The 144,179-nt window shown below is 42.8% G+C and overlaps 1 long non-coding RNA gene across 1 annotated transcript; it reads right to left on the reverse strand.

Moving 5' to 3' along the window:
- Positions 1-49,568: 49,568 nt before the first annotated feature.
- On the reverse strand, positions 49,569-97,951 carry LOC102145885 (uncharacterized). Its single transcript, XR_010578541.2, has 5 exons — positions 97,888-97,951; positions 58,590-58,737; positions 54,420-54,582; positions 53,108-53,346; positions 49,569-50,610 (listed from the first exon to the last, which is right to left on the reverse strand). It is a non-coding gene; the product is annotated as an uncharacterized lncRNA (long non-coding RNA).
- Positions 97,952-144,179: the final 46,228 nt, after the last annotated feature.

Below are 144,179 nucleotides of genomic sequence, written 5' to 3' on the forward strand. Positions count from 1 at the left end.
TCGAGACAGGGTTTCAACTCTGTTGCCCAGGTTGGAGTGCAGTGGTGCAATCATGGCTCACTGCAGCCTTGACCTTCTGGGCTCAATCAGTCCTCCTGCCTCAACCTCCCAAGTGGCTGGGAACACAGGTGTGCGTCACTATGCCTACCTAATGTTTTTACATTTTGGGGAGACAGGGTCTTCTTATGTGGCTCAGGCTGTTCTTGAACTCCTAGCTCAAGCAGTCTTCCCACCTTGGCCTTCCAAAGTGCTGAAATTACAGGTGTGAGCCACTGTGAATAGCCTATGGGTTTTACACAACTAAAAGATGGCAATATTTCAAAAACGACTGAATTAAATTCAAATTCTGAGTATTCTGTTTATAGATTTTGTTTATAGTAGAGTATTTTATTTACATATGAGTAGAAAAATTAAGATGCACATGTGATTCATACATTATTATATAGTCTATAAAATTTATGGTTCTTGTGTTCATTTCAGCAAAATCATGAATTGGTTGTTTTTAATATCATCATGTAATTCATATTCTAGCAATAACGTTATTTAGGTGATGAACACATTAAATGTATATATGGCAGATGGTATGAAAAAACATGTTAAATAAAATTGTGTTCAAAATGCTCAAAATGTGGATGCATTTTACCATAAATGTAAATCACAATAAATAAGAAGACATATTTTTTGCATTCAAAATTTATATTTCTTTTATAATACTTAACAATTATTAAAACCCAGTGGCAACAGAAGGCTAGATTGACATAAGTATCCATGTTTAACTTAATATAGATACAGATGGTTACATATGAAAATATATTCTTGGATTAGTGTACACACATCTATCGCCTTACTCTCTCAGCTGGGAGAGCCTGAAAATAATACTTTGCTAGCAATGAGCATACCTGGTACGCAGATCTTGGTTTTGTATGCCATTGTCCAACAAAAGGAAGCATGGGTCCTTGGAGAAATGGCTGATTCTAAAACTGGGGCAGAAAATATTCGAAGTGGGCCTAAAATATTTTGTAATACCAGAAAGTAAGTGTGTTCTCAAAAACTAGACAAAACAGTTACAATAAAACCACACGCAATGATGGGATATCTCAAATGGACACAAACACCAAGCAAAGGAGATCCCAGTGTTAAGGCTGGGACAATTTCCACACCAAAATTAAGTAGCCTTGGGTTATTACTCAAGGTATAAAATAAATATATAAATTCATATGTATATAAATAGATGATTGAATAAATTATTATTTGGGTATGAGGAGGCAAATCTCCCATGCAGAAGAATTCCAAATAAATTATGTAGTTAATCTACCCTAAAGGGAGGGAGCATAAACCTCTACTCCTTAACTGTGAGCTGTGTATGGTGATTTCCTTTCAAGGAGAACAACATAGAAAGGAGAAAAAGAATAGCTTTAAAGTAGAGAAACCTGACTAACCTGACCTCAGCCAGGTAATCAGGTTCAATATCAACAGTCACAAATCATGTTGAGAGTGTGATATGATGGGAAGGACAATTCTGAGGCCTTCCTCTTCAAAACCCATGATCCCTATCTAAGCATGTAAAAATCAGCCAAATTGCATTAGATGAGAAACCTACAATATACCTGACCAGTACACGTTACAATTACCAGGGTCATTACAAGGGAATTCTGAGAAACAGTCACAGTCTGGTCCAGCATATAAGAAGCCTGGAAGCCATCACTCCCATCCATGCAAGAAAAACACTGAACAAACTGAAAGTTAACAGCTCTTCTCAGATCCCTCAGACGACTGAGGTCACAGGGAAAACTGCTGCCCCACAACCATCAAATTGAAAAGTAGATACGGAGAATCACAACTTAACAGAGTAGAAGCCCAGGAGCAGAAAACTTTACAAGAACTGGTACTGAGGTGGGAAAATTTGAACTGTAATTGATAAATCTGGTCCACGCAGACAAACCTGAGAGTTAAACACTATGAGGTGCCCCGTCTTAGGAGCCCCCCACACTTTAGCAAGTATTGCCTGCAGGAGCTCTACCAGGTTTTCACAGTGGCAATGGGAGAAAAATTGCCTCGTGCTTGCAGCAGGGAGAGTGGAAAAGGAACCACTTTGAAATATGCCCAGAGCCTTCTGTTCTTGACAAGCCTGCCCCCAAGAGAAACAGTTTTACCTACTGGGATTTTATCAAAGCCCAAGTGACCTGGGAGGAGGGAAATATTTAAATTCTGGACCACTCTATCCTTCCTGTCTCATCTAAGGAGGGAAGGACTGAGAAGCACTTGTGAAGGTCACAGCTAGATGCACAGGGTCACCAAAAGACAGGCCTAATCATAGAGTGTCAGATGATTCTCCAAACCACACCACACCATGCCACGACATTAACAGGGCTCCTGTATGATAACGGGGAAATACAACTGAAAGACCCATGTGACTCAGACCTTATTTAAGAAGTATCTAGGGAAACCCAAGATGACAGAGGCGACAGAAACAAGAGCACCCAAGAAATTTTATCCTCAAACTCTTAGAGCTATAGTAACTGTAAACACAGTCTAACCCTTAGCTAAGTAAATATAAAATTTTACACTGAAGGCCTACTTGCCTCAGTCTCTATTATCCACTAAATTATGTCTGGCTTTCAACAATAAACTGAAAAGTCTATTACAAGACCAAAAACACAGTTTGAAGAGACAGAGTAAGCAACAGACCCCGATTCAGATATGGCACAGACGCTACCATGTATTGTCATGGCGAATTTCCTTATTCCAACCCAATGATTAGCGGTGAAACGGGTGAAGGAGGGGGGCTAAAGGGCCAGGTAGTTGTTATCCTTTCTGTAATTTATATTAATTTATCTTAGCTTCCAACCACTGTGGCCACATTAAACATGTATAATACATATGCCATACCTCCAAACCGTAAATAATTGAAAAATCACTCTAAGTTATTAATGGGTGTTCTGCCCTTGTTGCTGCATATAATTTTGCTAATTAATCACTTGCTAATTGATCATTTGGTAATCAAGATAGTGTATGAATAGACAAATAGATCAATGAAATAGAATACACAGCCCAGAAATAGACCCACATAAATATAGTCAACAGACTTTGACAAAGGGGCAAAGGCAATGTGATGGAGAAAAGTATCTCAACAAATGGTGTTTGAATGACTGGGCATAAACATGCAAAAAGTGAGTCAACACACAGGCCTTACACCCTTCGCAAAAATTAACTCAAGATGCATCACAGCCCTAAATGTAAAACACAAAATTTTAAAACCCCTAGAAGATAACATAGTAGAAAATCTAGATACCCTGATTATGGCAATGACTTTTTAGATATAACATAAAGGCACAATTTATAAAAGAAAAGTTGATAAGCTGGATGACATTAAAATTAACTTCTGCTCTGGAAAAGATCATTTTAAGAGAATGAGAAAACTAGCTAAATCTGCTAAAGGACTGTTAATCAAAATGTACCAAGAATTCTCACAACTCAACAATAAGATGAACAGCCCAATTTTAAAAAAAAAGGAGCAAAAGACCTGAACATACAGTTCACCAAAGAAGATGAGCACATAGGAAGTAAACATATGAAAAGATGCTCAGCATCGTTTGTTGTTACGAAAATGCAAATTAAAACAAAAATCAGGTACCACTACACACTATTAGAGTGGCCAAAATAAATCCAAAACACTGACAACTCCAAATGCTGGTGAAGACATGGAGCAACAGGGTCTCACATTCATTGCCGGTGGGACCGCAGTTAGCTCAGCCACCTAGGAGTACTCCCTGGCAGTGTCTGACAAAGTTAGACACACTCTCGCCCTATGATCCAGCAATCTTGGTGTTTATTCAAGTGAGTTAGAAACTTATGTCCACACGAAACCTGCAGGCAGATGTTTATAGAAGCTTTACTTACGTTTGCAAAATTTGGAAGTTACTAAAATATTCCTTAGCGGGTGAATGGATAAACAAACTGGGGTACTTCCAGACAATGAAATATTATTCAGTAAAACTCAAAAAACAAATGAGTCATCCAGCCTTGAAAAGACATGAAGGAGACTTAAATGCATATTAGTAATTAAAAGAAGCCCAGCAGAAAAGGCTACGTACTGCATCAGTACAATTATATGCTATTCTTGCAAAGGCAAAACTATGGCCACAGCACAAAGGCAAGTGGTTGCCAAGGCGTGCCAGGAGGGAAGGAAGAACGGGTGGAGCACTGGGGATTTGGAGGGCAGTGAAACGACTCTGGTGATGCTGTAATGATGGCTATGTGTCATTACACGTTTGCCGACATCCGTAGAATGCACACTGAAAACGAGCCGTAGTGTAAGCTGTGGACTGTGGGCGATGATTTAGTGCATCAATTGTAACACGCACACGCACACGCACGCTGGTGTGGAGACGGATCATGGGGAGCTGTGGGACACAGGGCAGGGGTCTGTGGGAATTCTCTGTACTTCATCCTCTAGAAACTTCTCTAAAATATGAAGTTTACTAACTTTTTTTAAAGCATTTGCTCCTCTCTTGATAGTTTGACCCACTTTGATATTTTTCTAGACTTTTCTGCATGTACAAATGATCTGGGATGCTTATAAAAAGTCAGATTTCTGAGTTTTGCATAGAACAATGGAATCTCCAGAGAAGAGACCTGAAAATCCACATCTTTCACAAACTCCCAAAGGCATTTCTTATCAGTTGGAAACTTTGGGAAATATTACTTTATTCTAAACATGAACTTCCCTAGACAAAAGGATTTTTCTTCATTTTAAAGTATTGGGTAATGAAAATATTTTCAAAGACATTCTCATTTACTCCTTATCTTGACCTCCTGAAGGACAATCAGTGGACACACGTCTCCGTGAAAACTGTGTTTCGGCGTAGGAGAATCACACCTCTCACCAACTTTCTGAGCACGTGGATAGAGGAGGCCCTCTTGCTGAATCTCAGGATCTGTTTGTCATCATCCACTCATGGCCGGGAGAGGAATGAGAGCACTGCACATCAGTGAGGGAAGGCAGGTGTGCTTCATTTGCCGTAGGGAAGAGACTGGCTGTGCCAGGCAGACCCCCACACCGACAGCATCATTAACTTTTCTCTGATGAGGAAGATGAGATCCCAGTGCTTTGGGAGGCCGAGGTGGGAGGATCAGTTGAGGCTAGGAGTTCGAGACCAGCCCAGGTGACTTAGGGAGACCTGTTTACAAAAAAAAAAAAAAAAAAGAATAGCTGGGCAAGGTGGTGTTTCCCTGTAGTCCCAGCTACTTGGGGAGCTGAGGTAGGAGGATCACTTGAGCCCAGGAGTTTGAGGCTGCAGTGAGCTGTGATCGTGTCATCGTACTCCAGTCTGGGTTGACAGAACAACACCCTGTCTCTAAATAAATAATAGCAATAATAAATGCATACTTCAAATCTAATATAAACATGATTAGCATCCTTTTCTGTCTACTGTATCTCAGTGATTTGGAAGAAGAAACCTCAAGGACCACTTTTGTTTGTTCCTTAACAAAATAAAATCACAAAACAGTGGGCCTGAAATAGGATAGTGAACCCAGCTATCCTTTCAGGATCCAAACTTCCCCTTTGGATATTTGAGAAAAGGGGCCTTGAAGAGACAACATCCAATATTAGACAAGGAGGGGAAGGGGGCAGCTACTCCACTCAGAAGGAAGTTCAAAGAGGTCCTCACAGATGCTCGCCAGTATCTGGTGGAGAGAGCACCTGTGTGCAGAGCCGCCTTCTGACCGAGGTGAGCCTAGACCTGTCTTCACACCTGTGCACTCACACACAGTTCACAGGGATAACCCCCAAAAATCTCCTCCTTTCCAGATTCCTTAAGGCCCTATTCTCAATTACTCAGCACTTCAGGGTCTCCTCTCTCTATGGACTGTGTAGCAAGGCGGGCTGGGCCACCACTTCTGTTTCCCGTTTGTATTGAACATATGTGTAAAATCAAGGTACTCAGTAATGAGAGCATCTCCAGTGGAGGAAGATGTGAGATTCTAGAATCTCAGGGTTGCAGAGAACCATGGATCACTTCCACTCAAACCTCCACTTTTAACAAATAAGAAAACATACATTTATTAAGTGGGCCCAAAATCAAATCTCATGTGCAGTCAAGATTTCTTTGAGGAGAATCCTATGAGGAAGAAAGGTATGGGATATGTCTGATAAAATAAAAGCTAAATAAAAACTGGGAAGTGCTTCTCTGAGCAGTTGTCCAGTGCTAACTCTGTGCCGAGTATTTCTAAGTGTTTTACATATATTAACTCATTAGTACATAATTCTCCAAAGAGCTCCATGAAGTAGGAAATTTTATTATCTCCTCTTTACAGAGGTGGAAATTGAGGCACAGAGAAGGCGAACAATTTGCCCAAGATCACACAGCCAGGAAGTGACAGAACTGGGATGTGAATAAGGCTCCAAATGAACCTGGGCTCCTAATCAGAAGCTGGAAGCTTTCAGCTGGAGCTTTAAAGGCACAAAGAATAGTAGGACTCAAGACAGAAGGGGAGAGGAAGGGGAGGGCACCCAATGCACCAGCACCAGCACCAGCACCAGCATCATAGCTGCCACCCAGCAGGGGTGTTTGCTGTGTGTTATCCTTCCAGGCTGGTCAAGGTGCATCCAAAGAGCCAAGTTCAAACAAATGTGCTCATTTGTTTAACCCCCATTAATAGAGTGCTGGATGCTTTGATGAGAGAAAGACCAAAGAAAAAGGTACAATCTTGCTCTCCTGGGTCTGCGGGCCCAGTGGCAGAGAGCTATGCACCAGTTTCCACCTGAATCCGTGTGAAATGATGACTGCAGCCAGAGTGGGAAGGAAGCATATGCCAGGTGTTATTTCTCGCACAACTCCTATTTTGAAAGTAAAAAGACAGGTCAGGCTCCTGAAGACCGCTGCTGGAGCTGAGATCTGAAAAAGGAGGAAGAAAAGGTACAAACCAGGCAGTGGGGAGGGGACAAAAACCTTGCACTGGATAGGGAAAGCAGCTGGCCAGAGATGGCCAAGGTGAGAAGAGAAGGAATGGGGGCAAGATCAGATTTGCCTCTCGAATGGATCCTCCTGACTGCAGGGAGAAGAATGGACAGCCTCTCAAAGGCAAGAGGGCGGACAGAACGATATGGTGCAGGCCGGTTATGTCTGCTGGGAACGTGTGGCGGGTAGAATGCGGCCCTGACTCCAGGCTCTGCACATGGAACGCTGCGGACACCTGCATCTTCTAGGAGCCTTAATCTTACCAGATGTCTCCAAAGGCACCTGTGGTCATCGGGAGGAGTAATTATCGGCATAGAATAAAGGCCATGAGTGAGAGCTCTGGGCAGTTTTAACCCCAAACCACATTGTTCTTGATGACATTGTTCAGACTCTTTACAAATAATATACCAAGTCTTTCATTACCCAGTGTGTCTCACAGATGAATAGAGTTGCCAGATGAATGTGTGATGGCTGTATCTCTCGGAATCTCAGTGGCTTATGTGTTCTATGGCTTATGAGTTCATAGTTCTATGAACTACGTCTAGTTCGACCACTAAGACAAAGAAAATTCCCCAAACATGGCAATCATCCACCAAAATCCCCGCCCCCACCAAAGTGCTGCATTCACTTGCTTGGGGGATTTTCTTTATGAATGACTCAAATTTTCATGTGTTTGAATTTTCACAAATAAAAGGAGGGCAGTTCCTCCAGCTCATCCACTCACATATTGCTTGTATTGATGGGCTAGCTTTCCTTAAAAGGTTTTCAGGCAGAAAAATAAAGTTCTATTACTAAGCTACTTTCTCTCAGTCATGGTCCTTTTTATTAGTTTTTCTTTTTTTCCAGCAAAACCCACTATTAAATTGTGGTCACCTCTGGACACAGAAGTCACTTGTGTGGGGTGGCTGGGATGTGGCCAACAAGGTGCCTGGCCAATGCTCTCCCCACTGAAGCCAGGATACACACCACATGTGAGTCCGTGACTGATGTAAAGTTATTTCTCACACACCTCCTATTTTGAAAGTAAATACTTAGAGATATGATACATTTATTGAACAAACACTAATATAGAATATTATGACAAGCACTGTTTTAACCACTTTATAAATATTAAGCTATTTGGTCTTTCTGATAACCCTGTGAGACCCAGAGAAGCCATGTAACTCATCCAAAGTTTCACAGCTGGAGAGCTGAGCCTCGTGGCTCCGAGCCTGGGCCTCCAGCCCACTCTCTGTGCCCTGATACTCTCATAGTAAAGGGGGGTAATCACTGACATTTCCATCTCAGTGGGGCAACCACTGAAAGGGGAGAAATAATGATAAACAAGAAAGAGGACCCAACCTTTGCCAACGGCAAATTTGCCTACCTCGAATATTTGCTAAGCAGGATGAATCAGAGAAGACTCAAGGATCACTGTCAAAGAAGGGGTGCGAGGCCAGGGGCTTGAACCTTGGCCATATTTTCTATCTGTGCAAACCATGGGTGTCACTTTCCCTTACATAAAATTACATGAGATTCTTTCAAAGTCCAATTCTCCAACTCTTAACCTCGAATCTAATAATTAACATAATCTTTGTTTGCTAAGAATTCTTTCCATTTATCTTAATTCTCTCCTCTTTGTGCTGTTCTATAAAAATAAGTTGCAGAAACATTATAGGAATATTAATTTTTCTTTGATAACTCAGAAGGCACTTTAGAGTTTCACAGTCCTCAGGGTTATCATTTAAACATCAATTATCCTTGCTTGGTTGCTAAGCAGAAGACTTCATTAATAGAAACTCTGTTTAATAGGTGCCAAACAGCAGAGTGCTTTCTATAATTGGATGGGCCACAAGTTAGCAACTTTTGAATCTCTGGGCGCCTCTTGTATATTTATCCAGTCCCTTGCAGCCAGGGCCTGAGAAGGCCAGGTTGGGAGTCCCAGATAGGTGGGCAGGAAGGATACATCACTCACTCATGCAAACACATGAGGCAGTGTTGCCCGCTGAGAAACCCTGCTCCTCCCTGGATGCAGAATGTGAGGGTAGTCCAGGGGCTTCTCCCCAGCCTTATCACTGTGGGCCAGAAACCCATAACCCAGAGACACTCATGCTCCTATATGACTGTCCACATTGTGAGTCTCATCTTGTGGTGTGTGCAAATGAGAGGTTTGTGTGTGCAAATGCACACATTTGGTGGTAGACGAACACAAAAGCAGAACAGGTTGATGAAGAAATCTTTGGTTTCTATTCAACGTATTTATTTATTGCATTTTGGTATATTCTGTTTGTGAATAGTATGTGCTCATTGTAGAAATTCCAGAAAACACAGAAAAGCTTAAAGAATAAAATAGAGAGCACCATAATCATACTGACCAAAGACACTGACATGCATATGCATAATACGTGTATATGCATATCAGTGTCTTTTTGCTATAGAGCTCATTGTATAAAATTGAGATATTATTATCTTGTTAATTTACTTATTTTATCCTGAACAATTTTTCATGACAGTCAACTTTCCAAAATTATAGCTTTAACAGATGAGTAAGTTTTGTATTATGGATATACCAAGATTTAACTTTTTTATTGTTGATGTGAATTTTTACTATTGTAAACATTACTCTAACCATCCTAATATGTAAATATGTTTCATATCTCTGTTTCCTTAGGGTAGACATAGGATAGATTTCTAAAAGTAGCATTAATAGATTACATATGGCTTTTGAATCTGTATTTTTTTATTGTTAACTTATACCAAATTACCAGCCTGACTGAGTATGGAAATGCCTATTTGTATGCGTATTCAATTTAGAAATGAAGCTAAGGAGAGGTCTTTGCCTCAGCAGGAGCTTTGGGTCATGCCGTGCCTGGACATTTCAGTGTAGCCAAGGCTGGGGAAAGGACAGCAGCAGTGGGGATCCACAGTGCGTGGATTCTGGCCAGGGCTTTCTGTGCCATGCAACCAAGACCTCAAAGTCAGTGCGGAAGAAGCTAGCCACAGGACACTCGTGTCCTTTGACCCCGTCAGATGAAACAGCAAGGTAAGCAGGGAAGCAGCCCTGGGGCAGAGCACACAGCAGGCCAGGCATATGAGAGCCTTGCTGTCCGTCCTGCTTTATGTGGATGCCAGGGGGCACCAAGAGCTGGAATATTCCCTGACCTCACGCTCTGTGAGAAAAAATACAAAATATGTACTGAACCCCTTTGACTGAGATGAAGTGCCATCACGCAGGAGTTACTTAACTCTGGAAAGAGATATTCATTTCTCTGAAAACCTGTCTGAAGACTTTACCTCAGTGCCTGTCATCACCTGTCCTACCTGCTGAAGAGAATGTTCTTGCCCAGAAGGCTCAAAGTGCTTTATCTTATTTAAACCTGAAGAAAGGCCCTGCTGACGTTCATTGTTTAGGCTTCATGTGACTTATTAATCAAGTCATCCTCCCTGCTATGCAGGCATTTCACAGATACTGATAAAATGTTCTCCAGAGCAAGAATGTACAGTAAGAAGTCATCAATATTTCAGCAGGCATCTTTTCTTACAGCTGAGCTAAGTCACCTGTCCCTGCAGGTACATCGTGCACTTCCATTCCCTGCCTCTCCAATCAGTTACGGTGATGCACAGACTGGAGCTCCAGTGATGCACAGGTCTGGAGCAGCACCCAGCCCTGCAGGAGGGAAGAACTGACAAAGAAATAGATTTGGCAACAAACGTTGTACCGAGCAGATGCTATGCTATGCCAGGCCTGTGCCAATGGATGGAATCTACAGTGACACACACAGCCTTGATCCACAAAGAGTTTAGTTCAGTGAAGGAGAAATAGATATAAAAACAAATCACAACTCAGTATTTGCCATAGCTAAGAGAGGAGACCTAGGGAAACAGACACAACTCACATTATTCATGAATATATCAGAGAAAACATAAATACCTTTAGGAATTTGCTATAGAGCTCAGTTTGGCTTTGAAAGTGTAAGGAGAAGGCCTTTGCCCAGTGCTGGGAGTCAGCCCCTTCAGGGAAGCCTAGCCTGCACAGAGCCGGATCCAATGCACTGATACAGGAATATGAAGACCTGGCCACTTAGGCCCAACCCTCTACAACTTGAAAGGGGCAATTCTCGCTCTGGGGCACCCTGTGGGGTCAGCCTATATCAGGGCTCCACTTCTTCCTCTGCCCAGCCAGCTTCCTGACCCTTCCACATGAGCTGCAGGGGCTCCTTAATAAAGAGTCTGCATGCTAAAACCCATGTGAGGGTCTGCTCACCGGAAAACCCAATCTGCAGTGAAGGCAGAGTGGGGGTGAGGCTCTGCGCCAGAGGCAATGGGAGGTAGAGCACTTTGTCTGCCAATTCAAATCCACTGTTGACATCACCTGGGAGCTTCCACAGAAGCAGCTCCCAGCCATGCTTGTTTCCTGTTATGACCCACTGATCTTTCTTTTCATTTGAGTATAACTGACTCATTGCTTGCCAAATGTAATTGCAGGATTTATTGTTCTCTCCCAAGGGCAACCCTCCATGTAAGCCACATTAGATGCCATGGCTCTTGATTTGAAGCCCATGCTGCCTCCTCGCTGGGGCATTGTAAAAGCCCGCTCAAGTCCCCCAAGTATCAGCCGTCATGGCCACATTGCTTTCATCTGAAAATTTCACGAGATGAACTTTATTGTTCAGACCATTCATGAAAATACTGTTATATTGGCACAGAAAATGGCCTGTGAGTCAATCTCTTTGATACAGTATTTCATACAGTCTCCATGTAAGTCTGACTATTTAATATAGTTTTGAGTTCTGTTTTTACTTGCTAACTTCAAACTTTTCTTGGACTTTTAATAACCCATTATTTGGTTAATTTAACCATGTCTGAGTTAAACAATTTATCAAACAATTTATCTGGCCAAATGTAGTGTTTTAAGTTGTAGAGAAAGTTAAAATGAATCTTGACCTAAAATTTTTACAATATTCCTGTAGATAAATTGTCATATCTTCTTGTTTCTTGAACTAGGGTGGAAAATTGTTGGTGAGGACCTTTATTTATCACAAAGTATGCTGCCCCACTCAGTTTTTCAGCCTTCTTGCCTCTTCTCCCGCTGACAAAGACTCTCTCTTGGATCAAACTTTAGCCAGGCTTCTCTGTGTGCTCTTCTCAATTAGGCCTCAAACTTGACCTGCTGAGCTAGTTTTAGAAAAGGTCTCCTTGACCAGGCACAGTGGCTCACACCTGTAATCACAGCACTTTGGGAGGCTGAGGTGAACAGATCACGAGGTCAATAGATCGAGACCATCCTGGCCAACATGGTGAAACTCCGTCTCTACTGAAAATACAAAAAGTAGCTGGGCGTGATGGTGTGTGCCTGTAGTCCCAGCTACTTGGGAGGCTGAGAAAGGAGAATCGCTTGAACCTGGGAGGCGGAGGTTGCAGTGAGCTGAGATCTCACTACTGCACTCCAGCCAGGTGACAGAGCGAGACTCCGTCTCAAAAAATAAAATAAAATAAAGTAAAATAAAATAAAATAAAATAATATAAGAAAGAAAGAAAGAAAGAAAGAAAAGGAAAGACCTCCTGTGTTAGTTTGTCACAAATCTCCCCAGCCTTGATATCTGCTCAAGTTCTTCATCCCTCACTCTTGATACCTAAGTTCTTGGCCTGCTTTCAGCAAGAATTCTGTTAAGTTAGTTTACCCTTAAGATCTAATCAAGCTCTTCTTAGTAATTTTCCCCACTGACCCCTCACTCTTCTTGTTGGTATAAACCCCTCCACCGTCCCTGCTGGGTTTGGAATTGAGACCCATCTCTTTCCCCCGTTGCAACAATCTCGAGGAAAGTCTTCTTGCCATGGTTAGCAAGTGGCTGGTGCATAATTCCTCTTTAACTTTTCTTTGATGAAGCCAGTGGCTCTCAAGCTCTAGGAGATACAGACCCCACACAGAGGCATGCGCCGTTCCTTCTGCTGGAGCACAGGTCCACATCTACATGTGGCCCAGGCATCCATGAAGAGACGTACTCACTGGCACCTCTCCATACCTGCACTGACTCCATTTATGTATTGAAGGACAGAGAAATGCAAAGCCAAGTCAGGAAGAGCATTCACTCTTTTGACACATGCAGGGGTGTCTCTGGGTGGAGACAGACCCAGACAAATCTCATGGTGGGTGAGTGTGATGCCCTCTCCTTCTTTTCTCTACTCAGCAGCCTCCCTGATCCAAGCTCTCTCCCTTTCTACCTTCCTGTCAGTACCTCCGAGGCTGTCAGTGGGCACACCTCGAGTGCGTGATTCACCCCAGGCTGAAGTCATGGTCCCTTCCTAACAGTCCGCATGTTCATAGAAAAATAATCTAAGAATACTGAAGGATTTAACCACCATTCATGCATATGTTCAGGCCCGAGCCGGTTGGGAAGAGAGTCTTTCCCGAATCATTCAAATCCAGGAGCATAATATATGGCACAGCAGTTTTCAAAGTGGGTGGCTGGACCAGCAGCATCCTATGGCCTAGGACTTGTGAGAAGCACACCTTCTGCAACCCCTACCCAGACCTACTAAATTAGAAGTGCTAGGCGTACAGCCCAGCAATCTGTTTCCCAGAAAACCCTCCAGGGGATTCTGATGGATGCCAAAGTTTGAGAAGCACTGAAGGTGTAGTTCAGAGTGTGGGCCCCAACTCCATCCCCAGGTTTGAACTCCGATCCTGCCACTAACTGATTATGGTTCCCTGACCACTTCAGTAAGCTTTCTGTTTCATCTTCCTTCCCTGCCATATAAGGACATTAATAACAATTTGTCCATAGATAATTAAATGGGTGAATGCATTTGAGACATTTAGAGCAGTGCCTGACTCAGTGAATGCTACAACTAGAGGGCTGAACCAGACGGTGGAAAGCTTGAACTAGAACCATATATACACATATTCACATACGCACACAGTCAAATACACACAGAGTCACATATACACACACACAGTCACACACACATACAGTCACGGACATATACACAGACCCATACCCACACATGCACACACACCAAAGTGGGCCAAAGTGGGAAAATATCTTGTGAGTTTAACATGGACAGAGACAGAAGACAAATAAAAGTCAAGAAGAGAATCAGAGAAGGCCAGATGCCAAGGACCATGTCCAGTAGTCCACCCAAGATGAGTGATAGGAAGCTCCTCCTAATTGTTGTGGAAGTGGACAGATCAGGTGAGAAAGAAAACAATTGAACAGCATTAGCTCTCTCCTAACTCCTAAGGGGCACAGTGAATGCAGTAACTGGAGACTTGATCTGATGATAACTGCTAATTCGCTGGCGCTTGCGATGATTTGAGGTCAGAACATCGTCCTCCTTGGGAAGATCAAGCAGTGATAAAGACACTCTTGATTTGGACCCTAAATTGGGTTGATCATGTTATCAAAATTTAAGGCTCTGCAGCTACATCACACCACCAGGAAACCAGTGACAGTGCTGGGCAAGGTTCCCTCCCTTGCTTCAGTTTCTAGGTTTATTTCTGATGAAAGCTCCATTTGTCTCAACTGCTGAGTCCCTACGGGAAGAAACAACAGGGTTAGATGCCATTTGGTAGTTTTCAAAAACACTTCTGCATGTATTTGAATGTCCGCACCATCCTATGAAGTATGCAGACACGGGTTGATTATTATTTTGTTCATAATCATTAGCACTGCCCCGATTTACAAATGAAGAGACCAGGGCTCAGAAAGGTTAAATGACACGCCCAGATTCAGTGTCTAACAGGACGCAGGGCCAGGGCCCAGACCATCTGGCTGCAGGCTCCTTGCCTGTTCCTGCACACTGCTTATTCTGAAAGTCCAGCAGGCCCAGCCCCAGGATTCACATGGTAGTGAACACAAATAGTTTCCATCCGAAGCCAAATCCTCATCAAGATACTGCTTCTCCATCCCTTGCAATGGCGCCAGAAATCAAAATGATGGCAAGGATGCGCCCAGGCCACAGACCTGCGTTTCACACGTGCTGTGGGCAGAGAATGGAAACGTGGCTGGCACTGTAGGCCCGGGAACACTTGCACTGCCTGCACAGGTGCCAAGCACCACACCCCTGCACCACAGATCCACCAACAGTTACACTTTCTAACAGCCATTTTAAACTGCACCCCACTTTATCATTTAGGCCAAAACTTGAAAAGAATCTCTGGAGGAACACTGTCCTGAAACTGAAAACTAAGGGAGAGAAAAAGTGGGTAGTAGTAGTCAATGTCTTCTTAGCAAAGAAATTCTCAGAGGACTAAAGAAAGGGCAGGGTATTAGTTTTCTATTGTTGTGTAACAAATTACCACACATTTAACAGATTAAAAAAGCACATTGATTATCTTAGTTTCTGTGGGTCTGAGGTCCAGGCCTAGTTCAGCTAGGTCCCCTTGCTTAGAGGCACAGAGGCTAATATCAATGCCAGCTGGCGCTGCATTCTGACCTGAGGCTTCACTGGGGCGGGAGCTGCTCTAAGCTCCCTTCGTTTTTCACAATTCAGTTCCTTAAAGTTGTAGAGCTGGGGCTTCAGGTTCTTGCCGACTGTTAGCTGGTAGCTGCTCTCCACTCTTACAGGCCACCTGAAGTTCCTCGCCACATGGCCTCTGAGATGGTTCCAATATTTGTCCTACCCAAATCTCATGCTGAATTATAGCCCCCAGTGCTGGCGGTGGGGCCTAATGGGAGATGATTAGGTCATGGGGGCAGGACCCTCATGGCTTGGTGCTATCTTTGTGTTAGTGACTGGATGAGTTCTCTGAAGAGCTGGTCATTTAAATGAATGGCACCTGCCCCTGCCACTTACTCCTGCCATGTGACATGTCAGCTCCCACTTTGCCTTCTGCCATGAGTAAAAGCTCCCTGAGGCCTCCCCAGAAGCTGAGCAGATGTTGGCCCTGTGCTTCCTATAGAGCCTGCAGAACTGTGAGCCAACTAAACCTCTTTCCGTTACAGATTACCCAGCCTCACATAATTCTTTATGGTAAGGCAAGAATGGAGTAGCACAGAAAATTGGTACTGAGGAGTGGGACGTTGCTATAAAGATACCTGAAAATATGGATGTGACTTTGGAGCTAGGTAACAGAAGAGTTTGAAGGACTTGGAAGAATAGAGGAAGATAAGGGAAAGTTTGGAAATTCTTAGAGACTGGTTGTAACCAAAATGCTAATGGTGATATAGACAATGAAGTCCATATTTTCTCACACCATGGGTTAGGACACACGTGATCTGGCAAAGAAGTTCTGTGTTTCTCTCAGATATGAGGAGGAGTCTGAGAACTTCACAAGAACAGGAACCCTGGGAGGCAGTGATGGTGGGTGAGGGCACCCCAGAGCCTGTCCTCCACAGGGCATATTGTTTTCATCTGAGTCATAGAAATTACAGCGCTCTCCCTCCTTTATCTTGTTAGGCTTGGTTCAGACCCATATGGTGGCCAGCATGTCACTGATAATAATTTTTATATGTTTGCAAGCACAGGACGGATATGCCATGCCCCACAGCCCCGTGCATGTCCACTACTCTGTGACTTCACTTCCATCAGTCTGGAGGAGACACCCTTTGCCTCCCAACTGATTCTTCCCAAGGTCTTTCCTGATCACAATGTCAAAAGAATCCCTACCTGAGTTCCCATAACATGTTTCACTTACATTTATGGAAGCACGACTTTGCATTAGGTGAAGCTTGTTTCATATGTGCTCTGTGAGTTACATTACGAACTTACAGAACTAGAGATCATCTCCCTAGCATAATATTTCCAGCACTTGACAAAGGATGTGATCCATAGTAAATGCTTAACAAACGTTTGATCAATCAAAGAAAAAATAAATGTACATAAACACCTCTACTTTAAATACTCTCAGAATCAAAGGGGTTCAGAGTCAAAGGGAATATTCTTTAGGACTATCTTTAAGTAACAGAAAAGATGTACATTGATTTTATGACATTCTCTACATCACATGGAGATGGTCCTACTGAGGCTTCACATCAATGTGATTTAACAGTGACACAGAAGGTGTGTGCTTAAGTCTGAGTCCCCTAAAGAGTCAGACATTTCCTATATACGTGTATTCACATCCGTTTGTGTCCAGGAAAACACATGAGGGAAATGGTGGCTTGGCGTGGTCAATGTGCACAGGATACAGTGAAGTCCACTAGACCACATGGCATTGTCATGGATGATGCTGGCGCCTGGATCAAAAAGTGGTGTTCCTATCGTTTGCTTCCCAATTTAGCTGCTTAGAAGTTCTCACTGAGATAGTCTTGACAGTTACTTTGATTCAAAATGTTTCGTGATGAGGTCAAGAAGCCAAAGTAACTTATGGAGAGTGAGGTGAGATCTTAGGGAAACATTATTTAGATTTAGCATATCCTTAGGAAAAGGCCAGATTACTGGTTAGTTCCCACTAATGTAAGCAAATGGGCATTCAGACCTCAAGAGCATCATCAGTGACTGAGATACTGTATAGATGAGATACTCCCACCCACCCCGCTTCCGCCCCTCCCCCTTCCTCCCTCCACTTCTCCCCTCCCCTTCCCCTTGGCCCCCTCCCCCTCCCCCCCCCCCCCCCCCCGTTGCAGAGGAAGAATCAGCCACTGGTGGGTCTCTGCATGGCCCCAAGCCACTTCTCATTCCTCCTCCTGATGTGCTTTGATACAGTTCTTTTACTTGCCGTGGTACTTCAGGTAGAAATAGATATATTTAAGCAGCTGTTCACTCTCATCTTAAGGACTCATTAGCATTTTAAGAGCTGTTGATAAAGAACTTAAGTGAAAGGAAAGAAGTCTCGAAAAGGAACTTCACACAAAGACAGAGCATTGCTGAAGAGTCTCCCCTTCTCCTAAGGGCTCACGTGTGGCAGAAAGTCAGCAGGACTTGTGGCAATTGATCCAACAGCCATGTTTCAAATGGTAGGCAGGGATCTGAGAAAGTTGGTATGACCATGCTTTAATGTAAAAAAGATTTGTCTTTCCACACTTTTGATAACACAATTAGAACAGTCTCATTGGTTCTAAAAAGTAGAATGATTTTAACACTGGCCTGTAAACAATGAGGTGATGAATAAAAATCCCTGGCTGGCTGCTCCAATGGTCTGAACAGATCTTGGCACAGCTGTTCCCTGATTCCATCTTCATCTGAATGATGCCATGGAGCTCCCTCCCTCAACGCTTCAAACCCAAAAAACTTAGAAACTGGAGTCCACTGCAGGGTGTCCACTAAGATCACAGCCATGCTTCTAGAGAACAGATATGAAAACCCCCTCAGGGATCAGTGGGAAAGAGAATATTTAAAAGATTTTTTTTTCATGGTGGCAAAACATCCTTAACTTACACATTCTTTTTTCATTATTGTGTACAGATGGACCACAAAAAATTTAGGGAGAAAATAACAAATTGTATTCCCTTGAATTTCTTTCTTCAGGAAACCTGTAACAGTACAACTTTTGATGAATGCAGGCATTTTTTTGAAAAGAAATTTCCTCTACAAGGTGTGAAAATTATATAAGAAATGGAAATTAATTAGAAAACTGAAAGAGAAATAGCTTCCAAGAAAAAAAGTGGAGGAAGGGGATATGTAGCGTTACTATTGCTATTCATCTTCTTCTACAGAAATTTATTTTCTTTCAAGCCATCTCTCAAGGAAAAAAATATCTCAGCATGGTGACTGATAGTGCTACTGTTCTTTCTCTAAGACCCAGGGCTTGGGAGTTGAGTTATGACTCCCTAGTATGAAGTTATGACTTCCTAGTTATGAAGACTTTTGCCAGTTGGGTACCTCAAAAATCTGTCTCACATTCTGCTTCTGAGACACAAAGACAAGGCCCACAAAACATCCCTGTGTCTCCAGCGAGTGCTAGTGAAAAGGAAGCCAGGCTTCCTTAACCCCATTGTTTCATGTGCTAGATGATTTTTTCTCAAATCGTGGAACTTTCTCCTGTCACTTCTAAAATGTGACTTTCATAACAACTGGGGCAGGTAACTCAGTTGTGATAATCTTCATTTTATTGACAACAAAATGGAGCCAATGGAGAGATGCCACTGGGAATAGTGAAGTAAGGATTTCCAAAAGTCTGCTCTTCAACAACAGCAGTGTGAACATTGGCAAAATTTATCAGCTTTTTCAAAACTCTACAGATTAACCAAAGGACCGTAGCAATCCGAAAGGAGTTTACTGAAAAAACAACAACAAAACAAACAGATGAATCTTGGTAATAACAGTGGTATTTTGCTTAATCTATTCCCATGCCTCTTTCCCCAGCTCTGTGGTAGCCTTGAAAACATCAGGGTCCCAATCATGGTAGCTGTGAAAAACAGCAGCCTAACAGGCACTGAGGGAATGAAATGAACCTTCAGCTCCCCGAAGTCCCATCTCTTGAGAACTGTCATTATGTGACTGGCCTGGCAGCTCTCAGGAAACCCCAACTTGCAGTGCCTGTCTTTATTTGACCTGACTCAGAGCTCCCTCCTTGTGAACAGCTTTTCCTCATGACATTTGTTGAAAATAATTGGTAGCAATTATTTACTATCTTAGTTACCTGAGGTGGTGACCCGGAGGAAACAAGAAACTGATCAAAAAACTTAAAAGAAAGAGCTGAGGAAGGAGATATCTATAGGAGACTTTGAAAAACTTCAAAACATCTCTGGTAATGTAGGAGGCCATATGCATGTGTGGGACTTGGTACATACCCAGGACAAATCCCTAGACTCCAAGCTCTTATCTCTGGCTGACTTCAAATATATGCGACCAGGAGGTAAAGACCAAGGCAGTGTTGTAAACTGCCTGCCAGAGTGCTGAAACCATGCCCTGATGCACACATTTATTCACTCAGCAAAGCCTGTGGAACTTATTGACAAGACATTTAAAGAAATTTCTGTCTCATCATTAGTTGACCACTAAACTAACTGAACAGAGGCTTTAGAGGTCACAGAAGACAAGGAATACAGACTTTACAGAATTACTTCAGGAAAGTCACTAGGCAAACAGAAAAAACAACAATAAGAGATAACCACAAACCTAGGAGAAGAGGGATATGAATTTCAAGTTATTGGATTATATTATTTAAAATGTCTAATTTTCAATAACAAAAAATGAGACATGCAAAGAACAAGAAACTACGGCCCATATACAAGAATAAAAAAATCAGTCGATGGAAACTGTTCCCCAAAAACCTCAGACATCAGATTTGCTATTTAAAAAAGACCTTATGTAACCTATTTTAAATATGTTCAAATAACTTAAGGAAGCTTTATCTAAAGAAGTAAAGGATAAGAACTGTATCTCCCCAGAAAAGAATATCGATAAAGAGATACAAGTGATTTTTTTAAAGAACATAATAGAAATTCTGGAGGTGAAAATCACACTAACTGAAATGAAAAAGTCACTAAAGAGTTTCAAAGGCAAATTGGTGATGGCAGAAAAATAATTAGTGACCTTGAAGATAGAACAATTGAGATTATACAGACCGAGGAATAGAAAGAAAAAATAATAATAAAAAAAAAAGCAACAGAGCCTCAGAGACCTGCAGAACTCATTCAGCACACCAACACACAGATACTGGGAGTTGCAGAGATACAAAACAAAATAACAGGGGCAGAAAGAATATTTGAAAAAATAATGACCAAAACCTTCTCAAATCTTATAAAAATACATGAATCTACATGTTCAAGAAGTACAATGAATTCCAAGTAGGATGAACTCAATATTTATATCAAAACATATCATAATCAAATTTTCCAAAGCCAAAGACAGAGATTCTTGAAAGAAGAAAACTAGAAGTAATTAATTGTATATAGGACATTCTAAGTCAAATTGCCAACTGATTTCACAATAGACACCATAGTGGCCAGAAGGTAGTGAGAAGATGCTTTCAAAGTGCTCGAAGGAAAAAGCAAGCAAACAAAAAGCTGTCAACAAAGAATTCTATAAAAAGGAAAACTATCCTCCAAAAATTAATAAGAAATTAAGACATACCCATATTTATTTTAGAAACTGAGAGAGTCTGTTGCTAGAAAATTTTTCTTACAAGAATTGACACAAGGCCAGGTGCAGTGGCTCACGCCTGTGATCCCAGCACTTTGGGAGACCAATGCGGGTGGATCACAAGGTCTGGAGTTCAAGATCAGCCTGGTCAAGATGGTGAAACCCCATCTCTACTAAGAATACAAAAATTAGTCAGGAGTGGTGGCGGGTGCCTATAATCCCAGCTACTCGGGGGACTGAGGCAGAGAATTGCTTGAACCCAGGAGGCAGAGGTTGCAGAGAGCCGAGATCACACCACTGCACTCCAGCTTCGGCGACAGAGAGAGACTCCATCTCAAGAAAAAAAAAAAAAAGAATCAACACAGAAAAGAACACTGGTAATCCCAACACTTTGGGAGGCCAAGGAGAGCAGATTATGAGGTCAAAAGATCAAGGCCATCCTGGCCAATATGGTGAAATCCCATCTCTACTAAAAATACAAAATTAGCTGGGCATGGTGGCACACGCCTGTGGTCCCAGCTACTTGGGAGGCTGAGGCAGAATTGCTTGAACCTGGGAAGCAGAGATTGCAGTGAGCTGAGATTGTGCCACTGCACTCCAGCCTGGCGACAGAGCAGGACTCCATCTCAAAAAACAAACATACAAACAAACAAAAGAACACTGGTAAAGGTAAAAACAGGTAAACATAAAAGACAACAAAGATGCAATTTTGCTTTTAATACTTTGTTCTATTTGATTTTAAATACAACTACATAAAGCAATAATCATAAAACTGTACTAACGGGCTTATAATGTATTAAGATGCAATTTCTATGATAATGATAGCATGAATTAGGCGAGTAGGAAATGGAACTATATAGGAGCAATGTTTTTATATACATTATTGAAATGAAGTTGGTATTAATCTAACTATATTATTATACAATTAGATGTTAATTGCAATGCCCAGGAAACAATTAAGAAACTAACTCAAATTATAGTTTAAAAAAAGCAACAAGAAAATTAAAACAGTAAGCTACAAAATATCCATTTAGTGCAAAAGGCAGAAATAGATAAACACAAAGGACATAAGATATGTAGAAAACAATATAATGTGAGATATAAGTTCTCCCTTATCAGTAATTATATTAAATATAAATGATTAAATATTCTAACTAAAATGCTAAGATCAAAACTATCGGTAATTAAAAAAACAGAATCAACTATCTTTAAGAGATAAACTTTAAATTCAAATAAGCAAGTAGTTTGAAAATAAAAGAATGAAAATGTTTAGCCATGCAAACAATGCCAAAAGAGAACTGAGGAGTCTATACTAATATCATACAAAACAGACTTCAACAAAAATAATGCTACCAGAGACAAATGAGGACATTCTATAAAGATAAAAGTGTCAACCATCAGGAAAACATAGCAATTATTTTTAAAAATGCACCAAATAACACAGACCAAGAACAGAAAGCAATAACTGATTTAATTAAAGGAAGAAATAAAAAATTCATCAATAATAGCTGGAGACTTCAATATGCACTTTCAGTAATAGATAGAATAACCAGACAGAGGAAGAATAAAGTTGCATGACTCTCACTTTTCAATTTCAAAACTTACTACTACACTGTAGTGATCAACACAATGTGGAACTGGCGTAAAGACTGATGTATAGATCTCTAAAATTCAATTGAGAGTCCAGAAATAAGCCCTTAACATTTATGGTCAGTTAACTTTTGACAAGGGTACTAAAATTATTCAGTGGAGACAGAAATGTCTTTTTAATAAATGGTGGTAACACAATTGGATATACATATGCGATACTCTACCTCACACCATATAAAAAATTAACTCAAAATGGGTTAAAGAGCTAAATGCAAACCTAAAGCTATAACACACTTACAAGAAAACGAAGAAAACCTAGGCATACATATTCATTAACTCGGATTAGGCAATGGCAATGTTTTCTTAGATATGACACCAAAAGCACAAACAAAAATTAGATACATTGGACTTTTTCAAAACTTATATGTGCTTCAGTGGATGCGATGAAGATAGTGAAAATTCAACCCACAGAATGGAAGGAAATATGTATCTTACAGGTAACCAGACATTAAAGAACACTTAGAACTCAATCATGAAAAAGAAGTAATCCAATTTAAAATGGGCAAAAAATACTCAACATCATTTTTCGTTAGGCAAACCCCAGTGAGATACAACATTATAGCCACTAGGATGGGTATCAGATTAAAAACCCCAGTGAGATATAACCTTATAGCCACTAGAATGGGTATCAGATGAAAAACCAGTGAGATATAACATTTTAGCCACTAGAATGCGTATCCGATTAAAAACCCCAGTGAGATATAACATTAAAGCCACTAGGATGGGTATCAGAACAAATCATAGCACACTACAAGTGAAGTGCTGGAGTAGATGTGAAGAAATTGCCACCCTCCTGCATTGCTGGTGGGTGCATTGGAAAATGGTACAGCTGCATTGGAAAACAGTTTGTCAGTTCCTCAAAAAGTTAAACATAGAGCTACCAAATGACCTGGCAATTCCACTCCTAGTTATCTACCCAAGAGAGAGGTGAAACATACCCCCAGAAAAATGTATACACAAATTTTCATAGGCAGTTTATTCATAATAGCCCCAAATTGGAAATGACCGAAATGCCCATCAGTTGGATCAATTGGTGAAGAGATAAACAAAATGTAATATTATCTATACAAAGACTATTATTCAACCATAGAAAGGAAAAAAATATGGATACATGCTACAATGTAGATGAACCTTGAAAACATTATGCTAAGTGAAATAAGACAGACACAAAAAGCCACATACTGTGTGATTCCTTTTATCGGAAATATCGAGAACAGACAAATCTATAGAAACAGAAAACTAATGAGTAATTTCCATAGGCTGATGTGAGAGTGGAATGGGGAGTAACTGTTAATGGGCACAGGGTTGCTTTTGTGATGAAAATGTTCCAGAATTAGATAATGGGGATGGATTACAACTTCTTGAATATACTAAAAACCATGGAAATGTGTGCTTTGAAAAGATGAATTTTAGGACATGTGAGTTAGAATAAATAATTGAAAGAAAAAATGTATCAGTTGATGGACAATTCAGCAGCAAGATTTTTAAGCATTCTTAAATGTATGCTGCATTCAGGCTACATAAATACAAATGTAATTCTGACAGGACACATTTTTCCAGTATTTACAAGAGCTTAAGGTTTCTTAATAGACCTTATATGGATCATGTCTCATTTAATCTCAACAGCAATCCTATAAGGGAAGTACACTTATTTCCCCAATTTACACAACAGAATTTGAGGCACGCAGAATTTAAGTAACTTGCATTGAATGTCATTCCTGTGTTGTCAGCTGAAGAAATTTTAAAATAAAGTAACTTCACATTGTTATTTTCTAAGATCCCAAGAACAATGCAATTTTCTTTTGTTTATGTTGCTCCTCACTTTAGTTTATTTGTTTGTTTACTTCCAAAGATAGGTACTCTATAATTCCCATTTTACAAGCAAGAAAACAAAGTTATTGAGAATTGAAATAAAATATCCAAAGATATTCAGCTACTGAGTGGCAGTACTAGAATTTTAACCCAGTGAGTCTGCTAAGAGGAAGAAAAGGATATTTGTTGAACCATGTCTGCTTATGGAAGCTGGAGTTAGGAGAGGCTCCACGTACCCACCTCCACAGTGGGTTTTTTAATTTAAGAAAAACAATGATAGTCACAGTGCACTCTTTATTAGGCACCTTGGCTGTTAAAATGCCTATGGACTATTTATATTATATTTTGAAAAAGAAAAACTATAGGTATAGAAAGCAGACCCTTGGTTGCCAGCTTGGGGTGGGTCTGAGAAGAGGAGCTGACTACAAGGGGCACAAGGGAACTTCTGAGGCGATGGAAATGTTCTGTGTCTTGATCATGGTGGTTATAGAATGGCATATATTTGTCACAACGAATAGAGCTGCATACTAAAAAGGGGGAACGTTACTTTATGTAAATTATACTCTGACAAGCTGACATTGAAATAAATAGAATCAGCCGGGCACAGTGGCTCACGCCTGCAATCCCAGCACTCTGGGAGCCCAGAGCAGGCAGATCACGAGGTCAGGAGATCAAGACCATCCTGGCTAACACAGTGAAACCCAGCTCTACTAAAAAAAAAAAAAAAAAAAAAAAAAAATACAAAAAATTATCCGGGCGTGGTGGCGGGCGCCTGTAGTCCCAGCTACTCGGGAGGCTGAGGCAGGAGAATGGCGTGAACCCGGGAGACGGAGCTTGCAGTGAGCCGAGATCATGCCACTGCACTCCAGCCTGGGTGACAGAGCAAGATTCCATCTAAAAGAAAGAAAGACAAAGACAGAGAGAGAGAGAGAGAGAGAGAGAGAGAGAGAGAGAGACAGACAGACAGAGCGAAATTGAATCAGTGATATCCGAGGCTGACCTCTGGGTTAGAGACAGAGCCAAAAAGGGGACCCAGGTCAGCTGTTGCAATAAGCTAAGCGAAGTCTGAGAGCCCAGGACTCAACACCATGCCTACATCCCCCTCACCCGCAGGAGACATAGACAGCTCCTCCTCCACCTGTCTGAACAGAAGCCTTCATTACCATATGCTGAAACTTTGATGTGAAAGGCTGCCCTCTTAAATCTTATTTCTCCAGCAAGTACATTATAAATCCTTTTAGGAACTATTTCCTCTAGGGGCTTTCCGCTCCAAGAGCAGAAATGAAAACCAAAGACAGATATATTAATATCCACCTTCTTTAGCAAGAAGTGTCACGTTGGTGCCTTGTGAGATTAGAGAGTTGTGACTGTTAGCACACATGCAGAAAGCTTCCTCTTTGATTAATTTAGTTTGCCAATTTATAGTTTACAAAGCCAGTAGATCCAGAACATCAGGAAGAGGTATGCTGGGTTGTCAGATCTTCTAAGCAGACACAGAAATGGGGAGCCACTGGTGGTCCTGGACACCCAGCTGCCCAGGGTCCCAGAGAGATCTGTCAGCAGATTCCATGGGAGCTGAGTTAGTCTAGTGTGCACGCTCTTCTCCAGCAAAGCACAAACACCCTCTGTGCATCCATGGATCATATCTGGGCAACAAAATGTGTGTAGTTAAAGAAAGGCAGAGAATGGAAACAGGCAGGTTGTCACCATGCCATGGATGCAGACTTCTCAATACCTGATTTTTAAATCAATATTTTAGCAAAAGTAATCACACTTATTATGAGCCTGGCACCATTTGATGTATTTTAGAGCTATCAAGCCTTAATCCATTGAAAATAATATCTATGGAGTAGGTAATATTATCTCCATATCAAAAATTGTGGAAACTGAGGCAAAAGGTGGGTGAGAAACTTCCAAAACCAACAAGGTAGTGAGGAGCTATGACAGGACTTAAATCCACACAATCCATCTCTGGTGCCCTGCTCTTTACTAATGTATGTTTCCTTTCCATGTTCACATAAAAATGCTTCATGTACTTATATGTTCATAGATAGTACAGGTAGATAGTTATCAAGATGTATAGGTAGAAAGTATGTACGTATGAATGGATGTATGAATGAAGAAAAAGAGGGAAGGATGAAGGGAAAACGGATGGATGGGTACATGAATGGATGGATGAATGGATGGATACATATGCATGAATGGAACAAGAGAGGGAAGGAGGAAGGGAGAAGTGAGGGAAGAAGGAAGGAAATAGGGATGTATGCAGGGAGCAAGGGATAGAAGGAAACAGGAAAGGAGATGGAGGAATAGATGGGTAGGTAGAGAAAGGGTGATAATAAGAGGAGAAAGGGGAGGGAGAAATTTATGGATGGGTGGGTAGGTGACAGCATTGAGGGAGGAGGAGATGGATGAATAGATGGATAAATGGAATGATTAATTTCGGGGTTAAATATTTACTTATTGAGTGTTTTTTGACTTCAGTGTATGAAAATACAGGATACTGCAACAAATGACAGAAAACTCTATATATTTGCAGCAAGTAACAATACTAAGCATTTACAGATTTAGACATTATTTTCTTAATTTGGTCTCAATGATTTTGAAGCCATCAAATAAGGCCCTTAATTAATATGCATTTTTAAGAAGAAAGAGAAGGTGGAAAAGCAGAAGATGCCAACCAAAAGAATTGCTATCCCGGATTCCACAACTAATTAAACCCTAGATATATTAACACCCACATTCTTTAGCAACCCATGCACTAGGTCAGTGCATGATTCAAGGGCATCACATTTATTGTGCACTTTATTTCTATTATTATGACATTGTAATATATAAATAAATAATTATACAACTCACCATAATGTAGAATAAGGGGAGCCCCAAGCTTGCTTCCCTGCAACTAGATGGTCCCATCTGCAGGTGATGGAAGAAGTGACAGATCATCAGACATTAGATTCTCATAAGGAGCATGCAAGCTAGATCCCTTCCGTGTGCAGTTCACAATAGGGTTCATGCTCTCATGAGAATCTAATGCTGCTGCTGATCTGACAGGAGGCGAAGCTCAGGTTGTAATGTAAGCAATGGGGAGCAGCTGTAGATACAGATGAAGCTTTGCACACTCGCCCACCGTTCACCTCCTGCTGTGTGGCCCAGTTCCTAATAGGCCAAGGACTGGTACTAGCCCATGGCCCAGGGATTGGGGACCCCTGCTCTAGTTCACAAGAATGAGCTGTGGATGCCAAAAGCATATTGAAAGCCAAGATGAGGATTTATTAAAGCCAAGATGAGGATTTAGGATCTGAGAAGAAATGACCAAGCCAGGAGAGAGAAGGGTGAACTCTTGGCTCAGCTCCCATCAAGCAAGCCCCTCATCCTGACAAGATAGTGTTGGGGAAACAGGAAGGGGAGGGGCACTGGGAAATGGAAAGGGAATTAGATGAACCTCCAGCTAGCCATAATGTCTGATTAGCAGCATTGCAGAAGCTGACATTCTCCTATGGGTGGGCAACTGGGAACAATAACTCCTATTTGACCCTCAAGTTGTAATATTAATATATATTAAGTTGTAGATGTATATACTCTTCTTATATACAAAGAAACCAAAATACACAGTGTTTTTATTTTAGTAAGAAACCATACTATTGTTGGCCTACTCAAACACTGCTTCAGCTGCTAAAAACAATTCAAAGACTGTACCTCTATCTTTAGGAGACTCAGAGAGAAGATTATGTACACTCTAACCAAAAAAGGTAATAATTTAAATTACATGGAATATTAAAGTATACGTGTTCTATCAATTAGCTTTTGCTATGTAACAAATCACCCCAAAATTTAGCAACTTAAGGAAACAATCATTTTTTAGCTTGCGATTCTGTGAGTTAGTAGGTAATTCTTCCAGTCTAAGCTGGTGTGGCTGATCTTTGTGGTCAGTGGCAGGGCTGGCTCATGGCTGAATAACCCAGGGTGGGCTTGCTCACATACGTGGCACACTGAGGGCCAGGGCGTAGGGCTGACAAGGCCGCATCCCTTTCACCATCCAACAAGCTAGCCCGGGCTTCTTCAAATAGCAGCAGTTGAAGGGCACCAGAAGTTGCAGGATAATAAGTCCCAGGGCACAGCGCCTTTCAAAGCCCTGCTTGTGTCGCTTTTGCTCATGTCCCATTGGCCAATGAGGTCACAGGGCCAACCTAGACTTAAGAGAGAGAGAAAGGACTCCTCTGTGTCTTGATGGGAGGAGCTAAGTCACATTGTAAGGAGAAGAAGGCACATAGGAGGATCTGTAGCTATTTTATAATCTGCCACATACACCAGTGATACACATATTATGTATATGTACACATATGCCGATTAAGATTCAACATTGAGTCAATCCAACTATCTCAGTGCCAGTGGATTTTAACAGGTTGGGAGATATAGAACCCATCTGAAAACCTCATGAACTCTCTGCATCTTCTCTTTTAAAGGTGTACATGCATATTAGCATGGTTTTTCTCTCAAATGCTGGTTAACAAATTGAGAGACATGTTGTGAACCAACCGGTCTGTACTCCTGAAAAATGTCAAGGTCAGAAGACAGAAAGAAAGACTAGAAACTTCCAGATGAAAAGACACTAAAGAGGCATGCCAACTACATGTGGTACAGGACCCTAGAATGTGATCTGGACTTGGAAGGAAAAATAGCCATAAAAGATGATGTGGAAGCTGAATAATGGCCTTGCAAAGACACCGGCATCTTAATCCCAGAATACATGAATGCATTCCTTCACATGGCAAAAGCGATTTTGTAGATGTGATGAAGTTAATCTTAAAATGGGAGATTATCTTGGATTATCTGGGGGTGGAAGGGTCTAAATGATATCACAGGTTTCCTTAAGAGAGGGAGGCGGCAGAGTCGCAGGTGAGAAGGTAGTGTGACAACAGAAGCCTGAGGCTGGAGTGAGCTGAGCATGAAGACAGGAGTCAGGGAAGGCTGGGAGGAACAGACTCTCCCCTGAAAGCTGCAGAAGGAATCCAGTCTGGCCAACACCTTGGTTTTAGGCTTCTGACCTTCAGAACTGTAACAGAATAAACAAGTGTTATTTTAAGCCACTAAGTTTGTGGTAATTGAATATAGCAACCATGGGAAACTAGTACAGCTATTATTGGCAATTGGTAAATGTGCATATGGGCTGTGGGTGAGGTAATTGTACAGTATTAAATTTTCTGATTTTGATAATTATACTGCATTTGTATTAGAAAATTCCCTTATTTTTAGAAGGTACATTCTGAAGTCACTAAGGGTAAATAGATACAAAGCCTCCAAATCATTTTCCAATGATTTAGGGAAAAAATGCATACATATGTATGCACACACACACACACACACACATACACACATGCATCTATGTAATGGCTATACATATAAGAGATTAAATACCTATATAGTTACATAATAAGCATATCTAAAACTTCATGAAATGTAACTATATATTCACATCATATACATAAATGTACACAAATACATAAATACATTTTTTACATCTATACATAAATACATATTTGCCTATTATACAAAATATATAAATGAAAAACAATGTTTATATATTATATTTATATATTTATCAAGAGAGAATGATAAAGCTGATGGAAGAAAATGTAAATACTTGGAGAATATGGGTAAAGTGTATAATGAAAGTTGTTTTTCTTATTCTTGCAATTTTTCTGAAAGTTTGAATTACATCAATATAAAACATAACACACAAAACAATTTTAAAACCTTGGGAAATTAGAAAAAAGATTCCAGGATTTTTAAGTAGCCTAAAGGCCAACCCAAAACCTCAGCTCAGAAACACGTGGCCTTCATGTGGCATATGGAAGTGAAGAGTAAGATAAGAATGCTTTGAAATAACAGCATGTGTCCACACATTGAAGGGAGCAGATGACCTTACTGGATGGGGTGGTTATGTGGCTATTCTTTGTTTTTTATCCCCAGGGTGTAACAAGCCTCAGTGCACAGAATCTGTTCCTCCTTCTAAACTGCAGCCCAAGTGAACTTTCTAGATCCATTTGCCAGAGGGCGGGTGGAGTCTGCTTGGGTTGAGAGCAACGCAGGCTCTTCTCCCCTTGCCCAGGCTCCACTCTCCCCTCTGAAGGAGGCAGTGATCCCCTGGCTCAGGCTCCCCTGGCTAAGTGCTGTGTGTCCCAGGGCACCGCACTGTGGAGACGCTCATTGTGATTGGCCTAAGGGTGTGGAGGTGGGGACAGAGCCCTGGGCTGCTGTCACGGTGGAGCTGCTGGCTGTGTGGTGGGGATGGAAGGGAGAGTGAGGGTCCCAGGATGGAGCTCACCATGGCCAACAGACCCCTGGAAAGGAGCGTTATGCCTGGGGTGGGCACCAGAGGACAGCAGGTGTGTGAGAGCCTGGCTGGGAAGCCTCTGGAACTGTATTGGTTGGGGCTTATGTAATTGCTGGGTTTCGCTTGTAATGTTTTCTCCTCTAAATATTGAACTTCTTGAGGGAAAAGCACCATCCTGCACTTTCTTTGCACATCTTACAGCACGTTCCATGATGTAAAAGAGCAAATATTTGTGCATAAAATTATAAACCTATAAAGGATCATAATGTATACAAATATGCAGTTTCTTAACATCCGTATAAAGAAAAAAATATCGTGTGGTGGGAATGTAACATTATATCTTATTTAGTGCTTAGAATAACAAGAAATCAAACTATGCCTCTGAGAACACTGTCATAACAGGGAATTTTTCATGGTTATAATTTTTGTTTTTAATTTCAGAATTCATGAATTCTAATCAAGATGGAGAAACGGTATCTTAGTTTTCAGGCATAATCGCTACCTCTACATTTTCAAATCTTAGCCTTTTTCATGTGTACCATAATTTATTCATATAGTAGCTCCTTCTCTCCATCACTGAATAGCATATTTTATAATTATGGACAATTATTGTAAATGGTTGTTACTCATAACAAGAATAAAGCAATAGCAGAAGGAAATAGAAGCTTGTTAGAAATTAAGTAAATAGGCTGAGCATGGTGACGCACGCCTGTAATCCCAGCACTTTGGGAGGTCAAGGCAGGCAGATCACTTGAGGTCAGGAGTTCAAGACCAGCCTGGTCATTGGCCAACATGGTGAAACCCCATTGCTACTAAAAATACAAAGATTAGCTTGTCATGGTAGCAGGCACCTAATCCCAGCTACTTAGGAGGTAGAGGCTGGAGAATTGCTTGAATCTGGGAGGCAAGAGAATTGCTTAAACTTGGGAGGCAGAGGCTGCAGTAAGCCAAGATTACACCACTGCACTCCAGCCTGGGCACCTGAGCAATAGAGTGAGACAAGGTCTCAAAAAAGAAAAAGAGAGAGAGAGAGAGAAAGGAAGGAAGGAAGGAAGGAAGGAAGGAAGGAAGGAAGGAAGGAAGGAAGGAAGGAAGGAAGGAGAGAGAGAGAGAGAGAGAAAGAAAGAAAGAAAGAAAGAAAGAAAGAAAGAAAGAAAGAAAGAAAGAAAGAAAGAAAGAAAGAAAGAAAGAAAGAAAGAAAAAAAGGAAAGAAAGAAAGAAGGAAGGAAGGAAGGAAGGAAGGAAGGAAGGAAGGAAGGAAGGAAGGAAGGAAGGAAGATAAGTGTTTGCTCTCAAACTCTAGAAGTTTTCTGTTTTGTCTATGTGTTTCCAGATAACCTCCTTCTAAACTGCTCAGCACACTCAGAGATGCTGTGTTCAAGGCAGCCGAAGCTACACGTCACTGTCTGAGGGAGGGCTCCTTGGCCCCTGCCTTCTCAGGGCCCAGGTGCACCTTATGTGATTTGGGTCTGCCTCTACCTGGCTCCCTGGTGTGGACTCTGGGTCATCACAGTACTTCTGTTATTACTTAATTGACATTCCTCCTCATCTCAAGCCACATAAGTCTACCTGACACTTCCATTTCAAGACATTTCCCTTCCCACGACTCTCCGAGCTGTGGCTAGGCCTGGTCGATTTCCCTCAACTCTGAGCACAGAAAGCTGGTTCTAGCAAATGGAGTCAAAATTCACAAATTTTGAACTTTTCTCTCATTTTATGTCAGAGGTAGTTATGGTTGGGTTTGCCTTTCTCACAGGATGCGATCTTTTGGGAAAGACCCCGGCAGTGCCCCCTGGTGCACTGAGATCCTGCATTTCAGGCAGATAGGGGCCAGGCTTTGCTCACAGGTGACTGGGCTGTGCTCAGGACACACCGAGCCTCTGTCTATCCACAGGGGCCAAGAGCAGACATCCACTCATTTACTCTCCACTAGCACATGCTAGGGTGAGTCTATGGGGCCAAAATAACCCTCAAATCCACTCAGCAACTAGCCTTCTTTCCAAGTTAGACAATGGGTTAAGAAAACTCTTAGCAAGTAGACAATCATACCGGGCACCCATAGTAGAAGGAGGAAAACTGGCCTTTGATTGACAGGCACACATGCCTCCTTGACCCTGTCATTAACAGAAAAATATTCTTTATGTGATATTTTAACTTATGCAATTAGTTCATATTTGTTATGTCAAGTGAAACAAAACCAAAGTTGTTTTAATAAAGAGGCACCCTCCAGACATCTCACCCTCCCACACTCGCAGTTCCTCTCATAATTCAGGCACACATACACAGGCTGTGTGCACATCTCTGAGGCCTAGACTGTCAGTTTATTATTTATCATGGTAAAATATACACGATATCAAATTTGCCATTTTAGCCATTTTAAGGGTACAGGTCAGTGGCATTAAGTACATTCACATTGTTGTGCAACCATCACCACCATCACCTCCAGAACTTCGTCATCATACCAGACTGAAGCTCTGTACACAATCAACACTGACTCTCCATTTGCCCTTGCCCCAGTCCCTGGCAACCACCATTCTACTTTCTGTCTGTAAGAACTTGACTACTGTGGGGAACTCATATTAGTGGAATTATACAGTATTTGTGTTTTTGTGTTTGGCTTATTTCACTTAGCATAATGTCCTGAAGTTTCCTCCATGTTGTAGCATGTATCAGAATCTCATTCTTTTTAAGGCTGAAGAGTATTCCATTGTATGTGTACCTCACATTTTGTTTACCCACTCATCCATTCATTCATTCATCCATTGATTCCTTATCTTGGCTATTGTGAATAATGTTGCTATGAACATGAGTGTGCAATATCTATCTCTGCTTTCATTTTTTTTTTCTTTTTTTTTTTTTTAAGACGGAATTTCATTCTTGTTGCTGGGATGCAATGGTGCGGTCTCAGCTCACTGCAACCTCTGGCTCCCAGGTTCAAGTGATTCTCCTGCCTCAGCCTCCCAAGTAGCTGGGATTATAGGCGGGCACCACCATGCCTGACTTTTTCTTTTTTGCATTTTAAGTAGAGACAGAGTTTTACTATGTTGGCCAGGCTGGTCTCGAACTCCTGGACTCAAGTGATCCACCCGTCTCGGCCTCCCAAAGTGCTGGGATTACAGGCATGAGCCACCGTGCCTGGCCCCTGCTTTCAATTCTTTTACATATGTACCCAGGAGTGGAATTGCTGCATCATATGGTAATTCTAAGCTTAATTTGTTTGTTTGTTTTGTTTTGTTTTGAGACGGAGTCTCGCTCTGTCGCCCGGGCTGGAGTGCAGTGGCGCCATCTGGGCTCACTGCAAGCGCCGCCTCCTGGGTTCACGCCATTCTCCTGCCTCAGCCTCCGGAGTAGCTGGGATTACAGGCGCCCACCACCATGCCTGGCTAATTATTTTGTATTTTTAGTAGAGACGGGGTTTCACTGTGTTAGCCGGAATGGTCTCAATCTCCTGACCTCGTGATCCGCCCGCCTCGGCCTCCCAAAGTGCTGGGATTACAGACTTGAGCCACTGTGCCAGGCCTCTAGGTTTAATTTTTTAAGGAAGTGCCATACTGTTTTCTGCAGTGTGCACCATTTCACATTCCCATAAGCATTCCCGCAAGGATTCCAATTTCTCCACATCTTCACCAATGCTTGTTATTTTCTAATTTTTCAGTAGTAACTGTCCTATTGGTATCTCAGTGTGGTTGTGATTCACATTTCTCTGTGAGTGATGATACTGACAGAGCATCTTGTCATGTGCTTATTGGCCGTCTGTACATCTTCCTCAAAGAAATGTCTATTCAAGTCCTTTGTCAATTTTAATTGAGTTGTTTTGCTGTTGTTGGGTTTTAGGAGTCCTTTTTATGTTCTGGGTATTAACTCCTTATCACATGTGTAATTTGCAAATGTTTTATCCCCTTCTGTAGGCCACCATTTTGCTTTCTTGGTAGTGTACTTAGATGCACAAGTCTTTAATTTTGAATAAATCCAATTTATCTATTTCTCTTTTGTTGCCTTGCTTTAGGTGTCATATCCAAGAAATAACTGCCAAATCTAATATCATGACACTTTCCGCTATGTTTTGTTCTAAGAGTTATAGAGTTTTATCTCTTCTGTTTAGACTTTCAATCCATTTTGAGTTAATTTTTGTATATGGTATAAAGCCAGGGTCCAATTTTGTTGATTTTGGGTGGATATTCAGTTTTCCCAGCACTGTTTGTTAAGAACATGGTCCTCTTCTCATTGGATGAACCTGACACCCTTGTGGAAAATCATTTGACCCTCCATGTGAGCGCTAATTCTGGGCTCCCTATCTATTTCATAGGCTGTAAGTCTGTCTTTACGCTATTTTGGTTACTGTAGTTTTATAGTAAGTTTTAAAATCAGGGGTATGATACCTCCAACTTTGTTCTTCTTTTTCAAGATTGTTTTGACTGCTTGGCTGTTCATTCATTTTTTAACCAAATAGAGCATACTTTATACACTAACTGCTTCCTCTCAGTGTGTCATGGACTCTCCCGTTAATGAGTGGCTATAGAGATCCCTTTTCTACACACACATAATTTAACTGAAATGGTTCACGTATAAATGCTAGTTTTTCTAAAGCACAATTTCTTGGCTTATTTTTATTTCCCTTTGTAGTCTGATTTCCTCCTTTTGCTTGTAACCACTCCCAACCACACATGGCTGCTGTAAATCTCTCCAACTCCGACGACATCAGGCACATTGGCACACGTATGAGATCACATCACCATACCTGTGCGGCTGTCCGTGCACAGGGCCTTGGTCTTCCTTTCTCTGACCACAGTGTAGTGCCCAATACCCACTGCTGTGCCTTCCTCAACCCTCTCCAATATACTTCATGGAGATTCCTGTGTGTGTGGAACTGCTCTGTTTTTTCTTTTATTTTAATGACTCCATAATTTTGTGATGTGGATAAACCATGAGTTACTCCATCATTGCCCCAATAATGGGAATATTTCTTTGTTTCCAGTTTTTGCTGCTCAACACAAAACCTGTAGTAACATTCTTAAAAATAAAATATTGCTGTAACCTGATAGTGTCATTTCTAATGTACAGATTCCCTTGAGTGCAATTTCTGGGTCATGGATTTGTCATATATTAAAATACACAAAAAGCATCTTAATCATGTTTGTACCAGCTGTAGATGAGGATTCTCACCTCCCAGCAATAGATTGTATCACACCCCGAACAGCAAATAAATTAATAGAAATGTTGTTATAAAGCTTTAGAAAAATAAGAAATCCTGTGGAATTTTGGCACTGGTATAATTTTTCCTCTCTAAGAGATAGGAACAACTTTTTAACACTTTTGTGTTAGCTCATAATACCCTGAAAAATGTGAGGCATCTCACTTTAGTTCTCCAGGGACAAATAGACAAAGTTCATAGACGAGTGATTTGATTTTATTGTCTGGTGAGATGCCTGGGGAAATTACATATCATGGTTCAGTGATGGCCCCAAAAGGAGGTTGTTTGAAGTTTTAAAAATATCAGCGAGCCCATGAATGCAGGCCAAAGGATACTCTTTGGAGGGAGGAGGGGCTGGGCCAGAGGCCACAAGTCAGCTCTGTTATACCCAGTAAATACTATCCCTGGGTACAACATGAATTCATGTATCCAGTGGGGGCTCTTTCATTTAATAAATAATTTTTGAACTCTCACTGTAGGGGGTGCATTTGGAGGTTGGGTAGCATAAGGAAGGGGCTCAGTGAGGGTCCTTCCCTCTCTCAGGGCAGATGTAGCTCATCCACGACAGCACACCTCCCCGCTCACCTCAGGCAGCCTGAGTGCTTTTCTGTCTAACATTTTAAGCTCCTGCTCCCACTGTCCCCACCATACTCAAGACTCATCTCCTGAGAGCTAGCCCTGCCAGCAGAGCCCCCAAAATGGCAGCTCAGGCTTACGACTATCCATGTCCCAAGCCAGAGACCACCGGGGCCACACCTGTAGTCAAAGTTGGGTGTGTTACCTGCTGCAGCATAGGAGACCATAGGCCATGGAAAGCCATGGTGCTCCCAGTAGGAGGATGTGGAGGTGATTGTGATCAGTCCCCAGCTGGAGCTGGATGCTCCTGGGAGGAGTTAAAGAAGCAAGGGCTGTTGCAGATGACTGAGCATTTGAAGCAAACTTATCCTGCAGACCATAGTGTGGGTAGATTTGGAGACATGGAGGCATTGTCTGCTGTGCATGGCTCTGCTGAGGAGACCAGCACGAATGAAGTATTCATACTCTAACTGTTACCCAGAGGTCTTCTTTACCTGTCTCTATATACCCAGAACAGCTGGAAAATGCTTTATTAGGCCATGCTCCCCTCTCACTGGGACTCAAACAAGCCTTCTCTTACTGCACAGTTTACTTTTTTAAAAAAAGAGTGGATTATGCAAAATGCCAGGGAACAATCAACACGTTATTTCTGCTCCATAATTATTTTAGATATTCTCTGATGGGTGGGTTCTGATATTTAACGTCTTACCTATATTTACCTCCTACTTGTTCTTTTGCTTTGATTAACTCAGAATATAGTTCACAACCCCCAAACCTGCAGGCCTGTTACTTACTATGCTGTTCTTTCTAAAACTTACGAGGTTCCCCCATGCAAACACGGTCTTGGCTTTTAAAGAAGATGTTTTACACAGGGGGAAAGTGAGTTTCAGACAGAGTTACTCAGCTACGGGCAACTGATACACTCGTTAATCGTCACGTGGAGAAAATCACCAAGATTAACATGGGATGATGGCAGGGCTTGAGTCTTTCCTGGCCGTAGTGGGAAAGGGATTAAGCATGAATGAGAACTCCATTGTCTAGACCCCAAGCCTGATAGTTCCAAAAAAATCTTGAGCCAAACACAGCCTTTACAGCCTTAGTTAGTGGGAATTGTCTCCAAGCTTGTCAGATAAAAAAATTAAAGTAACATAAAACGGAGGTATTTCATATCTTTCTGTGTGTATGTATATATGTATACATGAGATACACACAGCAGAAGATGTATATGTGAGTTTCTTAAATAATTGATGCTCCACTTAAATGATGATGTTGCCTGCTTTCCTAGAATGAAAAATGGACAAACTATTATTTCTTAAATTCTTAAAAGTTTTATTGTCATAAAAAATTAGCCAGGCATGGTGGCGGGCACCTGTAGTCCCAGCTACTTGGGAGGTTGAGGCAGGAGAATGGTGTGATCCTGGGAGGTGAAGGTTGCAGTGAGCCGAGATCGTGCCACTGCAGTCCAGCACTCCAGCCTAGGCAACAGAGCGAGACTCCATCTCAAAAAAAAAAAAAAAAAAAGTTTTATTGTCGTGAAGAACGGTAATATTTAGCCATTCATTTTTCTATCTAATGTTGTCAGTTAGAATGATCTGAGATCAATTGTACTAAAACTAAAATCAATGATTTTTAAATATGACCTTCAAAATTTACTTTATAATCAATAATACCAAAGAAAAGCAATTTCTTTAGTTACTTTTGAATACATTTTACAACCAACTCATTCTGGCATTTCACCAGAAACCACACAATTCAAAACACGAAAGGCTTCCTAGAGTTTTTAAAAATATTGCTAAGTTTTATTGGTCTTCATAAGGAGCTAGAATTCCTGCTTTGAAATATCCCTAGATCATGACCCTTTCAAACACCGGGTGTATGAGTCAAATTTTCATTTGTCCATATAATGAAGAAGATACCAGATTGATAACACCCTTCATCTTGCTTGAAGGGGACCTCCAAGTCCGCCTGTGTGCAGAGGTGAGAGCCGCTGCCCAGAAGCTTAGTTGGGCTCCTCACTTTCTACCAGGTGAGGACAGACCCAGCTTAGAAGTCAGAGTGCTCGCCCTGCAGCAGAGCCCTGTCCATGCCCCAGCAGGTCAAGAGGTCAGGGCCCGGGGAGTGACATCTTGCAGGGGTGCCAGGCAGAGGCTGGTGAAATGAAGGGAGTGTGACTATTTTGGAGAAAGGTCAGGTCTCCCTTACATGACAGGTTATCCTGGTGGCTTCTGTGGGTACAGGCAGCAGGCTTCTGGGGCAGCACCAGGGACCCCCTGCAGGTCAGACACTGGCGGAGAGGCTGACAGGACAGGCAGACCGGGGAAGGGATGTTTTTGTGAAGGTGGTGGCTGGCAGCCGGTGCCTCCCCGTCACACCACTGTGAGGTGGACGGAGGATGCCCATTGTGGCAGCACAGTCCATAGGAAGGGGAAGCACCATTCCCATTGGATTTATGGGAAATTTGAGGTGCAGAGCGTAATAAATGGCTTATTCTGAAGATGAGAAACATTTTCTGCCCCCATCTCAGCCACTGGCAGTTGGGCTGGTTCTCCCCAGTTAGAGCTGCACATCCACCGCAGGGCTGGACCCGCCATGCAGACTTCCTGAGCCTCCAGCTTATTGCTCAGCCTCCAGCCTCTGGGTGGCAGTGTGCGGTGCAGGAGCGGCTGAGCGCTGGCCTTTATTACAAGTCCTACAACCCTGCCACGTGCTGGGGAGAGGAGAGAATCCAGAGTGGATTGATGTCCTCTTTCCCACTCACAGAGGTTGTTGCTTTAACACCTCAGGGTGGTCGCCCTGTTCCGGGTGATTCATCACTAGTTACAGGATGCAGCATGGCCCTGCCTAAGGCACACTTCCCCGGAGAATCCTTCTCTCTCTGCTCTCAAAGGTGCAATGGGTGAAGACTTTGACCGGAGATGCACTGCTGTCCACAGCGCGGAGGCTCTGGGGGCTGAGCCTGAAGCAAGGAGCTTCCAGGGCAGAGCCGGGAGATGAGGCAGGAAGCATCTTCTTGTTCACAGCCCTTTCGTCCTCTAAACATGCTCCGAAAAGGAACTGTCACTCTATACATTTGCTAGAACCAAAGATTCTAAAGCATTAATTCTTCTTCAAAACCAGTCCCCCAAAGGAGGCTCAGAGTAGAAAAGGTAAAGAAAGTCATTGGAAACACAGTTGTACTAAAGCCCCATCTCATGTCTGGTTGTCTTCATGGCAATCAGGCCAGCACTGGGGAAGACCACCTGTGTTTGTCATGGCAGTGGGATAGAGTGGGCAGGCTGGTGTTCTCCCGAAACAGAGCAAGTCCCCAACCTGCAACTGTGCTCACGCCCATCCTCCTGTCCAAATGAGGGATGTGGGAAGCCCAGAGTGAGTGGCAGCCTCCCCCAAGTTTTGCACATTAGGCATCTCAAAATATACAGAGATAGGCACTTCATGGGAAGCTGCATCCATATTCAACAGTGTTTTATTTATTTTGGAATTTTAAATGCCATTAAAGAAGAAAGAAAGATTAGGTGATATGGTTTGGATCTGTGTCCCCACCAAATCTCATGTCAAATTGTAGTGGTTGGTGTTGAGGGTAGAGCCTGGTGAAAGGTGATTGGATCATGGGAGCGAAGTTCTCATGAATGAGTTAGCACCATGCCCTCGGTGCTGTTCTCGTGATAGTGAGTGAGTTATTGAAAAGTGGGCAGCACCCCCACCCTCTCTCTCTTCCTTCTGCTCTGGCCATGTAAGACATGCTTGCTTCCCCTTCGCCTTTTGCCGTATTGCTCCCTGAGACCTCCCCAGAAGCTTGGCCTTTTACCACAAAGCTCCCTAAGACCTCTCCAGAGGCTCCCCAGAAGCTGAGCAGATGCCAGTCATGCTTTTTGTAAAGCCTGCAGAACCATGAGCCATAAACCTCTTTTCTTTATAAATTGCCCTGTCTCAGGTATTTCTTTATAACAGTGTGAGAAGATACTAATACATTAGATTGTTCAAAAAGAAAGTTTAAAGAGCATTGAATAAACATAAGTGTGGCACGAGTTGCTGAGGGTCACGCCCTCAGGATGAGACAGGTGGTGGTTCAATTCTTGAATTCCAGAAGTTGTACAAAGCATTTCTGATCTATCACTAGATGTTTTCTCTGGCTACATTGTATTTCTTTACCAAAAGATTTTAAATAACTGACTTTATCAGTTACTATCCTGATCAGGAAGATCTAAAGTCAGTTTGAATGATGCACAGATAAGCACTGTTTAGATAACTCATGAATGCACTGGCCTTTTAAATAATTAAAATATTTCCATCTCAAAATTAGTTTGATGCAGACCCACATCTATGAATGGCAAAGCCAAGCTACTAGGAGCCCACAGAACAATGGGGACATCCAAGTCTGTGTCAACTTTTCTCCCCAGGGAGAAGTTACTAGAACATGGTTCCAGTACAATCAGCTCAAACCAGGCTGAGATTGAACATGCCACATGCCACATTACACCCAAATCATGTTTATAGATTTGCAGTATTCAGCAAATTAGGCATGCCCTTCTCTGAGTTTTACAAGGAGCACCAAAATGTGTGCATGAGCAGTGTAAAGACCCCGCCAATGGAGATGAATGGAGGAGGAGGGGGCAGGCTGGAGTCGGGAAGGGCAGGCACTGCAGCAGCCTCTGCTTACCTGGAGAATCAGCCCATCCATCCTCCTTGATTAGTCCCTGAAATGACCTGAATTTGTTTTAAAGGAGAGGAAGATAAAGAATCTAAATGTGTGGTGGCCCATGCGTTAAAAAGTGAATAATGTGGGCACCTACAGGAAGATGAATGAAATCCTGTCCCAGGACAGATGTTGGGGGGGGGGGGGAAGAGAGAGAGAGAGAGAGAGAGAGAGAGACCAAGAAACTGAGTAAAAAAGACAGAGGTGAGGAGGGAAGGAGAGAGAGAGGGAGCCAGTGGAAGGGAGGGATGAACGAGGAGAGATAACCTGGCCATTTAGGAGCTGAAGCATCATCCTCCCCCTGAATCTTTTTCATTCTGATTCTCATCAAATTAACCCAGACCCTCCCCTGAAGATCCCAGACTGCTTCTCCTCATTGCTTGTGTCCCAGCCTCTTGTATGGGAGCCCTGAAGCTGGCCCCTGGGAACACCCACACAGACACTGGAAAGCCACAGTGCTCTCATTGCTCCCACAAATGGTCCAAACAGGAACATGCAGCCCTCTTGGGACCTGGGGCCTTTCCTGGGCCTCCAGGAGGGTATTCTGAGACAGGATGTGCATGCAGGTAGTGACCCCAGGAACACTGCTGGGGCAGGGGCAGGGAGTCAAGGACCTGAGAAGGTGACCGGGAGCCTTCCTGAGCAGAGAATGGCAGTCTTGCTGAGGGTCCCTGGGAGACAGCACAGGCTTCTGTGTCACCGCAGCTGAAGGGTGGGAGAACTGGCATCTTTATTCATGAAGCTCTCTTGGTCACCAGTTGATGGTTGCTCCCAGGGACATCACCCCCTTGGCACCTGGCCCATAGCCACCCCAGGCAGCCTGCACCTGCTCTTAGGTGAGCAGCAGCAGATGAGGGATGCTGGAAACCATCTGGTCTGGGTGGATGGAAACAGCAAGTGCCAGAGGCTTATGGAGGGGACACCAAGAGAGCCTGTAACAAGGAATAGCATCCAGCTTGTGCACACAGAGTAATGTTCCTGGCATGGAGGACAGCGCTTCAGAAACCCAGCATGATGCACAGAGCAACCATGAGCCAGGTCACAACAGATGCTGTCAAAGTGTTGTTCCGTTGCATACATTTTCATTTAGTTAACATTCGTTGTTAAATAGGATGCCGCTCACCACTAACCAGGCACAGGGTAAGGAAACAGGACGGAAACAGAAATTCAAGCTGCTGGACGCCGTGTTGAGGCTCAAAGGCCAACCTGGCCATCTACTCAAAAGAAGTAGAAGTCAAGGAGCCGTCTCTGCTCCTTATGTGCTCTGCAACTTGGGGCAAGTCTAAGCCTTCATTTCTTATATAAAAATTGTGCACACAGTATGGGATTAGTTTGAAGATGAAGTAAGTTCATCCCTGTACCTGCTCAGCTCAGCACCTAGCACAGGTTAAGTCTCACCAGGTATCAGCTCTTTCACTTGCAGAGACGTCAGCTTCTTCGAGGCTTCCTGAGAACAGAGAAGATGTCAGAGACCAGGCTTGGTTTCACTTGATTGTCAGCAAGTGAAAAGTTTTCTTTATTCTCAAAGGGTAGATCGAATATATCATCTGGAAAATATTACTCAGCCCCTGCAATACCTGTAGCACTGACCTAGAGCAAAAGGAAGTACAAAATGTCAAGAAGATCCGGTCCCTGGCCTCAAGATGTTTACAATGCAATTGATACAATGGTTTGCACAAGTAATCTCGGCCAATAGTGCTCAGTGAGCTGTGGATAGTGGCACAGTCACTGTCATCAAGGATAGAGACATAAAGACGTATGAGAGTTTTGCAGGAAGAATTCACAAAAGAGGGGTTTGGACTGAAAGCTCAGAATGTCTCTTTGCTCAAAACTTCTCCTGTCACCCCAAAACCTAAAGTGTATGTGTGTGCATGCATGTGTGTGTGGCACGTGTGTGTGTGCACAAGTGCATGTGTGTGGTGTCCACTCATGACAACACTGCTAAACATGGAGAAAATAGCTGATATACTTAGGAAGTGGTTAGATGCAGGAGGGAATTCCTCTCAAGGAACAGAGTCAGTCATCCTTCCACTTTCTAATCTGGGTGACTGCAGGGATGGTAATGTGGTAGGCAGAGATTGGTTTGGAGGGAAGAGGCAAGGCAATTGATGAGCCTCCTTTTAATTTGGGCTTCAACAGGCAAAATTAAGCTATTTTCAGAGGCTCCTTGAGAATGGGGTAAGAGGGGAATTAGTGAATGCAGCATTAGCCCTGAAAATAAATCCTACTGCATGACGCCAGCCAGGCGCACGTCTCAGCTGTAGTGGAGCAGTTCCCAATGAAATGCACATCTGGCCTCTCCCTCCTCGTTGGAATCATTGCCGTGAGGTATTGGGTTGTTTTGTTCCTCAATCTGCTCAGTGTTTATAGTGCTTCAGAAGAAGCAGCTACGGTGTGTAAATGTTTTAATTGCGTGGAAATCTGTCTCAAAATAAAACTTGAAATCCTCAGGTTAAGTTAGAAGCAGAGGGTAAATAAAGCACCTATTAGAGTGGAAAACCAAGAAGTGGAAGCAGCAACGTGAGCATTCCACTGAATTCCATGTTTGTTCAGGTGTGAGGGTGACTGCAACCCACCGCTGTTCGGGAGCGAGCCAGGGTGGCTCTCTCTACAGTCTTCCCTGCTGTACATTTGAGGAGGCAGGGTTCAGGGTGCCTTGTGAAACCACCTCAGCAGCTACAGCCCTGAAGAACAATTTATGAAATGCACACATAGCGTTGTTCCTCCTCACGACACAGCCGATTATGAAAGGCCTCATGGCATCATGGCATGGCCTCAGAACCATCCCTACTGCTGAGACCCAGGTGGAATCTTTCATGGGTCTTATAGACATTCCTGGGCATGCAGGACAGAGTTTCAGTGCTTAGCTGCTCCAACCACAAGAGTCTGGCCGGGTGCAGTGGCTCATGCCTGTAATCCTGGCACTTTGGGAGGCTGAGGTGGGAGGATCACTTGAGCCCAGGAGTTTGAGATCAGCCTGGGCAACATAAAGAGGCCCTGTCTCTTTTTTTTTTTTTTTTTTTTTTTTTTTTTGAGACGGAGTCTCACGCTGTTGCCCAGGCTGGAGTGCAGTGGCGCCATCTCGGCTCACTGCAAGCTCCGCCTCCCGGTTCCCGCCATTCTCCTGCCTCAGCCTCCCGAGTAGGAGGCCCTGTCTCTTAAAAAAAAAAAAAAAAAAGTTAACTGGGTGTGCTGGCACATGCTTGTCGTCCCAGATATGTGGGAGACCAAAGCAAGAGGATCACTTGAGCTGAGGAGGTCGAAGCTGCAGTGAGCTGTGATTACACCACCGCAATCCAACCTGGATGACAGAGCAAGGCCCTATAGGAAGGAAGGAAGGAAGGAAGGAAGGAAGGAAGGAAGGAAGGAAGGAAGGAAGGAAGGAAGGAAGGAAGGAAGGAAGGAGAGAGGGAGGGAGGGAGGAAGGAAGGAAGGAAGGAAGGAAGGAAGGAAGGAAGGAAGGAAGGAAGGAAGGAAGGAAAGAAGGAAAATAAGAAAGAAAGAAAGAGAGAGAAAAGGAAAAACAAGTAATTAAATCACTGCGATGTTATAAAGGATAATTTTGGAGGAGGATCAAACTCTGAATCTCTTGACATGAAATACTCAATAATAAAGCTTATGATTATGAAAGATATATTTAACAGGGTGAATGCTGGTGGGCCCCAATGGGCAATTGCTTTACTTTTCTTCAGTTTCTGCTTATACATATTCTTTTTCAGATCGTCTTTTTCTATTATTTGACTAAAATTCAAGAAGATTCAATTTCCTGTTACTTTCAATTATTGCATCAGACTTATTTTTAGATGCAAAAAAGTGCAGTGCAATCTAACTCAAAACTGCAATCTCTCATGTCATTCAAAGATTTCTTCTCCTTCCAGCTTGAGATAGATGAAGGAGGAAAGGAAACAGCGTTGGGGAGGTGAGGCACATGGCTGATCCTCCTGAGAGCTGTGGTGCATCCCATAGCACTTGGCAGAAGGACACAAGCTCTTGCAACTTGTACATATTCAGCAGGACAATGGAGGTCTGCCCGTCCTACAAGCTCCCACCACTGATGGACTCTTGTTATCAAAAAGAAAAACGCTGCCAACTTAGGCTACAATCAGCTCTCTGCAGTGTATGCCCCAGTAGATTTAACATACCTAATCCATCCTTTCAAGGTATGCATAGTGCTTTGACAATGAGTGGGGAAAGAAAACTATTTTTCAAAGGAACTCACAGTAAGAAGAAAACATCATGAAAATAAACATTTGAAAATATTTTTATTGTCACATAATTTTATTAAGAAGAATAGAAATATGTCACCTCAACATCACTCTCATCTGTGCACTATTCAAATTTGAAGGAAAAAATGTGTCCATAGGTTATGAAGCAAATGATTAAAAACAATAAAGAAAATGAAAATTTACAGCATTATATACAAATTTACATAATTGGCAAAGGAGATTGAAAAATGGAAATAGGATTTAGAGTGCCTAAGTGGCACTTTGTATCTGCCAGGTACATCTGCTATGGCAGCCCTTAAAGCCGAATATCAAAATAAATCAAATTTCTATATTACAAAATATTTAAAACAATCCTCAAGCATTTTGAAGCATATTTGATTCTGTTGTCCCCACTAAACTATTTTTACTAAAATTTTTTATCATTGACAAATTGAGTATTTAAGGTGTCCTCATGTTATATGAATTAGTATTCTTGCATAGTTTCAAATGTACATATTAGTAATATGTATGTACACATATACACGAGACATTAGTACATGTATAAGTACACACATATATTTACAATGTTTATTGGTTGGGTTACATGATCAGAAAGCTTGGAAATGCTAACATTCTTAAGTTGAAAGTCTTGAGGTGTGTATGGACTCGCACATCTGTTGGACTGATCTTGACCCTGGAATCAGGGCCTGCAGCTGTCCTCTGCCTGCTGTGGGAATCAGACAGGCTCAGGACCCAGCAAAATCACAAGGCTACAGCCCCTGCAACCTCTACCAGATGCCTCCTCCAAGCTGTTCTTTGTTTTCTAAAAATGAGACGGGACTCTGGGCTTAAGACTAATCTTAATGAATTTGAATTCATTAAAATGAAGCAGAGAACATGACCCTGCCTTTGTGAGTACAATTGTGAACTCAGTTCCTGCAGTTAGTCATCTGCTTCCTTCCTGTCTGAGGTCAGGTTCCCCATGAGCAGATACTAAGATGAGTATTTGCCTGCATGTGACTGATTTGGGAAGAATACGATAAGAATCCAGAAAAGGGTGGGAAGCAGGCCTGCTATGGAAGCAAGAGCACAGCGCAGCGCTGGGCAAAGGCAGGCAGTCTCCAGCTCAGCCTGAAGGGGCAGGGAGCTCTGGAGCATAAATCGCAACTCTGTGTCTCCCCTTCCCAAGCAAAGAATCTGGGCTTTCCCACTTCCGCACCATCAGGCATGGATTGCAGGCTGCCCCAGGGGACAGAAACTCCAAGACACCTCCAGCCCTGTGAGCTCCTGTGGATGAAGTAGTCCAATGGAAGTCCTTGAAGGACACTACAAGTACAGCTGTTAGAGGCAAAGCTGAAAAGAGGCACTCAGAGCTGGCCAGAGAGATCCCAGGAGATCTGGGGCCACCACCCCATTTCAGCCCCCTGCTCCACTAGAGAACTACCACTCTAAAGCATCACCAGCAGTACCAGATTCCGCGTCATCAGTGTGCAGAGCCAGTCTGCTTTCCCTGGGCCTTTATGGGGTCACTGAAGCCACATTGTCATACAGAGAAGGATGGAGACCAGATACCATCAGCCCAGTTTTTATTTTATTAATAGCAAAACAGAGTCATGAAATATCATATTCAGCATCAGCAGAGAACGAAATGTTCTAGATGATGTAAACTTATTTTAATGCACAACCTACAAGTAAGCATATTAAATATTTTTTTCTAAAATATGTAATACCTTTATCTGCCTACTTAACTAAATGTTTCTAAATATAATCATTGTTTTCCTAATAACTCAATATCATAATTACAAGCATCAGTTATTATTCAGTATTGTCATATAGCCATACATTATACAGAACCTATTAAGGCACGAGTAGGTACTCGATCTTGCATTCAGCGGCCGTTGAAGCAGTTTCTGGCATTTTCTGCCATCTCCACACCCTATGTTCTGCTGATGCTTGCTGCTGTTGGTGTTTCTCTTAGCTTGCAACCTCCAGGTCATGTTCTAAGGACCATGATAAATGAGCACGTTAGATCTGTCTTTGAACTAAAACTAGCCCCGATCTAAGGAAGGCGTAATTCTATGAAAAAAGTGCATGAGCATCAAGATGTGGAGCTCAGGCCATCTTCTTGCCTCTACACAGATTCTATTTCTTTGTTCTGGCTCGAACTTCAAATTTTCAGGCATAAGAATGAAGAACGTTTTGTACCAAGTGCTGCAGCTAAACCTAAAACCTTGATCTTTCTCTAGATAACTAAATCCTACCATTGCTCTGATCAGGGCAATAGAGAAAAGGCAAGCATATTTATTCTATAATTAGGTGGTTGCAAAAAAAAAAAAAAAACAACACCCACCAACATGCAAAACACCAAAGGCCATCAGTTCAGAGTTCAAAGTGTTAGAAATGGAGCTCATCTGTCAAAAGTTAAAATTAAAAATGATGTTTATATAAGTTTCCAGGGCTTCAGATAGCAATATATTTCCAGTGGCTAAGCTAAAATTTCACCACCCAAGACAAAAACTATCTTAAAATGTGAGAAAGAATCCGCTTAACTTTAAAAATCAGCCCTTTGGTTAGGTTGATAAAACAGACCTGTAAGAGATAAAGCATTTGCCCCCACGATCAACAGTTTATTTTTCCTGGTTTTTTTTATGCCTGCTATGTGCCCAGCACTGAGCGAATTCCTCCTTGGCAAGAATCAAGACCCCAGGGAATGCGGCGGGATGTGGTATAACCCTTCACCATGGGAGACGTCATCGGAGACGGGGCTCCTCCGACACCACTTTTGCTCCTCCAGCCACCCAACTTCCCTTGCTGGCAGATTGTGGCCACGTGACTCAGTCTGGCCTGTGGATGGTCTGTGGCAGTGGCCAGTGGTCTATGGGACTTCAGGGCTGAAGCAAGTGAGAGCAGGTGCCCTTCCTCCATTGCTCCGTGGTTCCTGCCACAGGGACCCACAGAGCCCAACAGGGATCCACAGGGATCTGCAAGGCCGTGTGTTCCAGATGGAGCTGTACAAGGTGTGATTGGCTGCTAGATCTGCTTCGACTCCTTTCGAGCAAGAAATAAATCAGTGTCGTACTAAGCCCCTGAGAATTCGGCATTTCCTGCTATGACAGCTATTGGTTATTATCCTGTCCTGTGCATTGCAAGACATTTATTGTCATTGATCTTTGCCTATAAACACCAGCAGGTCTCTGACAATCACAGTGTCAAGCAAAGATGACCTCACAAATTCCCAAAATACCTCAAGAACCACAGCTTTAGATTCATGACAAACTAAACAGTTTCACTAGAGTGATTCTTCTGTCATTTGCCCAGGAACAGATTTCTGGCATTGGCTTGAGTTGATGCTTTCAAGTCATGTTTAAAATAAAGGAACAATCACCCCATCAGTCAGGGTAATGGAAGAAGCACACCCAGGCAGAAAGCAAATAGCTTCTGCTTCTGACCTCCACCTCTTCCCCTCCAGAGCTCTCTGCGTTCATCAGGGCATCACATAGTTTGGCCTCCATGTGTCATGCAATGTTCTGCATCTCGGGAATCAAGTACTTTGTGTGGGATGACTTTGCCCAGATCGAGAGACCTGTGATTGAAGCTAGCGTGCTCTCTTGATAGGGCGATGGTGCCATCAAATGAGGTCCCCTCAGAGAGGCCCCACCAGAGCACGGCAGGTTGGGCAGTGCATTCAGCTGCAGCCACCACAGGCTCCGGAGTTCCCTGTATCCTCATTGTCTATGTAATTGCATATCCATGGCACTTGTCTACAGTGACACTGAATCTGTGTCACTTGGTGGGTGATGGTGATGGCAGCATGGGCCCTTCCTTCTCCTGCCCCTCGTGCACCCTCCTGAGCTGGCTTTGGAGGACTCTGAAACATGATATGCCTCTCCAAGATGCCCTGGTGATAGCCACTGCCATGGAGAAAGCCTGTGCCTATTGTCTCCACAAATGCCAGGTTCAGCCACAGCCCATTCATTAATAGTAAGGAAATGAAGCCAGCAGCCACACATTGTTTCTAGCCCCAAGCCCACACTCTGTGTCAAACCCACCATAGCCATTGCTATGCTAGGTCAGCTCTGTGGGACACCAGGGACTTAACCATCAGGTCTCCTGAAAGTCTTCAGTTAATACAACTAATTATTACCAAGCACTACATTGAAATTAGTAGAAGAAACCACGAACAGAGGTTGGATTTTGTTTGACTAGGTTTAAACTACTTTGGCTTTTACATATGACAAAAAGCAAATAAGCTAAAATTTAGTATGATATTTAGTATATCTCTCCTAGTCAGTTGGTAGAAAACATTTGAAAATTCAGTGTTTGCTGTTAGTACTGGGACAGATTTCATGGAAACCAGTGATTGCCCACACCAAATCCTATGGGATGAATGATCAGATATGAAAGGGAACACCAGTGTTTAAAAGACACAGACTTTATCCTTGCCGTGATTTGGTAACATGTTCAAACACAAAGAGAAGGCTCACAAGGAACCCACCAAATAGCTAGGCTCATTCCCCATTCATTCAACAGACACCTTAGAATACCTACTGTGTATCTGACACTGTTACTTTCTTGGGGAATGCAAAAGTGGGGGAAAAAAGACAAAAATCCCCTCACCTGTGAAGCTGATATTACAGTGCGGGCAACAGATAACAAATGGCTCAGTAAAGTGCATGGGGCTGAGAAAGTGGGTGCTCTGGGAGAACCTAGCAGGGCAAATGGGAAGGAAGAGATGGGTGTATGGAAAGAAGGCAGAGAGAATAGAAGCCAGGCTGAGGGCTGGTGGGGACATTCTCGGCAGAGGAAGCCAAGAGGGCAAAGGGCAAAGGCTGCGAGGCGCAGAGGTCAGCATGGCTGAAACAGAGTGAGAAAGGGGTGCGAAGGAGGGTTGGAGAGTCACCCTGGGTGGAAGCAGATGGGGGGACTTTAGCTTTTACCCTGGAATGGGGTTTTGAACAGGGGAGTGAACTCTAAAATTCACACTACAAAAGGCCATCCTGGCATGACTGGGAGGAAAGGGTGGCAAGGGTGGTGCAGAGAAAGCAGCTGGGAGGCCTTTGCAATCGCCCCGAAAAAGATGGCCTTGCTGGACCCATGTGGAGGTGGTGGAGGCTCTGAGGAGTGGCCGGAGTCCAGAGCTGTGCTGAAAGGAGAGGTTCTAAATTTGCTCATTGATTGGCTGTGAGTGTGGAAGAGGAGACGCGTAGTCCATCATTCCAGCATTTCACCCTGAGACTCTGCAAGGATAAAAAACGTTGTAAAAACAAACAAACAAACAAAAAACCCAAAGAAGCAAATATTTAATACAAAAACTCAGTCTGCAATCAAAATTCCAAGACAAGCTTTGGTCTCCAGGCACCTCTCTGGAGGGCACAGAGTCGTCACTATGTGATTTTCTTGAGGAGATGGAATGAAGGTATCATCCAGCAGAAGTCAATTCCATGTTGGCTGGGGGTAGCCAGAAGGCTGGAGGCCTTAGGAGAGCCTGACCAACTGGATGAATCCCCGGGGGAGGCAGTGCTGCCCTTCTAACCTAGGAAATTAGCTCCAAGGCAGGAAGCTAGCTCACATAATGGCTTGACTGCTGAATTAGCCCTAATTGCTTTATCTATTAATTGCTTAATTAACTTGTTAAATGGGAATAAATGTGTGGTTAGTTAGCAAAAAGTGTTTTGTACTTCTTGGTTACCTCTTCCCATTGCCTTCCTCACACTGGGAGCAATTGCATATAATAATTGCTAGTTGGCTCAAGTACAACAAAAACATTGCAGGAACTTCAAGTCAGGTGAGAACCAAGCATTCAGGTCTGTATTTTGCAGTGTGGCCATCAATAGTAACCTTGAAATGGGCAGTTTTGGTTGAATGGAGGGCATGGATACTCAATTGGAGTAGATTGAGGAGAAAACAGGAGGAGTGGGTTGGGTAGAGGTGGGGGAGGGTACAGGGTGAGGCCTCTAGTGAACCCAAGGGGCCCCCATGATAGTCATGGGCAAAAGGAGTTAACACTACCAAATCTTTAGACTTTTTTTCTGAAGTTACAAACTTCTCATAAAAAGCAAGCTTTTATGAGAAATGAGTTGGTCAAAGATCAGAATTGTTTTTAACAGTGTGGCCAATGGCCTCAGGACCAACATTGCCACTGAGACTACACTTCTCCAGGATCAGCTCACCTCACCCACCAGGTATCCTGGACATCTTCACTTCCAACATTCCTGAAGAGGATTCACCTCAATAGTCTTACCAGAAAACGGGCATGGTAATGTGACCCGGCCTCTCCAGTTCCACTACAGCAGGATTTCTGTCTTTGCTCCGATACTGAACATTTCCATTAACACAACCTTTGCTTATTTCAGCTTATGTCATTTAGATTTCTGTTTAGCCAAATCTACCTTGCCCTGCGTGTGTACAACTAATTTTTTTTTTTAATTTTGGCATGGAGGACTTTTTTCTGCAACTATTAAATTGTATTAAGATAAGAGGTGGTAAGGATGTGGGCTGCTTTGAGTCCAGATGATAGAAGTTTCACTGTTTTGTTTGCTAATGACAAGGTCTGGGGGGTTGGGCGGCATGAGTGGCTGCGGTGACTGGAGGGCACGGCTTTGTTATGGAGGTGGTAAGGAGCTGCGAGGCTAGGGCACTGGACAGAGCCTCTGCGTGGTCTTCCATGTGGAGAACTGGATTGTCAGGGAAGCTGAAACCTCCAAGGAATAAAGGAAAAGGGGTCTATAGACAACTGCCTAAGGAGGGGCAGCAGGTGGTATGGCTCATGTCCTGAGCCTCGGGCTGGGATTTTAAGAAGGAAGGAGAGTGGTGTGGAAGTGACAATGAGGAGAGAGAAGAGCCACTGCACCCCAGGTTCAGGCCATGTGCTGAGAGGCCTGCAGGGGAGACACATTCAGCATAGGAAGTTACAGAGGAGCAGCATGCTCAGGAGGTGGGAGGAGAGGGGTGCGGACCTCGGCTCTAGGACAGCCCGTGTCCTGTCTGCAGGGCCTTCCTAGACTAGCTTCTGGCTACTTCACAGCCTTGTCCAGTCAGTGCCCAGCTCGCTGGCACTGAGTCCGCAGGATTCCCCTTATTCCTGGGACAGGCCACATCCCTTCCCACCCCAGGGCACTGGCATAGGATGACCCCTGACTCCAACAGAGAGGCCATCTTTGTCCTGTGTCCCCGCCAGATCCCAGCACTCCTGCATCTGCTCTAAAGGAGCTGACTTCAACCGAGGGGACCCGGTCCTGTGTGTGTCTGCATGTGCATTTCTGACACTGTCTGGAGTTGTTTTCCTCACCTCTCAGCAGGCATGGAGTGTGTGTCTCGTGGTTTCCAGTATGGGGTCAAAGGAGGAGCATCTATGCATGGGTCCATCCCGGTTCCTGGGCACTAAGGGAAGGCTGCCCACGTCTGAATATGCATTTAAATGTCAGTTTAAAGAGCGAAATGCTTCAGATGAAAATGATAGCTTGAAATAGCCAGTGACTCCATCAACTCAGTAAGTTACTGGAACTTGGGGCTTAGTTGGGAAAATCAATTCACACAGAGTGGAAAGGAATAAGAAGCCCCCGTTTTCCCTCACCAGGGGCCCTCACCAGGCACCAGCAGGCAAACAGCACCATGAAAGAAGCCAGCAGGCGTGGAAAGATCTCCTGGGGACGCCCAGATTCTAGCTGCTTCGAGGCACCACTAATAAGCTGCAGCCCCAGGCAATCCTTGTGAGTGTCAGGGCTGCCACCCTACCTGCTGTCCAACCAGGGGTTTGTGCTGGCTGATTTATGAGGCCCTGTCTCCATCTGACAACTCGTGCTTCCGGGTGGTTCTAAGGATGATGATTCCCCTGTTCTGGCAGAACATGGTGGACCAGCTTCCGAGGCTTCAGCTACACGGGCCTTTAGTGTCTGCATCTCTCTGCGGAAGCTGCTCCTGCATCTCACAAGGTCCCTGCAAAGGGCAGGGCCTTCATCTTACCTGGGCTTGACCTGTAGATGAGATGAGAGGAAAGGCACAGCATCTGAACACAGCTTGGGAAGCCTCATGCTGCAGCCTTTGCCTGCATGGCTTCAGGTGGAACAGGGAGCACGATCCAGGCTGACTCGCACAGCTGGACAGTCCTGGGGCATGGGGGCTCGAAGCCACCCAAGAAAGTATAATGGTTAGGAAAAATGCTTCTTATGCCTACAGATGCAGAACTGCCTGGAGGCCAGAATTTTATTTTCTTTGCTGAATGGTCCCAGATGGATATTCTTTTTAGAAGGTCAGAAAGGATTGAAATTTCTGACGTTCAAAATTGTATAGATCCAGAGTTCAGCTAAAACTCTTAAATCTCACTGATCTCTTTTGAACACCAGGCTTTGCAAGATTGAGTATTGGTTAGAAACAAAGCATTTTATTGTTCTGCATTATTTAGAGTTTCTTGAAATGTCCAAAAAGTTATTTAGGTTGAGCTTTGCTGCTACAAAATGGGAATTTCCAAATGTTTGAATTAAGGAGTCACTAGTATCCTCCTACCCCTCCAAAGAAAACCTGTCACTCATCGCCAGCCTCCTCTTTCCTTCTGCTTGTGACTAAATGTAAAGGGCTTAAGTGTTCTCATAATTTGGGGTAAAAAAGCAAGTGAGTATAATCACTAAAGTTCTGTTTTCTGCAACCAATGGAAACCAACTGCTTAACTTTAACTTCAATATCTAAGCAACAAATAGGATCTACCAAAATGTGAGTGGACACCTCATGATTTCCAGGAAGAACTGAGCACCCCAGTGAGGTGGGAAGCAACCAGAAAGCTCAGCAGAGAAAGGAAACTCTTCCCTCCAAATGCTGCCATCAGCTTAGCTATGCTCCAGCCACCCCAGTGCCTGCCTCAGTTAATTCTTCATATTAAAATATCTGCTAAAGAGGATATGACAGGCCAAACTTACGTCACATGACTAGCCTAGACTCAAACACATATGACTGCAGGGCAAGAGTCACACTGTGCCAGCCAGGCTGCTGGGGCCATCCCTGAGAATAGTTGAGGATCCCAGGGAGAGGCACATGGGGTGGTGAGTCCACTTACATTATTGCGCTGAAGATGGAGCTCAAGCCACGTTGCTCTGTCTGGAAAAATGGAACTTTAGGGTTGATATCCAGGTGAAGGGAAAGGCAGGCTCTGGAGCCCAGGGTTGTGCTGTGTGCCTGCCACCATGCTTTGCTCAAAAGTCCACTGAGCAAGTGCAGTCCTGCGAGGAAAGGAGAATGCAGGTACCTGTGGAGCAGAACTTGTTCTGACCAAGTCGCCAAGTGCCAGTGGTCACTCAGTTCTCAATTTATTTGAGTCCTTAGTAACAGGAAACATGATGGAGCATCCCTATCTAAGGTTCCAGAATCTCTTCAATTCTTTACTCCACCCCAATACTCCACCCCACTTGATCGTCTTTCTCCACCTCCTTAGCATCCTGTCTCATACATTCCAAGCGTCCCTTTCACTCAAGAAACTCAAGACCTCAAAGTTGGGTGAAAAAAATCATTTCTCTCCAGCATGCCTGGAGTCGGGATTTGTTCACAATACGTAGCCAATACATAATAGAAAAACTTAACTGGGATGCATGTTGACTGCCAAAACTCATAGTTTTCATCTTGTTCAGATTCCAAAATTCAAATTTTCCAAGAAGGAGAATCTGATAGACCCAGCTTGGGTCATGAGTCCCTCCCTGGGTCAATCAACTACCACTTAGGGTCCTGCATGATGTCGCATGACTGCCCCCCTTGGGAGCCCAGTGGGAGCATTGCTGAAAGAGGGAGGGGCTGCTGTGAGCTAGGAGGTCCCCAACAGCCTCCCTAGAGGGTGAGGGCACAATTAGGGCCCTATGCAGATTTCCCCCTTACAAACGACCCACTCCTCAAGCAGGGGACTCCACACTTTTCTTACATAAAGAGTCAAGTTGGCTTTGAAGGTGGGAAAGGTGGAGGATGAAGCTGTGAAGAAACCTTTGCCCTGGTCAACAAACAGGCCATCTTCTCAAACATGTATTTTCTTTTGGATACTTTTTAGCTTTTATTCACTCTGCTTCTCTGTGCTCTGCAGGGCACCCTCCAGAGGATGGCCAGGAGGTCTGATGGGACCCACTAGAGTTTGAGAAAGGTTTTCTGATAAGCCACTCGTCTAAAGACGAAAGCTCCTCTGATGATCACGGCCTCCACTCCAGGTAAGGTACCTCCCTTATTTTTGGAAATAGTGCCCCCAAGCCCCTACAATGGCAGAGTTCCAAGGAAAACTATCATTCATAATTCACTCCTCTCCCACCCCTGCCTTCTATTGATTTCAGAGCTGGGTAAGTGAGCCATGGTGTGTCAGTCTAAGTTATTCCACAGAATTTTAAAACTTGGAACTTCAAATTCATTTTTGGTAGCAAGACTTGGATGATATGAGCCCTGAGAGGCCCTCAAAGATATTTCCATACTGTGGAGAAGCAGGTCTGAGAGTACTGCAGAAGTGCAGAAAAGTGAGAATAAGAGAGAAAGAGTAAGAGGCCTGACAGTAACTGATTTCTGGACCCAACTGTCCCTGATGCCTTCTTCTGTCTCTTGCCTTACTATGGTTTGGAGACATAAACCAATATTTCCCTATTTTTAATCCTAAGCAAGTCTGCCTTTGGGTCTGCAACTTGTAACCAACAAGTTCTGTGGCAGAAACAATAAATGGTGAAACTGGAGAATCCCAAGTGATAGTTTCCAAAAGGGGAGAATAAAGTCACAAAGGGAAGGAAGAAAAATGTTAAGGAGTGGCACATGTTCCTCTGGCCCCTTTTTTGGTAGAGAAGCCACTAGGGTGCAGACATGGCCGGTGGCCCATCCACATGCCCCAACCCAATGCTGCCAACCAGAAGCTTCCAGGTCTAAGTCTGCCTTCTCTCCACCTGAAAAGCTCCCAGAATCTTCTCTGAACACACATGCCAGAGTGACTGGAAGTGCCAGGGAGTTAACATCTGGAAGCAGCAGTGGACAATCCCAGTTCCCACATACCTCTGTCAGCATAGCTGCACATATCCACATATCATCCGAGTTCCCTACTGGGATTAGCCCAGTCTCCTACACTCAGTCACCTGCTTGATAATGTACCTTTCACTGGATCTCTTCCCTCCTCTGTCTCACTACCCTGCTAGTGTTTCCACAGGTAACACTGAACTCACAATCTTTGCCTCAGTATCCCTTTCTGGGGAAATCCAAGTTAAGACAACAGATAACAGGTTTTTCTCTTGGGACTTCAACTCTTTCCAACAAGCAGAGGAACAAAGATAGCTACAAATTCATTGATATTCCTTCCACTGGAATGTGGGGTCTATGTTATTCTGCCCTTGAATCTGGGGAGACTCTGGGATTGCTTTGAACAATAAAATATGGTGGAAGTGGCACTGTGCTGGATCTGAAAGCTCTCCCCTAAATCCAACAGCCAGGCCGTGAGAAAGCCCAAGGTGGTCACTTTAAGAGGCTGCATGGAAAGAGAGATCTGATGGCCAGCTCCTGCCAGTCAGCCGTCTCAACTGGGCACCTGACATGGGAGAGAAGAAGCCACCTTGAACTTCCAGCCCCACTGAGCCTTAAGATGCTTCTTCTCTTAGCCAATATGTAAATGCAATAACCTGAGAGACCCCACATGAGAATTTGTCAGTTGAACCCAATCACGAGAGATAATAAATTATATTTAAGCCACTAAACTGGAGAGTAATTTGTTACACAAAAAGTGAATAATAAGAACACTGGACAATCTTGGATTTTTGAAAAAGACATTTTAAAGTTTTCTCATTTTTTTGTACTGCTGCTTTTGAGTTTTTGAGATGCCATAAGAAACAAACTAGTTCAAATGGGGCCATTGGAGAGCAGATAGAAAAGAGTAAGATTATGGTGCAGACAGTGTTCCTCAGGTCATGACCATGGATGCAAAGATACTTGGACCTGACAGCTGTCCACCTTGCTGAGTCACGGGGCTGGATTCTGTGCTTCAGGGTGTAAGCAAAGGTTCAGCAATCATGACATGACTCGATTTTTCACATTGGTTGCGAGCCAACAATCACTCAAGACAAAATAAATATGCAAAGTTCAAAGGGATCGTGTTACAGAAAAATCCCCATGCCTGTGAATGCCCGATCTGAGTTCAGCTTCAGGGCTCACACCAGCACAGACCTGGGCTGAGATGCTGTGTGGTTTTATCCTGGCTTCACAGTTGCATGCAATAGCTAATGACTGGGGAATGTAAACAAACAAACAAAAATGTGTTAAAATGGTGCTGGAAAGCTCCATGAATCTTGAAGAAGACAGGGGAGCCAGGCTAGGAGGCAGTGCAGCCATCAGCAGCCTGAAAACTGGCCTGGTGGAAGCATCTCTGCTTCAGCTGCTGGTTTGGCTGAAGATGCACCTCTGACACTGAACACTGGGTGCTTTCCTTAGAAACTCTGCTGCTGACCCCCCACAGAACCCAGGGCCAGCTGCTCAGGACCACCATCATCACAGAATGGGTTCCCAGCAGCTATGGCCACGTCACATCACAGGTGCCCTGTAAGCTGAGGGCAGGTGCCTGATTGGCAGAGGCAAGTCACATTGACTAGGCCCCAGCTGCCAGGGAGGCTGGGAAGGTGCTATCTGGGCTCTCCCATTTACATAATGGGGGCCAGGTTCTGCCACAGTGGGTAGAGGATCCCTAAAATATAGGAAGGTGATTCAGATTTCAGGCACCCAGAAAGAAAAACAAATTCTGGCCGGACGTGGTGGCTCACTCCTGTAATCCCAGCACTTTGGGAGGCCGAGATGGGTGGATCACGAGGTCAGGATTCAAGACTAGCCTGGCCAACATGGTGAAACCCCGTCTCTACTAAAAATACAAAAATTAGCCTGACATGGTGGCAGGCGCCTGTAATCCCAGCTACTTGGGAGGCTGAGGCAGGAGAATCGCTTGAACCTGGGAGGTGGAGGTTGCAGTGAGCTAAGATCATGCCACTGCACTCCAGCCTGGGCAACAAGAGAGAAAACCCATCTCAAAAAACAAAAAAAAAAAAAAAAAGAGAGAGAGAGAAAAAAAACAAGTTCCACTATGAGTCCTCAACAGGTGAGGTCTGCCCAAATCTGCTGTCGGCTCTAAAGGCCATGAGACAAAGGGAATCTTCCAGAGAGCAGAGCCACTTAGGAAAGAGCATACAAAATAAATATTTTATCAACCTCACCCTCCCTGCATAAGAATATATGGTAAACTTACCCTGGATGATGTTTCTTTTTTCTTTTCTAAAGAAGAGTTTCCATCACACTCAACTGCACTGACTCTGAAAGAGCAAACTTCAATGCAGGTCACATTCCTGGCTCTCGTCAACCAAGAGTCCCCAGTTGACTCTTGCTGCAGCGTGTTTCTGTGAACCAATAAGTTCCCCTTTTTAAGTAAGTCAGATTTTATTAGATTTCTGTCACTTAAAATTTAATTAATTATGATTCTGAGACTAAGTAATGTTATCCTGGGCACAGTTGCCCCATACATGCCAGCACCCTGATTAAACCAAGGAGGTTTCAGAGTTGATGTGTCAGTTAGCTTTTGTGGCATAACAAACCACCTAACAATGTGGCAACTTCAAACAGTATACATTTATTATTGGTCGTGATTCTGTGTGTTACTGGGCAACTCTGCAGACCTCTTTAGGGTTGGTTGGTTGATCTTAGTTGGGTTTGTTCATGTGTCTGGGGTCTACTGAAAAGGTTGGTTGGAATTTGGCTGGTCCAAGATGACTTCAGTCACATGACTGTTGGTTGATTGGCTGTCATATGAGATGATGGGAGCAACTGGGCCTCATTCTCCAGCAGGCTAACCTGGCCTTATTCACACAGTGGTTCAGCTGATTTCTAAAAGGGGCTGTGGAACTTGCAGCCCAAACTTGTAACTGGCACCTGCCACTTCCTCTGACTTCTATTGGCCAAACCTGGTAAAACTCAGGGTCAATGAATGGGGAAACTGACCCTGCCTTTTGATGAGTGGAGGTGCATAGAACTGTGACCATTTTTCCATCTACCACAACTGGAGAAAACAAAACAAATGAAGTACTTTCAGTTTCCATTGGGGACACGCTGCTCCCTGAAAATCTTTCGAAGATCTTCTCAGAGGCACCAAAGAAGAGATTTTCCTTCTTGCCTCCAATCATTGGATGATTTTTAATATAAAATCCTTGCCCCACACCCAGCAATCATGAACTCCATTTCCCTAGTATGAAGTGTGATAAGGACTATTACACTTATACCTAAATTACCCAACAGCAACAAAAAATAAATGGGAAGTAAACAAGGAAGAGAGGAAAGGGAAGTCAGACCAGCCTGAGCTGGGTTGTCAAGGAGAAAACAGAAGCAAATATTGATAAGGACTTCCTCAAATTATATAAAGTTTGAGATGTTCATTATAATCTTCCTTTCACCTGATGAAATCACTCAAGTATATGAGTGAGGGAAAGCATGCACTTGGTTAAAAGAAAGTGGGTTCTGGGGAATGAAGCCTAAATCTGATGGGTGAAAACATAGATACTTTAACCCCAGCTAATGCCCTGGAATTTTGCTTTTTCCACCTTTGTACACATATATTTGAGGTACTAACAAAAAACCATGAGATCTGTGGAGGAAAAGTTGAGAATTTTACTTTTTATTAAATAGAAAACAATCTAGATATTGGGAAGACGCAAGCTCTGGTGGAAAACAAAAGCACGTTCTGGAGAACACAGAAAGGGTCTGGCCTGAATAAGGAGAGTTCCCATCACAGTCTTCAATCAGGTCTGTATATGTAAATGAAGGATTTGAACACATTCAATTCTGATTGGTTGAAAATAACTGAGTCCTGACTGGGTAGTTTCTATACCCCAAACCGTAAGTGTCTGTTGGACGCCATGTCAGGCTGGTGGGAGATTTCCAGCCATGGTGCCTCAGCTCCCTTTACAAGAACTATCTTAGCTCAGAGGCACAGACAGCATGTTTGTTTGGAACTGCCGTCTTCAGAAACAAAAGGCACGTGACCACCCTTCTCTAACTATGGCCACTGGGTTTCCATTATTTTAATTTGGGTGTTTCTGTTAGCCATAGAGAATCCATCTTGTCTGGAGAGTTTGGGGTCATATTAACAGTTTTATTTCACATTGGTCAGTTTTATCAAATTATGTGAAAGGCTGATTACAGCACTACAGCTAAATAAACACCCATAGGAAATTTCCCTGCCTCCAGGACTATCCCAAAACTTTTCCTGGTGGTTTGCTCAGGTGAGAAGTGCATGGCTCCCTGGGAAACTCATCACAAGCCAAGAGCAACCCAAACTCCTCACCACCCAGAGCGTTCAAGAGGTTTTGTTGTAAGAAAATGCACTAATGAAAAACATCAATCCTGATTTTTCTCTAGATTCCTTAAAACCCTGGATTAAGTGAGAACACAGAAAACCAATAATTGTATTAGTTTCCAAACACAGCAAATTCCATCTCCCCATCCTCTAGTTCTCTATTTTTGCTGCTTGGTGTTATGGCCTATATTAAAAGATTTTATAAGATTTAGCCTTTAAAACTTGCGTAAGAATGTAGTTAATGCTGTGCCCTACATCAAAGAGTGTCTTCTTTATGAAGACTCAAAGGAAAACTCTCTGAATTCCTTACCAGAAGCAGCTCTGCTTTCCCTAAGCAACTGCTTAGTTTATTTTTCATGGACTCAGGGCATATTGCATTGATATTGTTCCTATTATGTTGCTTACTGGAAAGCTTAGAGGCGAATGTTTAGTCCATTCCTAGTAATTGAGTAGGACCTCGAGTCATCTGTAAATGAAATTCAGCCCTGGTTTTAGCTCCGTCTTTCCTACCCCGTTGACTGATGGTCTAGATGTCTTCACTTTGTTAAAAATATGTTTAATTTTGATAGATTTTTAAACTCTGCCTCAAATCATTAGAATAAAGCTGAGTAGAAGTGATGTTTTATGATGATGAAAAAATCCTTGGGTAAAAACATGAGTTACCATTACATCCCATATCTGATTGCACAAATCATGGAAGCACACTTTTGGTAGATAGATACATTCATGTAACGCACACCATCATAACACAGAATACCTTCGTATTCTTAGAAAGTTACCTGGCAAGTGGGTGGGCTTTGGCCTTGGGAGTCGGCACACCCACTTACTGGCTGTTGATCCCCGGATATACAGCCTCACTGGCCTGAGCCACAGCTTCCTCCTTGGCCAAAAGAGAAGCATCATACTCCTGATGTGTTTGTGATAAGGATTCGGGGCAATGTGTAATACATGCCTAGCACAGTGTCTACAAAGAAGCACAATGTCTGTCTAGTAAGCATTTTGTCCAGGGCACATTCACACCCAGAGACCAAATCCACACTGCAAAATATCTGCACACAATAGAAAGATGGAGGCAAGCTTTCACATTTTATTTGGCAAATAATCAGATTCATAGATATATCTGAATTTTTTGACCTAATTGACTAACTGGACGGCGAAAAATTCCATTGTAATTATTAAGTAATCTTTGTTATGGCAGAATTCTAAATCCCACTTCACCCTAAGTGTATTCAAACTCATTTCAAACCAAAGTCCATCTACCAATCTGGGTTTTATTCTCCACTAACAGTTTTCCCTGAGATGGTATACATTAGACATTCCCTGAGATGGTATACATCAGACCTTCCCTGAGACAATATACATTAGACCTTGTTGCTCATTCACTGACTGCAGAAACTCCCTAACTCTTTGCCACATTTGGCAAGATTGACTGGGGAGTCAGTTGAAAAATACAGCTGTCTCAGCAGCAGAATCTCAAGGTCCACTGGCTTTTTGAAAGTCAAATTCCCCAGGAATACTCTGAAAACTCACATAAATAACCAAGGGCTTGGCAGTATTAACTGGTCTTGGTGGCTGCTAAACTCATATGTCCAGTAGCACAGTCTCCCTCCCTGACACTCCCACCTACTGTCCCTGAACAGAAGACACATGGTCCCTAAAAAGTCTCAAACACTTCACCGTTTTATTCCTGTCATTTTTGACTTATATTGGATAAAGATGAAGAATAAGTGTACATAGAAAATATAAAGTTTAAAACTTTTTGCACAATCCAAAATAGTTCAGAAAATTAGACACTCTGTACAAGTGATTAGTTAGAATCTCAGAAGGCCTAAATCTAATTTCCTTAAGAGCCAGTGGAGTTCTTCAGAGCTCAAGGATGAAAGCAGAAATGTTTCAAAAGCCAGTCTGATCTGTTTCACCCTCAGTCCCTGTGGATGCGGAAAGAGCCTGTGATGGCTGATTCTGGCATCAATTTGACTGGATTAAGGGGTTCCCAGACAGCTGGTAAAGCATCATTTATCCCCAGTGCTTCAGTAGGCGCTGATCCCATCTCTCTTCTGCTGAAAGGGAAAGCCAGGTGGTTTGGAACTTGATTGGAATGACTGGGCTCCCAAAGTATGTCTGCGAGGGTGTTTCCGAGATTAGTATTTGAGTTGCAAGACGGAGTGGGGAAGTGCCACCCTCAGTGCCAGTAGGCACCATCAATCCTCTGGGGTCCTAGAAGAAACAAACAGTCAGAGGAAGGGATGTTCTCACTCTCTCTTCTGAGCTGGATGCCCTTCTTCTGACCCTGGATACCAGAACTCCAAGTTCTCTTGTTTCGGATTCAAGGACTCACAGCAGTAACTCCCCCAAGGCTCTCGGGCCTTAGGCCTCTGCCTAAGAGTTATACCGTCAGCTTCCTGGGTTCTCTGGCCTTCCGGACTGCAATGAGCTATGCTATCAGCTTCCCTCACTCTCCAGCTTGTAGGGGGCCTATCATGAGACATCTCAGCCTCCATAATTGAGTAAGCCAATTCCCCTGCTGCTCCTCTTTATGTATTCCTCTCTGTATATCTTGTCAGTTCTGTCTCTCTGTAGAGCACTGACAAAAATGGAGCCCAGGGTAGGAAGTAGTCAGCTTTTCCTCCTGAAGCATCACTCCATGACCCCCTGGTGACCTCAATGGAGACAGCTGTCCCAAATCATATTAGTTAATTGCGTCTTGTACCAATTGAACATGATGAATCTTGGCCTGGGCTCTAACAATCTCTTCATTGAACAACTCGGTTGTCAGATGCTTTGTCTGTTTGTGTTGCTACAAAGAAATTCACAAGTCTGGGTAAGCTATAAAGCAAAGAGGTTTATGTTGTCTCCCAGTTCTGCAGGCTGAACAAGAAACATGGTGCCAGCATCCACTCTCTTTCCAATGAGGTCCTCGGGTTGGTTCCACACATGATGAAAAGCGAAAGGGAGCTTGTGTGTGCAGAGACCACATGGTGAGGGAGGAAGCAAGGGGATGGGGAGTGCCAGGCTTGTTTTGACAACCAGTTTCTCAAGGGAGCTGATAGAGTGAGAACTCACTCTTCACTGCGAGGACAGTACCAAGACATTCATGAGGGATCTGTCCTCATGATCCAAACACCTCCCCTTAGGTCCCCCTCCAATATGGGTGTCAAATTTCAATACGGGGTTTGGGGGACAAGCGCCTGAACTATAGCAGATACTTTTCCTGCTACTAAAAGGCACAGTTCAGCTGTGTTTGGCCACCCTTCTATAGCTGATTAGAAATCTACTGACCACAGAAGTATACCCTGACAGCTTTCTGGGGAGACCTTGGTTATTGCATACAGTTTAGATGATTAAACTATAATCCTTGTCTTCTGTCTTCTCTCTCACCCCACCCCACCCCACCAGTTTCTATATAGCATCTGTCTGTTTCTATATCCTTTGTAAAATGAGATGCCTCGAGACCGTCTAAAAACAGCGCCTGTCTGTGGCTGGAAGATCTTATGCATTGGTAGAAAAACATTCAGCCTGTGGAAAGGAGAGAGCAAAATTAACTTAGATGCTAAATTTTATCAGAGCTAAATTCATATTTCCCTAGGGTTGGGGCTGGAAAGTCAGCTACATTTTACAAGTTCAGAAGGAAGAAAATTCTTTGTATTATTGCCTCTCACGTTAAGTCAAATATGGGTAGCCTGGACTGGCTACATAAAATAAAATCTCATCAAGCCACAGTCAACAACTCTGAAAATAATGCTCCAAACACTACAGTTATATAACAAGAAGAATCCTTGTGTATGAACTGAATCAGACTTCCTTTCTCCAGGGAAATGTAATGGAATTAAGTCTCCTCTGTTCGCATTTAGAAGTTCATACATAATCATAGCATGTTATTACATAGACAGAAAATGAAAACTTCAAAGCCAGAGCTGGTACACAATGCAATTTATTTCCACTGGTAATAAATTGCCCCCTAGGTTACGGAAGAAGAATATGACAATGGAGACTAAGAAGAAACTAATGTCCTTTCTCAAAACATTGAGGTAGCTGTGCCCACCTTGTGGGTCTCTCCAGAACTGACAGCGTTGTTGCTGTTTTATTCCTTCAAGTGGTAAGCTCACCAACATCTGCTGATGGGAAGATGATGAAGTGTCTCCTGATCTCTGCCAAACTGGCCTGTGGAGAGACACTTCTTAAAGTCATATGCTTTTTATCAGCCTAAGCAGGATATTATTCTAAAATTTATTGTGGGCTGGGCTTGGTGGCTCACACCTGTGATCCCAGCACTTTGGGAGGCTGAGGCGGGTGGACCACCCGAGGTCAGGAGTTCAAGACAAGCCTGGTCAACATGGTGAAAACCTGTCTCTACTAAAAATACAAAAAATTAGCCAGGCATGGTGGTGGGCGCCTGTAATCCCAGCTACTTGGGAGGCTGAGGCAGGAGAATCACTTGAACCAGGGAGGCAGAGGTTGCAATGAGCTGAGATCACGCCATTGCACCCCAGTCTGGGCAACAAGAATGGAACTCCATCTCAAAAAATAAAATATAAATAAATAAAAAATAAAAATAAAATGTATTGTAATAATTAAGAATTTGATAGAAAGTATTAGCCAAGACAATAAGCCAGTCCATCAACCTGAAGAAAGTCGGGCAAAATCTTTTGAATTTCTTCAATACACTTGTCATGATGATATTGGGGAAGCTTGGCTTGAAATCCAAGTGGCCCACTCCAATTCTTAGCCCTGCCACTTTTTACCAGGGTTTGAGCTTTGATAGTTTGTTTAACATAATTGAGTCTTGATTTCATGAAGAAACTGCTACATGTTAGATAGAGGTTTCATAGGAATAAATTGAAATACTGCATACATGACACCCAAGGGGCATCCGACACAGAGAAAATACCCCAGGCTTAGTCCTTTCCCCAGCCCCTCTCCTCCCTGTACTTTGCTTTATGGTATTGAATCCTGAGTTTAAGTCTGTGAAACACAGTTGCAAATAGACTTCTAATTCCAGATGGTTGCCTAAACTCAAGAAATCCTATTCTTTTGTTCCAAAAATTTGTAATGCTTTAGATACATCAAAAAAGACAAGTAGCCCAGAGCCCATGATGAATAGGAGCACTCAATATTGTAAAGATAAGCACCTCAAATGCAATTACAATCAAAACCCCAACAAGCTTTCCATTGTGTATGTGGTTGTAGGTTTCTAAAACTTAATGGTGAGTAAAGTAAGGTGGGAAAAGACAGTCCTGAAAAAGCAATAGAAAGTAGAGAGAGTTACTACACCAGATACTATTAAGCTGCAGTAATGAAGACTACAGAGGTATTTGTTCAGGATTGATGAGCTGATGATGGAGCAGAAGGGAGCCCAAAACAGGCTCACACAAACAGATGCACTGCAGGACCCCGGGGGAGGAAAGGGCCGCTTTGTGGGTGGAGGCAGACAATCAGTGATCTGTATAGAAAAGTGAAATGGAATTCCATCACTGCAGACGCACACATCAAAGGAAGGAAAAGGTATGGTAGATGATCCTGTGCCAAGAAATAGCTCAAAAATCTTATTGATCTGGCACAGCAAAATGTATTTCTTGTTCTTGCCGCTTTTGCTTTGGCTCCCAGAACTCTCCAGGGCCACCTCCTCCGGGCTCAGCCGATCACTCCAGGAGGTGCTGATCTTGTGGCAGCTCCACGTCCACACACGCTTCCCCAGATGTGTCCGCTGTGGGCGTGAGCACAGGAAATCACGCACTGACTTGTAAATGCTTCCTGGAACTGACACATGTACCCTTTTGCTTGTATTTCAATGGCCAGAGGAATTTACAAGAGCTGCCTGTCTGAAAATGAACTACTGCTACACACAGCAACAAGGACTGATCATAGAAACACTTGGTTAAGGGAGGAAAAATAAAAAATAGGTCCCTGTAGAAACATACTTTGATAGTATTTCAATATATTTTTTAAAATTTAAAATAATTATTACTTAAACATACATATATGTAGGTTAGACTTACATATTCAAAAAAGAGAATGGCAAAACCAAAATTCAGAGAGATGCTGACCTCTGTGACTGGAGCGAGGGGAGATGCACACAGGTGGAGATGAGCTGTTGGAATTGTTCCAGTCCTCAAGGAAGCACTGCTCAATGAGGCGGAGGAAAGGCGACAATTCCAAGGGGAACAGCCGAGGCCAACATAAATAACGTATTTTGTAGGAAATTGAGATAATTCAAAAGAGATCACTTTCAAAACTCCAAACATCATCACAAGTATTTGAGAAACTATATCCTTAAGACAAGGACAGGCTGCGGGGAAAAGAATCAAGGACAAGAAAATATTCTTGGTAGTTAAAATTAGTATTTCTGAAGTTAAAATAAAATATTGGTAAGCTGAAAGGTAAAGCCCGCTAGGACCATAAATAAAAAAAGTAAAGATCATGGATAATGGGAGAAAATGTTTGGAAATCCCAATTTAAAAGTTTCAAAAACCATAAACACTGAAGTATAAACACAAGGACCGATAAATGTCCCAAGCATTAAAGGAGGGCAGTCATCACACGTTTTCCAGAGTATGTATGTTGCCTAGAATGGTGTGGCCTTTAAGTCTACAGACACAGCTCTTCATTTCAACAATATTTTGTTTTACTACCATTTGGATAAATTATTTCTGTTCTATTTCTTCTATTCTCATCTTCGTGAAACCCAATGGGTGCATTTATGGGTCTGTCTCTGATATTTTATAATATCTACCTGAATTTCTATTTATCTTTTAATTTGTTTTTTTTCAGTTGATACATATTAGCTGTACGTATTTATCTTTTAACTGATTTTATGGAGCATGATGTTTGTGATGTATTGAGCATCTTGGAGAACTGTGTGTTTACATTCATTCTCCTTTGGTTAATCTCACTTCTGATGTAGGTTTTTATTTGATTCGGGTTCATTGTTTTTGTTGTTGTTGTTGTTTGCAATATGTATGTACAGATCATTTCAGTTTGTTTCTCCTTGCTGAACAGGGACAGAGGAAGCATGGTGGTATGGAGAGAGGGCGAGAGGGGTGGGCTAGGAGCTCACTCTATCTGGTGTTTTTGATTCATGTGTGGGAAGACAAACACCAGTATACAAACACCTGCCTGGGATTCAGCAGTGCTATTTCCACCAGCTCACCCACCTTGGGGAGTGCATCGCTCCTCAATTTGCCAATGCAGACATTGATAAGTCTCAAGCTTGTTAGTTTCATGTTCTGTCTTTCTTCCCCTTCAATCATCTCCCTGGGCTGGGAGGTGAAGTCTGAATCCACAGCAGCGGCATTCTGCTATAGTTCTTCCTCTTTCTGTTCTTTTGTGTAAAATTGGATCTTTAAAATATATTATCTGACTTTTCCAGCGCCCTCCAAGCCCCTAGATCATGTCCCTGTAAGTAAAGAACTTTTGGACATGTCTTAGGATAGAGACTCACACATTTGGGAAAATGTGGAACCTGTACAAGATTCAAGAAACAAAAGGCAATTAGAAATTTCAGGCAAAGCAAAATATTTTCAAGAACATTATGGTTCAAATATGAAGCAAACTAAGATGTTATCTGCTGGGCAGTGGGGATATAACTTGATTTTCCTCCTAGAAATATCTGCCTGTGTTGTCCCAGGCCACGACACTGGGCTTGGAGAAGGAAATATAAGTCAACCACAGTACTTGGCTGTGGGCTAAACCACACTTACTTTGCCATATTTTATTAAGGATGTTTATTAGTTTTGAACTTTTAAATCACCTATGGTACAGAATATAAAATAGATGTTATCTTCCTTAACAAAGATCCAATTGATAGAGGTTTGGAAGTGGGTGCAGAAATAGAGATGAATCCAAAGATACTTTATAAATTGATATAACCATAGATCTATATTTTATGATCTTACTTGTATTTACATAGTAACTAATGGAAGGCCTGCCTACAATTGGGAAGAGGTGTAAAAGCGAGAATAAAATAATTTAGGTAAGCTAAATTTTTAAAATTTTAAGTCAGAAATTTACCAGAAGTTGTCTGAAAATTATTTTAGAATGAATGAAAAAGCATAATGGGCACATCAGTTAGTGCTCTGCTGGTAGCCACCAGAAGGCAGAACAAGTTGCAAGTCTGGTGGAAAGCACAAGGGTGTGCAAGAGACTGTGCTTTCATGGTACACCTGGATACCCTTTCATTTTTATTTATCGTATGTGCATATTATATTGATAAACATTATGAATTTTACAATTACTTATTATATAAAACGATTCCTATTTCCACTCTACTTCTCACATTTCTTAATAGGTAGGCTCTATGATCCCAAACACGATACATGTAACTATCTGGCTCCATCTGATCTAATTCTGTAGCAATAATACCAAATTCCCTCGGTCTCTAATCCTTCACCAGCTGAAAATAGGCACATTGACCCCTCACATCCTGGAAAGAAGGTGATAAGTATCACTGGTCTGAATCCCTACAGGGAAAGCTAATAAAAATGAGAACAACAGTTTCTGCTTGTATGACAGCTTCCCAGAACGATTAATGAGAAGGAGAAGCCACTCCACCTTTGTACTTCTAAGAGTCAAGAGCCATCCCCACAGCTGGGTTGACAGCGAGGGTAATTTTGCTTTACTTTTATGCAGGCCTAGTGCCTATAGCTATGTGATTTTTTAAAAGTACCTCACATGATATCTGAAAAGATGCATGCATGCTACTTTTGTACCATAAATAATAAATTACAGCAGCATCACAGGTGCTGTGACAGAGCGGTTATCTCTGCTGCAACTCAGCCAGAGTGGGGGCAGTTCTGCATGTAGGCACAGGTGTGTGATTAATCCCTTGCCCTCTCGTTTCATGGCTTATTTTTTATTCTATTTAACAATGCAGTACACTAGGTCCCATGATGGAGTGTCCTGTGTGTTTTATGCCTAGAGAGCCCAGAAGCACTTGCTGGGCACAGAAGCAGTCCTGGAATACTGCTAGGACACCTAAGATTCTAGTCCTGGGACAAGACTCATCTGAGGCCATATCTGTTCAATCACTGCACTGTGAAAGTCTCTTACGATAATAAAATATGGCAGCAGTTTATTGGTGCTTTATTGAGAGGTCTATGAGCCTCCCACTTGAATCTGGACAGACCGTGAGTCACTGCAAGGACAGGAACAATGGAAGGGCATTGTGTGACTTCCATCGGCAAGTGGAAGGGCATAAACTTTCTACTTGGTTCTCCTGGGATGCTCATGCCAAGGGAAGCTGGATGCCCAATCAAAAATGTAACTCCCCTGAGGTCCCCAAGCTGGAGAGGCTGAGGGGGACATCAGCTGAGCAAGCTCTTGGACCTCCAGCACAAGTGCCTCAAGTGAGGGCAGCTCCACCCAAGGCTGATTGCAACAAGCATGAGAAATCCAACCAATAATTGCTTAGACCTTCTGAAACTCCTGACCTACAACAATTGTGAGCTTAATTAATGGTGTTTTAAGGCACTAAGTTTTGGTATGCAAAGATAGTCAGCAAATACCTCTAGCCCCTACAAGAATTGCCTGGACCCCTCATTAGTATCATTTCTTACATAACCTTGACTTCCTTGGGGTCTATGGGGTGACTCAAAGAGGTAACCCAGATGAAAGAACCTTGAGCACCAAAATTATAAGATATCATCACTAATATTTCAGAGAAAATAAACATTACAAAAAAGCAAGTTATCTTTATTATAATTATTGAATTTTTCAAATAGCAAATTTAAGAATACTCTTGGTTTGATGCCAAGTTAACAATCGGCCTGGTGGGGAAAGATGGAAAGTGCACCTGTCATTGGCACTGTGGACAAATAAGTCATCTTCCTTGCCCTACTCTCCTTCCTCCCTCCCTCATCCTCTTCCTCTTTCTTTTTCTGTCCCTGTCTCTCTTAGTCCCCCTTGTCTTGGTCTTGCTCTCAGTCTTGCTTCTTCCTGGGAGTATCATTCTTCAGGCCCCATTTTCCTGTGGCCTCAATATTTCTCCAGGGGACCAAGCAGGTGAGCTGGGCACCTTTGCTGGTGGAATTGGCCTGTGCTGAGACAGGTGAGAAGAAAGGACAAAGAGGACACCTAGGCCCCCGCCTGGGAATATCATGAGCGGTTCCTCTCCTGAGGAGCAGCTTCTGTTGGGATCATTATCCAAGCAATTAGGGGTTTCCACTCAATTTGCAGGCTCACTGATTGTTATGCATGTCTCAAAGCATCAGGCAGTAGAGGAACTAATCAGCACTTAATTGCTGATAATATAATCCAGAGAATAAGGAAGAAAATGCAAAGAACAACAATTCTCTCATTATTTCAACTTTTCTACACTACTCCCAATTACACAATAAGTCACCTCTTTTCATAGCTGCTGTCATGACATCTGTGTGGGCTTTGGGGTCAATTAATTTCAAGCTACCTTTAAAACCAGATCCTCTGAGGAACAGATATTTGCTTTATGCTGATGCAATTAAAGAAGCTAATTTCAATTTTGAAGCACACAAGATGTATGCAAGTTAATAGCTTTGCGACTGTTGGCCTCCAAACAGAATGAAAAGCTTGTTGTTCGGCTTTAATAACCTGTGGGACAAGTCTGAGTGTTCATATAAATTGGAAACCTCGCTCTTAACTGATTTTTTTCATACAATTGCTCCCTGATAGGAGGATCCGTATCTTAAATCCTATAAATCTTCAAAAGTCTTTTGTTTCTTCTGCATCTGGCTGTGTCATTTACTTGGGGTGTCACAAAGGGAAAATGAAGTAGCAACAGGCACCTCCCAGGACAGCCTTGCAAGCTAGAACTCAGAGCTCTTGGGACACTGTGGCTGTGATGACCCACCTCAAGGTTGTCCTCCTCAATGCCTGCCCCATGTCCTTTGCCTTCCTTGTTCAGAGTACACGTTCCTGCAAGTGACAGATATCAGCATTCCTCTACATCATGTTAATTCAGTTGATTGCAATTTGCAAGTGGCCCTGCTTCTCTAGCAGGGATCCTGCAATCTCCCTTCACGTATTTTTATGTGCAGCATAAAACTGCGCAGGTTAAAAACTGGAACGAACATATTGGGAGCAGGAAACACATTCATTAAGAACCCATGGCTTTTAGGGATATACGCCTTGCACAGTGGGGCACATGAAGCATAATAAATATTAACTTAAAGTTTGGTTTAAGCTCGTTCCCCAAGAAGACACCTTGAGGAAAGGATCCAGAGCAAGGAACTGGTTTGAGTGGTGATTTGGAGGGAGCAGTGTTGGGGAGCAGTGTGGAATACCTCTCTTCCCTTCAAGGGAGAATTTGCCCAGCTGCAAGGAAGGTAGGTTCCTGCAGCCTTCAGTGGCTGCCACCAGGATCTGCCCCTGCTTTTCTCATCAGACAAACTCTTCCCAGGCCATCCCTGCCACGGCCTGCACACAGCTGGTGCTGCAGCCCAACTCGGTGTGCCCAGCATTGGACCGCTCTAATGGGCTATCTCAGGGTTGGTGGAGCCTTCCTCAGTCAGCACCACAGTCCAAGGCTCCCCCTGCCCAACTCTGGCCCTGCACTTGGTGTCAGGTTTTCTTCCCCCAGTGTATTAGGGCTTTCTAGAGGGACGGAACTAATAGGATACACACACACACACACACACTCACACACACACACACCAGGTTTTCTTCCCCCAGTGTATTAGGGTTTTCTAGAAAGACAGAACTAATAGGATATATACATACATATATTTATACACACACACACACACATATACACACACACACATATATATACACACACACACACATATAAACTCCCCTTTATATATATAAAAAGGTCTGGTCACGTTTCTGGTCATGTGGTCATAGCTGGTATTGGTGACTACATTCTTCTACCTATTCTGTATTCCCTTTGTCTTTAGGAAGCGCCTCAGCAGGTTGTGTTTTATTCCTGGTGGAGTGACCCAAACCTCCATTCCTAAAGGGTCTGGGCAGTTTTCAGTCCTGCCTGGATTGGGCTGTTGTAGTTTCCCACTGTGAGATCTGAAGAGCAATTACAGGGCTCTTCAAAGACACAGGTTCTGCCTTCACAAATCTATTTTGCAAGGCATTGGTCAAGGGTGTATCTTCTGGATGCTCCCAGTTGGGATGAGTAGATATAAGTGACTAATCCACTCCACCATCCAAATCTCCCCAAGCCTTTGGATCCTTTCCTCTACATTAAACCAAGGGAGATCAGGCATCTCCAGCTCACTCATAGTAGGCCATCTTTTCATTCATATTTCAGTTAACCAAGCAAATAAACTATTAGAACACTTTTCAACTCCCCAAGCCACGATATTAAATGCAGAGCCCCTACTTAGTGGACCCAAATTAATAAATTCAGCCTGATCCAACTCTATGTTCCTTTCACCATTATCCCACACCCTTAATATCTATTCTCATGCCTGTTCTCCAGATTTATGCTTATATAAATGAGAAAAGTCAAGCAGTTCTTTTTGAGTGTAGTGTACCTCCTCATGGGTCACACTCTCAAACTCATGTCTAGGGGCCCGCTGGGACTTTAGTCCAGTTATAGGTCTAGAAGCAAACAGGGGTGTTGGGGGTGGCTCCTCAGGAGAATCAACATTATCTTGCCTGGAAACTGCCTCAGGGAGACCATCACTGTTGCCTCAGGTAGCGCAGGGTTTAACTCCTCAGACAAAGGTGGAAAGGCGGATGGCAGCATGGGTCGCGGAGGGGATGTTGCCACTACTGGGGATAGCGAAACTGTTTCTTCTGACAAAAAAGGTTCATTAGAGTTTACAAACTCAGCATCCCCAGCTTCATCAGGGTCCTCCCACACGTCCCCATTCCAAGTTGCAGGGTCTCATTCTCTTCCTATCAATGCCCTCACTTTAACAGTAGACACATGGTGAGGCTCTGCATGCTCCTTTTGTTGCAGGTCAGCCACTCACATGATAAGAGCTTGTGTCTGTTTTTCCATAATTTCAGTTCTTTCTCTACAGGAGATAAGACTCTCACTCAGGGCAATCTTACCAGATTTGAGCCTCGGTATCTGCTTCTGAAGCTGGGAGTTAGAATCCCTGAGTTCATCATTTTCTTTCGTCACTTTTTCCACCAAACTTAGGAGCAACCAACCAGCTTCATTATGTTCCTTTGTTCTCCACATATGGTCAAAGGTGTTATGTATTGAGTCACTAAACTCTCTGCCTCTCATGAGCAATGAATCCGGAGTGTCAAATGCATTTATTTTGCATAACTTTCTAAACAGTTCATGCCAAGGACCACCATTGTTCTCTATACTATTAGAAGTAGAGTCCTTGGTATTTGGGGGTCTAGTCATATTAAGCAGCCAACTCCAGAAACCCAAAACCAATGAAAGAACTCCATTCTTAATATTCTGTTTCTCTAGAACCACTCCTGGCACCAAAATCTGTATTAATCAGGGTTCTCTAGAGGGATAGAAATATATATAGAAAGGGGATTTTATTAAGTATTAACTCACACAATCACAAGGTCCCACAATAGGTCGTCTGTAAGCTGAGGAGCAAGAAGAGGCAGTCCAAGTCCCAAAACTGAAGAAGTGGGAGTCCAATGTTTGAGGGCAGGAAGCATCCAGCATGGAAGAAAGATGTAAGCTGGGAGGCTAGGCCAGTCTAGTCTTTTCATGTTTTCCCGACTGCTTTATGTTCTAGGCTCCCTGGCAGCTGATTGAATGGTGCTCACCCAGATTAAGTGTGGGTCTGTCTTTCCCAGCCCACTGACTCAAACGTTAATCTCCTTTGGCAACACCCTCACAGACACACCCAGGATCATACTTTGCATCTTTTAATCCAATTACGTTAACACACAGTATTAACAATCACACCCAGTTTTCTTTTATAGGTATTACCCACCTCAAGGAATTACTTGTATTTGTAACTCTTTCCCAGTATCTGCTTCCAGGAAGACACAGATAGCTTGTGAAAAAGTGAGACAGGGAAGGATGGGAGCCAGTTAAGGAGCAGGTCTCTGCTGTGGGCACCTCATGTGCAATCTGGGGACCGGTTGGTGTGGAACTTGTCTCAGACTTGCCTGAACAGGTGAGGAAGAGGGCAGTTTTGTTTTCCACCCAACACCCCATCCTCCTTGGCTGAAGGCTGCTCCTGGGAAATTGGGCACTGGCATTTCCTGTGAGCGGGGAGAGCAAGCCCTGGGGAGTAACTGGAATGCACCCTAGGACTCCACATGAGGGTTTGAGAGCAGTCAGTGTCCAGGGAACGTGGTTATGGCTGTGAGAGCAGCTGCCACAAGGCTTTGTTCTTTGGCTACTCATTCCCCATTACAAGTCACAGTGAAAGAACGGCCGGGCTTAAGGATACAGGGTTGTCGGATCTGTACCACATCCAGGGGATGATCCCTGTTGTCACATAAACCCCCAGGAGCTCCTCTCATTCTGCATTCACCTGGCCTCTCCAGTCCTTTAGTAGAACCTCCTCATCCCTACTAAACTTGCTAGTTTACGGATCACTTGCCCCTATGCTCGCACATTCTCAGCTTGTAAAGGATGTCACTTGTAAAGCTCAGTATTATCCAGTTCCTTTATTGAAGACATCTTCATTCTTCTGTCTCTGAAAGAGCAGGCTTACAAGAGAGAGCCGTGCTACACAGAGGACCTCATAATCGAACTAAGGGGCAACCAGAATGAATCAGCAGTGCTCAGTGGAAAAGCCCTGAGCTGTGATCTACAGTGGGGATGAACTGGGCAACTACTCACAAGACCTTTCTTCCTGATGTCAGCTCAACTGTTTTGCCAAGGGATGGGAAGATGGTCAAAAGGACTGTGGACTGCACAGACAGTCTGAGAGAAGGGCAAAGAGATCACAAGCTCACACACCCGAAGTTCTGATGTTTGTAGACTCAACTGTGGAATCCACTGAAGCAAGCATAACATCTGGGGAAACCTTAAAAAGTTCAGATTGGTTTTGCCACATTAGTCCTTCCCCAACTGGCCAGAGCTGTCAACAGCCAGGACCCAGAGAGAGCCAGCTGGGCGAGAATATTAGAAATTCCACTCTCATGCCCATCTTTTGGAGCAGGCTTCTCACCTGTCTCATCTACCTGAGTCCTTGAAAACCATTGCCTTTGCCTGGGTTCTTGGTCCCTGTAGAGCCCTAAGCGGTTGTCCAGCTCTCTGGGGCCTTGTGCTGGGAATGAACCTCATCTGGGTCCCTCACACCAAGAAGTCACCAGCCACGGACCCTGACCCATTTGCCTTGACTCACCAGTGCTGTGTCTTCTGGCTGAGTCTGTGGACTCTCCCCCTGCACTTACCATGAGTTACATGCCCTTATATCAACTCTGCTGCCCTGAGTTTTCTCTAAGTAGCCCTGGTATTCTTTTCAGTTCCTTCAGAAGAATTTTTTTTTATGTTAAGCATTTCTTTACCTTGTTTTTTTATTCCACTTATAAGCCAGGGTCTAAAACACCTCAAAGGGGTAAAAAGCATGTAAATCCTCCTTGATTTGTATTCCCTCCAAAGCACACCCTGAGCTAAGAGCCTGGATACAGATGCTAAACGGGAAGTTATTTCCAGGAAATACAGGTAGAGAAATAAGACAGTATCCAAAATGTGGCATTTCCATACAATGAAATATTGTTCAGCCTTAAAAAGGAAGGAAATTCTGACACAGGTCACAACATGGATGAACTCTGAGGACATTATGCTAAATGAAATAAGCCACTCACAATGATTCCACTTATATAAGCGGCTAGAGTCACCAAATTCATAGAGACAAAGTAGAATGGTGGCTGCCAGGGGCTGGGAGGGGGAGAGTGGGGAGTATTTAATAGGTTTGTTTAATGGGGACAGAGTTTTAGTTTTGAAGATGGTAAGTGGTCTGGAGATGGGGCTGGTGATGATTGTGCAACAATGTAAATGTACTTAATGTCACTGAACTGTGTACTTTAACAGGGTTAAGACGGTAAATTTTATGTTATGTATATTTTAACACAATCAGAAAGGCATTGTTTAAATCAGAAGACATATGTTTAAAAAAAAAGCCAGATGCTGATGGCAAGGTAGGGCTGGTCCAGAGGAGTGAAGGGAGGAGACCCATCAGAGCAGCCATGGCTCCTGCATTTAATAAAGGCATCAAAATAAAATAGATGAGCAGAAAATGAGACTTATACTTTTTGCACTCTCTTTATCATAATTGAGCCACTTTAGCAACCACAGTGGGGAAGGGAATGGGTTTGATTTTAGTGGTTATGTTAATTTCTGTAAAATAAATCAGATCCCTGAATCAGCAAGCTTTACCACCCTTTGCATGAGTTTAGAATATAAATGAAAGCTATTTCTCTTCCAAGATGATCTGGGTTAAAAAGTAATAACACACAGGAAATATGCGAGCCATTTCTTGAGCTGACATTCTGCGATCTCCTACTCCACAGTTACTAGAGGGACAGCAGATCTGTGTTCCCACCATCACTGTCATACTGAGTGGCTGAGCGATGAGTGAGGCTGGTGTTAATGACAGACCAGGACTCTGTGGGAGAAGCAGTGAGGATGACAGCCAGGAGGTGCCAGGATTTTGGAGTGTTACAGAAAAGTGCTACAGGGTCTTTGGTGAATACCAAGTCCTTGCAGTCCTGCCTGTCTCAGCAACTAGCATTCTTGTGCATTTAGAGGAGTTTGCAAAACATAAAACATATCAAGAATAGGAGGTTCTCCAGCTTCAAGTACACCTCACCTCCATAGCTCCAATCAGCTGGGAACATAGAACAATCATGGACGGTGCTTTCCTTCTAAGCTAACAGCAGAGATCGTCAAGGGAGGTGGTTCAAATAGGAAGGGCACAAAATCAAACACCAGAAGGCAGGGTCCGTTCCTCAAGTGAGACTAAATTGTTTGTTTCATATTCTGAGAAGTTACAAAGCAGTGACTTTAATAGGGCTCTGTTTAAGGAATTTTTGTTTGATTGGGCTGCAAGGCAATGGGAAGGTGACATTCATTACGTGATTTATTTTTGGATTCTCTGCATGCATGGGTTTTAAGAAGATAGGATGAGAGCATATTTTAGCTGGAAGGAAACACAGTTTATCTAGTTTAAACTGCTCACAGTCTGAAAGTATTTCAAACTGAAAGGAGCAGTGCATAGATCCCTGCACAATTTCAGAAAGCAACAATACTCGTAGCACAGAGCAGCCCTGCTGTGTTGTCTGGAGAAGGTGGTAGGTGGACTGCAATGGACAGCCCACCTCTCGGACCTACACCTCCCCTCTGCTGTTTTCTGACATAGCCTGTGAGGCCCATCCTTGGGAACCAGGACTCAACACCACCTTAGTAAACTCACCCCGCTGTGGGTCCTGGTGAACACTGCACAAGGAGACAATGATGCTTAAGTGAGGGCACCAAATCCACTCTTGTACAGGGAGTGGGCATGAGGACAAGCGGGCCAGCTGCTTCTTTTATCACTGGAGAGAGTTAGGAACTGTTTTATGTAACTTATTTACTACATTAATCTCTGCGAAGACCTGTGACATGCCAAGGATGTTTCCTCTTATACAGATGAGTTTATTTGGCACAAGAATACATATGTAACAAACTTGCACGTTATGCACAGGTACCCTAGAACTTAAAGTATAATAATAATAAATAAATTTTAAAAAATAAAAAAATAAAAAAAAAAGAAGTTCCTATGAGTAGGTGGGAATTAGACAATGAGAACACTTGGACACAGGGTGGGGGACATCACACACCGAGGACTGTTGTGGGGTAGTGGGAGGGGGGAGGGATAGCATTGGGAGATATACCTAATGTAAATAGCAAGTTAATGGGTGCAGCACACCAACATGGCACATGTGTACATACGTAACAAACCTGCGCGTTGTGCACATGTACCCTAGAACTTAAAGTATAGTAAAAAATAAATAAATAAATACTATATTTTACATCAAAAAAGAAATTCCTATGAGTAGGTAGAGTGGCAAATGAGCCTTAAGGTATTTTAATAAAAGTTAGTGCATTTAGAGATAATGACCTGATTTAGTTATTTTTTAAAGAAGGTCTTTAAGATATCTACCTTATAATACAAAGCCACAGGCATCATTTCACGTTTTTCTTTGAGGAATTTGCTATAATAGGTAACCACATACAAAAATGAGAATGGGAAGGAAGGCATATCATTAAAACAACAAAAAAGAAAATATAAATCAATAGCCTATCTTTTCATAGATGATTCATGTGAACTTGGAGTATTAAATGTAGTTTTTGAAGTATCAGGACAGGAGAAGTAGAGAAAGGGAATCAGTACAGGTTAGGTTAGCACCAGATATATGAGAGGAAGCAATGGGTTTGGTTTCCAATAACAAACCCTACAAGGGAGGTGAGGGGGCTGGGAGCCATTGCAGGGGTGTCCCAGGCTGCACAGGATGGGTCTGGGTCTGAGGTTGGGCTGGAAAGGGGAAAGGGAGACAAGGTCTGGTGGTGTGGGTCCTGAGTCTGGCCAGAGAACTGCAGGGAGCAGCGGCACCGATGGGCAGGGCAACGGGGACCCTGTCTTTCATGGTCAGAAATAGGGGAGGAGAAAATCCACAAGACACTGGAACAGAGAACCCAGGAGATGTCAGTGAGGGCGCATTTACATAGAGGTGCTTCAGTCAAGATGCCAAAAACTAAAGCCAAGGATAAAACAAGAACGAGATGGTTTCCCAGACCCTGACACACATGTGTAAAGCGAAACGTAAGATGTGAGCAAAGTACTCATACAGCACGGAAGGGAACACACTGCTCACACAGCGAGTAATCAACACTGTGCTTCCCTTTGCTTCCAGAATAATCCCAAAAAATGATTTGGACAAAGTTACGAAAGACAGAGCAGTAAGTGGAGCTGAAATGCCCCAGTCATTAAGCCTGAGATGGAGGAGGACCCTAGGCCCTTCCCCACTCTGATCCTAGAGCCGCTGGCAGCTTACTTAGCTCCCAAACATCCCAGGTTCACTAGAAGTTTGGCCTGGAAGTGCCTTCATACCTTTATGAAGATCAGGGTCAAGTTGACTGTGGAGACCCCCTGGCTGCTTCCCTCCGCTAAAGAAAACCAGAACTGGACAATAGTTAAAGCCATAAAAATAGATTTGATTCAGGAACGATTGCAATAGGGTAAAAGAGGCCTCAAAGAAGAACATGGGTCACTCCTGAATACAGCATGGACAGTAGGGACTTTCACCAAAGAGCAGGATGGGGTCAGTGGATGTTAAATCACTACGAGGAAGCATCCGGCCTGTGAGTGGGGGAATCTGGCTAACCCAACCTGGTAGGATTCTTGCTGAAAGCAGGCAGGGTTCAGACATCTCCTGGGGGATGGCAGAGGTGGGAAGCTTGATCCGCTATCAGGAGTCAGGGATTCCCAGGAAACTGCTCCCAACACGGACACCTGCACACACACATACACACACACCAGATCACACACAGGCACACATATGTCATCTGTCACACACATTCTGCACACACATGCACACCACATGACATCACACTCCCACGCACATGACACTGCATTTCAGCCCCCAAGCTGCTCCCTGTACCCCACTTTTCCCTCAGATGCCTTGAATCCTCATCTCACAGATAACTTGCCATCATTTAAGCCAAATGAGCTGTAAGTGTCCACCTATGTTTAAAACAGTACTAATGCTTTGTTCCTTTGCTATTTTTAGGTTAAAAATAAGAGTTATAAACTGTTCTTTTGTAACCTTGATGGATTTCCTTGCAAACTCACAGGACCACTAATATGAACAAAATATCACCAAATGAAGCAGAAATTAAAATTGTTACCTTAAAATAAAAAATAAAAAGATGAATAAGGCCTCTTTCCAAAATGTATACTTTTAGATACAGACGTGTAGGACAAGAAGGGCAAGTTTCATGTCATCCAGTCAATGTGTATGGCTCATCTGGGCAGCGAGTAGGCCCTGATGGAGTGACTGTGACAGAAGGCAACAAGAACAGCCAATCAGAAACTCCAAAAACCAATCTTGCTACTTTTGTGGCTTGGTCCAGGGCTTACCTGAAAGGGTCAGAAATTCAACAGGATCAAATTATCATTGACAAAAACCAAGCTATTCATTCCAAAGGAATGAAATTTCAGGTATGTCCTTGATAGAGCTTAAGTTTTCATTTTCTGGACAAATCAAGACTTGATGCCAGGGAAACTGATGCTGTGCTGAAATGTTACTCAGCCACAGCTCTCGAGTAACATGGTAGGAAAGGATGCAGAAAAGTGTGATTTACACAAGAAATGAAAGGTTCAGGGTGAAAGTCCATTGGGTCACAGTAGACACAGCTATGCAAAGCCTCAAATCTACTTCCTACGTAATTTTCTCATCAAGATTCCAGAAAAATGCAGTAATTTGAATGAAGGTGTTGGCTTAGAAAACATATCCTAGGAAACATGGGGAATAATGAACAAACATAGGACAGTAACAATGAACAGAACAAAGCAATCTTGTTCTGAAGCCGATGGTGTGTGTTATCCACTCCTTTCCTGGGGCAGAGGCAGGAGCTAGGAAGGTCCTTTCCTGAGGTCCTCCCCACATGGAACCTTCGGTCTCCCCTCGATGTCACAGGATGAGAACCAGAAAGGCAGTGGGGTTGAGTGATAGGTTTGCTTGGAGGACAATTTATGTCTTCGAGTGTCTTTAAAGAGAGAAGAGGGAGTCCATTCAGAAGTGGTCACACTGAAGGGCAGTCACAAAAAGACTTGAGTCAAGGTGCAGGACTGAGTGGGCCATGGGGACAGATGTGTTATGAAGAGGAGGGAAGGTGGATGCACTCATATGCAAAGGAAATCAAATCACTGGCTAAGTAGGGAAGCCTGGGCAAGAGGGGATGAGGGGATGAGGAGCATGCAGCAAGGTTGCCCTGCCAGGGGAAGGGTCTGCAAGGCCCACCAGAGACACGTCCATAGGGAACGGCCATGGGCTGCACCTGGAGGCTGACAGGCTGCCCTGTACCCGCCACACCATTCCTGTACCCTGGGGCATTCATTACTGGTTTATAGGAGTTCAAAGCAGGTGTAGTCACCGTCTCCAAAACTTGTGACCTGGCAGAGCCTGAATCCCGTTGGTGTTGCCCTGGACCTGCCGTCTTACTTGAGACCACATCCACCCACAAGAACCTGCTGTTACAAGCATCGTTCTTCTGCAAGGGGGCAGGGGGAGACACTGGCTACCCTGCTCCCTCTCGCTTCCTGCTCAACTGGCAGGGGAGTCTTCTTAGAAGCCCACCTTGATGAGGTCTCTTTCTTTCCTCAAATTCTCAAATGCTCCTGATGCTTTCCTAGTTGTACCCGAGCTCTGTGGCTGGTGTCCACAGGCTGCTGTGACGCTGTTAGGGTCCATGTGCTGCCATATTCCCCACCTCACTCCACACTCCAAAAACTCCAGCCTGCGTGGGTTCCCCTTATCCCTATCTCTGTAGTGTTTCCCCTGCTTTCTTGATCCGACCAATCAAAATGCCAGAGATTAGTCTCCCTGAATACCTCCAGCCAAAAATCACCCTAACTGCTTAGCACCCAAAAGCACTGCCTGTACCACTCTCATGGGGTGTCCCACCTTGTCTCTCAGTGCATGGATAGTATGTGCACATCATTTTCCCAGATCATCCTCCAGCAAAGGCAGACACATATAAATTGGTTTGCATATCATGTCAACCTTTCCCCCGAGAGAAAGATTCCCAGGTTTCCCAGACTTCTGTACTCACTGGGGGCACCAAAGCCCTAATGGACATGATGCCCCCCTCCAGGCTGGTGCATCACAGGGCAGGGTTTCAATGTGACTGCTGCCCCAGTGGATGGGGGAGGCTCTGGCCGGATGAGAGACTCATGCTTGTGCTGTGCCTGTCCTGATGATGGCGGCAGAGGAGTTTGCTCCCAGGGCAGCCCTCCTCACCTGAGTCACAATACAGTGGGCTTCCTGGTGACACAGACATACAAGCCACCTTTCCAAATCAAGGAGCTCACAGAGGTGGGCTCATCTGGGCTGACTGGGCTGAGTGTCTTTCCAAGTCCCTTGGAGCTTGAATAAAGTCTGCATTTAACTTGCTGTGAAGTTTGTTCCACTTCATCAATTACATAGTATAGGAGTTAGTGGAGCTCAGCATACAGTATTGAGAGGGTCAGTGTGGATGACAGAAAGTCAGCTGGTGTGCAACATTTGAATTCCCCCACTCACAGAGCATGTTTATGAGATGTGCTCACCACCAGCCCAGCCCTGGGCAGCACCGCGTCTCGCCTCCACCGACAAAGCACAGTGATGACAGAGATGCACGCAGGAGAAAGTGGCTGGTAGGTGCATACTGAGTGACTGAGGCCATGAGTGTCCTTCAAATGCTTGGTCTGAATGACTTGGAAATGGCAGCTGTCTATCCACCTTGCATGCTACCACTGATCCAGCCCTCCTCCCCAAGCACTGGGCTACATGGGGATCCTTGAGAGAAGAAAGCTGAGTCTGAAATTGGTTTTGCTTTTGTGTTTCTTGTATACCCTTTAAAGTATTAGATACATGACAGTAATTGCAGCCAAACCAGCAGCTGCTTTGAGAGATCCCCGGGTTGCAGTTAAGTGTCAGCAGTCCCAGCCAATTGCAATACTCCCATTCCTAGGTCAAGGGATCCATGCAGGTGTGCATTGCTCTGTCAATCCTATGCTGCTGTGAACCTCAACAAACATGAGCCCTAAGAACCAGGAATCCCAGCAATTCTGTTTTGAAATTTGCAGTACAGCACCACAGTTCTGCAATAATTGTATTTCCTGATGAGTTACTTCCTCAGACAATCAACATAGCATGGCAAATAAAAGTGGCCCCCAAGGGAACATCAGAACCAACACCTTGGAACTGAAATGGAAAGGATACCCTTTGGTCAATCCCAGAGTTGTCTCACTTGCCTGTCTGTGAGAAAATAGAATGACTTATGTTTGAATAAAAGGTGTCAGGGATTGGGGGAAGGAACATACCCATTCCTGCCAGACCTAATCTGAAAACCCCCTGCTCCAAAAATCAGTGATTTGACAGGCAACACCTTGCATCTCTGTTGACATCTGTTATCAGACTTCTCTAACTGCTACAGAATATTTACCATTACACACAATCAGAGAATCAGAGCCACTGGATCCCTGGGATTCTTCTAGATTGTTGCAATTTGAAAGCAAATAAGATCTTGGGCAAAATGACAGAAAAATTCTGTGACACAATGAGCAGATGACCTTCAATGACATTGCCACAGTGGATAATGCATTTCTCTTAGTCAAAAGAAGGGCCCACTTCACCTGGCTGGAAGGACATTGTCTTAGCATATTCGGGTTGCTGAAACAAAATATCTTTGACTTGATAATTTAGAAACAATAGAGATGTCTTGCCCACAGTTCTGAAGGCTGGGAAGTCCAAGATGCAGGCGCCGGCATATTCAGTGTCTGCTGAGGGCTGCTCTCTGCTTCAGAGATTGTGCTTTCTTACTGCTTCCTCACATGGCAAAGGGGTGAGGGAGCTCTCTGGGCCTCTTTTATTAGGGCACTAATCCCATTCTCAAGGGCTCCACTCTCAAGACGGAGTCAACTTCCAAAGGCCCTGCCTCCTAATACCATAAACTTGGGGAGTGAGGATTTCAAAACATGAATTTTGAGGGAACACAAATATTCAGTCTACAGCAGACATCTAGTTTTAAAAGAAATGTTGGCACAAGACAATGAGAAAGAGAGGGCTTTGTTGGTAAGAGGCAGTGCTGACCTGCACTGTATAATAAGATAGCCACCAGCCATGTGTGACTATGTAAATTTAAATTAATGAAAATGAAGCCAATTAAACATTCAGCTCCTCAGTGGCACAAGCCACACTTCAAAGGTCTAACCCAGGGTATAGAGAATATACCCTGAGTGTATTCTCTACTCAGAATATAGAGATCACGGAGAGGAAGCAAATGTACACAGCAGACAGGTTGAGAATTCACTGAAATTCAGAATGGTTACAGCTCTAGAAATAGGCTTTTGGAGGTGTGTCTTAGCTTCACATCCACCCACCACTGACCTTGGGCACACCAGCCATGCCGTGCTTCACTCTCCTCACCAGCAAAGTGAAAGATCTAAAAATAAGGCCCTATGGCACAGAGTTATGGTGGGATTCAATGGGATATGGTATGCAAGATTGTTGGTACCCAATATGTGCCTGCTGTTTTTATATTTCATTTAATCATTTAGTTAACATCCATTGTTAACTGCCTAATATGTAGGCAGTTAAAACATGGCTCTAGAGGCTGGGATGCAGAAAAGAATAAAGTACTTCCTCCCACCCACTGCCTTCACCAAGCTTACATTCTAGCAGGGAGACTGGCAATGGACAAGGTCAATAGCTAGTGTGATGTCAGGTGGTGACAGCTGCAATGGAGGAAGGGAAAGATGGGTGAAAAGTGCATGGCCTGGGAGCAGCACGGTCACATGGAATAGGGAACCAGAGGTGGCCTCATAGGGGAAGAGACTTGCAGACAGAGGAAACAGTACATGCAAAGGCCCCAGGCCAGAGCCTGGCACATCAGAGTGAGTGCACGAGGTGACTGGAGACAAGAGGAGAGGGCAGAGGTGAAAGGTGAAGCCCTGGAGGCCACTGTTATGATTTTTGTTTCACTTCAACCTGGAGGCCACTGGAAGATTTGAGCCCTGGGTCCCGTGCTTTGCCTTTTTTGTTCATAATAATACCAGTGTTGTGGAGCCCTCAACATGAGCCAGACATAAGTTCAAACTCTTTACCTACATCAACAACTCTGAGGGGCAAAAACTAATATCAGGCCCATTTTCAGTCCACAAGAGTCTAAGTGACATCCTCATAGAAGCACAGTTACTCAGAGGCGGAAGCAAAAGTTGAACTTGTAAGTCAAGCTCTAGACCATGCTGTGGTCCACGTCCCTGCATACTACCAGGGCCCTGTATGGCTGCAGCAGGGATGCCAGGAACAGGAAACCTGGCCGCTGCATCAAGCCCGCCTGGAGGCAGCAGGGCTGGGCCCCGGGTGCTGGCAGGCCATGCTGGGCACAGGCAGATTCTGGGCATCTTTTATAAGCAAAGCTGAGAAGGCAATCAAGGATAACACCAAATGTCTTAGCCTGAACAACTGGAAGGAGAGCATCACCACTGGCAGGATGAAGAAGGCCAGGGAACGAGGTCAGTTTGGTAGTAGGAGGGGAGGGTGGACAGGAGCTCTGTCTTGGGCAGGTCACCCTGGAAATGTCCTACTAGACATCCAAATGAAAATGTGGAGTATGTAGTTAGATTTGCTGGTCCTCCAGGGTTGAGAGAGAGGTCAAAACACAAGGTAAACTGGAATCATCACCATATAGATTTATTTGAGGCCATTAGATTGGGGGAGGTCATCAAGGAAGTGAGCACATACGAAATGGCAAAGAGGTCCAAGGAGTGAGCCAAGGACAGTGAGGTTTGGATGCTGGGAGATAAGAAGGAACTAGTGGAACAGTGCAGAGGGAACAGAGAGGCAGAAGGAGAAGCAGCAGGATTTGGTGTGGCTGCAGCCACGCATCCATGGTGCTTCAAGGAATCAGCTGTGTAAGCCGCAGATGAGTTCAGGGAGGCCAAGACTGAGGACAGACCCCTGGCTTAGATCATGAAGGTGACCTTGACAAGAGCAGAGTCTGTAGGGCCATGGGAACTCAAGTCTGACCAAATGAGAGTCCAGAGAAAACCAGGGAAGAGATGAATTTACATTCCCCTGTTATGAACTGAGCTGTGAGGTCTGGCTGCACATCCAGGTCCTGACTCCACAGCATATTAGCTCATGACTTTAGCAAGGTGTTTTCATATCATCTGTGTTAAATTTTCTCATCTGTAAAGTGGAGATAATAATGAAAAAATTGTTGTGAGGATTGAATGAGTTGATAAATGTCGGTTACTTAGAACAATGTCTGACTCACAGTAACCGCTCCATAATGTTAATCATGATTTGTGATTGTTAAGATTATTATTATTCATAGCACATATCACAGTATGCAATGTGTTTTCCTAGGATTGTTTAATGCCCGCTGAGGACAGAAATCAGATCTGTTTTGGTCATAATGCCAATCAAAGTTGAGTTCTCCGAAGTGGACAGAGAAGTGAATAACTCTCAGAAAGTCTCTCTGATCTATTTTTGGCTGAGTGTGCTGTAATTCACAGTATGTCTGGACACAGGGGATATTTTTCAGCTTCAGATATCATCGTGGAAGGCACTACGTCTCAGGCAGAGTGATGCTTAGCTTCTTGTGTCCTCAGCACATGCAAATAAGTGGGTGTCAGAGCAACGTGCGCCCCCGTGCATGTCAGCAGAGACATTGCCAGTGCTCTGGGAGCACTTGCTCTCAATTTAATTAAAAACAAAAAACTCCCAATAGTAATTTGTCACTGTGCTTTAGGAGGCATGGAAGCTGCACTCCAAACCACTGCGACCTGGTTGTTTTGCAGCAAACCTGATCTGGCTCATTAACAACTGGAGGCATAGTCTGTGCTTCATGCTTCAGTTCCTCAGTTACTCCTGTGAACCTGGGGTTGGGTGATATAACAAACATGAAGAGAGACCAGTGGGAGGAAAAATCAGGGCAGGGGCTGTCCCTGTTCTCCAGGCTGGAGCTGGCACCAGCAGCTGCTATTGCAAACTCAACCTTACTACTGCCAATCGGAAATACGCACTCAATCCACTGGGGAAAGCAAAGCATGAAGAAATCTCATCCCCACAGCTAGTGCATCCCAGGCTGATTGTCGAAGCTGCTAATTGCTTAACACAAGCAATTAGCAAGGTACATGACACCGGAGAAATGCAAAGCAGTTGCGGTGAGCATTTTAAATATCGCCTTAACTCACTGGAGTAGCTGAGAGGTCCGGATGAGAGCAGTAGTGTATCGATCGCTTAGGAGCTACAAAGACACTAGCTCTGCATTAATCAAAGAATCTGTCTCCGCTGAGGGGAAAGAAGCCAGGAAAACACCAAAAGCACAGGTGGCTTTCGTCTCCTGTGCCCTAGTTTCTTCACCAGAAACCAAATTCCAGACTCCATCCAATTCCTCATCAATGACCAATATAGGTAACAAAATGCTGGGCTGTGTGTAGATCTATGAGCAGATGCTGGAGGCACTGGTGCAGACACAGCTGAACCTGAGGGATCAGCAGCTCCCTGGGACCTCCCTGCCTTCAGCAAGGAGAAATGTTTAATCGCAACAGAGCAAGATATACATTCTTCCTCCTGGGGGTGGAAGGAACCTGAGGGCTGTAGTTTAATGTTTGACGAAGTGGCAGAGAGGCAGATCACATCTCTGCTCCTGCTGGTCCCTCTTGCCGAGGAAAACCTAACCCTTCCAGCATCCCGAGTGCCATGCTTGCTGGATCCCCTGCACGAGGTGCACTCAGTGCAGTCCTGAGTTCTGACTAGGAGCAGGAAGGAATTCACACACCTCCTCAGTGATTGCGCTCTTCAAGGTGAACAGCCCAGATCCTTCTAGGCTGCCTGTCCTCCAGCCCCCAGGCTCTATCATCACTTCCCAGGAGAGTTTTGGCAGATTGGATTTTCCAAAGATGGCGCCATCAGTATCTCCTATCCCCTACATTCTCCTTACGCAGTGACTCGTCATCTGTGACACCAAGAGATCAGGACTGTGTCCCCTCCTCTTAATCAGAGTAGACCTCTTTGACTGCCTCAACACAGAGTACAGTAAAGTGAAGCCCTGTGACTCCTGAGACAAGGTCATGGAAATTCTCGGTTCTTCCTCTTTGTTCTCTTGGGATGTTACTCCTGGGACCAGACACTGTGCTGTGAGAAAGCCCAGGCAGACCCTGGAGAAGGTCCTGTGTGGAGAGAAACTAAAACCCGGGGCCCACCACCCTTGCTGCCCTCCCAGCCAACGACTGGAACCGCACTTCAGCCCCGGAGTAAGCCATCTCGGAAGCAGGCCCTCCGCCCTCCTGGGGGCTGCCCCAAAGGGTGCCCCAGAGAGCAAGGCAAGCTCTCTTCACCAAGCCCTGCTATCTTCAAATTCATGAGCAGAATAAATAATCACAGTTGTGTCAAAAGACAAAATTACAACACATTTAAAGATTTTAATTGGCCTTTATTTGTAATTCACGAATCAGGGCAGCCTCCATCCTACAAAATAAAATGAAAGCTTGAAAGCTTCCACCAACCAGTAGCAGAACAGTGGGTTTTCTAAGGGGAAAACAAGGAAACAAAACCATAGAAAAATAACTGATCAATTAATAGCACCAGGTTAGTATTTTGTGAGAGTTAAAGCAGGAGGGACTTCCTTATTGTGCTAGCTAAAGATGGCTTGTTTGGTTATATTTCTTTCTCTCCTGATTTCTCAGAGGGTCAAGTAGCTTAGTTTTGGTTTGGTGACATGGAACTTTAGCGAGAGTGACTTCATTTTGCTTTGGTCTGCTGGGGCTAGTAAAGGAGACTGCTTCCAGGGCAGAGTATTTTTAAGGCTACCCTCAGGGCCACAGGAGGCTCTTGTTGACAGAAATGGCTGCAACATAACCAGGTCTTCCTGAGCCCGAAGTAGGCAGAGCTGATGGATGTCCTCTAGCTTTCTTATGTGTCAGCCTGTTAGAACATCTCTGTGGGGTTAGGTGTTTCTGTAAGCCGCCCAAAGGATGACCGACAAGCTTATCTATCCCGGGGGGAGGGATGAATAGACGGTAGTATGACATTGTGATTTATGATAAGAAATATATATTTGGTCTTTGTCCTGCTCCTAGCACACAGTTCCTAAAAAGCTTGGAGTCTCCAAAGTGACAAGTGTCTGTTTCTACACGAACGTGGTGATTGACCCCAGACCGCCTCAGGAGGGGTCCTGGTTGCCAAGAGGACAGATGGCATACTCAGAGGGCGAAAGGGCCTGTTCAGGCGTGGCGATATTCCTCAGGATTCTTTTCTGCAGAAGATAAGGAGATAACAGGGAGGAGAAGAAAAGCAACTGTTCTCCTTGGGGGTCAGTCTTCATGCAGATAAAGGAAAACTCTCTCGGCCTCTGTTGATCTCTAAGGACTTTCAATTCGAAATACTCACTATACTAGAGAGCTATATTTTTGGGTGAAGTTCCCCGGGCTCCTTCAGTGCTATAGGGGAGGAAATGCAATTTCTTTTTTTTCCCTTATAGATTCTTAGTTGAGAATCTAACAAGAGAAAACCCAGTAGGAGTTTATTAACGCTTGCTGTGCCCATCACCTGGGAGAGGCTTCAGTTCAAAATTATTTCTCTCTCAAGGCAGTGGCTTAGGGGCCTTGCTTTAAAAGTATTGGCTGGGTGCAGTGGCTCATGCCTGCAATCCCAGCACTTTGGAAGGCCAAGGCAGACGGATCACTTGAGGTCAGGAGTTCGAGACCAGCCTGGCCAACATAGTGAAACTGTCTTTACTAAAAATAGAAAAATTAGCCAGGCGTGGTGGCAGGCATCTGTAATCCCAGCTACTCAGGAGGCTGAGGCAGGAGAACTGCCTGAACCTGGGAGGCAGAGGTTGCAGTGAGCCGAGATTGTGCCACTACACTCCAGCCTGGGCAACAGAGTGAGACTCCATACTCCATTTAGAAAAAAAAAAAACAAAAAGTATTTTAACAAAGAGCCATAAATCCTATTTAGTGACAAGACAAAGAAAAGAGCATCTTCAGGCTTAAAAAAGGCGAGATATGTGGGAAAGTAATTGTGGGAAGAGTAAAGTCAGCTCCTAGATTCTCTGGCGTGACTGTCTCTGAGCTTATAAGCAAGTGTTGGAAAGGGGCCTGTGTCTAGGTGGGAAAGACAGAGAGGAAGGGAGAATACCTTGGTTTTGTAAATTGCTGTCCTGCTACCAGGCAAGCAGAGACAGGGCAGAGACAGGGCAGATTCTCCCTGCGTCTGAACCTTCTTAAGCTCCATAATCCTCAGTAGGTTGGGGAGAACATTTTGGTTTCTTTCAGTGCATTAAGCTAATACATGTCACCTGGTATCTGTACCCTGACAGAGCAAAAGGCTTGGCATCCCATGGGACAGTAGCATATCCTCTCAGGGGCTACACTTTTGTAATATGAGTATGTCCAAAACGAAGTTACAGACTATTTTTCTCACACCTACTTCCACCGTGAGAGCCACCTGGATAATCAGTCCGGCCTCTCATCACATACACTTAATCTTCAAGTGTGACTTTTCTTCCACGGGTTCTTTTTTGTTTACCATTTTGAGGGTCCGTTATTCACATTTTGGGTATCCTGGATTTGTCCTTCGGGTCTCTTTATATTTTACCTTGTGGCTTTTGTGTCTCTGTGAGTGTGTGTGTGTGCATGTGTGTGTGCACGTGTGAGTGTACGTGGGTGTGCATGTGTGTGCATGTGTGCATGTATGTGTGCGTGTGTGCATGTGTGTGTATGTGTGTGCATGTGTGTGAGTGTATGTGCATATGTGAGTGTGTGTGCATATGTGTGTGTGCACATGCATGTGTGTGAGTACATGTGCATGTGTGTGTGTGTGTGTGCATGTGCATGTGTGTGTGCATAATTGTGCATGTGTATGTGTGTGAGTGTGAGTGCGTGTGCATGTGTCTGTGTGTGTCTGCGTGTGTGTGAGTGCGTTCAGGGGATTGCAGAATGTCTACCTGGTCCCCCACATCTGTACATCAGTTATCCGCTGTGACCATCTCTCACTTCATCTGTTAAACATTCTCATTTAAGTGAAAAATCCATTCTTCTGTCTACTTTATAGATCCTCAGAGTATTTTGTGTTCTAGCTACGTCTCCTAGGGCTTATCTTTTTGTCAAGTTCTTATGTAGGTCTCTCACCAGTTCAGGGGGAGCCGAGTGTTCCGTTACTTGCTTTGGGCTTCCTTGCTCTGCACGTACTCAAGGGCTCTGGAGGAGCTGAAGCTTTCCTTGGCCTGCTCGTGCTGGTGTGTCCCCTCCTCTTCCAGACCCATCAGGCTTTTAGGGCCTCTGGAACAGGACGACCTCCACAGCAAGGGAAGATGTGTGACTCCTGCTCCCCGAGCATGTGCAGGGAGTGGGCTGGAAAATCATTACCTTCATTTTGGAACATGGAAAAGATGTTTTTCTGCTTCCAAATGCTAAACACAGTCTTCACCCAACCAGAGGAGTTACACACAATCCAACCCAACGTCAATTTTCTCTTTCTCCAGGATCATCAAGACCAGAAACCTCAACCTGCACCTGCACACTGCAGCTCTTTCCTGGAGAGATTCATAGACTTCTGCTGGTCAAGCCACATGGGTATAAATAACCGTCACAGCCCCCAGAATAGCTGTGTCTTTCAATTACATGCATGGCTTCCAAAGAACCACGCGCTCAGGTGTTCATACCCTCAGGTGGTTCTCTCTGCTCAAGTCTGGGATGATCTTCTAAAAGCTTTACCCAATTAAACACAGAGGAAGTGATGCTGTACCCGTTCTAGGCTTAAGCTTCAAGAAGACCCAGCAGCTTCTGCTTTTCCACTTTGGGAAGCCCCAAGGCTCAGGTACCATGATGGATAGACCCCTTGGAGAGAGCATGACTGTGAAACTAGTGGAAAGAAAGACAGAGGCTGTTGCAGCATCCCAGGTGAGCCCAGCCCAGATGACCTGTCAGCTTGACCGGTGTGAGATCAGGAGAACTGCCCAGCTGACCCAACCCAGACTGCAGAATCATACGCAAATCAAACGGCCATTGCTTTAAGTCACTAAGTGCGGGTGCTTTGCTACACAACAATATATAAGCCTTAAGTTCTTCCACAGTCCCACAGGCTCGCCTGTCTGTCAAGGACAAAGCCTCACACTTACTCTCTCTCCAAGAAATACCATAGGACATGGAAGTCAAGAATCAGCTTCAAATCAGTCTTTCCAGAAGTTTTTATCATTTACTAGGATACAGATTATGGAAGTTATTTCTCAGTATTCTCTGTTAATATCAACATTTCTCATATTGGGTTATTTTTTGGTTATTTTTATCTTTCCTTGAGATTTGCCAATAGCTTCACCACAGAACTAAATTATGAAAATCTTATGAATTAATTTGTCATTCATTATTATTTTCTTTTTTTTGCTCCCCAAGAATTACTTTTTTATTTTAAACTTATTTTGTTATATAACTCGTTCATTATTTATTTTGTATGTAAATTTGTACTCAATGCATGTTTAATTCAATTTTAAGATATATAGTGTTCTAATAACCTAAAATTGAAATTTCATTTATCCTTTGATCCAATAATTTTATACAAGTATTTTAGATATCTGGTTAATTTTGCAGATTTTTTTCACATTCATTTCTTGTTTTACTGGAGCTTGATGGCAGTATGACAAGTGTTTCCCATTTAAAAATTTGTAGAAATTCTGATGATTTTTGTAAATGTTTTATAAACATTTTTAGAGGTGTGTTTCCTGCACAAAAGGTAGTAAAGTATTTTAATCTGACTTTAATTCTCTACAACGTTTTTTGTTACATGTTTGCTGAGCTTATCAAGGGCTCACACAGCTACATTCCTAATTCCGGTAAAGATCATCTCTCAATTTTTCGTTTTATTTGGATAATTTTTGTGTTATATATTTTGATGCAGTATTAATCAGTATATTAATGTTTATGAATGTTTGTGTCCCCTATAACATTTTCTCAACCTGTTTGTTTTCATCTTTGAATTTTACTTCTTTGAAAACAATGTTGTCATCTATGTTGTTGTTTTGTTTTGATATATAAGCTAAATTTTAAATGTTTTATTCATCAGACCATTCTAGAATGTAAGCACATACGTGGATACTGATTTTTAATGCAGCTAGAAATTATACATCTTTTTTCACAGAGCCCAGCCTACTTACATTTATTGTAATCCCTACTATATTTGTTATTTTATTATGTTGGAATAAATGTTAAGAGTATTGTTTCACTTTATTTTCTCTAATGGTTTATTACATCTACATTCTGGCTTAATTGTTCAACCTGTAATTCCTTATTCAAATCAACAAAGAAAATATACCAGGTGCAATGGCTCACACCTGTAATCTCAGCATTTTGGGTGGCCAAGGCAGGAAGATTGCTTGAGGCCAGGAGTCCAAGACTAGCCTGGGCAACATAGTGAGACCCCATATCTACAAATAATTTAAAAATTAACTGGCCATGGTGGTGCATGCCTGTAGTCCCAGCAACTCAAGAGGCTGAGGTGGGAGGTCCCCTTGAACCTAGGAGGTTGAGGCTGCAATGAGCCATGTTTGCACGGCTGCAGTCCAGCCTGAGTGACAAAGCAATACCCTGTCTCAAACAAACAAACAACACAACACAACAGAACATAACACAGAGAGAGAGGAAATGTGTCTTTTGACTCTGCTGCCTCATGTATGCAATATTTAGAATTTAGAATGATTTTCCTTCTTCATGTTCTACCTCCCAACTTTTGATTTTTTAAATATATAAACTAGACCTTGGAATTCTCCTTGTAATTAATTTTTATACTTTTCCTGGTATCAAATATTAGTTATAATATATGCTTCTAGATTAACAAATGTGTGACAGTGCTTTAGGCTCATTCTACCTTTCACTATTCACAATCTTTCTTTTAACAGGTTCACACCACCACGCCCAGCTAATTTTTGTAGTTTTAGTAGAGATGGGGTTTCACCATGTTGGCCAGGCTGGTCTCCAACTCCTGACCTCGTGATCCACCCACCTTGGCCTCCCAAAGTGCTGGGATTACAGGCGTGAGCCACCGTGCCTGGCCCACTTTTTTACTATCCCATCCTCCTTATTCTCCCATCCCAGGCTCTTCGTTTCTATGATATCAGCTTAACTTCTTTGTATCAAAAAATAAAATTTAGATACATGTCTTTGAGTGTCTGACCATTTCATTTTTAGATATGAAAGAAATTTGTTTGTGATAATCTTCCCTCCCAAAAAACTGTAAGTATTATTTAAACCACAGTGCAGAAGTATGAATTCGATTCTTTTGTTAGTAACTTCTTTTTCTCTCTGGATGCTTGTGGGGTGAAGGGATTTCCCTTCATCCTTCTAAATAAAACTTTGTTCTAGGACTCCAGGTATTATTCCTGGGGATCACTGTCAAAAAAAAAAAAAAAAAAGAACCATTTCAATCCACGTGCTCAGACACTGGATCTGGACATTTTTCTTGAATCATGCTAATTCAAGGAATCCTTCTCTTGATTAATGGCGACTGTCCTAGTTGCCCATGTTACCTTGTCAGGGGCACCTATGTCCTTAGCTCGCAGTTCATTTTCTTCAGCTGTCATTCACTCTCTTACAGATCATACCTATTTGTGTGTATTTTATGCATTCCACCAGGGCTTCTCAAAAATTTTCCATCAGAGATTTCACTTCCTGCCGTTCTATGCATGTTATTTACCAAGCAAAAGTCCTTCTTTCAAAAGGACCTTTTTTGAAATCCTTATTTCAAGCAGATCATTTTCCGTCTGTTTTTCCATTGCCTTTGCATCCTAGCCTCTAGTCTCTTTGTACCAACTGCTATCTTTTCATCTCCGTTCGTCTTTCTGCAGCTTTCTGCTCCAGGCTCACAGAGCCATGCCTATTTACATGCTATTGAGGATGCCGGTTTTCTAGTCAAGGAAATGCCAGTGCATGCTCTTATTCTGCATATCTGCATGATATTCTCTTTCCCCAGATCTGAAGTGTGTTTTCTCAGGGATAGAGGAAGGGAGGCAACATTTTGGTTTTCTTGATTTACTCATTTTCTAATGGATGCAGCATTAACTTGGTATTTCTCCAAACTGTGACTACATGGCTTCCTTTTGATTCTACCCCTCTCCCCCACAGTGGGTCAGCTGGGGGCACAGCGACACGCAGTTCCCACTGTGTGATGAGCATCTATCTGCTCAGGGGCTGGACTGTGCGGATGGGAGATCTTCATCCATGCCCATCTCATGGCCTGACACTCTCAGTTCAGAGGATGGAAGGACACTCGACTGACCACACACTCTGCCTCACAGAGGACTTGCATATGGACACACCTTCAGCACCTCGCGTGCCCCACAGGGGCTCCTCTGCCCATGCCATCATGCTTTGTTTCCGGCGGTCTCCGGATGGCTATATTGAGAGCAGCACTCACACAAGGAGAAGATTCCGTCCTGCTTCTGCTGTCTTAGCTCCATGGCCTCTGAGCACGGGCCAGGCCATGGGAGCGGGACCCTGTGCCCACCTGCCTTATTCTGCAAGTTCACAGGCTGTGTTCAGTGAGGCAGAACATAAACAGGTCACAATGTTCTTTTAATCTAATTCTGTCAGACCTTTCCAAATTTTTGGAAATAAATGGTTCTTCAATGTTGGTCCTGATTTTTGTTCTTTTTAAAATCCGATTCCTAGCAGGAATTCAAAGGAAATAACTTCAAGGATCATGGTTTAGCACAGAAAACCAAATACTGCCTGTTCTCACTTATAAGTGGGAGATAAACAATGCGTTTTCATGGCATAAGTTGGCAGCAATAGACACTGGAGGCTCCAAAAGTGGGGAGGAAAGGGAGAAGGGCTGGAAAGCTACCTACTGAGTGCCATGTTCTCTACTTGGGTGATGGGTTACATCAAAGCCCAAACCTCAGCCTCACATCAAAAATCTTTAAGTGTACCCTCTGAATCTAAAACAGAATTAAATAGGCCCAGAGTAATGGCTCATGCCTTTAATCCCAGCACTTTGGGAGGCTGAGGTGGGTGGATCACTTGAGGCTAGGAGTTCAAGATCAGCCTGGCCAACATGGTGAAACCCCGTCTCTACTAAAAATACAAAAATTAGCTGGGTGTGGTGGTGCGTGCCTATAATCCCGGCTACTCAGGAGGCTGAGGCAGGAGAATTGTTTGAACTCGGGAGGCAGAAGCTGTAGTGAACCAAGATTGCACCACTGCACTCCAGCCTGGGTGACAGAGCAAGACCCTGTCTCCAAAAACAAGAAAGAAAAGAAAGAAAGAAAGAAAGAAAGAAAGAAAGAAAGAAAGAAAGAAAGAAAGAAAGAAAGAAAGAAAGAAAGAAAGAAGGAAGGAAGGAAGGAAGGAAGGAAGGAAGGAAGGAAGGAAGGAAGGAAGGAAGGAAGAAAGAAAGAAAGAAAGAAAGAAAGAAAGAAAGAAAGAAAGAAAGAAAAGAAAGAAAAGAAAAGAAAGAAGGGAGGGAGGGAGGAAGGAAGGATTAAATAAATAAATAAAAGTCTTTAATTTTTTATTTTAAAAGCAGACCACAGTTTAGCAACCTGAGAAATCCAATAACTATGAAAACCTCCCTACTTTGCTACAGTCTGAGGGCACTCCCCAGCACTGAAGCAGAATGTCATAAGGACCTCAAGCCTGCTGTTTTCTTCTGTCTCCCATTCCAGCTCATGGTGGGGAAGTCTAAATGTGGTACTTCTTCTGTTGGTAACTTGCTGATTACCCCTGGATGCCAAGGTAGAGGGGTTGTCTTCTGATTCCTGCTCAGGTAGCACACAGGTAGGCTTGACCACTGACTACTCTTACAGGACAGCAGCAATATTCCTGGTCTTTCTAGACCAAGGAGGTCAGCATTCATATCACCTCTTCCTCATCATTTAATAAGGATTTTCCTGTGCTTGTTATCAGCTATAAATGTGCTCCAGGGCTCAGTAACATCAACTCAAGTCATGAAACAGAATTCCCCTGCTTAGCATTATATTGTTTGCTGCCGGAGAAATGAAATGATGGCTTAGATCCCCTGCCTGGAATTGCTTGCTATTGGGAAAGGAAGATTCTAGTTGTTACAACCTAAATAAAGTAAAATGTGTCCTATAAATTACAAGCCACACTCTAGAATTTACAAAGAGGACTTCACAGTACGTGCCTGCCTATGTGTAAGCCTGCTGTGCTTTTTGGTATCTCTTCAGATAATTCTCACACAGCCCCGATAAATTTGTATGGATGCAAGTGATTTCATCTTTCCATATGCAAAATCCATTTTGAACTTGGGAAGGAAAAAAAATGAAACACCTTAATTACAGAGATTTATGACATTTTTAACCTGAGAAAGATTAACTTTTTCTATCATTTATAATTCAGCTCCCCCTAGCAACCTCATTTACAAGCCAGATCCATGTTCCCTTACGAAGCTGGCTCAATTATACAGCAGCATGAAACATCATCTGGGCAGAGAGTATTAGCTTAAACAGAAATTTGTCTTCCACGCTGGAGTATAAGCTGAATTCTGCGATAAAACACATTACCTTTGTTCTTTAATTTTTCAAAGTAGAAATGAGATGACTCTGTCAGGAGGCTGGGGAGGGGAGTCTCACCTCATTCCAGGATTGGCAGCAACAGCACAGCATTCATTCCCAACAGCCCCTGCTGGAGATGAGCAAATGTCTATCAACGTAAATTTTTTAAAGAAGAAAAATGTCAACCAACCAGAGACGAAAAATGGAAACAGATAAAGCACGGTGTTAGTGTCCTAAGGTGGCCAGCAGAGGGCAGAATTTCCCGTGTAAATAATTCACGAGCGCCATTTCAGAACAATGCCTAGTGATTATTTTTAATTACATTAATTTTTCCGTTTAATATTACAAACAGGGAATGAAGTTCATTTTGCAGTGCTCTCACCAGCTGAAAGGTCCAATTAAAATTAAAAGGGGAAATTGATTTTTCTTTGGGTTCAATTAAATCTTTCATTTGGTTAATCAGAACTGAGGCCAGAAAAACCGGCTAGTCTAGAATTGTACTAGGAAATTGTCCAGGGGAATGACTGCAGAGGGCTGCGGCTGCTCCGGTTTTCCGGGCACTGCCATGAATTTCATCTCCACTTACAATATGATTGTAGGGGCGCTTCTGATGTCATCAAGGGTCCAGCCTTGGTTCCGTGGCTGCCCCAGACCCACTTTCTAAGACCCAAATGTAGTGACAGTCCCTTTCATATCATCTGGTCTGTGTTTTGGAAACGATGTTATTAAAAACAATTACTTAAAAAAAAAAAAAAGGCCGCGCAATGGCACATGCCTATAATCCCAGCACATTGGGAGCCTGAGGCAGGCAGATCACCTGAGGTCAGGAGTTGGAGGCCAGCCTAGCCAACATGGTGAAACCCCTTCTCTACCAAAAATACAAAAAAATTAGCAGGGTGTGGTGGCAGGCGCCTGTAATCCCAGCTACTGGAGGGGCTGAGGCAGGAGAATCTTTTGAATCCAGGAGGCAGAGGTTGCAGTGAGCCCAGATTGTGCCACTGCACTCCAGCCTGGGAGACAGAGCAAGACTCTGTCTCAAAAAAACAAAAATTGCCGGGCGCGGTGGCTCAAGCCTGTAATCCCAGCACTTTGGGAGGCCGAGACGGGCGGATCACGAGGTCAGGAGATCGAGACCATCCTGGGTAACACAGTGAAACCCCGTCTCTACTAAAAATACAAAAACTTAGCCGGGCGAGGTGGCGCCTGTAGTCCCAGCTACTCGGGAGGCTGAGGCAGGAGAATGGCGTGAACCCGGGAGGCGGAGCTTGCAGTGAGCTGAGATCCGGCCACTGCACTCCAGCCTGGGTGACAGAGCGAGACTCCGTCTCAAAAAAAAAAAAAAAAAAAAAAAATTAAATAAATTTTTAAAAGATAAAAAGATAAAGAATTATTGAAATGTGGCAAAAGGAATGTGCAGTATACCATATATTCAAAAGTGAAGGTATTAAAAATAGAATACCAGGGATCCTGGTCATGAAGTTCTGCAGGTAGGAGGCATCCTCTGTGTGCCTGTGGCCTCCCCCTGATTACTGGTGCTGGCCCCCACCCCTGCCTGGGACCAACCTTCACACTGCTGCTGGAGTAGTTCACATTTCGAAAACCTCAACCTGATTAGGTCCCTCCCTGCTTAAAATCACTCGCCTCTCTCAATTGCCTTCAAGACAGTTAGAATCTGGGCACCTCTGTCACTCCCAGCTCCCAGGGTCTCCAGCGGTGCAGCACCCACGCCCCCTGCATGCCCAGTGCTCCCGGAGACCCGCTCAGCCCCTTTCCACCTTCCTCACCACTCGCCGGTCACTCCAGGGCAGGGTTTCTCAGCCTTGGCATTCTGGATATGTTGGGTTAGATTATTCTTTTTGTTTTGGGCTTTGTCATGTGCATTAGAGGATGTGGCCTCCACACACAGCTGTTGAACCCATCTCTTTAGCTGTGACAAGCAAAAATGTCCCCAAGCATTGCCAAATGTCATGTAGGAGGCAAAATCATCCACAGTTCAGAATCACTGAGATAGACTTAGAAGACAGCTCCTGTAAAGAGATTTCCTGGCCCCCACTTGTGCACCTCCCTGTGCTCCTCCTTGTGCACCCTCTGCCTACGGTGCTGCACTGCACTGTGTTTACTCACGCACCTCCTCCCAGGAGCAGCCCCAGCAGAGCTCATGGCGTGTGCTGGATGAATAACTCGTGTTGTTGGATGACTGGATGGATACATAGATGGACAGATGGGTGGGTGGGTGGACAGATGGACAATGGATGGGTGGATAAATAGACGAGTGAGTGGATGGATGAATGGATATATGGGTGAATGAATGGGTGAATGGATAGAGAGCTGATTTCTATGAAGCATCCCCATTTATGGATGACAATTCCAGGCTTCAAGTTTAAGAGGCATCTCCTCAGGCACAAAGTAGAAACCATTGGTCAGTCAGGCAGAGAAGATGAGACGAGGGATGGAGAGGAAGGCCTCGAGCAATAGTCCCCTGCAGTACAGAGTTGGACCATTTCATCCTCCAAGCCAGGGAGTCACAAAACTCAGGATGGTGATCTTTCCTGAACCAGGGAAGAAAGCCAGGCACTTCTGCAGCTACTACAGTTGACAAGATTCATGCTTTAAATTAATGCCAATCAATTAAGCCATACTCTGCTTTAGCAAAAGTGATACTTGTGCTTTAAATTGTTACCAGCTTCCCTTGAATTCTGTACATAATATACAGCCTGTAACCTTGACCCAGAGAACTGATCAACTCCAACTGCTGCCCTTCTTGACACCTGCCACTAAGGTCTTCCTCACAGGAGGGAACCCATTGTTGACTGGCAGTCAGATCCTCAGAGCTGCTTTGGCGGAACCTGAGCTGGGAGGGCAGCATCCCTGCCCAGCTTGGACAGTGACCTCATGGCGAAGCTTCTCAGAATTTCCATGCTGCAGGCATTAAGGAAATACAACTTTCCCCTTCTGGACATGGATCATTGGCACAGAATCCTTGACATAGGTCATTGTGTTGCCCAATGACTTTCAGTTCCTACAAGACCAAGCTTCAGAAGCAACTTCAAACCTTTCTCATCCACTCTTCATTCTTATAGCCAACAATGTTGTCTCATAATCTATAATTTTGCTCAAACTTCTAAATTTTCTATTCCAGGGGCTCAGCCCTTGGTCTTCTCTCCTTCGTCCACTTGCTGCCTTGGGAATCTCTTCCAGTCTCTTGGCTTCAAATACCATGTATTTGGTGATGACATCTAAATTCATAACTCCTGTCCTCATCTGGCCCATAAGTTCTAGCTTATACTTCCCAAGAGCATCTCTGTTTTGATAATTAATAGGTGTCTCAAGTTTACACATCCAAAACCAGGCTCTCGGAGGTCCCCTAAAGCTACATCTCCCACAGTCTTTGCCATCTTGGAAAATGCACTCTGTTTAAAGTCTTTCTGCTCATGGCTTTCCATATGGACACCTGCACAGATACAGAACAACAAATTTGTATTCCAAATAAAGAAAGAAGAAGGTGTAACTGCATTCTTCCATGGACTCACAGTTTCTACTTGGAGAAGTATTAAGCACATGTGGAGATGCCCTCCCCTTGCTGTAATGCACCAGAGGTCTAAGGCTCCATTCTAGCCAGAGCTGCTGAAAGCACCTGAGTTCCTAAGAACAACAGCTACTAATTTGGGGCATGTCCTGTGTGCCAGGCACTGTTGTAAGTGCCTTACATGTATTGCCTCACGTGCCTAATCTACACAGACAGTTGTGAGACAGGTATTGTCATTGCACCCCTTTTACAGATGAGGAAACTGAGATACAGAAAGGATAAGTAATTTTCTTAGCAGCACTACTGAGCGGAGCCAGGACTCAGTCCCCAACAGTGGCTTGCAGAGCGCATGCTCTGATGCCCTCCACTGCTCTGGGACCTCACTGTGTCTCTTCAGGCATGCCAACCTTTGTGCAGAACTGGGAAACCCTCTGAGCAGAAACCACATCCTGACTGCTCATGGCAGTTTGGATACGGGCAAGCAGAGCTCAGTGAAACTGAGCAGGATTGCCCCAGCCCTGGTCTGTGGGCACCTGATGGTCATCAGTCCAATATGCTTGGAGAACACAGAGTTAAACAGAGAGCCAGGGGTCTTGACTGCAGGACTTCTGGGATCTTTAAAATGGGGTTGAGGAAGCAAGAATAAAGTATGTAGCGCTTCACACAGCAATTTGAAGACAGAGCCCTCTTTCTAGGACAACTCATTAATCCATTCTGAGAAACCTCTCATTAAGGGGAAATGCCCTCCGGCCTGATCCAGTCCCTTAATGAATGAAAGCCTGTGGCCTTTCATTCTCCTTTGCTCCAGGACTCTGAAGAAGCCAAAGCAAGGTTCTAAGGCAAAGCCAAGCCCCTGGCTGCCAGAACCCATTGGATCAATCTCTGCTTTCAACCCCTTTCCACCTCCCTCCCTCCATTAAGCTGAGTATGCTTTCTCATCCTATCAGGGGCCATTTTCACCCAACTGTGGGCACAGGTTCTAGAAGGGACCAGAAACATCATAGACCAGGGTAGTCTTCATGATGTAGCCACTGTTGGGACTTTAATCTTTTTAATTTTAGAATTGATTATGTTCATCTTACGTTTTGCCTGATTTATTTTAAATCGAGGCCTTCATTTTATGCATTTTTCATCATCAAGGCATTTTCATCATCAATACATGGAGTGCATGTAATCAACCACAAATAATAGGGCAAGCATCACTTGTGAATGTGTCAGAAATCCTTCCCACCTCTGGGGTACTAGGATGCAGACTCAAGGTGAGTCTATTTCCATTCTATCTCCTACCTCCCAAGGAAATTTAATCCAGCAGAAGCCTTGTCGCCTTGCAGAGACACTGACCTGTGGCAGCCTCATCTCCATAAAACAGAGGGGCAGGCGTTGTGCCAGGAATCCTACGGTACCAGGAGAGAGGGGATGCCTTCATTGCCAAAACACTGACAGATCCACTGAGCTAACCCAAGGGGGAGCCAAGAAGGAGAGTTCTTGAGGTTTTTAAAGGGAAGAGCCCATGCGACTGTTTGGATGCAAATGTGTTTCTACTCCAAGTCATTTCTGTCTTAACACTATCTCTTCACCAGCTGTTCCTCTGGGGTAAAGGTTTTCACATTTCAAAGCTTCCATTTCTCACAAAGTCCCACGGAAATGAATGTATGCCTTCTTTTTTAACTGTATGAAGAATGCAAGGGCCTGAGGATGTATTTCAAGGGGTCCATACTGTAGAGTTCTTTATAGGCTACTAACCCCACCAGGGGCCCAGTAAGAAATTATTGCTTTGCTCTTAAGAAAAAACAAATTGGAACCAAAACAACGTGTTGAGCCATAAAATAAGGAAGTTCTTCAAGAAGCATGAGGTCACGCCAAAGGATACAGGAGGTTGCTGACAGGCCTCCTGCTGAGCAGATCTGACAATACAGCATCAATATGAATTATACTGGTTAGGTACCATAACACATAGAATAAAATCAGCATCCAGCGGTTCTTATTGTTATGAATGCACAAAGTAATAAACAAATGAGAAAAAAGTATTTTTTCTGACAGGAATATGAACAAATAAATGTGGAAAAAACGTTAGAACATTATCAATGAATAATAAAACTACTGGATTAAAGGTTGATGAGGAGCAAGATAGTTAAATAGTCTCCAAACATCTCCCTGCTAGTTCCTTACTAATTATAAAGATAAGATTGGTAAGCTCTTATTGGAGAACCCCGGGAGTCACCATCTTAACCCAGGGATGAAGGTTAACATCACCAACATGGGGGCGGCCATGGTCATGCGTCTTCTCATGTGTGCACTGGGAAGAACACCGTGCCCCTCTGTGGCATTCCTGCCAAAAAATACATCCTGTGAATTTAGCCGTGAATTTGAAAAATCATGTCAAGGCATCCTACAAAGTAACCGGCTTTACTCTGGTTTTTTAAAGACAAAATCCATGATCAAGAGGCCCACATAAAGACTGTGAAAGTGATTAAGTTTAAGACAGACCAAGGAGATACATCAATCAATGGACCATGTAATCCTGTATTGAATTTTAGAGACGGCAAAAGAAAACTTTGGGGACAATTGATGAAATCTGGATATGGGTTGTGGATTAGATAATAGTATTATATCAATATTAAATTATTTGACTTTGAAAACTGTACTATGGTTATATAATAGGATATCCTTCTTCTTGGGAAACACATGCTGAACTATTTAAAGACAAAAAGGGCACAATGTCCCAGTTTAATCTCAAGTAAATAGAAAAATAGGTAGCAAATTGGACAAATTGTAAATCGTCAGTAAATCCGCATATATATATATAAATCTGCATATATATATATATATATATAAAAGCTCCTTCTACAACTCTTGCAACTTTTCCATACATTTTGAATTATAACAAAAAAAGCTAAGCCATAAATTGGGAGCCAATCTCTATTGTCCTATAGATGTCAAAAGTAAATCCTATAGGTAGGTGAATTTGAAAAGCAAGCTATCTATTTGTGAGCCATTGAGGCTACAGTGGTAAACCAACAACGTTTCTGCCTCATGGAAAATGGTAAGGTTGGGCCTCCAGGTGTTCCCCCAGCTACTGCAGGTGCCCTTGGCACCCTTCTTTCTGAGCAGATGCTCTCAGCAGAAGCAGCTCCCAGCACCTGCTTCTCAGCAGCAGCAGCCTGGCAAGCACCTTGCTCTTGACCACTGCTCCCTCAGGAGGGCCCTCCCCTGATGGCAGAATCAAGAGACAGTGGTCAAAGTCTGCCTCCTACTATTAGCAGATGGCACTGAGGGAGTTACCACCTACTAAGGTGGCTCCCAGCCTCCTCCACAGTTGCTCTTCCTCGGCACCCCAGATTGTAGACCAAGACCATTATTACATCATCTAGAGTCAGCTTTAGGGCAGCACAGTGCTACATTGTGTACTAGTTATCCACTGCTATGTAATAAAATACCCTGAGGCATGGTGAAATTCATGACCTCACAGTGCTATCGGTCAGAAGTCCAAGAGCATCTTAGCAGGTTGGCTCTGGCTCAGGGTCTATCGCCGAGTTTCACCCAAGGTTGCAGTCATCTGAGGTTTGATCAGGGCTGCAAGATCTGCTTCTAAATGCTCTTGCATGGCTGTGGGCAGCAGGCCCCAGCTCTCACCATGTGGATCTCTCATAGGGCTGCTCTCAACAGAGCAGTTGACTTTCGCCACGGACAGTGAGCTGGGATACAGCAACCAAAATGCAAGCCACTGTCTTTCATTGCTTCATCTCAGAGGTACCACATCACCAGTTCTGCCATCCCAATGCTGGTGCACCGTGGGAGGAAACCACTGAAGGATATGACTATTAGAAGCCTGGGGCCCATCCCAGGGGCTGTATGCCACCATCTTCCCTCTGGCCTCAATGAGTTCTGTCCATCAGACATGCAAAATAACTCACCCCTTGCCAAGACTGCTATAAAATGATCCCATCCCATCAGCTGAAATCCTTGGTCTGTTATAATTCCTCACAACTCTTGAATCGAAAAGATCAGATCTTCCCCCCTCAATGTAAAATGGGGACAGGAGTAGGTGCAGAGTCTCCAGTTACCCCTTGTTTCCTTCTGTGTCTGGACAGAAAACCACGGAATGTCTTGACCTCTCTGTGACTCAGACAGCTACAGGTTCTTTGAAGCAGGCTTGAATCAAACAAAAGTAGGTCTTGAACATTTTCAGGCACTGATAAGGGTATCTAGGTTGCCCCAAACACTAAAAGAAACTGGCTTCATGCCCTGACCCCTCACTGTGGACGTGTGTAGGCAGAGCAGCCTTTTCTCTCACCGTTTATTGTGAGGATTGCTGCAGCCCTCTGTTAATTAAGTTCCTTGAATCAGTCCTCTGGACTGATCACCCTGGAGTTCAGTGCTTCTTTCTTGGTAATTGCAACTGGCCCCATCATGGGAGGGTTTGGGGCTCTCCCTTGTGGGACCTCCTCTGCTGCCACTTTTGGGGTGATGCCAGCTATGGGCTCAGCAGAACAAAATAGTAAGAACCATCTTCAGCCCTCCTACTCAAAAAGAGGAAACCAAGAGGTGCACCAGCACCCGTGGCTGCAGCAGTTTTGCAATCCAACTTTAAAAATGTTGAATGTTTAGGACTCAGTCCTACTCATGCCCACCTGTTCTTCTCCGTGCCTCCTCAACTGGTCCTTGGGATTCTCGGTTCCACTCTCTGAATCCTTCTTTTTCCATGAAAGGTAGCATGCATTTGCAGCTGAGTAATTTTCTCAACTGGCTTCCTGCTAGGAGGAATGCCAATCTCATTATGCACTGTTTCGATCCTTTCACACAGTGATGGTGATTTGTCAGATATAATTTTTGAAAACATTTATGAATCTCATTGAGTTTTATTCCATTAGACAAAAGTCACACTCACAAATCAGTCTGAAATAAGCCCTTCTCTACCTTAGGCTTCTGCTCAGAGACAATGCCTTAACCTTCTTAGAAATTCTTTTGTTTGATTGAGAGGATCTGTGAGTAAGTCACCTTGTTAGATATCTGAGGGTCTTCTGGCTGATTGAGTAGTACTTTGAGGCACCACTCAAATAAAGCATTTAAGAGTCATACTCTTAGCCTCATCTTTAGACCATGCTTTCCTGAGAGTGTCTTGGATTTGATCTTTGTTTAGAAGATATGTCTTAATTTTAGCATTATTTGCCATCAGGGAAAGGTGTGAATCTTTGCCAGCAAAGCCTGGCTTTTTGCTGTTTTTCCTACAGCTTATATTTCTCCCCTTGCATATTATTATAAACAGCAAGGAAACAAAACAAATGGCATGGACATCACTGGCTGGAAATTTCCATAACTAGGTCACCCAGTTCATTAAGTACCTTTCCGACTTTCCACATCACTGCAGGCTACCATGTTGCTAAGCTTTCTGCCACTACATGAGGAGGTTTTAATTTTCCTCTTTCCTTTTTGTCCACATGGGCATCTTTCTTAAAGTCTGAAATTCTAGTAGCAGTCAGGGAGTTTAACCATTCTTTGATGCTCTCTGTAAAATCCTTAAAGCATCCTCATAATTCTCAGTTCCGTAGTCATTCTCACATTTGAGATTTTCTGTTTGGTAGCATCCTTCTTTCAGGTACCAAAATACGTATTAGTATCCTGTTCTGTATAACAAATTACCCCCAAGCCTGGCAGCTTTAAAACAACAAATGGCTCCCAAGTGTTAGGAAACCAGAAGGCTCGGATGGGTGGTTCTAGCTCAGACGTCTCATGAGGCTGCAATCGAGAATATTTTAGTTGCACACAGATGGCAGTTGACAATTTCTCGTGGTTCAATCAGCATTATATACTAGGTTTGGTATATGATATGATACATATTCTCAGGTTTTCCAGTTGAAGGAGTTTATTGAATAAATCAAGTCCCAAATGACTTTTGATATTTAAGTGAAGATACCTGTAGACTGTGGAGCAGTGGATGCTTCCCAGAACAGACTGAATAAATGTGTTCTTTCTTCACCTGATAAAAAAAAATTGTACTGCATAGGGAAAAATACAGCAATAATTAAATAAATATATTTTAGCTGTCAAGTCCATGTACCATAACTGACTGTAAGTCTCTATAAGTAAATAAAATCCCAGGACATAGAAAAATAAGACAGAACAATTACCTCTCATTGAGGGCTGAAGTTTCTATTTACTTCATTGGTTTCTCTAATTATTCTGTAATTTCACTAATTATTCTACATTTTTTCCTTGGGTGTCCTACTGTAAACTTGGCATTCATTTTTTAGGATCCCATATGAAGTGAAATAACTTCAGCAGACAAGAGGCACGTCAGAGGAAAAAACATGCATAAAAGGAAGGAACTCTAAATATCATTTCAAAAATTGCACCATGACAGTCTTTTATAAACTAGATTTTCTTGCATATGACAGTGGAAGAAATCTTGGAAAGCCTCACCTGGCCTTCGATATAGCTGTCCAGATTTCAGGTTCAGCCCTCTGTATTAAAACTCAGTATTTGGGCCGGGTGCAGTGGTTCACACCTGTAATTCCAACACTTTGGGAGGCTGAGGCAGGAAGATCCTCTGAGGTCAAGAGTTCAAGACTAGCCTGACCAACATGGCGAAACCCCGTCTCTACTAAAAATACAACAATTACCTGGGTGTGGTGGTGGGTGCCTGTAGTCCCAACTACTCGGGAGGCTGAGGAAGGAGAATCACTTGAACCTCGGAGGCAGACGTTACAGCGAGCCGAGATTGCACCATTGCACTCCAGCCTGAGTGACAGAGCAAGACTCTGTCTCAAAAACAACCACAACAACAACAACTCAGAATTTGCTCATTTCTTAGTGGAAGTTAAGTCTATTTCCACTGTTAATAACTGAAGGGCAACCACCGTGCATTTCTCCTCCCAGGGAACTGGGAAAGGCAAGACAAAGGATATGGAAGAAAGGCCCCTCCGTGCCTCTGCAGGCAGGTTCCACAGGATTGCATGATGTGTAGAGGATGATAGTCAGGGAAGCCTGTATCTGCCAGGACAGTCAGCATCATCTACTGCAATCATAATAGGCCAGCACTACTGTGATCCCCATTTTCTAGATAAAAAAACTGACGCCAAATGAGATAAACAATTTGACTGAGTTTACCGTGGAGAGGTGGCCATTCTGATTGTAAGATTCCTACTCTTTCTGCTATGTAATGATTGCCTAACTATGAGAAAATAAGACATTGTCTGAACCCAGAGTACAGAAGCCAAAGGATCTCAGTGCATGCACTGGAGGCCATCTGAAGCACAAGATTCATGATGGTCATGAAGGTCATTGCTAGAGCCTTCCTGGATTCCAGGGACTGGAGTGGCCACTGTGGTGAGGACTTGGCCCCTCTGATAGCACCATAACTTCCCCCTGCTGCTATGATTGAGCTCAACCATCAACTCCTTATATTCCAGGTCTGATCCCCACAGCCTCACCACCACACTCAGTTCTTGCACCTCTGAAATGAGTGACACAGCAAGGCAGAGCTCACATGAGATTTCATCTGCAGTCATTCTTCGGTCACATCATATTTTTGGTTTCTCACAGGGAGTAGCATGTCTGTTGTGCTTGGTATCTCCTGAACTAATGCACTTAAAACCAGGCCTCACACACAGTAGACACCTGACAAAATCTCAGTGCCACTGGGCAACTGTAGGTAGCATGAACCCAACATTGTCCCAAAGTGAAGTATCCATGCAAACATGCTCTGAGGTACACGACACTCTGCTTCTTACTTGCCATTCAGAAGGGCACATTTTCTGACCCAGAGTTGTCAGTCCTAATTAGGATAGAGGGCCACCCATGTGGTCAATATTGCTGTAGCCCAAGGTTGAAGTAGCAGGAATCAGTGTGGGAATGAGGCTAAATAACACTCCTGGCTTCTCTCCAGCATCGTGGAGCTTAGATCAGCTACCAGCTCTCATTTTTTCTCCTCCAACATGGATCACATCATTTAGTAACTTAATGCTTCCTTGGGTAAGACAGGTGTCCTGGAGGGGGTGGGAAACAAGGCAAAGAGTGGAAGCAAACAAAAAAAGCAGGGTTCAAAATAAAACCAGAATATCACTGGCTGGGCACCAGTGTGACCATGGTCCAGCTGTGGGTTTCATAAATTATTTAATAAGAGTTTTTTTGCCTGCAGACCACAAAGATTAGCTGCCCTGGGACTGTGTTTACATGAGTAAGATAGTTGGTAAGGACTGAGATCGAAACAGGGCCTCTGTCAGGTATCCCAGGAGAAAGAGGATCTACAGCCTCTGAAGCCACAGGCTTCTGAAAAGAAGCACTCCAGCTCTGTCAGGAACTTTGAAGTGAAGACTTGAGCTTAGAGTACTGACCGACCTCTGGAGGGAAGAATGAGCTTCTTACAACCTCTTATTAACATTATTGGGTATTCCAATAAATTATACACAGAGGGAAGCGGAAGGTAGCATTAAGCAGTTAGGCACTAATTAAGCACGTACTATGTGCAGAGTTATGGATTGCACAGGAGGGTAAAGTGTAATAAAACACCAATAGGGAAGGTCAAGAACATTTTAGGACATAGGGGCTTCTCTTTTTACTTGCTCTGCATCTCAACACACGTAATGTATATACACAAACAGCACTAAATATTTACTTTAAATGTAAGTCTGAGAGCAAAGCTGTTGTAGGCTACTCCAATGCTCTCTGATAGACATTTCTTACAGCATGAACAACTGGAGTAAATTTTATGGGGCTCAGTTTTCTCCACTGTAAAACGAATAGGTTAATCTAGATAATCTTTTACGTTAAAAATGTCTACGTATTTATTTAGCACATAGTGGGTGCCTCCTCATGCAAGCCTTGCTCTAGGCACTAACAGTAAACAGTCAACAGAATAGACACTTAGAATGGCACTCAGGGCCAGACACGGTGGCTCCCTACTGTCATCCCAGCACTTAAGGCCAGATGCAGTGGCTCACGCCTGTCCTCCCAGCACTTTGGGAGGCCAAGGCGGGTGGATCACCTGAGGTCAGGAGTTCGAGACCAGCCTGCCACACATGGTGAAACCCCATCTCTACTACAATACAAAAATTAGCTAAGCGTGGTGATGAGCGCCTGTAATCCCAGCTACTAGGGAGGCTGAGGCAGGAGAATTGCTTGAACTCAAGAGGTGGAAGTTGTAGTGAGCCAAGATCGTGCCACTGCACTCCAGCCTGTGAAACAGAGCAAGACTCCATCAAAAAAAAAAAAAAAAAAAAAAAGAACGGCACTTAGAATCTAATGATATAAATATTAAAATATAATCAATCAATCAATCCACAAGGAAGAAATAATCTTAAATGTATATGCATGAAACAACAGTTCCCCCCAAAATAAAACAAAAACTGAGAGAACTGAAAAGATAAATACACAAACCTACAATTATAATTAAAGGCTTCAACAACCCCCCTTATAATGATAGAAATAGTTGACAGAAAATCAGCAAGAATATAGAAAATATGAACTGCATAATAAACAATTTATTTAGTCCAATTTATTTATTTTTCCTTTTGTTACCTGTGCTCTTAGTGTCCGGTTTGAAAACAACACCGATCAACTCAGGCTCACAAAGATTTACTCCTAAGAGTTTTCTTCTGAGAGTTTCACAGTTTAGCCCTTATGTTTAAGTTTATGATCCATTTTGATTTAATTTTTGTGTATGGTATAAGAAGCCCAACATCATTGTTTTTATGTGTATTTATTCAGTTGTTCTGGCATCATTTGTTGAAAAATCTTTTCTTTCTCTTTTGAATTTTCTTAGCACTGTTGCCAGAAAACAATTGAGCTTAAACCTAAGAGTTTATTTCAGGGCTCAATTCCATTCTGTTGACCTATATGTCTCCCTTTTTGCCAGTACCACACTGCCTTGATTCTACAGTTTTATAGTAAGTCTTACAATTAAGAAGTGTGAGTTCTCCAATTCTACTCTCCTTTTTAAATTTTTTTTTAAGATTCTTTTGGCTATTCTGAGTTCAATAAGGTTTTTTGTAAACATAAAATAAGCTCATTCTAAACTATATATGGAATGGCACGGACTCTAGAATAATTAAGACAATCTTGACAATGAATAGTGAAGTGGGAGGAATTATTTCACTCAATACTAAGACCTATTATATACCTAAGGTATTAAAGACTCTGGGATATTAGCTGAGGGGCAGACTCATAGGTAACTAGAATGTGATAGAGAACTCAGAAAGAAATCCACACAAATATATCCAGCTGCTTTTTGGCAAAGAAGAAAAAGCAATCTAATAAAAGAAAGATAACCTTTCGAACAAATGGTGCTGGAATTGGACATCCAGAGAGGAAAAAAGAAAAAGAAAAATAAGATCTTTGACTAAATCTCATAACTTGTACAAAAATTAACTCAAAATGGATCACAGATTTAAGCAAAAAATAAAAATACAAAATTTTTAAAAAAAGATAAAAGTATATCTGTAGGATCCAGAGCTAATCAAAGACTTCTTAAGCTTGACACAAAAAGCAAGAGCTGTAAAAGGAAAAATTAGTAAATTGTGCTACATAAACATTGAAAACATTTGCTTTGTGAATGACCTTGATAAGAGAATGAAAAAGATAGAAAAACCACATATCCTGCAAAGGACTTGTATCTAGGATATATGTATATAGAATCCTGACACTTAACAATTACAAAAACAAACAATCCAATTAGAAAATAGTGAAAAGACATGAACAGACATTTCACAGAAATGAATATGCCGATGTCAAAGAAGCATATGAAAAGATGCTCAACATCCTTAGCCCTAGGAAAATGCCCACTAAAACCACAATGATACATCACTACACACCTATCAGAACCACTCAGATAAACAGTAGTGGCAATACCAAGTCCTGCCGAGGATGCACAGAAACGGGATCACCCATGCATTGCTGTTTTAAATGTGAAATGTTACAGCCACTCTAGAAAAACAGTTTGGAAGTTTCTTATAAAACACGCAACTTACATGTGATCCAGCAATTGCACTTTTGGGCATTCATCTCTCCCCCAAAAATGAAACTATAGCTTCACAGAAAAGTCTATACACAAATGCTTATAACAGCCTTATTCACAATACCTGTAAACTGGAAACAACCCAGGTATCTTTCCTTCAAGAAGCTGGTATTTAAGCAAAGTGTAGTAGGTGCATGTGATGGGTTAGTACTCAGCAACCAAAAGAGGCAACTACTGATACATACAACAGTTCGGTTGGATTCTTGAGGAAGTCATGCTGAATGAAAAAAAAAAGCTAATCCCAGAAGATTACATACTGTAAGTAATGTGATGATTCTATTTATACAGTGTACTTGAAATGACAAGATCATAGAAATGGAGAACAGATTCCTGGTTGCCAGGGGTTAAGGAAGAGATGAGGGTGGAGGATCACGGGTTTGGCTGTAAAAGGGCACTGTGATGGACGCTCGCTGTGATGGCAACATTCTGTGTCTTGACTGCATCCAGGTCAACCTCTTGGCTGTGATATTGAACTATAGTTTTGCAAGATGTTACCATATAGGAAAATTTGGGTAAAGGGTACATGAGATCTGTAGGTATTATTTCTTACAACTCCATGTAAATTTACAATAATCTCAAAATAAAGGTTTAACTGAAAAATATATGTCACCCAGAACAGTCCGTCTGTGAGATTTTTGAAGTGACAGTCCATGCTCAGGCACTCTGTTCACATTCCTACTATGCAGTTGAGGGTGATTCTTCTGAATTTGTTTCTGGTTCCTTCCAGATAGAAGCTGTTAAATCTTTGTCATGCTTTGAAGGTATCTTCCAAACGTATTTGTATATCTCAATGCTACTGACAATTTGCTTTTTAATAGTTTTCATCTTTTTTTGTGAGGGAAGGGTTACTTCAGATTTTCTTTGAAGTATAATTGAGCTACAGTAAAATTTACCCATGGCAGTCGAGGGTTCTCTGCGTTTTGGCAAATGCATGCAGCGTGTAATCACCGCAGTGGGGAACAGCCCCACCACCTCCAGACATTCCTTCCAGCCCCTGTGCAGGCACCCCGCCCTCCCACAGTTCCTGAAGCCGCACATGTGCTCTCCTCCCTGCAGCCCTTCCAGGATGTCCTGGAACCAGTTGGCAGCCTGGAGTCTGGCTTCCGTCACCCCACATCAGGTGTTTGAGATTCTTCCACATTCTGTATTAGCAGTTTGTCCTTTCTGATATTTTAAAGAAAGTCAATAAATAAATATATGACATTTCATAAGAAAAACAAGTGAGGGTTGTGATGAGAGACAGAATCGGGATCCTGTTGCAGGTGGGCCAGGGTGGGGACGCTTCCCTGAAGAAACTGTGCTGTCAGCTGAGGCCCCATCACGAGCCTGTATTGTCCCCATGTGGCAGGCTGATTCTCCCTGACAATCACACAGACAGGCCTGCATAGCATTCCAGTTACACAGACAGATTTCCATAGCACTGCATTAAGATTGAGCAAATAGCTAACCCTAGGGAAATCAGTGCCCAGACATCAAAGCTAGAAATGAAACATGTGGTCGGTAGGAGCCTTGCATGGGCTTCTCCCTAACCTGGAGCAAGTCAAAATAATAGAGACAGTCTTTAATTCCTAGTGCCAGGACTGGTACCTGAGACGAGTCAAGGTAACAGAGGCAGCTGTTTGAATAGATTTCATTGGAGAGTCTAAGGCAGCTCTCTGGACCAAGCTGTAAAGGAGATAAGGTAGACATAATCACTCCGGTACAACAGTAGGCAGGCCTTGAAGGTACTGGAATCCTTTTAATCAGACATAGCAAGCATTTTTGCCTCTGACCTTCTAGTTGAAACAAAATTAGTTACTAGTAGACTTAGGCAAATGCTATTCTGCACATAGGAACATAACCCCTACCTATATAAGCACTAAAAACATTGTAACACTTTGAGTTGGTCTGGTGGAATTATCTCTGGCCTGCTCCCAGTATCCAGTTACAGCAATAAATTCCCTTCTTTCCTAGTTTACCTGCTTTTCGTTATTGGGCCTCGAAAAAATGCAGCTGGATCAGCTTGGTTCTGGGAACACTCACAGAGCATCAGGCTCTGATTTCATTGCTCGGGGCTCAACAGTGGGGCAGGCATGAGGGAGAAAGGTAGCCACAGAACCTAGCCATGGGTCTTTGGAGGATGAGATGAGTTGAAACAGGCTGCAAATGATTGCGACTCATTAAGGAGTTTCCCAGAAAGTGTTTATCTCTCCATCCATTCTTAAGATTCTAGATCAGCAGGCAGCTGTTACTATTCCAGTCTGAAGCGAGGGTGGAACACTTGACAATCCTGGGGACCTTCCTGGGTCCTGGCCCAGGGGAAATGTGAGGAAAACAAAACTGGCCCAATTTTCCCCAACAAGTGGATGCTTCCATTTTTCTTTTTTATATAGAAATTGATCCTCCCGGCCTTAAAGCTTGAAACACATTTGTCTTATCTGAGTTCCTGTCTCAGGAAACTGACCCTCAGGCCTTGCAGATTGTATCAGGAAACTGAAGCTCCTCTATCTTACCCCTCCCAAATTTCTGTTTTCCTGCCTATAGTTACATTCCTTCTCCATGATATAAACCTCCAATTTTAGCTTGATGGGGAGATGGATTTGAGACTGGTCTCCCGTCTCCCCAGCTACAGCACTCAGTTAAAGCCTTCTTCCCTGGCAGTACTCATCTCAGTGATTGGTTTCCTGTGTGGCAAGCAACAGGACCTAGAGAAACCCCTGGCATTTTGGCAGCAGATTTTAGTTCCCTGACAGGTAGGACAGTGCTCACAGCTCGGCTGTTGGGAGATAGGAGAATCTTGGGAGCCCTCCTTAAGCAGCTGCCTGCCCATTTTTGTCTGGAAGTGGGTTTCTATCTCTCTCTCTGGCCCCATCGGGCCAGCCCCAGTTGTGTTCCTGGTTGCCTAGGAAGAACTACCTTTGAAGTTTAACTTTAGTGGGTATCTTTAGTGGGTACTAGACAGCGAGACTGACTCCCTTAATTTGGGAAAAACTGAAGGAATTTCCATTTGCAGATTGAACAAGCCCAACCAACAGAGAAAGGAAGCATCCCAATTGTTTTACTGTGGACACTCTTGAGGGTTGTCAGTAATTGCGTGTGTGTGCGTGCGCACATGTGCGTGCGTGCACACATGTGCGTGCAAGTGAGTGTCTTTTGTGGGTCCAGACAGTGGGATCTGCTCCTCTCAATTTAGGAAACTCTGGAGGAAGTTCCATTTGCAGATTGAACAAACCCAACTTGTGGAGAGAGAAAGCACCCCCATTGTTCCCATTTGGAACTCCTGTGGCTTGTTTGTTGTTGCAGGAGTTGGACTGGATCTTGGCGATTGTGTGTGTGTGTTGATGGAGTTTTGGGTGGTTGGGTTCCATTCCAGAGTGCAGCCTGTGAGGGTTTGTTGTTTAAGGTTGGTCTGAGCAGAGCTCTGGTCTGATGGAGCAAGGGAAGGTCTGCAGCCACACCGCCCTGAACATGCCAGGTCTCTTCTAGTTTCGAAAGGTCTCTGAGTTGTAGTGCTGTCTCACAATTGGATTCATTTTGCTGGTGAATGGGAAAGCGGGATGGAGTTCCTTGTATCCAGGTTTTATGCCGCTGTTCTAAGCAGGGTTGGGCCCGGTTAGTACGTGATGTTCTCCTGGGTACAGTTTGGCTCCAGTGTTCTTTAGAGTCGGGGGAGGTTTGGCCATCAAAAATCAAACTGTCATGGAAACTGCTGTATCCAAAATTTTGTTTCGCAGTCTTCATTGGATTACCTACTGGAGCAAACAAAGTTTACCCATGTGAATGTGTATGTAAACCACTGAGTTTGTACTGCTATCTTGTGGCTAGTGTTCTGTGGTAAAGCTATTAGGTCTTTGTTTGTCTGTGTGTATATATGTCCGGATGTTATGTATTGCTTTCACAGGATACCAAACTGGCTTATAAATGAAACAGTGCTCATAGATAAAGTAAACAAACACAAGCATTATTGAAGTTCACATAACTTAAGTACATCTTTAATAAACAAGCAGGCTTTAAAATTATTGGTAAAATAAAATAGAAATTCTTCAGAATTGTCAACATACGTTTGTATGTGTGTGCTTTATATTTCTCTCTGCTACATATTTTGAGGTGTCAAGGCTTGGCACACAAGGTTACAAAACTACAAACCCAGTCAAAACAAAATGATCTTTCTTTGTATGACTTTTTTGATAAATAAGAATAATTTAATGTTGTTGGTTTAATGAAAACAGCTGAATACCCTGAGTTCTTGGTGAAAATACCCATGTATTTAGCTTTAAGTTCATTACTTAGGTGAACGCCAGATATTCACAAACTATAGATAGTTAACAAGGAAATAACTTGAAATGATGACTAGCTTTATTTAATATCTCAGTTTTCGGAAGTAATCTAGATAAACTGTTAAAATTGAAAGAATTGAGTACATGCAAATAGGATAAATGCTTGTAGGTAAACTTTTCGTATAATTTTAAATCTTAAAATTATTTTTGATGCTCATTAGGTAATCCAATGAAGACTGCGAAACAAAATGTGCTCATTTTAGGCTCTGAGTAACACTAGCCTCCAATATAAACTGAGTGGAAAAAAATTGTGAGTCATGTTCCTATTTATTCGTTTTTTTCTTTTAATTTTCATTTACTTGCTGTTTGCTCTTCTTCGATTTTTACTTGTATATATATATATTTATATATATATAATTAGTTTACTTATATATGGATGTACATATATATCCATATATAAGTAAAATCCATATATAAGTAAACATATATATCCATATATAAGTAAATATATATATCTCCATATATAAGCAAACATATATATATATTCATATATAAGTAAACTGATTTTTTAAAGTTTGTAATGGAAGGCTTTTATTTGGCTCTATGGAGAGTCATTTTGTTTCTGTGCATTTCCAACAATTTATCATTTGCTCTACTTATCTAAAACTCCTAAACTACCTTCATCAAGCCTCTAAAAGTTGATAGAGCACACAAGACACTTAAAATTTGATTGGTATGGTTACCTCTGATGATCTGGAAAGCTGTAAGAGCTTTTAATATTTCTGGCCAAAAATAAAAGACTTACTTTTATAAGTTCTGAACAGAGATAGTACCTACTTTATCTTACTATTTGGAAAAGTAGGTGAAAGCAGAAACCTTTAAATGGTTTTTATTTTCAAGATAATTCAATTCAATCAAAGTTTGAACTGGTTTCAGATATTTTCCTTTAAGTAATGAGGAAAAACTGTGATACTGTATAAGTTTCAAAGTTCAGGAAACTTTGGCCTTGTACTTAAGGAAATAATATTGACTGGGATTTCTCTCAAACTACTTTAGTTGTTTTAATTGTTATTAAAATTAAGTGGCATTCACTTGGATTAGATGCAATTTAAAAACATGAGACTTTCTAATGATTTTTGATCCCAAACCTTTTATCACTCCTGGGGCTTCATGTGTGTGCTTAAAAACAAAATATGTGTAAGTGTTGCACAGATTTGAAGATTTCCAGTGGTGAAAATTACATAATTGACTGTCAGTACTGTATCTTGAAACCAATTTTGTAAATGTGTGATGATGCTCTTTTAAAATAGCTGAAAATAAATTATTGTGTGCTTGTTTCTACTGTGTCCTTGTTTTGTGTATACTATTTAAGTGAAGGAGATTATTTATCTTCATACTGAATTTCCAAAACTGGTATTTGCATATATCATTTTTTAAATGATAGAAAGAAAAGTTAATTGTCTTATTTAGATAAGGACCTACCACATTTTTTATGCTTTTGGTCATAGCCTGTCACTGAAATGCTAGCATTTAGATATATGCAGGGAGTAACGTAGCCACTTCCTGATTTTTCAAACATTTTTGTGAGTACATATTAGGTGCATATATTTAGGGGATACATGAGATACTTGATACAGGCATGCAATGCATAATAATCACATCATGGAAAATAAGATATCTACCCTGTCAGATACCCTGTCAAGATATCATCCTTCGTGTTACAAACCACTTAATTATCCTCTTTTAGTTATTTTTAAAGTATAGTGAAGGTACTTTGACTATAGTCACCCTATTGTGATATCAAATACTAGGTATTATTCATTCTTTCAAACTAGTTTTTGTGCCCATTAACCATTCTCACCTTTCCCATACTCTCCATTACCTTTCCCAGCCTCTGGTAACTATCCATCTACTCTCTGCCTCCGTGTGTTCGATTGTTTTGATTTTTACATCCCACACATAACTAAGAACATGTGATGTTTGTCTTTCTGTGCCTGGCTTATTTCAATTAACATAATGACCTCCAGTTCCATCCATGTTGTTGCAAATGACAGGATCTCATTCTTTTTTGTGGCTGAATAGTATTGCATGGTGTATATGTACAACATTTTCTTTATCCATTCATCTGTGGATGGATACTTCGATTGCTTCCAAACCTTGGCTTCTATGAATAGTGCTGCAACAGACAAGGGAGTGCAGGTGTCTCTTCAATATACTGATTTCCTTTCTTTTGGGTATATACCCAGCAGCGAGATTGCTGGGTCATATGTAACCTAGCCACTTAATTACAGTGGTTTGAGGTCCTGCAGGCAGTAACTACTCAACACCCCACCACAGTGTTTTAATTTGTGACAAGTTAGAGAGAATGAAAGAACTTTCTCCAGTATTTATAAATGGAACCACAATTTTTAAGTGTTCTTTATGTCTTTAAACAGTTTAATAAACATTGGCTTCTGCTCTTAGCATAAATATATATACTATATTTGATCACTTATATTGCAGAAATTTATTTTCTAGCAAAGTAGTCTATCTGCATATTATGGATAAAAATGCTTATAATTTTATTCTATGCTTTTAAAGTTTTTTGATGATCACTTTGGTTAAATAAGTAGCTACTACTTTACAATGACCTGTGATTCTGTTTTGATGAAATTTTTTAGTCTTTTAACATCCTTGATAAATGTCCTATCAACTAATCCTTCTGCTGTTAAGTTGCAGGGTTTTGACTCCTTGGTCTGAAAAAGGCATCCCTTCCTGATAGATCTTGAATATTGACATCAGTCAAAGCCTCCTCTTCAGACCCCAAGGAAGGTGACAATCAAATGAACTGCTTTTCTGAGGCACAGAGCCAAAAATTAGATTATTCAATCCCTTTAGGTCAAGGGACTACTGCAGAAAAGGTGAGTGAGTGAGATTTTTAAGGGCTGATTTTGAGAGATAAAATTAGTTTGGACCTTCTAAATCAAGGATGGGTAAACAGATGCCTGAGAAGCTGAAAAACTGGGGAACTTTGCCTCTCTATATTCCTGAACTCAGATGAGTGTAACGAAATGCTTAAATTGGGGTTATCTATGCTATTGGTTCTTAGTCAATGTGGCTTGAAATGCTGCTCTAAAATCATAATAAATTTACCCAGATTGTGGGGCTCCAACAAGCCAGGTGCCAACCAGGTACTCATGAGCACTTTCAATCACAGATACGAGATTCTCATTGCTCATTATCCCACCATGCCCCTTCTCTGCTCGAAGCAGTCATAAAGATCAATGACCAGATTCCCCATGATTGAGGAATTGGTAAATAGAAAGAGGGTACTGAAATGGCCCAATTTCCTGGTAGAACTGATGTTTATGGTTTTTTCTTGTAATAAACATAGAAGTTGACCCTCCTAGTCTTAAAACTTGAAACAGTTGTCTTATCTGAGTTTCTTTCTCAGAAAACCAACCCTAAGGCTAATATCAAGAAATGGAAATACCTCTTCCTTACTCCTCCCTCATTCCTGTTTTCCTGTATATATAGTATATAGCTACATTCCTTTCCTGCTACATAAGCTGTCAATTGCAGTCAGATGAGGAGATGGATTTGAGACTAGTCTCCCATCTCCTCAACTGCAGCACCCAATTAAAGCCTTTTTCTCTGGCAATACTCAGTGACTGGCTTTCTGTGCAGCAAGAAACAGGACCTGCAAGTCCCTGATATTTCAGTAACAAAAACACCATGATGTACACAATATTTGGAGGAGCCAAAAAATTCCCAGGTGTTTTCAGAACAAAAAACTAGCAAATAATATTTTTTTTTCTGAAAGGAGTTATCTTATTTCAAGATGTCATAAATAACATTAGAAAAGTAGGTCCACAAATATTGTATAGAAATAACCATAAATATAATATTTAACTAATTAGAAGTGATGAAACTACAAAATACAGACCTAAATACACTAACCAATAAGTTAAATTGTATGGCCTACAGAATAATGTTGTGCTGTACCAAAATATCTATCTTACTTTATACCACATGCCTTCATTTTTTGTGTTAAAAAATAATTTGCTGAAATATTTTCATCAAGGGTCACAAAATTTAAATGGGTTTCATTTATATATATTTAAATTGACACAATAATTGCACATATTTATTATATTTATGGAGTATAGTGTGATGTTTCAATACATATATATGATATGTAATGATCAAATCAGGGTGATTAGCATAGGAGTTTTCTAAATAAGCAAAGAATTGAACTACTACCATATGATCCAGCAATCTCACTCCTGGATATATATCCAAAGAAAAGGATACACTTCTTTACCTACATTCACTTTGAACTCCCTTTCAAATTCTTTTGTGTGGCAAAGTCAAGAATCTGAACCGGACCACTGACAACAGAACTATCCTTAAAACTCATCGAGGATAGAACCAATTTAACTTGCACATCTTTGCATGTCACCCCGTAGATGTCTCTTGCATGTAGGAAGTGCTCAGCACATAGCTGTTGATGAAATTCTGTTTCAATTCCCACAGTGCAGGAAAACCAAGAATTGTAGTGAAGCTGTAGTCTTGGGCTTGTTTTATGAGCAATGGGTAATTTGCTGGAGGGAAAAATTCTGTATTTTTTTTAACATAAACTGTGCTGCCTTCTGCCTTATGCAAATACGTATTTTCAGTTGTTCAAGTGGAAAATGAACTGAGGTGGAAGCTGAGTGCAGAATTTGGCATTTTACATGTGCTTAATAAATGTTGCTTTATTATGAGTTAATTTGGGGAAAAAATAGAAATCTGCTATTAAGAGGAGCACTGTAAACCCTGCTGGAAGTCTTCTGAAGCCCAGCAAAGATAGACATCAATGATTTTAGAGCATTCATCACCAAGAAAGGAAGAAAGGGTTGTCAGTTATTCAGAAACATACGTTTTCCTGATCGGAAGCAAGCCACATAATCACATACAGAAAGCCTCTTCAGTTGTGGTGTTGGCCTTGCTTTTCTATCGCTTTTTTCTTTCCCAATCAAATCCAATGGCATCAGTGTCTCTGAGCAGGAGATTAAAAGAGGTAGAGCAATACAAAAAGCATGCAGAAAGGGTTAATTCCTCAGGAGCACATGCTGTATGTTTGCAAGGAAACTAGATCATTAAATTTCAAGGGACACTGGTTCTCAAAAGGTAGAGAATACTAGAATTACCCTGAGGGCTTATAAAAGTGCACGTGCGGCCGGGCGCGGTGGCTCAAGCCTGTAATCCCAGCACTTTGGGAGGCCGAGACGGGCGGATCATGAGGTCAGGAGATCGAGACCATCCTGGCTAACCCGGTGAAACTCCGTCTCTACTAAAAAATACAAAAAACTAGCCGGGCGAGGTGGCGGGCGCCTGTAGTCCCAGCTATTCGGGAGGCTGAGGCAGGAGAATGGCGTGAACCCGGGAGGCAGAGCTTGCAGTGAGCTGAGATCCGGCCACTGCACTCCAGCCTGGGCGACAGAGCGAGACTCCGTCTCAAAAAAAAAAAAAAAAAAAAGTGCACGTGCGCAGGTCACACACACACCATACCGCACCACACCACACCAGATTCAGTAGGTCTGGGATAGGGTCTAGGAATCTGTTTCTAAGTCCCACCCAGGTGATGTTCATGCACAGTATATTGGTGGAACACATTTTGAAGTAAACTGCGTATGGTTATACTTATACCTTTAAAGTATGGTGAGAAAATCGTGTGTGAATTGTGAAAGGAGGAGTCAGATTAGGTAGTGAGTGATTGCAATTAAAGTTTGAAAATATAAGGTTGCTATAGAAAATCTGGCTGTCTGCAATTCTTAACATTCTCTCTAAAGGTATATATATTACAAGGCTTATGAGGAGAGAAGCGTGCTCATGTTTTTATTATGATAATAATAATTTTACTTTCATTTACAAAAACCAAAACTGGCCCAGTTCGTGCAGTGATCTATAGTTTCTCCATATGCACAGTAGTTACCCTGGAAGGTCCAGACATCCAGGAAACACATATTTCAATTTGTGTGTTGTAGACCACCTAATTATAGGCCAATGATTTAGGAAGAAATGATCGACCTGTTTAGGACTGACTCAGAAAATTAAAACCCAAAGAGTAATGACAGCCATCACAACAACTAGTTAGTAAACTGCTTCTCTGAACCCTAAATGTCCCAATCAGAAATACTCATTTATGCAGCTTCTGAAACATGCCTCTGGTGAAGCCAGTGGGCTTCACAACTAAATTTTTAAAGGCAGTTTCTGGTTCTCATGTGTTACTCACATGTAAAATAGTGGAACAATTTCTAGAATTTATTGGCATTCAATTTATATCATAATTCTTATTGACTATAACTGGAATCATTCATTAACTGGAACAATTTAAAGTAAGTATCTTTATGTTTCATCTAAAGAAACACCGTTGTTAATATCTTCCTAAGCAAGTCTTCAAATTAAAGTCCAGATTGATATAATGTGCTGACCCTTTCTTCACTAACACCCTGCAACGAAGGGGTAAAACCCCATTCACAAAGCTACAGATGAACTCAAGCAAGGAGAACTGCATATTCCTAATCATGATTCATTAATTTAGTGGCCCAATGTGAACTGAAATAAGGAATCTTGTAAGTATTTAAAAGCTTCTTTGAAGACTGCTTATTTCTCTATGAGAGGAAAAGAACTGCCAAAGTAAAACACACCACCATTGAACAAATTAGATATTGATGTCCAAGTGAAGGCAGCCTTGGATTAGAGCTGAATAAAAATAAAATACTATACTGTTCAGCCCTGATACTGGTGATATGGCCAGTTATTAATCAGATCCTACTGGGTTAGAATTTGAAAACACAAAACATCTGAACACAATGACACTTTGTCAAGACAGATAATGGCATCAAAGGCAGCATCTCCTCTAGGCCTCCAGTTCAAACCCACCTGCACCTGAAAATGCTGCCCTTATATGGGCTTGACCCCCAGTTAATTCCTTCATCTTTTTTGTCTTCAGACCCTCCTCCCACTCCAGCACTTGGTGATGTTGTCCTGGCGAGCCTCTCTATTAACTAGAATGATTTAATCACAGTTATCGGGATTACCACAATGGCTGCCTGAATTCTTTGCACAGAAGTGGAAGAAGGCATGAGGCTGACCAGTGATGGAGATGCTCATCCTGACTTGCTGCAAGGTATTGGGAAAATTAGTTTCCATGCTGGGAATGCAGAGGGCTTCCTTGCACTGAACAGTATTTCCCAAGACATGTGAAATTATAACCCTGGTTACAGCGTATATTAAAGCAAATAAAATGTTGTTTAAAAAATATGCTTGAATTCTACAAGCAACACCTGAGCATGAGAAATAACACCAGCCTCCAAGCAAGCATGGACGATGTGCCCACAGGACAGCTGGGGTTCTGTATCCATCATCTCGTCTACTCTTACCGGTGAAGCAGGCAGCATGGCTTTCCCTGTTTGGAGAAACGTGGAACCTGGTGCTTAGAGGATGACCAGCTGCTGAAGTTACATGGGACAAACATCAGAGGTCAGAGTCAAAGCCCTCACCTACCATTCACTCCTGACTCCCTGAACAAAAATAAACTCACACAGTGATCACCTGACAAATAATGGAAAGTTTTGAATGCTGATTAATATTATTATCCTTAATAATATTGCCACCAGACATGGGACACAAAGTGAATCTCACTTTAAACACACACACACACACACACACACACACACACACACACACACACACACACGGAAAAGACATCGTAAAACCCAAATATGTTTAGACCTCACCACAGAGGACATTTCTTTTTCTCTTAGTATTGAGTCTGATTCGCCAGTGCCTAACTGACTCCTTGGTAGTGAATGACTGATAGCAGATGTAATAAGCTTGATGCTAAGTATGACCATTGAAGACTGGAATAATTATTCCAGGCTTCGGAAGAGAAGACAAGGCCACGTGCTGGGCTTTCACAGTCGTCCCTCTGTCACACGGAGATGACCACTTCTACAGAGAAAGATTAAGCAGGTAAGACACAGTTGCAGAAGTTCCCAGCGGCAGATGTGAGGGGCTGCTTGCAAGTGCTTATAGCAGAGGGTCCAGAATGTGCCTCTGTAACAGAGGAAGGGGCAGGGAGGCCAAGAGAGAGCAAGTGCATCTTCTGGGCCAGGTGGTGAGCACTGAGCTGTGTTCTGAAGCCACGAGGTCTTTGGAGCAGTGTTAAGGAGGTTCCCAATTAAGTCATACTTGGATATATGTTGTCTCTTCTAAGAATTCCTTTAGCAAAAATATCACAGATCAGTGGTAAAAGACAGAAACTGCAGTGGTTAGAAACCCGTCATCCAGCACAGAAAAATCACTCGAACGAGGGGTGAGTGTGTTGGAGGCCTGGGAAGCACGAGACTGTGCAGTCTTTCCTTGGGGAGATGGACGCTTGCACGACCACAGGCAGACCAGGTGCTGCGGGGCCTGAGGCTCATACAATATAGGGGCTCTCGGTATGAAGCATAGCACAATATTACCAATATGAACTAAGCACAAAAATTAACATTTATTTAGGAAGAGAAAAAAAATAATAGAAAATTACACATTTTAAAATACTACTACAAAAATTACAAAATCCAGAAAAATGACAGTTACACTGAAGGAACTCAGGAAAACTCGCCAAATAAAGGAAAATATATAGGACTGGGGAAAGGGATTTTGAGGCTGTGTTGATATACTCAGAAGTCCTCTGTGGAAAGGAGCCAGTGTCTGCTCTGGACTGCAAAATGCACCCAGTTCCTATGTCCTCAGAACCCATAAAGTTCAGCCAGATGAGGAAAGTTCTGTCTGGAAACTCCTTCTCTAAAATTCTGTACCTCTGTGTGAAGGTCAATCTACATCCTGCAGGCAGTGGGATGTTCTTACTGACAGGCAAAAATTCTGACTTCCCCTTGATTCTACAGAACAAGGTCTTCCACTGAGAGGAAACAGGGTAGTCAGCAGAGAAAGAGGCTGTTTGACATTTTAAAGCTGCAGTTTGAAAGAAACATTGTTTCCTGCACATGATGCCACTGACTTTGTTACCATCAGTCCGTCTGTCCATCCTGCAGGTGAAAGGGCAGATTTGCCCTTTCTTAATCCATCTTAATCCATGCTATTTTGACTTATTCATGTAGTATTTTATTTTTTTCTTTTCTTTTTTTTTTTTTTTTTGAAATGGAGTCTCACTGTTGCCCAGGCTGGAGTGCAGTAGCATGATCTCGGCTCACTGCAACCTCTGCCTCCTGGGTTCAAGCAATTCCCCTGCCTCAACCTCCCAAGTAGCTGGGATTACAGGCGTGTGCCACCAAATGCGGCTAATTGTATTTTTAGCAGAGACGGGGTTTCATGATGTTGGCCAGGATGGTCTCGATCTCCTGACCTCGTGATCCGCCCGCCTCGGCCTCCCAAAGTGCTGGGATTACAGTCATGAGTCACCACGCCCAACCTTATTCATATAATATTTTATTAATTAATATGTGACAGAATGCTGTAATGATTTCTCCTTATATTTTCGTCTTCAATTAGTGAATCCCTATTTGCCCCATCGTAAGACACTGAATTTACAGCAGAATTGTGTATAAATATAGCAGAAGGATAAGCCAGTCTTTCCACTGAGAGGTTGTATCATTTTGTAAAACTGATGGTGCATAACATCTTCTTTCTAATTTATAACTCAAACTTTGTCTGATTGTCATCAAATTTGGAAAAGCCTCTTCCAGTTTCCTTTCATAGTGATCTCTAAGATTTTAGTTCTTTCTAAATTTTCTTGATTGATGATCATAAGGACTTTTGCTATTGACAGTGCTCCCTATCACAGCATTTTTAATGTGTCACTGTTGTTCTGAGATTCACAATTGTGCAAATGTATCATTTTGTGCTATATTGATTAGCTCACTGAACATGCAGGAGGAGTTTCTCCTGAAACAAGTATTTCTTCAGGCTGTCTCGTTGCTGGTCAATTTTACATCTGTGTTGCCTGCAGCTGGGAGAGGTCGTCAGGGTAAGAGGGGAGGGAGGTCAGCCTCGTGCCTCCTGTCTGTGCCATTCACACCCGTATGTCCTTGCTGTGGGCAGTTTCACCACACAAGTCTATGCTCTATAGATGTTAAAAATCAAGATTTCTTTCTCATCCAATTCCCATCAAAAATAAAAACAACTGCATCGTGCAGTAATTATTGTATATACCATATTGATGAGTATATTTCCAACAGGAGAAAACTTCCATTTTTGACTAGGTGTCAAAAAGAACCAAATTATCCACTCATAATTTCCATGTTTCTGCTGGGAATAATTTTCCACACAGTGGAAAATTGCAAACCTTGTTTCCTCTGCACTGATCACAGGTTTCCCATATGCAGTGCTGGGGAAAGTCATGATCCAGGAACCACCTCTGTCCCTGCTGCTTTGGGTCAAATCCTAGGCGGATGGTGGGGCCAGGGTTGAGGCCACTTTTACAACAGGATCCTAGAGACAATGTAACTATGCCCAGGAGTGAATGAGAACCACAGGAGTGTGTTCCCCTCACCCCAGGTTAAAGGCATCTCAACTCAGCTTCCTCTTAGCCAGATACAAAAATGCCTGTGTCCACCCACACAGCATGCAGGAAGAGAATGGGAAAGAGAAAGTCAGAGTAAACAAAGGCAATGCTCTTAAATAACTGCAGTTTAAATACTTGACTTTTTAAAATTGTACAAAACATCCAGCCAAGAACACCTGTTGCTCGGCCCCACTCAGACCCTTCTCTGGGGTTGTGAGGAGCCCTGCACTTAAATACCATTAGCTTCCTGGAAAATCCCTTCTGATAATAACATGCACAGACTCCAGTATTCTTGCATAGCGGGTGGGCAAAGGGGACGTAAGGGAAGAGGTAAAGCCGCCAGCCACAAAAGTAGAAGGAGACCTGGAGAAGAGGTGAGGGAAGGAGAAACTCATGCAGAAGAAACCTATACGGGCATCAGTGCCTGGTGAGGGGCCTTCAGCTGCATGTAAACAAAGTTCCCAATTAAAATGTCTTGAATGCAAAGGGAATGCTCTACTTCTTATGAGAAGAAGCCCTTGGGTGAGACAGGCTCCAGAAACAGAACTCCCAGCATCCAGCTCTTCCTCCCTGGGATTCTCTCAGCCTTACCTCTCCATTCATGATGCTTCAACCTTGAGCTGGTAGCAAGAAGTTTGAGAAAGCTCCAGATATTACATCATCAACACTAACATCCAGAGGCAGAAAGAGCTTTGGGAAGAACTCATATCATATATAGATATGTATACACGCATATATACATGTATATATGCGTACACATCTAACATAGAGAGAGAGAGAGAGAGAGAGAGCAAGGAGAAGACAAGAGAAATGAACTACCATTTGCATTTTTCCTGGAAGAAAGCAAAGCATAAGGGGTTATTAGCAGTGGATATCTTTATAGATATTAGCCTGGGTAGGAAGATGCATGCTTTTGACTTTTCCTTTTTTAAAAAATTTTGAATCTCTCTTTTCCATTGAATATTATAACAATGTGCTTGTGTTTTTTCTAAACATTTTAAATGTCAGCCATGGTGTTTGAGTCATGAGATTATAGGTTATTTTTCACTGGATTATCTCTATGTCTATTTTAAAATAACAAACGCTATGCCTGATTGTCCTATTGGTGTGGTTAATATGCTTGCATATGTTTAATAGCACATTAGCTATGAATTAATCATGAGTTGACTTTTAGCATGTGTTTCTACTTGCTTTCTGAATTATAACAGCCATTTAGTATTCAATGCATTTCTCCTTGTTTTTATTGTGTGGCACTGAACGTTTCTGGATTAGATCTTCTCTCAGCTACACTGTGAGCTCCTGGGGGAAGTGAGGGTGTCTTAGTTCACATTCCCTATTGTGCCATTTCCATCAGAGAGCTCATCACTGCTGTGGACTCAATGACTGGGATTAGCAGGTGGGCTCTGGCTTGGCTTTCGAGTGCTCATTTCATCCTCTTTCAGTCTCCTATATTCTGCACCTGTTGAATGTAAGGGGGAGGTAGCCTGCTGCCCAGTTCACTGGAAAGTAATGTACAGCTAAATATGAAGATGTTGGCCTGCATTTCATTCAGTGAAAACTCATGGCATTTCATTTACATCTCAGTACCTATACCTCAATATTAGAGTAATGTGCAGTCACTGAATCCATTACAAATCTGACGACAGTTGTAGAAATGAATGTTTGTGCGTCTGTGTGTGCATGTATGCACACTCCTACACAAACACATTCATAAGCTTCAGGGTACAATGGGGTTTCTGCAAGCTCCTGATACACTCTTATATTAAGAAACTTTGTCCTGGAAACCTGACCAGCCATTTCCAAATCCCTTCCTCCTGCCTGAACCCAAATGCAAAGACTGAAAGTATCAGGCAATGAACTTCCTAGCCTTCTTCACCCCTGGGGATATCTCAGATATTATTGGTTGGAACTGGCAACCAATGAAATCTGAGCGGTCAGCCAGGTCACTACTAAAAAAGGTCTATATTGAATAAAAAGGGTGAAATCCTGGGGAGAGTCTCTCTCTCTCTCTTTCTCTCTCCCTTCCTCCTGCCACCACTAGGACTGCCTTTTGCTCCTACCCCTTATTTTTGGACACTGTACTGTGGGACAGGATGCCTTGGGCTATGGTGTTCACCTTTCACTCATGAGCAATGTGCCCAAGAACAAGAGCCCAGTGAATGATGGAGAAGATGGAAGGAAACTACTGGGGCCCCTGCTGAGGACGCTGCACCAACTCTATGAACACCACCCCCACAGCTGTTGGTAAATGGATGTTGTCTTCATGGGAGGTGTAGCCATTGTTTCTTAGGACTCTTGCTACCTGTAGCTAGGATGTTTCTAGGAGTGATGGAGCCAACACACCCTAAATGTCAGTCTCAGAGCCAGAGAAGCAAATGAAGCTTATTGTGCAATGGAATCAAAATTTAACTGAAAATTACATGACCTGGCATCTTGTCCCTAACTTCCTTCCTACTTATTTCCTCAAAATTACAAGGGGTAATTTGCCCAGCCTTCCTCATCAGATGAATCAAAGAACATTAGGTAAGTGAAAATATTTCACCAAGTCCAACACGAATGGACACTTTAGTGTTCAATTCACTGAGGATAAAAGAGGGCAAAATAGCCCTGGCTTTTGGAAAACAGGTAACTTTCCAGATGAGACATTTTTCCTTAAGCAAGTCTCAGCTCTGAGAAAATGGGGATCATCCCAGGTGGGTTATGCTGAGTCTCCTGGATGAGAGTTTCCCAAAGGTTCACAGACCTAACGCCTACTGTAGCTAAAAAGGCAGAGATTCTTGTGCTGTGAGTCCTGACTCCACTACTCTCTTAGTTAGGGTGTCCTGGAAACAGATGCTGAAATGAAGATTCATGGGCAAGGGTCTGATTGTAAAGAGTACAAGGGAGGCAGCGGCGAGGGGCGGGGCAGAGGGAGAAGTGGGTCTGGGGTGCAGCTCAGCAGAAGCCACCGCCAGCTGCATGGAGAGCTCTAAAGTTCTAAAACTGAGATGGCCTCAGAATTGTTTCATATTGGTGCAAACAAGTCAGGCCTGGTACCCACTTTTAGGCCTTTTATTCAAAATAGGTAGTTTCGGGGGTGGGGAGGGCATGAGCTTGGGCAAAGCGTCTACCTTTGACTCAGATCAATCCCCATTGAAGGACTCAGCTGTGAGCAATCAGTGGACACACCCCCCCACAGCTGAGAGAATGAGTCTTGCTGGTGAGGGGAAACCTGAGCAATGCAGCCTCTAGTGAGAGAGCAAGGGATGTAATCTCTCTGAGACTCAGTTAACTCATCTGTACAATGGGGATAATTATAATGATTACTGCATATGGTTATATAATAAATAAATGAAAGAGTGTTTTTGAAAAGGGGCTTTGAGCTCTGAATGATGTTACATAATTGTTGGTTGTTAAAATATACTCACAATAGAGAGAATAAAATTGGTGACACCTGGCAACATTCTGCATGCCCCAAAGTGAGACACAAAGAGTCACTTAGCAAATGCTTGTTAACCAGCTCTTAGGTGCTTTGCGTGGTGCTAAATCCTAGAGTAAAATGACACACACCATGACCTTCAATAAATAAAACAAACAGGTGTATACTTGATTTAGCCGTAAGTGTGGAAAAGAAAAAGACACAATTATTCTTGTTTGTAGAAGATTTTCTCAAATGTCTAGAAAGCTCAGAAGAATCAACTTAAATATCATGAAAATCAGTGTAGGTGTTTGGCGACATGGCTGAGTCCATGGCAAAATTTAAACATCAATAGTTTTCCTAGATACTTTTAAAAACTAGTTAGAATTAATAAAGAAAAAAATCCCACACTGCTGTTCCTAAAAAAGGAAATGGGCAGCAATACTTTTTATGGTAATGCACTTGATATAATGACATTATTCGCTATTGGCAAAAGGTAGAAGCAACTCAAGTGTCCATCAATAGATAAATGGATAACCAAAATATGATAAATTCAGATAATGAAATATTATTCAGCTTTAAAAAGGAAAATAGTTCTGACACATATTACAACATGAGTGAATCTTGAGGACATTATGCCAAGTAAAATAAGTTACACAAGAAAAGGACAAATATTCTATGATTCCACTTACATGAAGTATCTACAGTAGTCAAAGCATATTTGAGAAAATAATTCAAGGAAATTTCCCTAATTTTCTAGAGAGGTAGACATCCAGATAAAAGAACTTCAGAGAACACCAGTGAGGTACTACAAAAAATGGACATCACAAAGGCATATAATCACCAGAGGTCAATGCTAGAGAAAAAATCTTAAAGGCAGCTAGAGAAAAAGTTCAGATTATATACAAAGGGAACTCTAACAGCTAACAGAAGACTTCTCGGCAGGAACCTTATAAGCCAGGAGAGATTGGGGGCCTATTTTCAGCAATCTTAAAGAAAGGAAATTCCAATTAAGAATTTTATATTCCACCAAACTTAGCTTCATAAGTGAAGGAGAAATAAAATCTTTTTCTGACAAACAAGTGCTAAGAGAATTTGTTACCCCTAGATCAGCTTGACAAGACATCCTTAAGGGAGTGACATGGAAATAAAAGAAATGATTCCTGCTACCACAAAAACTTCAGAACGAAGCTCTCAGATCCTATAAAGAAACCGTGTAATAGAAACTACAAAGCAACCAACTAATCACTTCACAATAGGATCAAAACATCACATATCAGTATTAAACTTGAATGTAAATAGTGTAAACATCCATTTAAAAAGAATAAAGTGGCAAGCTTGATTTAAAACTAAGACCTGTCTGCTGACTTTAAAAGACCCATCACACGTGTAACAGCAAAGTCAAGTCTTTGTTGAAAACCGGCACAAGACAAGGATGCCCTCTCTCACCACTCCTATTCAATATAGGAAACCCTGGCCAGGGCAATCAGGCAATAGGGATAAATAAAAGGCATCCAAACAGGGAGAGGAAGTCCAGCTATCTCTGTTTGCAGACTGACATGATCTTGTATCTAGAAAACCCCACAGTCTCAGTCCAAAAGCTCCTTCAGCTGATGAACAGCATCGGCAAAGTCTCAGGATGCAAAATCAATGTGCAAAAATTACTAATATTCCTATACAGCAACAACTGTCAAGCTGAGAGCCAAATCAGCAATGTAATCCCATTCCAACTGCCATAAATAAATAAATAAATAAATAAATAAATAAAATACCTAGAAATACAGCTTACCAGAGAGGTGAAAGATCTGTACAAAAATAACTATAAAAACTGCTCAAAGAAATCAGAGATGACACAAAGAAATGGAAAAACATTCTGTGCTCATAAATAAGAATCAATATCATAAAAATGGCCATATTGCCCGAAGCAATTTATAGATTATGCTATTCCTATTAAACTACCATTGACATTCTTCACAGAACTAGAAAAAAACCTATTTTAAAATTCATATGGAATCAAAAAAGAGCCTGAATAGCCAAGGCAATCCTAAGCAAAAATAACAAAGCTGGAGGCATCACACTACCCTACTTCAAACTATACTACAGGTCTACAGTAACCAAAATAGCATGGTACTGGTACAAAAACAGACACATAGACCAATGGAAAATAATAGAGAACCCAGAAATAAGGCTGCACACCTACAATGATCTGATTTTTAACAAATCTGACAAATAAAAGCAATGAGGAAAGGATTCCCTGTTCAATACATGGTGCTGGGAGAATTGGCTAGCCATATGCAGAAGATTGAAATTGGATCCCTTCCTTACACCATATACAAAAATTAACTCAAGACAGATTAAAGACTTAAATGTAAAACCTAAAACTATAAAAATCCTGGAAGACAACCTAAGCAATACCATTCAGAACATAGGAACAGGCAAAAGTTTCACGATGAAGAATCCAAAAGTAATTGCAACAAAAGCAAAAATTGGCAAATGGGATCTAATTGAACTAAGGAGTTTCTGCACAGCAAAGGAAACTATCAACAGAGTGAACAGACAACCTACAGAATGGGAGAAAATTTTTGCAAAGTATGCACCTAACAAAGGTCTAATAGCCAGCATCTATAGGAAACTTAAACAAATTTACAATACAAACAACCTCATTAAAAAGTGGGCAAAGGACATGAACAGACACTTTTCTAAAGAAGACATATATGTAGCCAACAATCACATGAAAAAAGCTCAACATCACTGATCATTAGAGAAATGAAAACCAAACCACAATGAGATATCATCTCACACTAGTCAGAATGGCTATTATAAAAAGTCACAAAATGACAGATGCTGATAAGGTTCTGGAGGAAAAGGAATGCTTATACACTGTTGGTAGAAGTGTAAACTTAGTTCAACCATTGTGGAAGACAGTATGGTGATTCCTCAAAGACCTAAAAACAGAAATATCATTTGACCCAGCAATCCCATTGCTGGGTATATACCCCCAAAAATATAAATGATTCTACTATAAAGACATATGCACACATATGTTTATTGCAGCACCATTCACAATAGCAAAGACATGGAATCAACCTAAATGCTCACCTGTGATAGACTGGGTAAAGAAAATCTGGTAGATATACACCATGAAATATTATGTAGCCATAGCAAAGTATGAGATCTTGTCCTTTGCAGGAACATGGATGGAGTTGGAGGCCTTTATCCTTAGCAAACTAACATAGGAACAGAAAAATAAATACCACATGTTCTCATGTATAAGTGGGAGCTAAATGATGGACTAAAGGACACCTATAGGGGAAAAACAGACACTGAGAAGACAACAGAATGTGAAGGATGGGAGGACACTTCTCAGAAGACACTTCTCAGAAGACACTTCTCAAGGGATACCATTTTACACCAATCAGAATGGCTATGAAAAAGTCAAAAGCAAATGCCTGTGAGGCTACAGAGAAAAGGGAATGTTCACACACTGTTAGTGGAAGTCTAAACTAGTTCAGCCACTGTGGATAGCAGTTTAGAGGTTTATCAAAGAACTTAAAACAGAACTGTCATTTGACCTGTCAATCCCTTTACTGGATTTATATCCAAAGGAAAATAAATTATTCTACCAAAATGATACATGTACTCCTGTGTTCATGGCAGCACTATTTATAGTAGCAAAGACACAGAATCAACCTAGATGCCCATCAATAGTGGGTTTGAACAAAGAAAACGTGGTACGTATACACCACAAGATACTGCACAGTCATAAAAAAGAATAAAATCATGTCATTTGCAGTAAAATAAATAAGGCTGGAGGCCATTATCCTAAGTGAATTAACAAAGGAACAGAAAATCAAACATTGCTTATTCTGACTTATAAGTAGGAGCTAAGCCTTGGGTACATGTATACATAAAGATGGGACCGGTAGACACTAGGGACTATTAGAGGGGAAAGAGAAGAAGGGGGAAGGAGCTGAAAAACAACCTGTTGTGAACTATGCTAACTCCCTGGGTGACAGGACCACTCAAACTCCAAACCGCAGTGTCACACAGTAACATCCAGGTAGCAAAACAGCATATGCGACCTTTAAATCTAAACTAAATTTGAGATTATTTTTAAAAAGCTCTCAAAATCAGTGACTTCAGACAGTCAACATAACACTCTATTATCGTGGCTGCTATTTCCACAGATGCACGACATCTGTGCTGCGGGCTCTGGACCACATTGTGGTCACTCTGGGCCTCAGGATGATGCAGACACCCTCATAACAACAGAGGGGCCAAGGCAATGAGCACCAGCACTCCCTAGCATGACTAGAAAGAACACAAGTCACTTATTCTTCTACGATATTGACTCAAGCAGGGGATGACTACAACAAACTCAAGGGGGTGGGACTCCTGTCTTGCACTCATAAGAAACAGAAATAGGGGACAGCCCTAACGACCACCACAAATGCCCACCTACCAGCTACCAGGCAGGCACAAGCCGAGCTCAGACCCTACGTTGTCCCTGCTCACCTCCTCCCCTTCCCTGAACACCCTGGACATAGGGACCCTGAAACCACATAACAGGAGTATAATGAAATGCAGGATTTTAAAAATTCCTTAAAGTATACAGAAAAAATTTTACCCATCTTTGGGCAGTCAAGTATCACCTGGACACAGTACCTGGGTGATCACTCACATATTTCATTCATTCAGCTACCAAATTCACTAAGATGCCAAAAGGATGAAGTTGCCCTGAACCCACCTGGGACTGCCTGGGTGCCAACATGTGGTTACTGGCTGCCTCTCTTACCTGATTCCTTGTTCAGTGGAAGAGAATGAGCTTCATAGCACCTGTGATTCATTTTCATTTCTACCTTATTTTACTCCAGGCTAATGATTACATTTTCCTTCTCTCTCATTTCCTTTTTATGCATTTTAAATTTAGGGGTAATTTTCCAAATTACACAAAGCAATTTCCCTTTTGTTTCTGCAACTTTTATAAAATATTTTTCTTTTAATTATTCAAGATGATTTCTCTGTAAATTGATGTTTCTAAATAAAGATTTATGAAAGTTTTTCAGACTTTTCATAAAATGAGCCTAATTTCATCACTCCTACTGTCTTTGTTGAGTATACATTTTATGCCAGAAACAAAATTGGGTGCTGGAGAAAAGAAAGCAAAAGAGCCAAGTCCTCCAGCCTTGATGAATGCTCAGTATAGAATTCTGGGTGGTAGACAGGCAAGTAGAAATCAGAGGAGCAAATATGGCACTGGAGAGCACAGAGAAGGGGACTAAACCCACATAGAGGGCTGGAGAAGGGCAAGCTGCCCACATCCCTTGGTTGGTCCTCACTATCTCAGCACTTACCAACCCACATTCCAATTGCCAGCATCTGCACTGATTTTCCTGTGCATGTGGCACAAGTAACTGCAAGAGAACTAATGGCCCTGTACATTCTTCACCCACGGAATGACACCAACAGTCATATTCCATGCAATCTCCCAGAAGTTCCCAGTGGAAATGAGTCCCAAGTGCCCGTGGCACTAGCCTGGCAACTCACACTTGCTGTATTGACCACTTCTCTTCCTTGTCTCATTACCTCACTGCTTCAGTAGTCTTTCCTGGGACTACCCCCCAAATAAAACACTTGCAAATGCATATTTGTTTCTGCTTCTGCGTAGGTCAATCTAGACAGTCACCTTTATGGAAAATATAATACCTGGGTAATCACAAAAAATGAAGAGGAATCAATGAAGTGACACAGGGAAAGGGAATTCCAGAAAGGAGGAGAGTCTGGGCCAAGACACATGACAGTGATTTGGTGTGAGCTCCATATGAAGGGGCAATGACCCTGGAGTTAAAAGGGCCCCATCCACTGATCTCAAAAGCATCTTAACTGTGTCCCACCATAAAATCTCTCAAATGTCCAAGATTGTGAGTACAGCAGACTGCTGGAACATCTAACCTCATGGCGAGAGCAAGAAACCAGACTATCTGGGTTAAAATCCTGGTTGTCCATTTACACACTGCGTACATTTCAAATATGTCCTTAACCTCTCTGTGATTCAGCTTCCTTATCAGTAAAACGGAGGCACTAATTGTAACTACTAAGTAGTTATTGTGAAATGATGATTATTGTTATATATCATTGTATAATTATATAGATTATTATATATTATTGTGAGAATATTATCATTATTATTAGCTTAGTTTTGTTTGTGATTATCTCAGTGATCTCTGAGAGGCAAGTCATATGGAGAAGGAGACTTAGTTGCTGTCCTCCAAGACCTCATGGCCTGGTGAGGGACAGAAATACATACATAAGAAGAAAGACTCTAACAGGAGGATGATAAAAGCCTCTAGGGAACATAAAAGTGCTGTAGGAGATCAAACTCAAAAGTTTCACACCTGGCTACATTGACCAGAGAGGAATCCATAGATAACGTTTATGCAGACCTGAACTTGAGGAACAGGTAGGCTTTGGGGAGGCAAAGACCTAGGGAGGAGTGGGCAGGTACAGGTGACTTTCCATGAAGTATAGGTGTCTTTCCATAAAGACAAATGTTTGTGAGCCTGGACAGGTATACATGTGCAGAATATTAAGAAGTCCAGTTTCTTCTGAAGCCAAGCCACATTATGTGCAAAAACAAGAGGGCGGTCACAGAGGGCATAGATGCCTGGGTTTCATGTGCCAGGGGATGCAGCTTTCTGAACACTTTAGAACCAAGGAAACAGAATCTGAGGGTGGAGCCCAGTGGACAAGTGAAGATGTCACTGTGGATATCTAGATCAGACCTGTGTCCAGCAATGTGGGAGCTGAGAAATGAAGTGAGTCTTCTCTTTTATTGATTGCAGATAGTTCTGAGAATAGAAAGCAGGTTCACACACTCTTACATCATGTTACAAACCCAATTACTGCCTTATTTTTTCTATAAATGTATACACTCAGGGTGATGATGTAACCATATGAGGTTTATAAAGAGTGTGGCACAATGTCTAATGCAGAGTAACTGTTGAGAGACACCTGGTAGTTGTGGTGAAGATGGTGTGATGACAGTGACAATGACACAGTGGATACAGTGGAAATATAGTGATGATGGTGATGTGGATACAGTGGAGATGGAGCTGGTGATGGTGATGGTGATAGTGGTGAAGGTGATAATAATGATCGTATGGTGGTGATGATGGTGGTAATGGTGGTGATTGTAATAGCAATGAGAGTGGTAATGATAATGGTGATGGTGGTGGCGATAGTAATAGTAATGATTATATAAGGCCATTTTTATATGTCATAAATACCTGAGGCCATGTAATTTATATAGAAAAAAGGTTTAATTGCCTCAAAGTTGTATAGGCTAGACCAGTATGGCTCCAGCATCTATTTCTGGTGAGGGCCTAAGGAAATGTACAGTCATGTGTGATGGAAGGTGAAATGGGAGCAGGCATGTCATATAATAACAGCGAGAGCAAGACAGAGAAAGAAGGAAGTACCACAATCTTTTAAACACCCAGATCACTCAGGAACTCAAAATGAGAATGTGCTCATTACCATGGGGTGGTACTAAGGCATTCGTGAGGGATCTGCTTCCATGATCCAATCACCTTCCACTAGGTCCCACTACCAACATTGGAAATTACATTTCAACATGATATTTGGAGGAGACAAACATCCAAACTGTATAGTGATGGTGGTGATGGTGATGATGGTCATGGTGAGAATGCTTGTCATAATGGTGATGGTGAGAACAATGATGGTGCTGATGGTGTTGGTGATGGTAGTGGTGACTGTGACAATAATAATGGTAATCATGGGGGTGATGGTAGTGATGATAGTGGTGATGGTGGTGAGGATGGTTGTGATGCTGATGGTGTTGATGGTAGTGATGGTGATGGTGTTTATGTTATGTGTGGTGATGATGGTGTTTGTGATTGCGATGGTGTTAATTGTGGTGATGATGGTAATGATGATAATGGGGGTGTTGATAAGGATGATGATTGTGATGGTGGTGATGATGATGGTATTGGTAGTGATAGTGAAGATGGTGGTGATAATGGTGATTGTTGTAGTGATAGTGGTGATGATGAGGATTATGGTAATGGTGACAGTTATGGTTATAATGAAGGTGATGCTGACGGTGGTAGTGTTGATAATGGAGATGCTGGTGGTCGTAGTGATGATGATGATGATGATGATGATGATGATGATGCTGGTGATGACCTTAGCATTGGTAGAATGATGGTGATCATGATCAGAATGGTTATAGCAGTGGTGATGGTGTTGACAAAAATGATAATAGTGAAAGTGACGGCAGTGAAAGTAATAATATGATGTTAATGAGAAAATATCAAGCTCTTTGGAGCAGAGTGTAAGCACCAGGTCTGAGCAGGTAGAAATCAGGGGCAATTCCTCTGTCTGAAGATTCATCAGATCAAGACTCAGGTGAATCTTGTCTTCAGACACCTTACATTAAAGTTATGTTTTATTGTTATACGTTTAGGGTGTACAAGTGAAGGCTTCTTACATGCATATATTGTGTAGTGGTAAAGTCTGGGCTTTTAATGAACCAAGCAACCACATCACAAACTTTGTATCTAATGGGCTATTTTTCAACCCTCATCCTCCACCAACCTCCCACCTTTTGTAATCTCCAATGTCCATTTTGTAATTTCCAATGCTCATGTATGTCCATTGTTTAGTCCCTATTTATAAATGAGAACATGCAGTATTTGACTTTATTTTTCTGAGTTACTTTAGATTATGGCCTTTGATTCCAAACATACTGCTACAAAATACATGATTTCATTTTTTAATGGCTGTTATTTCATTATAGATAGATAGATAATATACATATGTAAGTATGTATATCTCACATTTTCTTTATCCTATTTTTTATTAATGGACACTTAGGTTGATTCCCTATCTTTGCTACTGTTAATAGTGTTGTGATAAAAATACAAGTGCAGGTGCCTTTTTTATATAATGATTTCTTTTCCTTTGGGTAGATACCCAGAAGTGAGATTCCTGAATAAACGGGTAGTTCTATTTTTAGTTCTTTGAGAAGTCTCCATACTGTTTTTCATAGGAGTTGCATGAATTTATATTTCCACCAGCAGTGCATAAGTGTTATCTTTACATCCTTGGCAATATCTGTTGCTTTTAGACTTTTTAATAGTAGCCATTCTGACTGGTGTAAGATGGTATCCCATTGTGGTTTTAATTTGCATTTCTCTGATGTTTACTGATGTTGAGTATTTTTTCATATTTTGTTGGCTGTTTGTATGGCTTCTTTTGACAAATGTCTGTACATGTCCTTTGCCTACCTTTCAATCGGGTAATTTGTTGTTGTTGTTGTTTTTCTTTTTCTGGTAGAGTTGTTTGAGTTCCTTGTAGATGCTAGATATTAGCCCATTGTCAGACACATAGTTTGCAAATATTTTTTCCCTAATCTTAGGTTGTCAATTTACTCTATTGATTTTGCTGTAGTAATAATCATTGTTTGTTTCTTTTTTCTTTTTCTTTTTCTTTTTTTTTTTTTTTTTTGAGACAGGGCCTCTGTTAGTTTTCCAGACTATAGTGCAGTGATGTGATCATAACTAACTGCAGCCTCTAACTTCTGGACTCAAGTGAGCCTCCTTCTTCAGCCTCCAGAGTAGCTAGGACTACAGGTGCTAGCCACCAGGCCTGGCTAATTTTTCATTATTTTTTAGAGATGAGGTCTCACTATGTTGTCCAGGCTGGTTTCAAACTTATAGCCTCAAGCAATACTTCAACCTCAGCCTCACAAACTGCTGGTATTATAGGTGGAGTCCGCTATGCCTGGTCCATTGATTATTTCCTTTGCTGTCAGAAGCTCTTTAGTCTTATTAAGTTCCATTTGTCTATTTTTGTTTTTGTTATGTCCTTTTGAGGACTTGCTCATTAATTCTTGGCCTAGCCCAATGTCCAAAAGATGTTCCTAAATTTTCTTGTAGGATATTTTAATAGTTTTGTCTCTTATGTTTATTTATTTAACCCATATTAAGCTAATTTTTGTATATGGTGAGAGGCATGGGTCTAGTTTCATTCTTCTGCATATGGCTGTCCAATATTCCCAGTGCCATTTATTGACTATGGTGTCATTTCCTCAGTGCATATTTTTACTGACTTTGTCTAAGATAAGTTGGTTGTAGGTTTGTGGCTTCATTTCTACATTCTCTAATCTGTTTCATTGATTCATGTGTCTATTTTTATACCAGTACCATGCTGTTTTGGTTACTGTAGCATTGTAGTATAATTTGAAATGAGGTGATGTGATATCTCCAGCTTTGTTCTTTTGCTTAGACTTGCTCTGGCTATTTGAGTTCTTTTTTGGTTCCATGGGAATTTTAGAATTGTTTTCTCCTAATTCCGTGAAAATAATACTGGTGATTTGATGGGAATTGCATTGAATCTGTAGATTTCTCTGGGCATTGAGGTCATTCTAACTATAATGATTATTCCAATCTATTAGCATATAATGTTTTTCAATTTCTTTGTGCTATCTATGATTTCTTTCCTCAATATTTTATAGTTCTCATTACAGAGATCTTTCACCTGCTTAGTTAAATATATTCCCAGGTATTTCATTAGTTTTTGATAGCTACTATAAATGGGATTGCTTCTTGACTTCATTCTCAACTACGTTGCTATTGATGTGTAGAAACCCTACTGATTTCTGTACATTAATTTTGTATCTTGAAACTTTACTGAATTTAACAAATCTAAGAGATTTTTGGTGAAGTATTTAGGGCTTTCTAGATATAAGAATATATCATCAGTGAACAGGGGTAATTTCACTTCCTCTTTTCCCATTGGGATGCCTTTTAACTTTTTTCCCTTGTCTGATTGCTGTGTCAAGAACTTCCAGGACTGTGTTCAGAACCATGTTGAATGAGCGGTGAACGTGGGTATATATGACTTTGTCATATATGGCCTTTATTATGTTGAGGGATTTTCTTTCTATGTCCAGTTTATTAAGAGATTTTTGGCATGAGTGATGCTGAAGTTTTATCAAATGCCTTTCTGCCTCTATTGATATGATCATGATTTTGTTCTTAATTTTGTTTATGGGATCATGTGTTTTGTTAACCAGAGGAAGAAAAGCAGATTTTTTTCCCTGGAAGTCATGCCTCTGACCCCTAGATATTACCAAGAACAAGACGGAGATGGGTAGCTTCAGAAAAGAGGGAAGGAAGGAAGAGAAAGAGTGCCAAAAAAGGGGTGAGAGGAGAAAGAGTGGAAGGGTGGACAGAAACCAGGCTTGGCTATAGTGTCACAGGATCTTTAGGGTGTCACTTTGCCAGCTGGAAACCTCTGTGCCTCGTGGCACCTCTACTCAGGTTTTACTTGTACCCACTGGGCTCATTCCACCCACTTGGTCTCTCAGGCTGTGCTCAGCTCACGCTGTGGCCCAGATCTCACACTTGCCAAGGGTGAGCCAGGTGCAGTGTGGTCAGGTGTGTGTAAGCAAAAGAGCACAGGGTCAGGCCACTGTGCACAGCCAGACATGTTGACTGCAATGGGCAGGCAGCTCCAGGTGCTAGCATAGGTACCGGCTCTGTGTGGGGCTGTGACTGGACCAGACGTACTGCAAGCAGCTTCCACTGCAGGCACCAGCACCTGGACAAGGGGAATATGGTGATACCTGAAAGCTCAGAGATGCCAGGAACCACAGAGCCCCAAACAGGGTGTTAAAGCATATCCCAGTCCTGGCTCAGGGAACCCTGAGGTCCAGGCTCCCAGAATGGCCGCAGCTCTTCTCTCCTCATCACCCACAATGTGGTAAGTTGGGACATTTCGGCCCTCACAGCTCTTGCAGTCCCGCCATTTGGCAGTCCCTGATTTCCTGTCCCACATCCAGGAGGAATGAGGTATGCGTACAACTGGAAGGTGAGCAAGGTGGAGTGGAGCTTCATTGAGTGACAGAACAGCTCTCAGGAGATCCAAGATGGGTAGTTCCTTTCTGCAAGTAGGTCAGCCCCAGGGGTGTCCAGCTCTCAGTGGAAAGGAGAACCATGGAGGGTAGCTCCTTTCTGCAGACAGGTTGTCCCAAGGAGTTGAGGAGACCTGAAGTGGGTAGTTCCTTCCCACAGCTAGTAGTCCTGATGTCTGGCTGAGTCTGGCTGAGTCTGGAGTTTTTATAGGCTCGGAATGAATGAAGTGTGTGCTGATTGGTCCATGGGTGGTCATGGGCAGGTGCAAAAAAAAGCACCGTAAGTTTTTACTCTGGGCCGCAGCCTCCATCCAGAACTGACACCCTGGTTCCAAGGCTTCAGGCTGCCCCTGGTTTGAAAGTGAGAATTCACCAGGGAACCACCCCTTTCTGCCCAGGAAACTGTCTGCCTCCCACCATCAACATGCCATCCACGGCGCCCAGGCTGTTCATATTGAACAGTGCCTGCAAGCCCATGCTGAGCTGCACTCAGCCCCCACCAGCAGCCCTCCCATGCTATTCAGCTCCCAAAGTCCTGAGGGTGCTGAAATGGCAGAGGGCTGGCATGTCAGCACTGCCACAAGTGCCCAAATACCCAGCTGGGTCATGACAGCTCCCAGGCTCAGTTACAACTTTGCTCTGCAGCTGAGCAGGTGCCAGGAGCAGGGAAAGGCCAAGGAGCAGGAGCAGGCACTTCTGAACCTGTCAGGGCTGGGGACTTCCTGGGCCCTGAGAGCACAGGGATGCCCAGGTCTGGAGCTGCAGCTGGGCGGCCACAGCTGTGCCTGGGAGCATGGGACTCCCACCTGTTCCTGGCCCCCCACCAGCTCTGTGGAGCATGCAGCCCCAGCTGTGCCTCTCCTGCTGCAGCTGGCATCTTCACAGTGGCTGTTCTAGATGGCCCACTGCCACCATCAGTAGGGGTATCAACACCTTCATTGTCACCTGCCTTGTGAAGGTCTAGCAGGGGCAGTGGGGAGCACTGCAGGAACAGGAGGCTGGGCCATCCACTGGCAATTGCTCTAATCAATAAAACCCTGCATGCCCAGGCAGCCCAGAGTAGCAAGGACAGGGCCAAGCAGAGGGAGCTCTGCAGAACCCAGAACAGCACTCAGGAAGTATTTAGTTTGCAAAGCTTGTTCCTCCAAGGCAGACCCTACGTCAACCCCAGGGCCACCTTCAGAGCCTGCTGGCCAACATGAGGTTGGAGTAGCTGGTGCCGGAGGGGCTGGTCATCCGTGGGTGAATGCTTCCCTCTGGTGGTAAAGATGGTGAAGTGGAGGATGCAGGCTCCACCTTACAAAGGTTCTCTGCAAACTCATGAACTGAGCAGGATTTATAGGGCAGATAGCTGTGGGAGCAGGAATTGCCCTTTAGCTTTGTGGTTTATCTGCCACCTTGGAGGATTTTCTTCTTGTCTTCATCTTCACATTTGATATTTCAGCATATCATCTTCTACTTTATTGTGGGGGAGGGGGTTGCCCACTCTGCAAGCCTCTTCCTTCCTTAGTTCCCCTCAGACAACCTCCAACTCTCAGGGCCCAACAGCCCACCCCTCCCTGCCAACTCTGGCACAGCCCAAGGGTTCTTCTCAGGCATTTGCCATGCCACAAGTTGCAGACTGTAGGTTCCTGTAGTCGGTGCTATTTGAGACTAACAATTGCAAATATTTTGATTTTCCAAATATGATTGGCACAGAAAAAGTTCT

The sequence above is a fragment of the Macaca fascicularis genome, chromosome 10, assembly GCF_037993035.2.
Source record: "Macaca fascicularis isolate 582-1 chromosome 10, T2T-MFA8v1.1".
NCBI lineage: Eukaryota > Metazoa > Chordata > Mammalia > Primates > Cercopithecidae > Macaca > Macaca fascicularis.